This window comes from Mustela lutreola, chromosome 3 (genome assembly GCF_030435805.1).
Source record: "Mustela lutreola isolate mMusLut2 chromosome 3, mMusLut2.pri, whole genome shotgun sequence".
Lineage (NCBI taxonomy): Eukaryota > Metazoa > Chordata > Mammalia > Carnivora > Mustelidae > Mustela > Mustela lutreola.
Window position 1 is genome coordinate 123,040,710 of NC_081292.1, and position 144,179 is coordinate 123,184,888.

The window sequence follows — 144,179 nt, forward strand, 5'->3', positions numbered from 1 at the left end:
AATTTAGGAAGGAGGGTTTCCAGGACCTTGAGGGGCTAGCTATTGTTGGGAAAAGGTTATTCATTACCAGTAATAAAAACTTTGTTGTGAGACCCTTTAAATGTATATCAGTGGGGCATGTGTTTGGGAATGATTGTCAACACTTATCTTGGAGGGTTTAGAGATAGTTTTCGAAGGAATAGTTAAAGTAGACTTCAGAATTCTGGTAGGGGGTAGGTCGGGCAGGCTAGGGTTGCCTTTTGCCCTAAGCAAAGCCTCCAGGTGGAGGAAATTGAGTCCCTAGAGGAATGTCACTCTGCCTTTTACAGGGCTTGTCAGTGGGTACGGATATTTAATAATTTTTCTTCTGCCTCTGTTTCCCACATCAGTTGGGTTGGGAATTCCGTGACCATTCAGATTGTCTGGTTCAAGACACTGTGCCAGCTGCTGTAAGAATGTAGTGTCTTCCTTCAGTCTCTTCCCCAGTGTGCTTACAAGACTGTAGATGGGGCAAACTGCTAAAATGTAAAAGAGAACATGGTAAATGCCGTAGCAAAATTACAATTTATAATGTACTTTAAAAATATGGAAAGGTCTCACTCTGAGAGCAAGGAGGAGAGTTAAGCAAAACTTTCTAGGACAGAATTACCTTTGAGATAGTCTCAACAGCACTGGGTCAGATGTTGGTAGTGATGAATGCGATAAAGACCATGAATCAGGCTTTGGCTAGAACAGGTAGTTCGGTTGATGAGTGTGGAAGTAGTCCTGAGAACTTATTCTGGAGAGTTAAGTTTTGATCTTTGCTCAGCTAACTATCTATTGAATTATGGATGAGTCACTTAGCCCTTTGAGACCCAGTTTTCTCAGCTACACATACAGGGAATTGCACTAGAAATCATTAAGGTCATGCCAGTTCTAAAATGCTCTGATCTAAGAAGAACACATTGGTTCCTGTTTTGAATGGCCTAGAATGCTAAGTTGAGAATTTTATTTTTTTAATTTGTTGACAACTGAAAATTTCTGAAAGTTTTCTTAGCAACATAGTTGTATGGTTAAAGTTATACATTTGGATGATTAACCTAGTGGAGATATATAGGATGAATTTTTGTGAAATTATTATGTAGAGTCTGTAATGTTCCTAGGTAAGAGGTAATGAGGGACTAGGAGAGGGAATATATTATAAAAGCTGAATCTATAAGACCTGTCCTCATTATTAATCAATGATAATGGGAGAGAACAAGGAAACAGAAGAATAAAGTACATAGCTTCTAGCTGCAGTATTTGGGAGGATTTTTACCAGACCAAGTTAGGAAAGTTTTATATTTAAGGATCAATGCAAGCTGTTTGGAATTAAGTTTTGCAGTTGCCAGCTGGAAATGCAGGCTTAAATCTTTTGCTTTTAAGATATGGCTTAGAAGAGGGCTTGCAAACTCAGATGCTTATAAGGACTACTGAAGTGACAGTCTATGTTCAAAACAATAAAGATGTGGGGAATAGAGCACACTGTAAAAATATGCCCTTCCAAAGGGAGTAGCTGCCACTCAATTACAAGAGCTCAGTGCCCTTGCAATTGTAGACTCTGCTCAATATATATAATTTTCCTCTCAAACCTGAAGATGTTTTTTGCAATTCTCATGTTGCTATCCATTACAAGAAGACAACATGGAAACAAAAACTTAGAAGATTTAACTGATTGTTTGTATTTTTAGGTAGACAGGTCTACAATCTACAATCCACATATTAAAAAAAGTAGAAAATGAATTTGATTTAATGTTTCGAAGATGTTTTTAACCATGCTTTATTGATTGACTTGGAGAATGCATTAGAAGAGCAAGTGGTTGTATTTTGCTGGACACTTCTAAGTCTCCCCTGGTAAGAAATCACAAGTCTCAATTGTTAATAAGCTCTATGTTTTCTATGAAAAGAAACAGTTCCCCAAACAGATGGTTGATGGCAAGATTTTGCCACATTTCTCAAATATTCTTTGTAAAGTACCAGCAGCCAGATTTAATTCTGTCTATGAGAAAGGAGCAATGAGTGCATCATGAAATCAGACATCATTAAGTACAATTTTAAAAAAATCAAATGGAACAATGTCTTGAATAATAATTATAAGATATTATAAAAGCTCTCTTTTGAAAAGATTTTTCAAATGTGCAAAGGATTGTCAAGAAAGTGTTAGAACATGACAATAAAGAATATTAAGGTGGGTGACAAAAATTGAAATTGTGAAATTGTGTGTGCATGTGACAGGGAGCGGGGGAGAATTTGTATGTGGAACATACTAGGTATTCAGTAAGTACTTGCTGTGCATGATTTTGCTACTCTTGCTGATCACAGATTTGTCCTGAATTTCTTCTTCTGGCAGCCATCTGTAGAGCCCGAGAGACTTGATTACCAACTTTTTCTCTTCCCATTAATCCCCTCTATTCTGGTAGACCTTAGAGCCTTACTGTTTTCCTTTCCTGGTCTATTATTAATTATTTCCTTATAACTCTTTGTTTGTTTGTTTGTTTGTTTGTTTTTTGTCTCCTTGACTTACAAACAACCTCAAACTTTCTTCATGATTTAATAAACATTTTTTTTCTAGTTATCTGATGCTATTTATTAAACAATACCAGTCCAAAATTAGGGACCTAAACATCAACCATTTTATTCTGCTGTTGGATGTCATGAGTCAGGAATTAGGCAGAGCACAGCAGACATGACTTGCTGCTCAAAGGTGTCAGGGCCTCTGCAAGGAAGTCCTAATATCTGAGGGTAGCTTGAAACTCTAGAGCTAGAATTAATTGGAAGGCTTTTCTTCCCCGCTCCCATGACTGGTGCCATCTTGGCTCAAAGCCTGGGCTTAGCTGAAACTTTCAAATGAAACATGAATACTTGTCATTCTTATGGACTTGCGCTTCTCATAACATAGCAGCTGGGTTCTGAGAATGAGTGTCTAGAAAATGATAGTCCAAGAGACCCAGGCAGAGGCTACATGATTTTTTAAACATATAGAAGTATTTATTTATTTAAGAAATTGTGAGAGAGAAAGAGAAAGCACAGGGAGGGACAGAGGGAGAGAGATAATCCTCAACAGGCTCCCTACTGAGCAGGGAGCCCCACACAGGGCTCAGGCCCAGGACCCTGAGGTCATGAACTGAGCCAAAATCAAGAGTTGGCTGCTTAATCAACTGAGCCACCCAGGTGCTCTGAGGCTGCATGATATTTGACGACCCAACCTTGAGTCACAGGTTGTCATTTTCATCATCTTCTATTGGTTGTAGCAGTCACCACCCAGATTCAAGGCTAGAGACATAGATTACATGTCCTAATGGGAGATGTGTCAAAAATTATAATCATTTTTAACTGATCATTGAAAACATTATAACCATTATAGCCATATTTTAAACCAATTTTTGTCTGTCTGACTTTCCATTAATTCAAACATATATTTCCTTTAAATAACAAATTTCCTGAAAAATCAGCTTAGAGTTGCTATCCACATATTCTCACTACGACTCTTCCATAATCCCTAGGGATTTTCCTCTTGTCAGTATTATCCCACTGAACTCCTTTCTAAAAGTCACAGACCGCTTTCCAAATACCAAATCACCATCTCTTCAGTTTGCTCCTTGATACCCGATCAATCTCAGTAAGGTTTTACTATATGCAATATACTCTTTCTTCAGTTCTTATAATAACATCATGAAGCAGGTAACACTCCCTTTTCCTAGGCCATAAAAATAAGACTTGAGAAGTTCAATAATTTTTTATAAATTTATTCAAATGATAAATATATGAGACAAGCTGGACCACCTTAGGTTATAAATATTTAGCTATCTCAATCTACTGTAACTAAACAAGAGAAAATTTAACACTCACAATATGAATGAGCACTCACAGCATGAGAAGATAATTCAGTTCTGTTTGTTCTATCTACCGACGGCTCTAAATTTATTATGTATGTATGTATGTATGTATGTATGTATGTACGTAAACTATGTGGATTTTGCCTTTCTGGCTTCTTTATTTTTTCTCTTTCATTTCTTCTTTTTATTTGAATATAATTGACACACAATATTTCATTAGTTTCAGGTGTATAACTTAGTGATTTGACAAGTTTGTATATTATGGTATGTTCACAACTGTAGCTACTATCTGGCCTATTATGTGACTATTACAATATCATTGCCTGTATGATCTGCCTTTTATTCACAAAACTTACTCATTCCACAACAGGAGGGTCCCTATCCCCTTCACCCATTTTACCTAATCTCCTACCCACCTCCCCCCGGTAAGCCTCAGTTTGTTATCTGTTATTTATAGATCTGATTCTACTTTTTATTTATTCTTTTTTTTAAGATTCTAATTTATGAGTGGAATCCTATGGTATTTGTCTTTCTCAGTCTGACTTGTTTCACTTAGCATGATACCATCTAGGTCTCTGTTGTCTCAAATGGCACAGTCTCATCCTTTTTATGGCTATGTAATATTCCACATTTTGTTTATTTGTGTGTGTGTGTGTGTGTATTTTTTTCTTTTGTCTTTTCTTCTGTTGATGGACACTTAGATCATGTCCATAATGCTTCCATAATGCTGTAAATATTGTTGAAATAAAAGAAATATATGTATCTTTTTGAGTTAGTGTTTTTGTTTTCTCTGGATAAATACCCAATAGTGGAATTATTGGATCATATGATATTTCTATTTTTAACACTTTTAGAAACCTTCATACTGCTTTCCACATTCCTACCAACAGTGCATGCGGGTTCCTTTTTCTTTACATCGTTGCCAACACTTGACCTTTCTCATATTTTTGATTTTAGCCATTCTAACAGGTGATATCTCATCATGGTTTTGACTTGCGTTTCCCTGATGATTAGTGATGCTGAGCATCTTTCTGTGTGTCTCTTGGCCATCTGTGTGTCTTCTTTGGGAAAAAAAAACAAAAACAAAAAGGTCTATTCAGGTCCTCTGCCCATTTTTTTTAAATATAGAATTTTTTTTTTTTTTTGGTGTTGTGTTGTTTAAGTTCTTTATATATTTTGGATATTAGCCTCTTATCAGATATATCATTTACAAATATCTTCTCCCATTCACTAGGTTGTCTTTTTATTTTGTCAATGGTTTCTTTTGCTATGCAAAAGATTTTTATTTTGATTTAGTCCCAATAGTTTATTTTTGCTGCTATTTCCCTTGCCTTAGGCGACATATCTAAAAAATGTTTTTATGGCTGATATCAGAGAAATTACTCTCTATGTTCTCTTCTAGGATTTTTTTATGGTTTCATGTCTGAATCTTTAATTCATTATGAGTTAATTTTTGTGTATGGTGTTAGAAAGTAATCCAGTTTCATTCTTTTACATGTAGTTGTCTAGTTTTCCCAGTACCATTTATTAAAAAGGATGTCTTTTCCCCCATTATATATTCTCTTTTTATTGATTTTATTTCTGTATACTTACCATACAGTGTTATATTGGTTCCAGGTGTACAATATAGTGATTCAACAATTCTAGGCATTACTCAGTGCTCATCATGGTAAGTATACTCTTCATCCCTCTTTACCTACTTCATTCACGCATCCCCTTACCCACCTCCTGTCTGGTAAACATCAGTTTGTTTTCTACAGTTAAGTGTCTGGTTTTTGTTTATCTTTTTTTTTTCTTTGTTTTGTTTCTTAAGTTCCATATATGACTGAAATCACATGGTATTTGTTTTTCTATGACTGATTTATTTCACTGAGCATTTTACTCTCTGGATCTGTCTATACTGTTGGAAATGGCAAGATTCATCCTTTTTTCCCCCCTAGTATATATTCTTTCCTCCTTTATCATGGGTTCATTGACCATATTGATCATGGTTTATTTCTGGGGTCTCTATGCTGTTCCATTTACCTATATGTCTGTTTTTGTGCCAGTACCATACTGTTTTGATTATTGCAGCTTTATGGTATATCTTCAAATCTGGTATTGTGATACCTCCAGTTTTGTTTTTCATTCTCAGGATTGTTTTGGGTATTTAGGGTCTTCTGTGGTTCTTTACAAAGTTTAGTATTATCTGTTCTAGTTTTGTGAAAAATGCCATTGGTGTTTTGACAGGGATTGCACTGGATCTGTAGATTCTTTTGGGTAATATGGATATTTTAATAACATTACTTCTTCTAATTCATGAACATGAGATATGTTTCCATTTGCTTGTGTCATCTTCATACCATTTTCTTTCATTATTGTTAGGTTTTTGGAACATAGGTCTTTCACCTCTTTGGTTAAGTTTATTCCTAAGTATTTTATTATTTTTGGTGCATTTGTAATTTTTTTTAATTTCTCCCAAAAACAGACATTATTTTTTAAGTTAATGCTATGCACTCATCAGAGTTACTTAATTCTACCTCTGGATACACCTAGGAAAAAAGCAATCAGCATCTTGTGTTCTACTAACTTCAATGCAAAAGGATCTTGCCTGACCCTTTTAACCTGGGAAAGTCATCATTATCTTTAGTGTCATTTTCCAAGTCTTGCAAAACTAAGTGGTTACTATTCAAAATGTGCATAAACTTCAAACTTCTACCCCAACATAAACACAGACTCAGCCCCATTTGCTGCTGGCTATTTGATATATTTGACATACTGTTGCAGTTTCCAGAAAGCATTTGGGGGCACAGGTAATGACTTAGATATTTGGTTGATTTTTATTTAGTGGAAAGAGAGTTTGATTTGGATGCCATGGCAGCAAAAAGGATGACTGGCCAAACTCATTTGGAATGACCAATTACAAGTCCTCACTGGTTAGACTTACCAATCATCAGCTGGCTAAGGAGGGGCCACAAGGAAAAATTACATGCTAGCTTTGGCTAAGAATGACAGTTCTTTGTTTTCTGAGATCAATCCTGCAAGTGTCTTTTAGGACTAAAACTCGGGAACATTTCACTAGTTTTGATCCCCTGTCAAAGGAAAGAGAGAATATAAAAATTTTAAAGTACATTCAGAAAGGAAAAGTTCTTCTGTGCATATGTATATATGCATATCAATTGATAAGAACAAATGAAAAGGTGAAGGAAAGTGAGATTGAAGTTAGGAATGGTGTCCAAAATTATATTCTGAAGTAGACTCCACACAGAAGTACACTTTCCCTCCTTTAAGCTCTTATAACACATACTTGATACAACTCTGTATCTATTTTATTATTTAATTATATAAATAGATGTCTTCTCTGCTAGATGGTAAGGCCCTGCATGTTTTATTAACCTTCGAAAGAAATGATTATTTTATTTATGTTAACTCCCTAGAATATAACAAATTGTCTTTCACATGGATGATGCACAATAATTCTTCTTCAATTTAATTGGATTCTGTTTTCATGTTTGAAAATTCAGTGCACAATATGATGCCTAAGTAATCAAAATGAACATTGCAAAATCTCTTAAGATTTCCTGTGAAAGCTGACATATGGATATTTCAGATAGGTCCAGACATTTCAGATAGGTCAAGGACCTGTTATAGTATTTGCATGAAACAATTTTGTTCTAAGATAGTTTAAGACTCAGTAAAGGTGGTGTTCTCCCTTACTGCATTGAGTATCATAAACATAAGCATAGCTTTCCTGGAACAATTGGTTTGTCTGGTGGTGTTTCACGGGAGTAAACTGTTCACACATTGTTTCTGCCTTTAAGGAACTTAGAAGTTAGTATCTTAACATTTACCTAGATAGCAGTTTATCAGACTTAAAGTGATGGAAAATTATATCCAGTATTATCCTTCTACTATGACTCTCAGGGGCTCCACATCCACTCAGTTATTCAACTACTTGGAATAGATGACTGTGTAAATTAAGGACACATTGTATGTACGGGACTCTATCTGAGTCATATATATGATAATTTATATTTTCTGACCTCAAAGAGATTATAGCCTACTAGAGAGGCTCACATGCACACAATTATAAGAAAAAATGAAACTAATACTTACACTTCAGTATGTTCAGGTAGCAAGGGAAGTATAGAGCATGCCAATGTGTGCATAGACAAATCATGAAAAATGCCATGGAAGGGCTTCTTGAGTCAGGGGTAACTTAGTAAGAAAGCATTTGAAAAGGAAAAAATAAAACAGTTGATCCTTGAATAATGCAGGAATTAGGGCCCTAATGCCCCCAACACAAATGAAAATTCCTGTATAACATCTGACTCCCCCAAAACTTTACTACTAATCACCTCCTGTTGACTGGAAGTCTTACCAATAACATGAAGAATTGATTAAACCATATTTTGTATCTAATATATCTTAAATATTATATTCTTACAATAAAGTAAATTTGAGAAAAGAAAATGTTAAGAAAATCACAAGATAAAATACATTTATAGTACTGTATTTATTTAAAAAAAATCCATGTATAAATGGACCCTTGCAGTTCAAACCCGTGTTGTTCAAGGGTCAACCATATATGCAAGAGATGTAAATGAGCATGCCATGTTTGCAGATTGCAATAGTCTAGATTGTTGGACCATGTTGTATAAAATGTGTGAAAACAGTAGATTCTGGAGGACACTTTATGCCATGTTAGTAAATTACTATGGTACCCATTAGGTAATAGCAATCACCGAAGAGTATTGTGCATGGGACAGACTTGTTCCTCCACGAGCCCTGTTTTTGTGGCAGCACTCTGGAGGATGATTTATTAAGGGATGAAAGTACAGGTAGAGTGACTAGAAAGCTACCGCAGCAATTCAGAGGAGCATGAAGACAGCCTGACCTCCTAATAGAAAGGGAAGGATTAGAAGAAGAGAAATTGAGGAAGTTGAATTAAGACAGTTTAAAAATTGATTAATCCTTAAGATAAAAATGGTAAAAGTGAAGGAGCAATTATCACATCACTATCAATAGGTGGTTGGTTGATGATTATTGTGCTATTTAGCCAAAGTAATGATGATAGGCAATTATTTTCATAATATATTAGTCTTAAAACATTTTTAAACTCATTATGGACATATCAATCTTATTTGATAAGTCAATAATATTGATCTACTCAACCACATGCAGTTTTCTTTATTTAACTGACTATATAGAAATGGATGGTCATGCAGAGAGTGGTTACTGATTAAGAGAAATGGTGGCTATAAAAGTACTTAAAATAATCCATAGGTAGTTTTTGTATCCATCAATGTCAGCCACTGTCCAGTGTCAATCAGGTCTTGAACTTAAACTTATTGAAAAGATAATAAATAAAATAGGCTATTCCATGATGTCTCCTATATTAAGTTTAATGATCTGTTTTATCATGCTAGTGTGTGATGGCATATTGAGAGGTGAGAAAATCATTTTTGCTCATGCATTCTATTAAAATCTGCACCTGAATATTGTTGGACCAGGTAGAGCTTTAAAAAGCAGAAAGGTTGTAAGCTTGGATGGGAGAGAGGTGGAAAGGGGAAGATTTTACAATAATGAAGTGAAAATGAAACATCAGGTTTACTTTCATGTTAAAGAATTTTGACAGATAGGAAGTCTATAAATTGTTATTTTTACAATTTTGAATTAAAGAATCCTTATATATAAACATTTTTACAATGTGAATTAAAAAATCCTTATATATAAACACTGGTCCTGTGTGCCTCAGCCATTTTTCCTTATGGGTAAAAGTGAGGAACCTTTAATTTGTAAGGTAAGAGCCTGAAAAAGATTGGTTACTGGGGGACATGAGAGAGTATTTTCATCAGGCTGCTTCTGGCCAGATGTAACTTGAACTGTTGCTTCATAAACTAACTCTACTGGTAGCAGGCCTTCTAGCCCTTGATGGATTGATGGAAAGCATGACACTTAAAAATATTTACTTAAAGCAACATTATTTTTTTCCTTCACACTTAGGCATGACTAGAAAGTCACACCATGTCTAGAAATGGCAGCATATATATGTTTTCTTAACAGTACAACCATTTTATGCTCACTGTTTTAAAATTTAGACATTATTATTAATCAGATATAGTGAGGCCAACAGATCAGGAGACAAGTGCCACTGAAAGGATAACTTTTTACTCCCAATTTCTAAGGGGACGAGGCATACCACATATGTAGGTGTCACATGGGGAAGTCCCAGGGTCAGTAAGGAGGCAAAGGGAACAGGGGGAAAGCATGGACAAAAACCTCTACTGTGGTTTCTATGTGAAGAAAAGGACAAGGCAGGTAAGCAGGTTTAGAATTGGCAAGTTTGCATAATTCCAGTGGACTCTGGGGTCTAGCAGCTCTTTCTAGATGTCTGGTACCGGGCCCTGAGTGCTTAGGGGCTGGCTAGTAGCCTGGAGCTTAAGAGCCCTGGAGAGTGATAGAAGAGGTATTAGGATGTGGGCTTGGATTGGTGGTTCGCATATGAAAGACACCCTTACCAGTGAATCCTTTACTATCACCTCTAGGAATTGGCCACCCTTGGGAGTAGTCTCTCTAGGGTCAGCAAGGCCCCAGGCTTCAAAGCTTCAGAAATATACAAAAATAAATATATAAATAAAATAAAGAGGCATGATTAATATACTTGTCAATGTCAAAGTCTTGATATTAACTCACCCCAAAATAGAAAACAAACAAAAAGCTAAACAAAATCTGTTCTTACACTCGTTAGTCTCACTAACAACTAGACTTCTTTTTTTTTTTTTTTAAAGATTTTATTTATTTATTTGAGAGAGAGACAGTGAGAGAGAGCATGAGTGAGGAGAAGGTCAGAGAGCGAAGCAGATTCCCCATGGAGCTGGGAGCCTGATGCGGGACTCGATCCCAGGACTCCGGGATCATGACCTGAGCAGAAGGCAGTCGTCCAACCAACTGAGCCACCCAGGCGTCCCACAACTAGACTTCTGAGGTGGTACTACTGTTACTGTTAAAGCTAAAAAAGTGTAGCTACTAGAAAATTCATAACTGCCATTTGCTTTTGTTTTCCAAAGACTTTAAAAACATGTTATAAATTCAAAAAAACTATATTTAAGGTAAAGGAGTATTTCTTTTCTTATTTATTTGGTGAGATAAGAATATAAGCTGGTATAAAAAATCACCTGGGAGAAAAAAAAATATAAGGATATTGTTTGCTACTTTTGCCTTCAAGCAGAATAATACATAACCTATTTACAGAAGGAGGGGATCCATTTTTTTTTTTAAGATTTTATTTATTTCTTTGACAGACAGAGATCACAAGTAGGCAGAGAGGCAGGCAGAGAGAGAGAGAGAGAGATAGAGGAGGAAAGCAGGCTCCCCACTGAGCAGAGAACCCGAAATGGGGCTCGATCCCTGGACCCTGAGATCATGACCTGAGCTGAAGGCAGAGGCTTAACCCACTGAGCCACCCAGGCACCCCTGAGGGGATCCATTTCACTCTGAAGCAGATAACAACTTTATTATAATATACACAGATATAGGGACGCCTGGGTGGCTCAGTTGGTTAAGCAGCTGCCTTCGGCTCAGGTCATGATCCCAGTGTCCTGGGATTGAGTCCCACATCGGGCTCCTTGCTCTGCAGGGAGCCTGCTTCTTCCTCTGACTCTGCCTTCCACTCTGTCTGCCTGTGCTCGATCTCGCTTGCTCTCTCTCTGACAAATAAATAAATAAAATCTTTAATATATATATATATTATATATATATATATATATATATAATATATATATATATATATATAGCAGCAATGTCCACAATAGCCAAACTATGGAAAGAACCTAGATGTCCATCAACAGATGAATGGATCAAGAAGATGTGGTATATATACACAATGGAATACTATGCAGCCATCAAAAGAAATGAAATCTTGCCATTTGCGACAACATGGATGGAACTAGAGCGTATCATGCTTAGTGAAATAAGTCAAGCAGAGAAAGACAACTATCATATGATCTCCCTGATATGAGGAAGTGGTGATGCAACATGGGGGCTTAAGTGGGTATGAGAAGAATCAATGAAACAAGATGGGATTGGGAGGGAGACAAACCATAAGTGACTCTTAATCTCACAAAACAAACTGAGGGTTGCCGGGGGGAGGGGGTTTGGGAGAAGGGGGTGGGATTATGGACATTGGAGAGGGTATGTGTTTGGTGAGTACTGTGAAGTGTGTAAACCTGGTGATTCACAGACCTGTACCCCTGGGGATAAAATATATGTTTATAAAAAATAAAAAATTAAAAATATATATATATATATACACACATATATATGCAGAAGACTATATGAGACAATGTATCTCTATTTTATGACCAAAAATATAGAAGGGCAATCAACTGATTAAAGACTTCAGGATAAGCTAGGCCCAGTATAGATTGGGTATTTGTGTCCTCTCAAAATTTTTATGTTGAGATCTGATCATCAAAGTGATGGTACCCTGAGGTGGCACTTTTGAAAGGTGATTAGATTAGGTCATGAGGGCAGAGTCATCGTGAGGATGAATGGGATTAGTGCCTTATGAATGAAGTCCCAGCAGAATCCTTCATCCTTTCTGCCATGTGAAGTTATCACTAATAGAGGGACAGATAGTAAGGAACCCTCACGAGACTCCGAATCTGCCCATGCCTTGATCTTGGACTTTGCAGGCTACAAAACTGTGAGAAATAAATGTTTACTATTTGTAAACCATTCAATCTATTGTGTTTTGTCATAGTAGCCCAAACAGACTAAGTCAAGGCCATGACACAATATTGAGTTTGAAATTTATAGGAATGCTCTGTATAGTTTGAAAACACCTTTTAGTTTTACTATGATTATCTTTAGGATTTTTAAAAATGAATTTTATTTTAAAGGGGGTGTCTGGATGGCTCAGTTGTTTTAGCCTCTGCCTTCGATTCAGATTGTGATCTCAGAGTCATGGGATTAAGCCCCACGTCTGACTCCCGGTTCAGCGGGGAGTCTGCTTCTCCTTCTCTCCCTCCTCCGCCCTCGACTCTCTCTCTTTCAAATAAATAAAATATCTTTAAAATCATGAATTTTGGCTTTAAGAAAACCACCATCTTGCACCAAAGACATCTCAAGAAAACTTCTTGGTGGTTCCCGATCTCACCCTGCCAAACCTCATTACATCCAAAAACCACATCAGTGTTGATGGCTGAATCAGGACAAAGGCAAAGGAAATGGTCAGAGGAAGACGAACATGCGAGAATTTTATTCCTGGGAGGAGTCAAGATGGCGGAGAAGTAGCAGGCTGAGACTACTTCAGCTAGCCGGAGATCAGCTAGATAGCTTATCTAAAGATTGCAAACACCTGAAAATCCATCGGCAGATCGAAGAGAAGAAGAACAGCAATTCTGGAAACAGAAAAACAACCACTTTCTGAAAGGTAAGACCGGCGGAGAAGTGAATCCAAAGTGACGGGAAGATAGACCCCGGGGGGAGGAGCCGGCTCCCGGTGGAGCAACCACGCACAAAATCAGGACTTTTAAAAGTCTATTCCGCTGAGGGACATCGCTCCAGAGGCTACCCAGGGCAAAGCCCACACGGGGTCAGCGTGGCCTCAGGTCCTGCAGGGTCACAGAAGGATCGGGGGTGTCTGAATGTGGCAGAGCTTGCGGTTATTGGAACAGGGGAAAACCTGCTACAGAGACAGAGCCGACAGTAAGCTCGCAGCTCGGGGTGACCTTGAACTGGTCGCAGGCTCGGTGAGCTCGGAGCGCAGCCGGAGGTCAGGCAGACGGGAGTAACTGGGCGCTGTTCTCTGAGGGCGCACTGAGTAGTGCGGCCCTGGGCTCTCGGCTCCTCAGGACTGGAGACCAGGAGGCCGCCATTTGTATTCCCGCCCTCCTGAACTCTACGGAAAGCGCTCAGGGAACAAAAGCTCCTGAAAGCAAACCCGAGCGGATTACCCACCCCGGGCCCAGGGTAAGGGCGGTGTAATTCCGCCTGGGGCAAAGACACTTGAGAATCACTACAACAGGCCCCTCCCCCAGAAGATCAACAAGAAAACCAGCCGAGACCAAGTTCACCTACCAAGGAGTGCGGTTTCAATACCAAGGAGAGCAGCAGAATTCCAGAGGAGGAGACAGCCAAGCACGGAACTCATGGCTTTTTCCCTGTGATTTTTTTTAGTCTTGCAGGTAATTTAATTTTTTTCTTTTTCATTTTTTTTTTCTCGCCTTCGGGTAAAATTTTTTTGTTTTACCTGTTACCTTTTTCTTTTTTAACAATTTTTTACTAGTTTATCTAATATATATATTTTTTCTTTTTTATATTTTTCTTAGGTGTTTTCTTTTTTTTAAATTCTTTTTTCTTTTTTCTTTTTTCTTTTTTTTTTCTTTTTTTCTTTCTTCCTTTTGAACCTCTTTTATCCCCTTTCTCCCCCCTCACGATTTGGGATCTCTTCTAATTTGGTTAAAGCATATTTTCCTGGGGCTGTTGCAACCCTTTTAGTATTTTATTTGCCCCTTCATATACTCTTATCTGGACAAAATGACAAGACGGAAAAATTCAACACAAAAAAAAGAACAAGAGGCAGTACAGAAGGCTAAGGACCTAATCAATACAGACATTGGTAATATGTCAGATCTAGAGTTCAGAATGACAATTCTCAAGGTTCTAGCCGGGCTCGAAAAAGGCATGGAAGATATTAGAGAAACCCTCTCGAGAGATATAAAAGCCCTTTCTGGAGAAATAAAAGAACTAAAATCTAACCAAGTTGAAATAGAAAAAGCTATTAATGAGGTGCAATCAAAAATGGAGGCTCTCACTGCTAGGATAAATGAGGCAGAAGAAAGAATTAGTGATATAGAAGACCAAATGACAGAGAATAAAGAAGCTGAGCAAAAGAGGGACAAACAGCTACTGGACCACGAGGGGAGAATTCGAGAGATAAGTGACACCATAAGACGAAACAACATTAGAATAATTGGGATTCCAGAAGAAGAAGAAAGAGAGAGGGGAGCAGAAGGTATACTGGAGAGAATTATTGGGGAGAATTTCCCCAATATGGCAAAGGGAACGAGCATCAAAATTGAGGAGGTTCAGAGAACACCCCTCAAAATCAATAAGAATAGGCCCACACCCCGTCACCTAATAGTAAAATTTACAAGTCTCAGTGACAAAGAGAAAATCCTGAAAGCAGCCCGGGAAAAGAAGTCTGTAACATACAATGGTAAAAATATTAGATTGGCAGCTGACTTATCCACAGAGACCTGGCAGGCCAGAAAGAGCTGGCATGATATTTTCAAAGCACTAAATGAGAAAAACATGTAGCCAAGAATACTATATCCAGCTAGGCTATCATTGAAAATAGAAGGAGAGATTAAAAGCTTCCAGGACAAACAAAAACGGAAAGAATTTGCAAACACCAAACCAGCTCTACAGGAAATCTTGAAAGGGGTCCTCTAAGCAAAGAGAGAGCCTACAAGTGGTAGATCAGAAAGGAACAGAGACCATATACAGTAACAGTCACCTTACAGGCAATACAATGGCACTAAATTCATATCTCTCATTCAGTGTAACATTCAGTTACCCTGAATGTTAATGGGCTAAATGCCCCTGTCAAAAGACACAGGGTAACATAATGGATAAAAACACAAAACCCATCTATATGTTGCCTCCAAGAAACTCATTTTAACCCCGAAGACACCTCCAGATTTAAAGTGAGGGAGTGGAAAAGAATTTACCATGCTAATGGACATCAGAAGAAAGCAGGAGTGGCAATCCTTATAACAGATCAATTAGATTTTAAGCCAAAGACTATAATAAGAGATGAGGAAGGACACTATATCATACTCAAAGGGTCTGTCCAACAAGAAGATTTAACAATTTTAAATATCTATGCCCCCAACGTGGGAGCAGCCAACTATATAAACCAATTAATAACAAAATCAAAGAAACACATCAACAATAATACAATAATAGTAGGGGACTTTAACACTGCCCTCACTGAAATGGACAGATCATCCAAGCAAAAGATCAGCAAGGAAATAAAGGCCTTAAATGACACACTGGACCAGATGGACATCACAGATATATTCAGAACATTTCATCCCAAAGCAACAGAATACACATTCTTCTCTAGTGCACATGGAACATTCTCCAGAATAGATCACATCCTCAGTCCTAAATCAGGACTCAACCGGTATCAAAAGATTGGGATCATTCCCTGCATATTTTCAGACCACAATGCTCTAAAGCTAGAACTCAACCACAAAAGGAAGTTTGAAAAGAACCCAAATACATGGAGACTAAACAGCATCCTTCTAAAGAATGAATGAGTCAACCGGGAAATTAAAGAAGAATTGAAAAAAATCATGGAAACAAATGATAATGAAAATACAACGGTTCAAAATCTGTGGGACACAACAAAGGCAGTCCTGAGAGGAAAATATATAGCGGTACAAGCCTTTCTCAAGAAACAAGAAAGGTCTCAGGTACACAACCTAACCCTACACCTAAAGGAGCTGGAGAAAGAACAAGAAAGAAACCCTAAGTCCAGCAGGAGAAGAGAAATCATAAAGATCAGAGCAGAAATCAATGAAATAGAAACCAAAAAAAACAATAGAACAAATCAACAAAACTAGGAGCTGGTTCTTTGAAAGAATTAATAAAATTGATAAACCCCTGGCCCGACTTATCAAAAAGAAAAGAGAAAGGACCCAAATAAATAAAATCATGAATGAAAGAGGAGAGATCACAACTAACACCAAAAAAATACAAACTATTATAAGAACATACTATGAACAACTCTACGGCAATAAATTTGACAATCTGGAAGAAATGGATGCATTCCTAGAAACATATAAACTACCACAACTGAACCAGGAAGAAATAGAAAGCCTGAACAGACCCATAACCAGTAAAGAGATTGAAACAGTCATTAAAAATCTCCAAACAAACAAAAGCCCAGGGCCAGACGGCTTCCCGGGGGAATTCTACCAAACATTTAAAGAAGAACTAATTCCTATTCTCCTGAAACTGTTCCAAAAAATAGAAATGGAAGGAAAACTTCCAAACTCATTTTATTAGGCCAGCATCACCTTGATCCCAAAACCAGACAAGGATCCCACCAAAAAAGAGAGCTATAGACCAATATCCTTGATGAACACAGATGCGAAAATACTCAACAAAATACTAGCCAATAGGATTCAACAGTACATTAAAAAGATTATTCACCACGACCAAGTGGGATTTATTCCAGGGCTGCAAGGTTGGTTCAACATCCACAAATCAGTCAATGTGATACAACACATCAAAAAGAAAGAACAAGAACCATATGATACTCTCAATAGATGCTGAAAAAGCATTTGACAAAGTACAGCATCCCTTCCTGATCAAAACTCTTCAAAGTGTAGGGATAGAGGGCACATACCTCAATATCATCAAAGCCATCTATGAAAAACCCACCGCAAATATCATTCTCAATGGAGAAAAACTGAAAGCTTTTCCGCTAAGGTCAGGAACACGGCAGGGATGTCCATTATCACCACTGCTATTCAACATAGTACTAGAAGTCCTAGCCTCAGCAATCAGACAACAAAAGGAAATTAAAGGCATCCAAATCGGCAAAGAAGAAGTCAAATTATCACTCTTTGCAGATGATATGATACTATATGTGGAAAACCCAAAAGACTCCACTCCAAAACTGCTAGAACTTATACAGGAATTCAGTAAAGTGTCAGGATATAAAATCAATGCACAGAAATCAGTTGCATTTCTCTACACCAACAGCAAGACAGAAGAAAGAGAAATTAAGGAGTCAATCCCATTTACAATTGCACCCAAAACCATAAGATACCTAGGAATAAAACTAACCAAAGAGACACAGAATCTATACTCAGAAAACTATAAAGTACTCATGAAAGAAATTGAGGAAGACACAAAGAAATGGAAAAATGTTCCATGCTCCTGGATTGGAAGAATAAATATTGTGAAAATGTCTATGCTACCTAAAGCAATCTACACATTTAATGCAATTCCTATCAAAGTTCCATCCATCTTTTTCAATGAAATGGAACAAATAATCTAAAATTTATATGGAACCAGAAAAGACCCCGAATAGCCAAAGGGATATTGAAAAAGAAAGCCAACGTTGGTGGCATCACAATTCCGGACTTCAAGCTCTATTACAAATCTGTCATCATCAAGACAGCATGGTACTGGCACAAAAACAGACACATAGATCAATGGAACAGAATAGAGAGCCCAGAAATAGACCCTCAACTCTACGGTCAACTAATCTTCGACAAAGCAGGAAAGAATGTCCAATGGAAAAAAGACAGCCTCTTCAATAAATGGTGCTGGGAAAATTGGACAGCCACATGCAGAAAAATGAAATTGGACCATTTCCTTACACCACACACAAAAATAGACTCAAAATGGATGAAGGATCTCAATGTGCGAAAGGAATCCATCAAAATCCTTGAGGAGAACACAGGCAGCAACCTCTTCGACCTCAGCTGCAGCAACATCTTCCTAGGAACAACACCAAAGGCAAGGGAAGCAAGGGCAAAAATGAACTATTGGGATTTCAGCAAGATCAAAAGCTTTTGCACAGCAAAGGAAACAGTTCACAAAATCAAAAGACAACTGACAGAATGGGAGAAGATATTTGCAAACGGCATATCAGATAAAGGACTAGTGTCCAGAATCTATAAAGAACTTAGCAAACTCAACACCCAAAGAACAAATAATCCAATCAAGAAATGGGCAGAGGACATGAACAGACATTTCTGCACAGAAGACATCCAGATGGCCAACAGACACATGAAAAAGTGCTCCATATCACTCGGCATCAGGGAAATACAAATCAAAACCACAATGAGATATCACCTCACACCAGTCAGAATGGCTAAAATCAACAAGTCAGGAAATGACAGATGCTGGCGAGGATGCGGAGAAAGGGGAACCCTCCTACACCTTTGGTGGGAATGCAATCTGGTGCAGCCACTCTGGAAAACAGCATGGAGGTTCCCCAAAACGTTGAAAATAGAACTGCCCTATGACCCAGCAATTGCACTATTGGGTATTTACCCTAAAGATACAAACATAGTGATCCAAAGGGGCACGTGCACCCGAATGTTTATAGCAGCAATGTCCACAATAGCCAATCTATGGAAAGATGTCCATCAACAGATGAATGGATCAAGAAGATGTGGTATATATACACAATGGAATACTATGCAGCCATCAAAAGAAATGAAATCTTGCCATTTGCGACAACATGGATGGAACTAGAGCGTATCATGCTTAGCGAAATAAGTCAAGCAGAGAAAGACAACTATCATATGATCTCCCTGATATGAGGAAGTGGTGATGCAACATGGGGGATTAAGTGGGTATGAGAAGAATCAATGAAACAAGATGGGATTGGGAGGGAGACAAACCATAAGTGATTCTTAATCTCACAAAACAAACTGAGGGTTGCTGTGGGGAGGGGGTTTGGGAGAAGGGGGTGGGATTATGGACATTGGGGAGGGTATGTGCTTTGGTGAGTGCTGTGAAGTGTGTAAACCTGGTGATTCACAGACCTGTACCCCTGGGGATAAAAATATATGTTTATAAAAAAATAAAATAACAATAAAAAAAATCGTGAATTTTATTTTTATCTATCTAATATTTTTTTTCTATTCCTGCCAAGAACGCAGAAAGACATTCTTCTTTAATTTTTTATAGTGTTGTTGAGGTATGATTAATACATAAAAAAAAAAAGTGCACTTACATAATGTATACAGTTTGATGAGCTTGGACATATGAATATACCCATGCTACCACAACCACAATTAAGGTGATAAATATATCTATCCCTTCCAGAAGTTTCCTTGTGTTACTTAGCTTTTTTTTTTTTTTTTTCTGTTAAGAAAACTTAAGATGAAATCTTTTTCTTAACAAATTTTGAAGTGCACCATACTGTATTGTTAACTATAAGTGCTATGTAATACAATACACCATTTGCTATAACTCTTGTTTGAACTATATTTTAAATCAAGAATTTATTTTCTGTTTAGATGAACCAAAATATCTATAAGCATTTAGCCATACAAAAAATGTCTGCTGAATTCTGCATCATGCTTTTTTTTTTTTTTTAGGTTTAGCTGTTGTAGGCATAGAATGATCAATGTTTATTACAAGATCTACTAGTATCCCTATAAAACAAGGAGATCCCTTCTAAATGCACATTTCAACCTGGTTATTCCTGACATAAGAATAGTGAGATATAATCGTAGGGTTTTCAGATCACGAACATAATCTTAACAGTGCACATTACAGCCTAATCCTGGAGTCAATTAATAAATTGGTTGAAATAGCAGTTTGATGTGCTAATTCGTGTTCCTAGTGCCCTTTAATTAAGGCTTTAATAGAGTCTGCAATTACCTGCAAATTTTTTCTTTGTCTTAAATATTTGTGCTTTATCCTTAACTTTCAAAGCTCCTTCAACTCACCAAAGCACAAGAACAACTACTCTTAGAAATTGAGTTAAAACGTAGAGAAATAACTACCTTTTCCTTCGGTCAGATGAATAGTACTGTATGACTTTAAAACAGTTATTGAAATTTAAGTTGCAAATGCATACTTAACTTATGGTACTGTATGACTTTAAACAGTTATTGAAATTTAAGTTGCAAATGCATACTTAACTTATGGTTGTGTTGGTTTTTGATTTGTCACTGTTTTTGTTGTAAAAAAATTACTTGTGGTGAATTTGATAGCATTTTGTGGACTTTTTAAAAAAAAGATTTTATTTATTTATTTGAGAGAAAGAACACAGAGGGAGAGGAGGAGGGAGAAGCAGACTCCCTGCTGAGCAGAGAGCGGGATAGGATAGGTGGGGGGGGGTCCTGGAGTTCCATTCCAGGACCCTGAGATCATGCTGAGCCAAAGGCAGAAGCTTAATCCACTGAGCCATCCAGGCACCCCTGTGGATATTTCTACTTAAACTGTTTTGGATTTAATATAGAATACTTAACACTCAAATTTATGGTTTTTGTGTTGAAATTTTAACTATGGGAAAATACACGACTTTATCTCATCTTGTTTTTAACTAACATTTGTGAGCTTTTATTCTGCACCAGGCATTGTTCTGCTTCACTTTAACTATTTCATTTATCAGTCCAATAATTGAATTCAGTAAATGCGGTTGTTAACCACATTTTAAAGAGAATAGAATTAAGAATAACAGGTTTGAGGTAAGTGGTTTGCAGTTACAGGCATGTAAATGGCAGGATTATAACTGAAAGGCAGGTCTGTTCGACTCCAAAATTTATAGTCTTACCTATGATAAGCTTATCTTAATTGTTTGAGTTTATTGAATTGCTATTAACTAACTAGCACTTGACGGCTCAGGTTTAAATTTCTGTTGTGTGATATGACAAATGTTTCTATCAAACTTTCAAATACAGAGACTAACTTACTGATTACTTCTTTCAAATGGGAAATACAATGCATTGTTATTGTTTTGTGGTGAATCATGACTTCACAGTGAAGAGGTTATTATCCCCCCAAACTTTTCTCAAAAATAAACAAATGAGCAAGTAAACAGACCTCAGTTCTGGGGCACTTTTTTTAAAAAAAATAATTAAATATTCCCACATGAAAAACATTACATTATAAAGCCCACTTTGGATTTGACGGCCATCCAGAACAACTTCCCTCCCACCCACAAAAATGTTCTTTAAGAGAAGAACCGAGTCTGTTTATAGAAAGCATGTCTAAGACTGATTTGCAAAACAGAAATACTGTAAAAATAGTGGTGCTTGGGTGACTCAGTCACTTAGCCTCCAACTCTTGGTTTTGGCTCAGGTCATGATCTCAGGGTCTTGAGATTGAGCCCTGCCTTGAGCGTTCCATGCTCAGCACAGAGTCTGCTTAGGATTTTTCCCCTCTTCCTCTCCCTCCCTCGCTTCAGTCCTCCTCTCCCTCCTCCCCCTCTCTCAAATAAATGAATATATATTTTTTAAATACTGTTAAAAAATATGCTCTAGGCCACATGTTGCAAAGTACCAAAGCAATGCAAAAAAAAAAAAAGTAGTTCCTAGCTTAGTTTAGAGGTATGCAAATAAAGATACCAAGTTATAAGAAACATTCTAGCATATTCATTGATTTAAAATAAAAAAAGGTTATTTCAAAAAATATATAGACACTGCACTTATAATTGATAATTATAATTATAATAATTGTTTGAAAAATTGAAGAAATATCCTTATATGTTTTGAAATCACTAATGTAATGTAGGAAATTAGGTTTAAGAAAATATACTAATAGTTCCTGTTTCATAAACTCTTGAAGTAAGCTCATTGCAACACTGGTACAATCAGATATTAAAAGGAGTTGAAAAGAAATTATAATCACTTTGTATAGGAAAACATGTTTAAAACTCATGTGTTACCAGCTTTTTCACAGATATTCATACTTTTTAAAATGCAAACCTACATATGAGATATATATATATGTCTCATATATGTATGTCATATAAAAATTGTAGGCCAGCTCAAACCCCAGCAGCATTTCCACAGATGAGGGGTTTGTGGAAGGAATTTTGTTAAACATTGACATGAATATTCAGAAAAGTATTTAAGAAGAAGTTGCTTGTTTTTGTAGGTATTCAGCTCATACAATAATTTAAGCAATATGGAAATGGGGCAAAGACTGAAAAATAATACAGTGGAAGAAAACTATATATTTCAGAAAAGATCTAGTTTATATGAAAATTAACAATTTTAATAAAGGAAACATTTACACAATAAAGAAAAGTGTATGCCTTTTAACTTAAATTACTTAGACTATATTTAAATACTCAGGAAAATAAATAAAATGTTCATTTTTATTTGATCTACTAATATTCAAATAGTAGGTATTTGGGTTACTACATCTATTAGAAACAAAATACAGATGAAGCAATTAAGTTTAAAAATATTTTTTGTATTAAATGGTAATATCTGACATTAACCAATGAAATACCTATTATTTAAATATTTTAAATGCATTTCTAAAAAAGCAGTGAGGTTTTTCAGAAAATCTTTGCTATCATGATAAAACTAGCTTATAAAGCAATAGTAAAATGCTGGTGCCAAAGCCTCAGAAAACACATATTTCCTGATAATTCTCCTAGCCCTATCCTCTCTTCTCCGGTTTCCTTATCTACTATTATTTCCCATTTTGATTATGCAGTTCAGTGTGGCCCGTCATTTTATGTCTTTATTATTTCAGGGTCTTTCAACACAAATAACCTGTTATCTTTTCTTAGAGTACTTTTGATGTAGATAATTTGTCACCATATTTATAGTAAACAATTAGAAAGTAGTGCTCAGTTTGGCAGTACATATTTTAAAATTGGAATGATACAGAGATTAGCACGGCCCCTGCGCAAGGATGACATGCAAATTTGTGAAGCATTTAATGGTTTTTAGACTTGTCACATTTACTGTGTTGTACACCTGAAACTAATGTAACATTATGTCAACTGTCCTTTAACTAAAAAATAATAATAATAAGGGGCGCCTGGGTGGCTTAGTCGTTAAGCATCTGCCTTTGGCTCAGGTCATGATTCCAGGGTCCTGGAATCTAGCCCCACATCAGGCTCCCTGCTCTGTGGGAAGCCTGCTTCTCCCTCTTCCGCTCCCACTGCTTGTTTTCCCTCTCTTACTGTCTCTTCTCTGTCAAATAAATAAAATCTTTAAAAATAATAATAATAATGAGAAAGCAATGAGATGACATATTTAAAACCACATTTCTGTGTTGAGGGGCTATAGACTCTGTGATTATAAAAGTAAATATTGAGCAAAGAATGAATTCTTAGAAAATGTTAACTATGGAGGAATTTGTGGATTATCTCCCTAGTATCTACAAATAAAATCTATAAATGCCCATCATCCACCATGGTATTCATTAGAAGGTATTGTTTCATAATAAGCAGGGTGTTAACTAATATATATTGATATACTTTATAATTCTTAGCCTACTTCATATAAAAATAGACATTTCTACATGTTCTATTATAATTATGACATCTTGAATCCCCATTAGTAAAATTAAGTGTAATAAAGTTATAAAATGAAGAAACGGGTAGGTAATTAGGTAGCACTGAATCTAGTAGTTAAGACTTAATTTCATTGATAGCAATTTTAAAGTAAGAACAGGCAATAAATCCAGACTCTACTCTTCCTGATAAGTTTTATGGGCAGGCTATAAATGCTAAACATCAAAAATGATATTTTACCAGGGATTAGGGGCACCACAAATACTAGTTGACTGAGCCAAGGAAACACATTCTTAGGTAAAGACTCTTTTATACTTTGTAAAATTAGATCTGTGCAAAGGAAGAAATAGGCTGAATTCCTGATAATTATGAAAATTAGAATATTTGGTAGGTGGATAGGGAAGATTAAGAGTTACAAAAACTTTAAAAAAGGATGTTGATGGGCACTTGGAATTGGCAGAAACAAAGGAACTCAATCTGGTGAGGAAAAAGGTCATAGGAACAAAAAGATGTATTGACTGATCTCTGAAAGGAGAAACTGTATCTGTTTTGATTAATGTAATTAGGTGCTCCTCTTCCCTATAATAAGAGCATTGAGCACATCACCTTTAGAATAGTCCAACTGCTGGAAGTTCATTCTTTTGTAAAATAGAGATATATCTGGAACCCAATATCACATGTTTAGCTACGAGATACGGCAGAAGAATCTGGCTTCCACACGGGCATAATTAAAAGACTGTATTTTAATTATTCTTTAGTGTGAATGCCACAGTTTCCCTACTTAGGAGAGACACCTGCAAAAGTTTTCATATCTCCTCTAACTTTACTGTTGAGAACAGAAACAATTGAAATTGACATGTTTACCCAGCTTGACTCAGTCCCGAGCATTCTTCATCTGGACTGTTTTAAGAGCTTTCTAATAAGATTCTTTGCTCATGTGATCTCACCACTACCCTTGCACTGTTTTATCTTTCTGAAACAGAGATCTGACCAGGTTACTCTCATAAATAAAATCATTCATTGCCTTTTTACTAGCATAAATAAAACTCCTGAGCAAAGCCCTCCACAATCTGTTCACTTAGCTCTTTATTGCATTTGTACACTCTTGTTCTCCTCTTTTCCACTTGCCTTGGTTCCCGAAAGCCCAAATTTCTTATCCATTGCCGGGAGTCATGCCATTTCCACCACTGAGAAAGCAATTACTTCTTACCCTCACTCCTATCTCGACTTCTTATTCTCAATTGTCCATCTGGTGAACACCCAACTCCTTGTGGTCAAGGACTTCATTTAAATGTTGTCCCCTCTAGGAAACCTTTGCTGACTTAACCCAGCAAATTTTAATGTATCCTTACTCCAATTTTATTCCATCAAGTTATCAGTTTCCCATAATTATTTAGTTACATAAACACTTTAAAAATGAAATGTACCTGGAAGGAAACAGTTTTTTAACTGTTATATTATTTGAATAGAGCTTAGCATATGCTAAATTCATATAAACTTTTTTGACTGAGTAAATGAATAATACTCAACATTTATGAGACATTTATATTTTTCACATATTATGAAGCTACTTTGGACTTCATAAATTTTCTAACTTTAATCCTTTGAGTAAATTTCAGCAACAGAATTTTTTTTTTGGAAACAAAACTAAACTACTCTGCTACCCTGCAGATTAAATTTAGTTAGTTATGTAATTCTGCCCACAATTAAATGACCACAGTTGTCTACCTATTAAAATATACTTGAGAACCAGCCTTAAAAAACGTTTTTAGCTCCGCTGAAATTTGTTCACAAACTGAAGTTTCTACCTTTAGAAGTATAGAATAGTTCTCATACTTATTTTTTACTTAAAATTAATCTGTTCTAAATGTACACTTCCTGCATCCATCCAGTGGTTATTGAGCTACTAATATTTAAAATTAATTTGGTGAAGGACATCAATGTAAAACTCATAGCATAATTTTTGCAGTAAGGAATCGATAGCTCAAACAAGATCTTTCCCCTTTCATAATCAAAATGAGCAGAAACGGGGCGCCTGGGTGGCTCAGTGGGTTAAGCCTCTGCCTTCAGCTCAGGTCATGATCTCAGGGTTCTGGGATCGAGCCCCACATCGGGCTCTCTGCTCGGCAGGGAGCCTGCTTCCCCCTCTCTCTCTGCTTACTTGTGATTTCTGTCAAATAAATAAATAAAATATTTAAAAAAAAATGAGCAGAAACTCGAGTGGCTCCCCATTTCCTCTCCTCTCCTCACCACAGGGCCTGCAGTCCTTTCAATGTACCCTTGCATGAGTAACTTTTGAAGACCCATATTGTCATGATTGTGTTAACTTTCACATACTACACTTTTTAAAAATCCCTTCTTAAAATGAAGCAGCTATAAAGCAATATGCTCTTCTAAATGCAAAGCATGTATGCATTTCTCCATTTACAAATAGAGTGTTTTTTTTATTTTTTGTAAAATGCATTTTAGATATCCTTGATTTACGTTATTCTTAACCCTTGCCCCTCCCCTAGAGTATAAGGTGGAATAAGTAGATTTTGCATTAAGATATCTGTTGCAGGGCGCCTGGGTGGCTCAGTGGGTTAAGCCGCTGCCTTCGGCTCAGGTCATGATCTCAGGGTCCTGGGATCGAGTCCCGCATCGGGCTCTCTGCTCAGCAGGGAGCCTGCTTCCTCCCCTCTCTCTCTCTCTGCCTGCCTCTCTGCCTACTTGTGATCTCTCTCTGTCAAATAAATAAATAAAATATTAAAAAAAAAAAAAAAAGATATCTGTTGCAAATACCACCTCCTATTTTTTGTAACGTAGTTTCAGTAGGAATTTCCCCCTCTTTTTCCTTTTTCTCTGTGCCTTTTTTACACTAAATAAAAAATTCATATGATAATCAAAATTTAACCCACATCTTATATATCCTTCTATATGTTGTCTGATTAGTGCAGAGAAAAAATAGAATTATCTCCTCCTCTGCTAGATATCTTGATGCTTGTGATAATTCATCCTATGATTGCAATAGCCTTTTTTTTTTTTTAGCAACTATAATTTCTTATTGGTTCATACATGCATATCAGCAGTACAATAAGATACACTTTTTAAATGAGTAATAATTGTTTTGCAATATAAAGACTTTGATTAATCAAGGAAAGCATGCATTATCTTGAGTGTGCTCTGAGAGGTTAACTAAGTGTTTCCTTTTTAAAATACATTTGTTCAGGGGTGCCTGGGTGGCTCAGAGGGTTAAGCCTCTGCATTCAGCTCCAGTTGATCTCAGGGTCCTGGGATCAAACCCCGCATCAAACCCCGCATCAAGCTCCGCATCGGGCTTTCTGCTCAGTGGGAAGTCTCTTCCCCCTCTCTCTCTGATTGCCTCTCTGCCTACTTGTGATCTCTCGCTCTCTGTCAAATAAATAAATAAAATCTTAAAAAAATACATTTGTTCAACTATTGATTTATTCATTAGCCGTTTTTGAGACATCTATTCTGTGTGCATTCCAAAGGACTTTTTTTCCTAAGTGGTTAGACAGCTAAACCAGGTAATTGAATAAAAATATTTCATTATCCAAGGGAAAGCTCTTATTCTGTTGTTGTGATCTACATCACTATAAGCAAAGAGAATTTTTAGAATTCTGAATAGAGTTGCTTGTGTTTAATATGGCATACTTCATGTAAATTATTTTTTATGATCTTTGCATTATAGAGAACACTAATGAAGAACTTGTTGGCAAGATGGGAAGCAAAAGGGCAGTTCAGAGACTGTAGATTATTGGAAAAGAAACCCAGTAGTGTTGCTTACACATTAAAGATAATCTTACCATAAAAGGAAGCAAAAAAAAAATTTTGGAGAAGACATCCAATCTTCTGTTCAACTCCAAAAAATGGACATTCACAAACGACTTCTTGAGTCTAGCTTTCTGGTTTAACTGCCCACCTTCCTCCCATACTGATGTTTATTAATCAGCTCTAGTATCAGTTCCATCTCTATTCATACACTGTACTTAACCTGGTTCTTCAGCAATCTCAAAAGCATATTTATATATTTAAAAATATATAATTAAAAGAACTTGTTCCTTATAAGTCTTAGGATCAGGCAGTTGGCTATACTTTACTACCTTTTCTTCTTTTACATATTATGCAAATTTTTGTAGGCTTTCTTAGGTAAAAAAATTTAATTTTCTCCTTTACCACAGTAATTGTGAATCTTAAATTACACTCAATAACAGTATTTCTCCAAACTATAAATATTTGAATTTTTAATTAGGCAAGAATGATATAAAGTATAAAGACAAGAGATTGAAGACACTGAGAAATATTGAGATAAAAGGAAATTTCTAAATCTTTGACTTATAGTCTGTTCTACTCAAAAATTTTGACTCTTGTGAAGGGTGCCTAGGTGGCTCAGTTGGTTAAGCATCTGCCTTTGGCTCAGGTCATGATCTCAGGGTTTGGGGTTGAACAGGCCCTGTGGTGGCCTCTCTGCTCAGCAGGGAAACTGCCTCTCTCTCTCTGTCCCCCTCCCCCACCACCCCAGCCCATGTTTTCTCTTCCTCTCGTGCACGCAAATAAATAAAATCTTCAAAAAATATTTTGACTTTTGTGTATTTCATTCACAAAAATAAGAAAGGGACTGAAGCCTATGAGAAATCTGAACAAGACTGTGGTTTGACAGCCAATTGATTATGACTGATTGGTGACTTCGTCATTAGCAATTTGATCACTGTTTTCCAGTTCCCACAGTCTGCTCATCCAGCTGTCCAAGGAATGCTGCTGAAGTAGGCTGTCTGCATTCTCTCTCCCATCTGCTGTTTTTATTTTTACACTTTAATTATGAAATTTGGTCCAGAAAAATGGAAAATTTTGCAATATTTTACAACTACAGTAAATTTTTCATAATCTTAAGAAAGAGTGGTCAGTCATGTGTATAAGGACACTGGACAAGATCTCACATGACCAGGGTTCTTACTCCTCTTTTACCACCAACTAGCTGAATAGCACTGGTCAAATATTGGATAACTCTCCTTTTCTGTGATTCCATTACTTGAAAGGACTAGGTTGTTGCAGATTATGGACAGAGCAAAATATTAATATTAAATCTTAAGAAATTACTCCCATATAGATCTATTGCTACAAAAACAGATTTAAAAAATCTGTCGCACGGCACCTGGGTGACTCAGTGGTTTGAGTGGCTGACTCTTGACTTGGCTCAGGTCATGGTCTCAGGGTCGTGGAATCAAGCTCTGCATCAGCTTCCACACTCAGTGGGAGTCTGCTTCAGGATTCCCTCTCTCCCTCTCTCCTCCAACCACCTCAAATAAATAAATAAATAAATAAATAAATAAATCTTAAAATAAAAAATCTGCCTAAGTTCAGATCTGGCATAATGGACCCCTGGGTGGCTCAGTCATTAAGGGTCTGCCTTCAGCTCAGGTCATGGTCCTGGGATCGAACCCTGCATCAGGCTCCTGCTTCTCCCTTTCCCACTCCCCCTGCTTGTAATCCCTCTCTCACTGTCGAAAAAATAAATAAAAATCTTAAAAAAAAAAAAAAAGAACTGGCATGATGTCAGACATATAGACTGGGTCAGAATAAAGAGCCTAGAAATAAACCCACACATATGTATTGTCAGTTGGTTTTGACAAACGATGCAATGGGTTAAAGACTATGTCTTTAACAAGTGGTGTTGGGAACGCTGGGTATCTATATGCAGAAAAATAAAATTGGACCTATATTTTATACCACACAAAAAACTCAACTCAGGGGGCCCCTGGGTAGCTCAGTCAGTTGAGTAGCTGCATTTGGCTTGGGTCATGATCCTGGGGTCCTGGGATCAAGCCCAGTATCAAGTTCCCTGCTCATTGAAGAATCTGCTTCTCCCTCTGCCCTCCTCACCCTGCTTGTGCTCTCTCTCTTTCAAATAAATAAGTAAAAATCTTCAAAAAAAATCCAACTCAAAATAGATTAAAAACTTAAACATAAGAACTGAAATTATAAAACTCCTAGAAGGAAACCCAAGGGGAAAGCTTCATGGCTTGGTTCTTGGTAATGATTTCTTGGATATGACACTAAAGGATTAAAAAAAAAAAAATTAAAAATATAGGTGGATAATAGCAAACTAAAAAAGTTCTGCACAGTAAAAGAAACAATCTTTTGAGTGAAAAAGTGACTCACAAAATGGGAAAAATATTTTCAATCCACATATTAGATAAGGTTTTATTACCCAAAATATATGAGGAACTCCTAAACTTGATAGCAAACAAACCAAGACAACAAATAACTATTAAAAAAATGAGAAAGGGACTTGAACAGACATCTTCCCAAAAAAGACATACAAGTGCCTAACAGAATATGAAAAGATGACCCACATTATTAATCAAAAGGGAAATACAAATGAAAATCACAATGAAATATCACCTCACATCTAGGATAGCTATTATAAAAAAATATTGGTGTTGATGTGTAAAAACTGGAACCTTGTACAGTGTTGGTGGAAATGTAAAATGGTGCAGGAGCTATAGAAAACAATGTGGAATTTTTTCAAAAGATTAGAAACAGAGCTACCATATGATCCAACATTCTCACTTTTAGGTATTTATGCAAAAGGGTTGAAATTAAAATCTCAAAGTATTTCCATCCCCATGTTTGTTACATTATTATTCACAATAGAAAAGGTGTAAAGACAATCTAAATGTCCATCAATGGATGAATAGATAAAGAAGATGTGGTATATACTTATGATTAGATTTTACTGTCTTAAAAAGAAGGAAACCTTGCCATATATGACACCATGGATGAACCTTGAAAACATTATGCTAAGTGAAATAAGCCAGTCACAAAAGAACAAATACTGTATGATTCTACTTTATATGAGGTATTTACAACAGTCAAACTAAAAAAACAAAGAGTAGGGGTGCCTGGGTGGCTCAGTCAGTTAAGCGTCTGTCTCTGAAGGGCTCATGTCATGATCTCAGGGTCCTGGGATCCAGCCGCACATCTCCCTGCTCATCAGGAGGCCTGCTTCTCCCTCTCCTTCTGCCTCTTTGCTTGTGCTCGCTCTGTGTCAAATAAATAAATAAAATGTTAAAAAAAAAAAAAAAAGAGTAAAAAGAATGTTGCCAGGGGCTAGGAGTAGAAAGAAACGGGAAGATGCTATTCAGTGGGTATAAAATTTCAGTTATGCAAGATGAATAAATTTTAGAATCTGCCAAACAATTCTGTGTGTATAGTTAACAACATTGTATACTAGTTAATAATACTATATTATACACTTAAGATTTTGTTAAATAAATAAGTGCTAGGAATATAATGTACAACACAATGACTATAGTTACCACTGCTATACAGAATATAACATGTAGCATATATGATATATATGAAACTTGTTAAGAGAGTAAATCTTATGAGTTCTCATTAAAAGGAGAAATTTTTTCTCTCTTTTTTTTTCCATTTCTTTTTTTTTTTTTTTAAATTTCTACATAAGATTATGTATGTTGACTAAACTTATTGTGGTAATCACTACATAATATATATGAGTCAAACCTTTAAGCTGTGCACATGAAAGTTAAATAGTGATTTATGTCCATCATGTCTCAGTAAAACTGGGGAAAAAAGAAAAAATACCTAAAAATTTGTTAAAAGGGTAAATAAATCTTGCGTTTTCACAATTCAAGAAGGAGTAGTGTGCGGGAGGAGGATAATAAACCTAAGGACACTGGGAATGGTCCATCACTCATATACCTACTGATAGATTCAAGACACTGGGGCTTAACATTTGCAAAAGAACTGAAGCAGTAACTGGGACCAGCTAGGGGTGGAGGACTTTTGGAGAGAAATCGTAATTATCTTGAAGATAATCTAGAGCCATTGAAGAGTTTGTAAAGTAAGGAGATAACGTGATTAGATTATATTTTAGAGCTATTATTTTTCTTGAAAAACATGGAAAATTGGTTGCCGAGAGCCATAAAACTGGAAAATTAGACTAAGAAGTTCCTATTAATTTTTGGTTTATAAATCTTTCCTTCTAAATCCAGGCAGGAGATGATAATGGTGTAAACTGAGACAGTGGGCATGGCTATCTAGACAAATGGGAGAAAAGAGGAATTCTTAGGAAGTTTAATTGCTAAAACTTGGTGATTGGTTTATTATCCTCAGGTTCTATTTCAGAATATTTCCTCTTCTCTCATCCTTCCTTGGAACCTTAGTTCCATGATGAAGATTTAAAATCACCTTGAAATTTATTATTTAAATTCATTTAAAATCACCTTGAAATTTATTATTATTATTACTACTACTACTACTACTACTAAACTTATTCCAAAATATAAATGTAAATGGATACTTAGCCTTTTGAAAATCTGGATTATCACTGACACAGAATTATTGCATTAAGGTGCTGTTCCAGGAAGTGGATTCTGCACAAAGTAAAGACTTGGTATTAAATGTGAGCATGCAAAACTAAGGAAGTACTTCAGACTGCAGAAAATTTGTGATATGTAGTTTTGGCAACATTTAACCAAAGCAGAACCAAAAAAGGAGTTTGATCGTTATACTACGGTGATATTGGGTGGCATTTTTAAAAACTATAAATGCTGGATTCATAGTTACTATGTGACCGGGAACTAAGATTCTCGAAATATGATGAAGGTGACATTTTTGGAAGAACATCCAATATTTGCAAACAAGGTTTGCCTAGTAATTGAAAGTTGGCTATATATTAAAAAGACTTACCGAGTTTCACCATGAATTTTAGTAGAAGATATAAGCTGTATGTCAGAAAGTTAAAATTGAATTTATTTTCCAAAATGAAATTGTTTTAAATATCGCCTAGTGAATTTATCTCTGAAAAGCATTATCATATAATATTTACTCTTTCCGGACCAGATAATGTAAATGGCTGTTTCCTGACTTTGAGAATCTTTGGGCCTAAAATGGATGACAGAAACAATAAACATAGAAAAGCAGACAAATGAATCTCCACCATATAGAAATTCTGAGAGGCAATGCCTTGAAAGAAGATAAGTTGAAAGAAAATAAATTCAATAAGGAAGGGCTTATATTTTGTAAGTGACCCTATGCAGGAAAGTAAATACATATAAGCAGATATGAGACAAGAATTGGAAATGTTCTTTGGGTATTCCTTTCAACATTCCCAGTGTCTGTAATGATATTCATTGTAGAGCACTTTCGTATCTATTATCCCTCTTTTTAAATCCTTCAAGTATATTAAAAGTTATTTACATATTATACATATTTACAATCCAACTCCCACGAGCCAGTCTAACAAAGTTTCTACAGAAATTGAATATCAATTACTTAAACCTGAATAACTGTATGCCCAAAGTTTGTTTCCCTTTACCTTTTTTATTCTCCTGTTCTGTTCTATTAGTTAATTAATTTATTTCTAGGATGTTTGTCTCTAGGCATTTTATTGCATGTATATGCTACTCAGAGTATATATTTTTGAATTATAATTAGCATATTCTTATTTTCTCCTTAAATACTTTTTCTTTGTGAGTGTAGTTTATTTGTTCTTTTCCATTTAAGTTAGTAGGTCTAAAGTCTTCTGTGCTACCACATTCAGAGGCAGAATTGCTTTATCCCCTCTCCCATCTACTCCCTGCAGTCTTAATCTGAAGCTTATACATTCTCTTTAAAATCAGCTTCAGCAAGATTTGAAGAAGCCCGGTTTTAGTTTTGATTTCCTTCTTCCTCTTAGTTTAGTTTTAAAGTTCCACCTCCACACGATTCTTTCCTCATCGCCGCCAATATAGAAATTGTGTCCACTTCTTTCTTCCTTTAACTTTTACTTTCTCATCTTTACAAAAACCGTTTTGAAGATCTGTGCTTCCTTGCATTCTGAACTTTGCCTTCAGCAGAGTGTACTATCATCACCAGAGGCTCAACAGGAACAGCAAGAATGAGATAATTACCCTTTAGCCAATGTTATCTTCCTTTTAAATGTTGAAATAGGAAAGGTAACCAACTGTAACAGAAGTCTATTGATACTGCCTAACCTCATACCTTCCGTGTCAGGCATGCAACCCTGTCCCACCAGTGCCAGCTACACAGACAGAACCTCCGATGTCAGGCACAGAAGCTGCAGCTTGCTTGATTTTCTTCTGATGTTCCAGAAGGGAGACTCTGAAGTACCTTGCATGGGGTTGATACTCATCATCCATAACTAATATTCAAGACAATTAATACTTGTGTGTATGAGCCACAGGTGATAACACCAGTTTTAAAAAGCTCCGCAGATCAGCATGCTTTTCTTTTCCAAATTTATCTGGTAAACCTTTCCTAACATGTATGACAAGTATTTTTACTGCTTTGTCTTCAACTTTAATACATCTGATGACTTCACCGAATTACTGGATCAAATTTCTGACTTTGCATTTTCTTCTGTTGACTCTCATTCAAAATTCTCTGATTTTTTAGATATTTTAAATATTTTCTCCTTTTTTTCTTAATTAGTTAGAGAATTGTCAGCACAAAAGCAGGCCTTTATCATGAACATACCTGGCTTATTACTTTCTCTTTTTCATCTTGCACTATACTGCTTTCCAGTGTGGAATGCATTTCCCCCAGAAGGAGCATTCCATCTCTAGTCACAGGAGAAGTTAAATGGCTGCTTAACTTCACTCCCCTAGTGGCTTTTATCTCTCTCCCGACCCACACATTCAGATGCAGAACACCTTTTACACTGGCAAACAGAGCATTTTTGCACCCAGGACGTCATTCAGCAAAGCTTTGTGTTTTCTTAAGTAGAACATATAGGGTTCAAATATAATAAATAGCCATTCTCTGTTCCCACTTAGAAAAAAACTTAGATTTCCCATCAATCAATTGAACTGCTCTGTTTTTGTCCTTGAAAGTTAACTGCTTCTACTCTAAAAAGTTCTTTAGTGGGACAGACCAACAGTTCTGGGCATAATCAGGATTTAATGATGCTAAATGATGCCTTCTAAGCTCATGTCTTCCCTTTCTGAACCCTTGAATTTTGGCGCTTTTTCAGGTGCATGGCCAATAAGTGTGGGACTATCTTATCAGAGCCTTGGATGCCTACTTGGTGGGCATCTGGAGCTGTAAACCCTGGTAGCAAGTGTCTACACCTGGTGTCTGAAACTATATACCCAGTCAGCCCCAACTCAAGCAAAGTTTTGATATTTTCACACTTGAAAGTACTTTCCTCTTTCCAGTTTTTCTCCTGCTGAATTTCTATACACAAAAATATTGAAGTAATACTTCCTAAAAATAGGCAATGTTCTGAGCACTTTGTATGCTTTAACTCAGGAGATCCTTAGAACATCCTGTTGGGTAGATACTATTATTATTTTCACTTTACAGATAAAGAAACTATAACACAGAAAAGTATTCTAACTTGTTTACTGCAAATAGCTAGCAGGTGACACAAGACGATTGGACACTGTATTGTAGTCTTCTTGTTAAATACTTTATTATGTGTGTAAAAAAAAAAAGTAAATTTTAAATAAATGCAAATAACCCCAAATCTTAGGCAAGTGCATCAGAATGTGTTTGAATTTTGTACACAAATATGAGAATCCTTGTGTATTTTTTTTTGTTTAAGGTAATTTAGCATATTTGCATTGTCAAATTTATATACTTAATCTTATAATATTGTTCCAATATCTTGTTATTATTATTTTTCTTTTTTTTGGATATGTAAGGTATAATTCTATTTTCTTTCTTCACTATTTGATAGCTATTAAAAAAATCTTTGTCCTACTAGAGATTACTTTAACCTTTTTATATAACAAACTTGAACTGTATTTCTCTTACTATCAGTTACATTCATATGTTATATATTGATTCTTCTCAAAGAAGAAAAATTTAGCAAGTTTGTTTTTTTTTTCTAATCATAGTTGTTTTCCAGTTTTAATATAATTTAAAATTTTTCAGTTCAGATTTACTTTATTTTTAAATTATGTGTTTCTTTGTCCAAAAATTAAGATGGCATTTGTATTTAGTTTGTTTTAACCATTCATTATGTTAACTCAGTGTTCACTTGACATCATGCTGACCATGAGATTTTTCTTATAAATGTTCTTAACTTCTTTATTTTGATTCAGCTTTCAAAGCACTGCATATTTCAAACAGGAATATGTCTGTGAAGATTTTTTCCATGTTATAAGTGTGGAAATTACACTGTTAAACCATGTGTGTCTGAGAATTTTCTTCTTTTTCCTTCAAACACTACACAGTTATAGAGTTCTTTTTTGTAATATTTTCCCTCAAAACTCTCTTAATTTCAGTGTCTTCAAGAGGTAGTGATATAGAAAAAGTTTAATGTCAAACTGATATCATTTCTTTGTATGTAAACTTTATTGATTTCTGCCTGAATATCCTTTGGAATTCTCTTAATCCATGCACTTAAAAAAATTCACCAGGCTCTCTAGGTATTGGTATACTTACGTTAATAAACCCAGATTCTAACTCTCCTTCAGCCTAGGTAAGCTATCCTTTCCAGATTCTAATTATTACTTCTATTTGTTTGTCACAAATATCTAATTCTATCCTGTTGTCATATATATATGATATAACTCTTTTTGTTTGTTTGTTTAAATACTCTGCTTGTAAATAAAGTACATGTTTACTTTCCATAATGTTTATCTTTTCTTTGTCCTAATATCTTAGCATCTTTCTTCTAAATGTTTTGCAAACTATTCAGAATTTTCTCCTAGACTTGCTTTTATTTCTTGCAGAGATCTTTGTGGTTTTTTTTTCTAATTTATATATTATTCTATCTCACCCATTTATTAAAAGTCTCTTGAATTGGGGCACCTGGGTGGCTCAGTGGCTTAAAGCCTCTGCTTTTGGTTCAGGTCATGATCCCAGGTTCCCTGAATGGAGCCCCATATTGGGCTCTCTGCTCAGCAGGGAGCCTGCTCCCCCCCCCACCTCTCTCTCTCTGTCTTTCTGCCTACTTATGATCTCTGTCAAATAAATAAATAAAATCTTTTAAAAAATTGCTTGAATTTGTATCCTATCTCACTTTATTTTATAGTCCAAGATTTCTTGAATTTTATTTTAAAAGTTAAAGAAAATTCTGAAGTTATTTTGTGCTTTCTCAAATAAAACTATACTCAACAATATTCTTTTCTCTGTATCCATGATGCAATACTAAGTTTCCCTATATTACAATATTTATTCATGGTTTCCTAAGAAATTTGGTTTTGCTTTTTAATTGTTAAGTACAGAAAATTCTAGCAAAGCCAGCTACTTTGGTATATTTCCTTTCCCCCTTCCCCTCATTTACTCATATCCTTTTAGCTCTTATGCTGACATAGAGGTTGAAGAATAAAACCTTTAGTAAAGTCTCGGGGTTTTATAATTGCTAAAAGATGGAGCTCCTATAGCAGTCCTGTGCTTATCTGACTATGCAGGAGATAATTTATCACTTAATAGTTTGTAGAGTTTCGTAGTTTTTATTTTGTCAGGAAAAATACATGTAAAAGTACATCCCTTTCATACTATACCACTCTTGTGAATCTGCCAATATCTCCTAATTCCTACCATAATCTTCCCATTCGTGAATGCAAAGAGCATGGCTGCCTATTTACTTTTCTGAAAATGCATCCCATTAAGAATAACTAAATTAAAGAACCCCATTCCTGGCTGTGATACAGTAACTGAGGCTAAACTTGCTACCCCACAATGAACAAGTAGAACACTAAAAGAAAAATGATGAAACAAATGTCTTTACATTGGTCAAAAATCAGCCCATTGTTGCTATCCCTGAGAAGAGAAATACAAAATAGATGAGCTCAATGATAACCAGGACTATCTTCCTATAGGCACCTTCCAGATTGCAGGGAAGTTTAGGAAAAAGTATTCAATTTTATTTCTAAATAACAATGAGAAAACACAATTTAAAACATTACTAAATATTAAGGAATGAACTTAACAAAATTTTTGTATAAAGTAAAATGTCGCTTAGGACAATTAAAGACAGCAAAATAAAGGGAGCAATATGTAAGGTTTCTGAATTAAAAACTTGAATTGTTAAGATTATTCCTCCTATTTATGTATAAACTCAGTGAAATCTGATTTAACACCCAACCATCACTCTTTTACCCCCTAGAAATTGACAAGATCCTAAAATTCATAAGAAACATGAAAGATGTGACATAGTTCAACAAATTTAAAATGAAAGAACAAAGTTGAAAGACTTATGCTACCTAAGTTTGTGATCATTATACAACTGTAATAATGAAGACAGCATTGTATTGGCATAAGGGTACATATCAATGAAATAGAATAAAGGTTTCAGAAATAAACTTAACATGTAACTGATCAATTTAATTTTTGAAAAAGGCACCAAGCTATGCAATGGGAATAATGATAGTCTTTTTTAAAAAATTATACTCAAAGCCCTGATATTCTAAATATAAAAATAAAAACAAGTATTGAATTTTAATGCCATATGTTGAAAATAACTCAAAATTGATTATAGATCTACAAGTAAAGATGTAAAACTATCAAACTCCTATATAGCTGAAAGTTTTCTTAGATTAAACACAAAAGTAAAAGGTATGAAAGAGAAGACTGCTAAAAATGAAAACAAAATTTTTCTCTGTGAGAGACACAATTATAAAAAATGAAAAAACAACAACAAATGAAAGTAAGGAACAAACTAAGAGAAAATATTTGCAATATGCATATCTGATGAAAGACTTCTTTCCAGATTTTATACAGAACTCATATCTGAATAATAAAAAACAAAAAAAAAATAAAGAAGTAGGCAAATGGTTTAGAAAATAATACGTAAAGAGATATGGAGATGGCCAATTTATACAACAAAGATTTTCAGCACCACTAATCATCAGGGTAATGTAATTTGAAGCCACAATGATACACTACTATACAGACAACAGAATGGGTATGATTAAAAAGACTATTTGTTGTTGTTAAAGTTAGTGTATCTTTTAAACAGTGAAACCTATACCTAACACAGGACCTAGCTATTACACATCTAGGCAAGTACCTGAGAAAAATAAAAACGTATATCCATACTAAGACTTGTAAATAGGAACTTTTACACGGCAAATTCATTCATAATACCCCCAAGCTGCAAACCACCCATATGCTTATCAACAAATTAATGGATAAATAATTTGTGGTATATCCACATGAAGTAACATTTCCCATGGAATGCCATATGGCAATGAAAAATAATTCTGCTGCATACTACTGATGTATGTGGCAACATGGATGAATCTCCATGTACTCAACACATTGCATTGAATAAAGTAGATATCAGTAGTAATCCTTTGTAATTCCATTTATATGAAATTTTACAAAAATGTATAAGAGAAAACAGAGAAATAGAGAGAGCTTTTGGTGTGATGAAAATATTTTAAATCTTGATAGTAATGGTGGTTACACAAGTGAGTCCATTTTATTATATTGTCCTAGTAATGTCAGGAAAATTGTTCTACAAATTTCAGGACAGACTGTTCACTTTTTGTGGAGCAGGGTGCCTGCATTTAAGGAACTAATATTCAGATAGTGTGAGTTAGTCTTATACAGTTTTCCTTTGACTAGTTTTCCTCTGTCTTCTTTGAAGCTTAATATGTTGCTGATACCTATTACCAGTTTTCAAGGTTATTGAAATTTGGCATTTTTTTTAACTTTCATGCACACTTAAAAAAAAAAAAACCAACTGACATTGCTAACTAGCAGTCATTTATACCTCAGTGTAGCCCTCTTCTCTAAAACCCAAGGGGATTTCTTTGCATTCACGTAGACAAAGACTTAATTCCATTGCTTCATTCTTCCGGGACCTTGAAAATAGCCAGTTCTCCTGTCTTAACTTAATTATGGCATGTAGTTAGTAAGTTTGCATAACTATGACTATTCTGCCAAATATTTACATGCATTTCTGTTTACCTGAAGCCTTGCTGTGTTCTTATTTTTCACACATTTTGAATTTTTGAGATGCTTTTATAGTTTCGCTATGGCTGAATAATGAATTCTAATTGTTATGCTGTGTTTTGCCTGAACAGATAGGTCTTTGAGCCATTTTAAATCAAACACAAAACTACAAACATCTCAATAGAAAAATTGACAGAACAGGCAAGTTACAATAAACATGAAAGGATTTAACTTCATAAGTAATCAAAGGAATGCAAATTAAACAGTGAGATATCACATTTACCTATTGTCAGGAAAAAATAAAAATATTCATTGTTTTAAAAGCTTCAGGGAAAAACGCTGCTGGTAGGAATATCAATTGCTTTCTTAAAGAGAATTTTGAATGGATATTTTTAAGAACCTTTAATTGTATATTCTGTTTTGCCTAGAAATTCTACATCTAATAGCTTTTTCTAAATAATCATACAAGGGCACAAATATGTAGGCACAATCACATTTACAAATGCTTTTTTAAATCTTAAAATCTCTACATTTCTAATAATGGGAGTAACTGATGGTATATTACATAAATCACATCTGCCTATTATTTGATGGCTCAGAAACTGTTCATCTATAAAGTATTTCATATTGATGTCACAAATTTTGTTTAAAATATATACATATGTAGAGAAAACAATCTGGAAATGAATATACTAAAATGTTACCACCAATTTCTTTTTTTTTTAAGATTTTATTTATTTATTTGACAGACAGAGATCACAAGTAGGCAGAGAGGCAGGCAGAGAGAGAGGAGGAAGCAGGCTCCCCACAGAGGAGAAAGCCAGATACGGGGCTCGATCCCAGGACCCTGGAATCATGACCCGAGCTAAAGGCAGAGGCTTAGCCCACTGAGCCACCCAGGTGCCCCTAACTACCAATTTCTATGTTGTAAGATTAAAGATATATTTCTTATTTTTTTCTGTTTTTGTTTTTTTTTTGTTTTTTTTTTTTTTTTTCAAAATGTCTAGGGGTGCCTGTGTGGCTCAGTCATTAGGTGTCTGCCTTCGGCTCAGGTCATGATCCCAGGGTCCTGGGATTGAGATCTGCATTGGGCTCCCTGCTCAGTCGGAAGCTTTCTTCTCCCTCTCCCACTCTCCCTGCTTGTGTTTCCTCTCTCACTGTGTCTCTCTCTGTCAAATAAATAAATAAAATCTTTAAAAAGAAAAAAGTCTAAAGTCCACATATAGTTCTACTTTTATATTCAGAGTTTATATTCAGATTTTAGGCATATGATTAACTCTATATCCCATGGGCCCATTTCATACCTCTCAGTTCCTTTGCAGTCTGTCTGCATTGGTCTCATTTGCATTCATCCATCCTGTTGTCTGGGATATTCCTTAAAAGGGAAAAAAAGAAAAAAACATTTGATTTTTCCATAGGTTTCTGGTGACTTGTTCGTTTCTAAGTTTGTGTAAGTGCATAAGATCCGTAATACTTTAGCTATACTCTGTCTCTTCAGCCTCATCTTCAGTCATTGTCTCAATCCTCATTTAGTCTATATTTTGGTCTCAGAAAATTCCCCAAATCATCTTTCTCAACCTAATGCTGTACTTATATCAGACAAAGTAGATTTAAACCAAAAAGAGTAGTAAGAGACAAGAAGGTTGTTATGTAATTATAAAGGGGTTAATTAAAGAAGAAGATATAACAATGATAAATATTTATTCACCCAATATTTAGGTATTTAGGAATACCTAAATATATAAATATATAAAGCAAATTTTAACAGATCTGAAGATAATTACAGCAATATAACTATAATACAGAACTTCAGTATCCCATTTTCAACAATGTCTAGATTATTCAGATAGAAAATCAATGAAGAAATATTGTACTTAAACTACACATTAGACCAGATGAATTTTACAGACATTTACTGAACATCTCCAATGCTGATAGAACATTCTCCAGGATTGATCACATATTAGGCTACAAAACAAGAGTTAATAAATTTAAAAACATTGAAATCTTATCAAGCACCTTTTCCAACAACAATCTTATGAAACCAGATGTCAATTATAAGAAGAAAATTGGAAGATTTTAAAAAACGTATAGTTTAAACAACATGCTACTAAACAATAAATGACACAAGGAAAAAATCAAAAGAGAAATAAAAAATATCTGCAGAGGGGCACATGGGTGGCTCAGAAAGTTAAGCATCTGCCTTTTGCTCAGGTGGTGCTCTCTAGGTCCTGAGATTGATCCCCTCATCAGGCTCCTCACTCTGCGGGGAGCCTGCTTCTCCCACTTCCTCTGTCTCTTCTCCCTTCTTGTGCTCTCTCTCTCTCTCTCTTTCTTTCAAATAAATAATAAAAAACTAAAAAAAAAGATCTGGAGAAAAATGAAAATGTGAAACAACATACCAAAATTTGTGGGATGCAACAAAAGCAGTTTTAAGAGGGAAGTTTATATCGATCAAGGCCTACATTAAGAAAAAAGAGCACCTGGGTGGCTAAGCTGGTTAAGCAGCCAACTTTTGATTTTGGTTCATGTCATGATCTCAGGGTTGTGAGATGAGCCGTGCATCAGGCTCCATGCAGATGAGGAGCCTGCTTAAGATTCTTTCTCTCCCTCTCCCTCCACCCCATCTCACAGATGTTCTCTCTCTCTCTCTCTCTCTCTCTCTCTGTCTCTTTCTCAAAAAAAAGGAGAAAGAGAAAACTCATATAAACAACATTCAACATTACCCCTCAGGGAAAGAGAAAAGCAAGAACAAAGCCCATAAGTTAGTAGAAGAAAGGAAATAAAGATTAGAGCAGAAATAAATTAGAGACTAAAAAGGACCAATTACCAAAATATAGATCAATGAAACTAATACCTAAAACATAAACAAAATTGACAAACAGATTCACCAAGGGAAAAAAAAATAGAGCTCAAATAAAATTAGAAATGAAGGAGGAAAAACTACAACTGTTAGTGCACAAATACAGTGACCATAAGAGTCTACTATTAACAATTATATGCCAGCAATTGGACAACCAAGAATAGACCCACTGAATCTGGATCATGATGTAGAAAGTTTGAACAGAATAATAACTACTAATAAGATTGATCCCATAATCAAAAATGTCCAACAGAGAAAAGAACAGGAATTGATGGCTTCTCTGCTGAATTCAAACATTTAAAGAAGAATTAATGCCAATTCTTCTCAAACTCTTCCAAGAAATAGAAGATCTTATGATCAGCATCCTCTTATCAAAACCAACAAGGACACTATAAGATAAAAAATACAGGCCAACATCCATGATGAGCATGGATGCAAAAGTCTTAAACCAAGTATTAGCAGACTGAATTCAATAATACATTAAAAAGATCAAGTGGGAAGTGGGAACTATTGTAGGAATACAAACAAGGTTCAAGAAAAACAAATCAATGTGATGTACCTCGTTAACTTAATGAAGGTTGAAAATCACATGATTATATCAAAAGATGCAAAAAATTTTTTGACAAAAATTAAACATCCAGTCATGATATTAACTCTCAGCAAACTGGGTATAGAGGGAACTTATGTTAACACCATAATGACTATACATGACAATTCCACAGCTAATATCATACTCAGTGGTGAAAAGTCGAAAGCTTTTTCTCTAAGAATAAGAACAATACAACAATGTTTCTCTTGCCACTTTATTCAACATACTATTAGGAGTCCTAACCAGGGGTTGCCTGGGTGGCTAAGTTGGTTAAGTGTCCAACTATTGATTTTGGGTCAGGCCATGATCTCAGCATTGTGAGATCAAGACTTGCATCAGGCTCCACACTCAGTAAGGAATTTGCTTGAGATTCTCCCTCTCTCTCTCTCTCTCTTCCTCTCAAATAATAAACAAGTGAATCTTAAAAAAAGAGCTCCTAACCAGAGCAATTAGACAATAAAAAGGAAGAAAAGACCTCCAAATTAGAAAGAAATAAATGTGTCTCTGTCTGAGGAAGGACAATATTATCATATATTAAAAAAACCAAGAACTCCACCAAAAAGTGTAAAAGTAATAAATGAATTCAGTAAAGTTGTAGGATATAAATTCAGGTATAAAAAAATTCTGTTGTGTTTCTAACATTAATGGCAAGCTATCAAAAAAAAAATTAAAGTTAACCCATTTATAATTTCATCAAAAAGAATAAAATACTTAGGAATAAATTTAACCGAGGAGGTGAAAGATCTGTATGCTAAAAGCTCTAAGAGATCAATGACAAAAATTGAAGAAGACACAAATAAATGGAAAGATATTTCATGCTCATGGATTGGAAGAGTTAAAATGTCTATACTAGTCAAGTCAGTCTCTCAAAATTCCAATAGCACTTTTCACAGAAATGGGCAAACAATTCTAAAATTTGTATGGAGCCACAAAAGACCTCAAATAGCCAAAGCAATCTTAAGAAAGAAGAAGAAACCAGAGGTGTTAAACTTTCTGATTTCAAGCTATATTGCAATGATACAGTAATCAAAACAGTATGGTATTAGCTTAAAAGTAGACCATGGATTGGATTAGTACTATAGGATAGAGAACACAGAAGGCATGTAGATCAATGAAACAGAGAGCTCAGAAATATACCCATTAATATATAGCTAATTAATTTATGACAAAGAAACAAGGATATACAATGGAGAAAGGATGGTCTGTTTAATGAGAGTGGGAAAACTGAACAGCCACATGCCAAAGAATGAAATAAGAGCACTATCTTACACCATACACAAAATTAACTCAAAATTGATTAAAGACTTGAACAAAAGGCCTAAGCCATAAAATGCTTAGAAGAAAACATAAGGGTAAGCTCCTTGACCTTGGTTTTGTCAATTTTTTTGGATTTGACACCACAAGCAAAAGCATCAAAAAGAAAAATAAACTAGTGGGACCACATCAAACTTAAACATCAGCAAAGTATTTGTACAACAAAATAAACCATCAACAAAATGAAAAGGCAACCTACAGAATGGGAGAAAATATTTGCAAATCATGTCTGATAAGGAGTTAACCCCCAAAGTATATAAAAAGATCATAAAATTCAATAGCAAAAAACAAAAACAAAAACAAAAAAACCCCAAACAAACCTAATATGATTAGAAAATGAATAGAGGATCTGAATAGCCATTTTCCCAAAGAGGACATACAAATGGGCAATAAGAACATAAAAAGGTGTTCAGCATCACTAGCCATCAAGGAAGAACAAATCAAAACTACTATGAGATACCACTTCATACTTGTTATAAAAAGAAGAGATAGTAATTATTGGCAAAGATGTGGAGGAAAGGAAACCTTTGTGCACTGTTTGTAGGAATCTTAACTGGTGCAGCCATTGTGGAAGACAACATTCAAGCTCCTCAAAATTTTAAATATAGAACTACCTATGATCCAGCAATTCCATTTATGTGCATAACTGAAAGAAACAAAGTCACTATCTTGCAGCGACATCTATACTCCTGTGTTCATCAAAGATTATTTGCAATTGCCAAGACACAGAAACAGTGTAAGTGTTCATCAGTGAATGAATAAAGTTTGGTTACTGTTGTTATTCAGCCATAAAAAGAAGGAAATACTGCTATTTTTGACAACATGGATGCTAAGTGAAATATGTCAGACTGAGAGCATTATGCTAAGTGAAATGTGTTAGAGAAACACCAATTCTGTATGATCACACTAATTTACAGAAACTGAACTCATAAAAACAGAAAACAGAACAACAGTTGTCAGAGCCTGGGAGGGTAGCTTATGGGGGAAATGGATGAAGGTTGTCAAAAGGTACAAACTTCCTGGTAGAAGATAAATAAGTCTTGGAAATAAAATGTACACCATGGTAACTGTAGTTACTGTGTTAACCATTTCACAATATAAACATATAGCAAATCATTATGCTATACTTCGTAAACAATATAAATACCTTATGTGTCAATTATATGTCAATAACACTGAAAAGAGTATTAATCAAATATTAGAGCTAGTAATTAGCAGAATAAAATAAAGTATTTAATGTTCCCTAGTCAGTATTCTTTTTCTTAAACTCATTTATATTTGTAAATGTGTTTTAGTGGCACTACGTATATTTAAAAATAAGACAGATTTTTCTTTACTATTTTTTTTTTTTTTAAGATTTATCCATCTATTTTAGAGAGAGAGCTTGGGAGGGAGGGGCAGAAAGAGAGAAAAAAAATCCCAAGCAGAATCCCTGCTTAACTCAGAGCCCAATGTGGGGCTCAATCCCGCCACCCGAAGATCATGACCTAAGCCGAGTCAAGAGAGGAGTGCTTAACCAATTGAGCCACCTGGGCGCCCCAATCAGACAAATTTCTGAATGAGATCCATACACTTTAAAGCAATAAATTATCACTTTTAAAAACAAAATTGTAAATAAATCTTTTAACTGTCTTCGAGGGTAGCTGTTAGCCACTACATTTGGTTGATACTTACAAAAGTTGTATAGGAGGGAGTTCTGTTTTAGTCCTTAAATCTCAATGATTGAAATTTCTTTCTTTTTGTTCTGAGTAAAAACCAGATAAAATATGCTGCTTGGTTTTATTGAGGAAAATATTTCCTTCTGAGCTAATGTAAAATATCCTATGATTTCCAGAAATGTATTCACTAAAACAAAATGGATCAATTTGCCAAAAATTAAATGAAGCAATATTCAATCTAACCATCTGGCCAGGATGATATTTGCCTACCTAAACTCTTCTTGACGTTTTCATTGGTTAAGGAATTACTTCTTACTTCACGACTCAAAGTTGCTTATGCTTCAGTAAAAACATCTGCTTAGTCTCTTTCCTGAAGTGACTATTCAAAATTGTAAATGGAGCAGTATTTGAAAGTATTTTGTATATTCATTTATACATTATTTAGAAGTTTCATTCCCAAAAGGTAGGCTTTTTATATATACTTTTGCAATTCCATATACTATATATACAATTTCTCATCACCACACTGTTAAAAAAAAAATCATCAATGAAAATATGTCCTTTGCAAGAAAAATCACTAATACATAAATATGTTTTTGGGGGAGGGAAAAGGCAATAATCCCTTTCAATATCTGCAATCCAGTTCTTTTCCCCCAGAAATGAACACAGTTTTGGATTAATGACATCCTTCAAAAATAATTTTGTATACTGATTAAACGTAAAATCTATGCCTATATTATAATTTCCTTAAGTATTCACATGATATGGTTTGTGTCACAATTTGATTTTCTTCAATTAATATTTTTTTAAACTGTAAATAAGAATGTATTGTAGATTTTTTAGTCATTCTTCTGTTGATAGAGATTTAGGTCATTTATTTACTTGTTGTTTCTAATACTTTTTTTTTAATGTCTAACAGTTTTTGAGGCCTTTCTCCGTGCCCTCACCCTATATGGTCTAAGTAAATAATTTATTTTTCACGAAAATTCAGTAAATAATTTGTTATTGTCCCTACTTTCCAGACAAGGACCAGAGAGAGAACATGATCTCCTCCAGGTCACACTGCTGGTAAGATGTGGTTTCAGGGATTCAGCTTCAGGAAATCTTACCCCAGAACTGTGCTCTTTAGTGCTATTTTGTGGATTTTGGTACTGCAGTTTCAAATGTTGGTCTTCAGTTTTCAAAAGATCACCAGGAAAATCTGGCAGGTTGATTAGATTGACTGTAATAAGAGAGAATATCAAGTTGATATGGTTTTAGGGATGAACTTGAAAAGGGAATCAGGATTTTAAGTAAGTTTTTAAGAGGGTAACTTTTTAAGAAAATCTTACATGGTAAAGAACTGAGTGGGATTGAGCAGAATGTGTAACACTTTTGGATTGGTGGGAACAAAAGTGAGGTATTGGAAACAATTTGACACGAAATGTTATTCTTGATGAGTAAGCTTCTATAACTGTTTCTTTGTCTTATCTTCTTGGAACAAGTATCTAAGTTATTTAGCCTATTCTTGATATTGTTTAACAACAGGACAGGATGGTACATTTAACTTCTCACTAATACTGCTGCAATAAATAGAGTTTTGCATGGCTCTCCATTAGGTAGATAATACTTTTCTATGACAGATCTGTAGACGTAGAAATTTTGAGGCTCTATGTTTGTATATTTTTTAAGTTAATAAGTACTGTCAAATTGTGTTCCAAAATGCTATAATAATTAACATTTCCAGCAAAGGTATATGATGCTCAATTCCCCATACCCTCACTAACACTATATATGATCAAGCTAATGATTATACCAGTGTGGTAAGAGAAAAGTGCTGGTTTATTTGACATTTTAATTATAACTTCCTTGATTTTTTCCCATGTATTTTCCTAACAAATTTGAGCATTTCTTTTGGTGTTCATTATATTTTGTCTTCTGTTATGTGTTTGTTTATATCCCATGTTATTTTTTTCTACTGATTTGCAGGACTATTTTATATAATATGGATTTCTTGCTCATGTATCTAAGGGGTGGTTTGGTCAGCTGTAATAAAGGCTGCCATTGAGTTTGGGTCCATTCCACCCATACAGATTTTGGGCTTTCGTTGAGTTGACAGCAGAAATTGGGAACATTTTCTTTTCATGGAGGAAATGGAAGTTCCCAGAAAGGTGATTGGAAATATGGAATTTCTCCTCAGGGTAATATACCTTCACTTCAATCCATATTTTACTGCTAAACAAATCACATGGACAAGCTTCAAATAAATAGGGTGCTGAATTTACTCTTTCATAGATATCAGGGGAAGAAAAGAGTGGAGTATTGATGGGTAACTATGAAATGAAAATTTTTATTTATGATTATGATAGTGTACATAGGGAGATAGTGATATGGGTTTGATTCATCAGGCTGAAGTTTCACAAACCCTATAATAAAGCAAATTCCCTTGTTTTTCTGGAAAAGGCTATATAACACAGGAATTTTCTGTTCCTTCAAAGTTTTGTAAACTCAGCCACATAACGTTTGGGGACTAGTGTATATTTTGCATAAAACATGAACTACATTTTTCCCCCTATGGTTATTATGCTATATGGATTTTTTCCTTGATTCGTGAATAAATTTAGATAATCTGCATTTTAATATATTATTAATTAGATAAGTAATAATCAGATATTATTAATTATATTCAGGTACCCTATTGATATCTATATTTTCTCTGTAGATCTCTCCCTCTTTTCCAGCACTGCTCTGAGGTATTCTACTTTTTAGAGCTATAGTTTCCATGGGTTTGGGGGATGTGAGATAAGCCTGTCTATCTAGGTTATCAATCTGATTTCCTTTGTTCATTCTAGCAGTGAGACTGGATAGACAGCGTGTTAATTGTATTATCTTTGACGTGTCATGTCTTCAAAATTTCACACTAAGTATGCATACGTTTTAGAAATCGAATGTTTACATTTCCAAGAAATTGTAGTAACTTCCAATGAGCCTTGTAATAGTTCTTGACCATGATTATAGCATGGAACGTCTCTTTGATTCCGTATCATTTTCCCTCCTTTCTTTCAGCTAGAACTTAGTAAGAAATCAGAGGTGATGATATCATTTTTTCCTCCGTTTGCTCTGTAGTATACATTCCATGTTTCATTGTTTTAAGATTCATGAAAATTCTTCACGTTCACACAATTTAGGCAATGTGGCCAATTTGCAAATTGAAATGGGGTATGAAACTTAATGTTATCTGGCCAATTCAGAAAATACTCTTCTTAATTTTGAGATTCATATTTGGACAAACTAAAGTTACTTCATTCCATATAACTGAAGTTTATTTGAAAATTTATATATATATATTTTACACAGGTTTTAGTAAATGTTTTTTAGGATTACTCCATGTATTACAGATATTTTATAAATAATCTAGTTTTTCCATGTACACCAAATTATCTGGAGTTTGGAGCCTTACATTTTCTTCTAAGATAATTCCAATTGTATTTTATGACTTAAGTGAAATTGGGAAGATAAAAAAGCTATCATATGAAAAACTTCGAAAATTGAGCTATTCTAAATTAGAAACATCTGACGTGTTTGAGCAATTTGGAGAGTTAGCTTTTCTAGTGAGTTTGCTCTTGACCCAGAACTAATAAAAATTTACCTAATTAAAAAATGTTTATTTTGGCCATTCTGACTGGTGTGAGGTGATATCTCATTGTGGTTTTGATTTGTATTTCCCTGATGCCGAGTGATATGGAGCACTTTTTCATGTGTCTCTTGGCCATCTGGATGTCTTCTTTGCAGAAATGTCTGTTCATGTCCTCTGCCCATTTCTTGATTGGATTATTTGTTCTTTGGGTGTTGAGTTTGCTAAGTTCTTTATAGATTCTGGACACTAGTCCTTTATCTGATATGTCATTTGCAAATATCTTCTCCCATTCTGTCAGTTGTCTTTTGATTTTGTTAACTGTTTCCTTTGCTGTGCAAAAGCTTTTGATCTTGATGAAATCCCAATAGTTCATTTTTGCCCTTGCTTCCCTTGCCTTTGGCATTGTTCCTAGGAAGATGTTGCTGCGGCTGAGGTCGAAGAGGTTGCTGCCTGTGTTCTCCTCAAGGATTTTGATGGATTCCTTTCGCACATTGAGGTCCTTCATCCATTTTGAGTCTATTTTTGTGTGTGGTGTAAGGAAATGGTCCAATTTCATTTTTCTGCATGTGGCTGTCCAATTTTCCCAGCACCATTTATTGAAGAGGCTGTCTTTTTTCCATTGGACATTCTTTCCTGCTTTGTCGAAGATTAGTTGACTGTAGAGTTGAGGGTCTATTTCTGGGCTCTCTATTCTGTTCCGTTGATCTATGTGTCTGTTTTTGTGCCAGTACCATGCTGTCTTGATGATGACAGCTTTGTAATAGAGCTTGAAGTCCGGAATTGTGATGCCACCAACGTTGGCTTTCTTTTTCAATATCCCTTTGGCTATTCGAGGTCTTTTCTGGTTCCATATAAATTTTAGCATTATTTGTTCCATTTCTTTGAAAAAGATGGATGGTACATTGATAGGAATTGCATTAAATGTGTAGATTGCTTTAGGTAGCATAGACATTTTCACAATATTTATTCTTCCAATCCAGGAGCATGGAACATTTTTCCATTTCTTTGTGTCTTCCTCAACAAGGAAGGAAATGACAGATGCTGGCGAGGATGCGGAGAAAGTGGAACCCTCCTACACTGTTGGTGGGAATGCAAGCTGGTGCAGCCACTCTGGAAAACAGCATGGAGGTTCCTCAAAATGTTGAAAATAGAACTGCCCTATGACCCAGCAATTGCACTATTGGGTATTTACCTTAAAGATACAAACATAGTGATCCAAAGGGGCACGTGCACCTGAATGTTTATAGCAGCAATGTCCACAATAGCCAAACTATGGAAAGAACCTAGATGTCCATCAACAGATGAATGGATCAAGAAGATGTGGTATATATACACAATGGAATACTATGCAGCCATCAAAAGAAATGAAATCTTGCCATTTGCGACAACATGGATGGAACTAGAGCGTATCATGCTTAGTGAAATAAGTCAAGCAGAGAAAGACAACTATCATATGATCTCCCTGATATGAGGAAGTGGTGATGCAACATGGGGGATTAAGTGGGTAGGAGAAGAATCAATGAAACAAGATGGGATTGGGAGGGAGACAAACCATAAGTGACTCTTAATCTCACAAAACAAACTGAGGGTTGCTGTGGGGAGGGGGTTTGGGAGAAGGGGGTGGGATTATGGACATTGGAGAGGGTATGTGCTTTGGTGAGTGCTGTGAAGTGTGTAAACCTGGTGATTCACAGACCTGTACCCCTGGGGTTAAAAATATATGTTTATAAAAAATAAAAAATTAAAAAAAAATGTTAAGGGGCGCCTGGGTGGCTCAGTGGGTTAAGCCTCTGCCTCCGGCTCAGGTCATGATCTCAGGGTCCCGGATTAAGCCCCGCATCAGGCTCTCTGCTCGGCGGGGTGCCTGCTTCTCCCTCTCTCTCTGCCTGCCTTTCTGCCTACTCGTGATCTCTCTCTCTTTCAAATAAATAAAATCTTAAAAAAAAAAAGTTAAGATGGAATTAGTGGCAAAATAATCATCACAATCGAACTGTAATACCCAAGCCATCCTTATTAATAACTAATAATTCATCCAAAAATCTTGCCATATTCCTTACTCTTACAGTTTTATCAAAATATCTCTCTACTGGGGAGATTGGGTGGCTCAGTGGGTTAAGCCGCTGCCTTCCGCTCAGGTCATGATCTCAGGGTCCTGGGATTGAGTCCTGCATCTCTGCTCTCTGCTCAGTAGGGTGCCTGCTTCCCTTCCTCTCTCTGTGCCTACCTCTCTGCCTACTTGTGATCTCTTTCTATCAAATGAATAAATAAAATATTTTTTTAAAAAATCTCTCTACATAAGTATGTAATATAGCTGGTATAAATACAACCTCAGCTCAAAGTTATTTGGTGAGAGGTTAACTAAATTAAAGTTCTATTTACTTTCTCACTGAACGACTTTGGGCTGAGGTTGGATTTATTCATTGAGTAGCTGCACCATTGCCAACCAACTGGCCCATAATGAATTAGCCTGCTGTCTAATATATCTCAAAAATGAGATGAGACACATATTTTAATGTAACCCCAAATGTTCTTTTTAAAAATAGAAAATCTCAGCTTCAAATTCACAGTTTATATATATGAAAATTAAAAGGACATAAGTGAGATTTTAACAAATTTGTACAGATTGGGAGGTTTCAAGCTATAATTCTGTTTTAAAACTTCTTTGTATGAACAAAATTGCTATTAAAAATGATAATTGCATGTCTCAAATACCAATATAATTCCAAACATTAAAAAAATACAACGCATTCCCACTCATTATTTGTGCTTCAGGCATAGCGCTCTTCATATTCTAATTAGTCATTATCATGTAATTTCTAATTATCTCAATTTTAAACGTTAAAAATTAGAAGACCAAACTTTTAAATGATAATCGCAATGAATTAGCCACCAAGAGTGTTGAGAGAATTGAATTCAATACAAGAAAAAAAAAAGCCATTATTTTCAAGTGGTATTTTTTTATTAAATGAATTTTACTTTATATTACCTGAAAAACCATAACCAATAATTTTAGAAATATATTGAAAGACCCAATTATTGAGGGGAAAGATCAACTGATTAACAGGATGATATTTCAAAAACTTCTATTTCCTCTAATGATACAAAACTGTAAAATATTAATATATTTTTGCTGCCAACACATCCCAGAATAATTTTCAATTTTCTAAATGACAGAGTAATGATAATCATCTGTGAGATTTTACAGAACAAACCTCACCAAAGTGCATAATCTCTTTCTATGTCACAGGAATGATCATAGGAGATCAAATCAAATTGAAAATTTATAAAAATACTAGTTAAAAGAACTTTAGATCTGACCAAAATGAATCCCATTTCAACAAGTGTATGAGGTCCAGTGATATAGCACTGTTAGGTTGTGGAGGAGAGTAATGTTCAAAATGCTTTAGGTAACATACAGTCTTGGGGGTAAAATAGTTTCTTTTCTTTTTTTGTTTTTTAGATTTTATTTATTTATTTATTTGAGAGAGCCAGAGATAGTGAGAGAGAGGACAAGCAGAGAGGAGAGGGAGAAGCATGCTCCCTGCTGAGCACGGAACCCATGAGGCGCTGGATCCCAGCATGACCTGAGCCGAAGGCAAACCCTTAAGGAACTGAGCCACCCAGGCATCCTGGTAAAATGGTTTCTTTTGGAGTTTCAGTGTTCTAGTACAGAAAGTAAATATGTATCTCAAATTCACCTAAATAAATACTTTTCAAATATTAGCTAAAAGTTAATTTCAAATTCAGAGAATGCAAACTCAGGTTTCATAGTAGAGGAGTGGAAATAAAGAGCTAATTTAACAGATGTACAAAAATGTAAGAGGATGGAAATCTGCACAATTGTAGTATGAGAGGCAGTTGAAAATTGGGACAGACCAAAGGCGTCCATGGTTCAGTGTGAAATTTAAACATGATTAATTGGATGCGATGAGTTTAAACCATGTTTTGCCATCTAAGGCACTGGTGTTAAGTGCAAGGTTAAATGAATGAGACGTTTCCAACAAAAGATAGAGTTTTGCTAAAGATTATTAAGATCGAGTCTTATTTACATGAACAATAGTTTAAATATTAAGGTTATTGGTCTTGTCTTTTTATAGATGGGGTAGAGAGTGTAAAGGATGAGTAGAAGGTCAAAATAATTCTCTAGAAAATTGGAAGAAAGAGAGAAAAAGAAAGAAGAAAAGTGAAGAAAAGAAAGGAAAAGAATTAGATCCCAGAGTAAAATAGGTGTGTCATAGGAACAATATAACATAGCAAAATAATTATACTTTATTTTTCAGGGTACAGGCCCAGGCCAGAAAATTGGGAAACATACCTGGAGTTATAGATTTTCAGGTATACAGGTATTAAATCTATTAATATGTAGGGGATTAGTTCTCAGATCTAGAATAATTTTAAAAAGTTATTTTTAGAAAGCACTATGTTACTCAAGGAAATATAATCAATTGTTAAGTTGCAGAAGGTAAGAAATTTGAGGTTTTATGGAAACACACAAATCTCATTTGGATAAGTCTTGAAGAAGAAAGGAGAGGTAATTATATTATAGTAGTGTACCACTGTCTTCATGGAGAAAGAGGGTACTGGCGTTTTTCTCTAATAATGCTTATAGAACCAGTTCAGTGGGAAAATGTATAGGAGTGATATATAATACAAGGATATAAGAAATGTTTCACTTTTCTAAAATCAAATTTCCATGAGACCTTAATTTGCCTTACTGAGCACCAAAAGGGTAGAAAAACAATGAGGCAGTGCTTTTTGAGGTTTCTTTCATATCAACAAGGAAGAGCTGGTTCATAGACTGAAAATGATAAGAACTGCAGTGGGCATTGACCCCATTATTCCGTATATGTAAAACTGAAGGACATAGTCACATGCAAACTAGAGATCAACTTGTTTTCTCCTTTGTGATTCTCCAATGATAAGAACACAATTACGTTGAACAGGCCTTACCTGTTAATATTCCATCTCCCCAGAGAGACTTTGAACTTTTCAAAATCAGCAATAATATTTTACTCATCTTCCTTAATGTATAGCACGATATTTCTTGTTTGGGAATTTAATATAGTTGATTCTCATTATTAATGGACTCTGTTTACAAATTTGCCTACTGACTAAAATTTATTTGCAATCCCCAAATCAATGCTCATAATACTTTCACAGTAATTTGGAGACATGCATATGTCCAGAGAGGTGAGAAATATGAATCACCCAAAATGTGCTTTCCCAGCTAAGATCAAATCAGGAGATAATTTGCCTTCTTATTTTGGTTATACCGCTATAAACAAGCATACCTTTTATGAGTTATTTATTGACATCTGATTTTTCATCTTTTGATATTTTAGTATTGATGTCATTGCTTAAAATGGCCACCGAGCAGAGTGTTCAGTGCTGTCTACTGTTCCTAATTACAAAAGGTTGTGCTGTGCCTTACTGAGACTGTGTGTGTTGGGCAAGCTTTATTTAGGCATGAGGTATAGTGCTGTTGACTGTGGGTTCAATATTAATGAATCAACAATATGTATTAAATAAGGTATCTAAACAAAAGACATGTAAAACAAGGTTACATGTGGAAAATGTTGTGGATGTCTTATAGGTATCTAGCACTGCTTTTTTTTCAAGGAGCAATGATTCAGGGTTTGCTATCTCACTGTTTACAGCAACTTTACAGAACATAGCTATAATGAATAATAAGAATCAAATGTATATATTTTCTTGAAAAAGTGTTCTTTCAAAGATGTATTTATTATTCACAAAGCTAGTTAGATTTACTTTTTTACATAAATTCTCTTTCATATATTTTAGTTATTATGTAATTAAATAGATTCAGGTTTAGGTATTCACTAGTTGAAGTTCTTGAATTTAATTTATATCTCCACCAGTTGCATTCCAAATGACATGCTATAACTTTACATTGTCTGTAACTTCTTTGAGTTTTTGCCTTCATTTGTATAAATAATTTCCTCATGAGGCAGTTATAAAGACACAAAGGGCTAGTGTAAAACAAAACATTTTTTTGTACTTTAAATATGCTGAACAAATAATTTTTATTCTTTGTATAGATTTGATCTATTGAGACAAATTAAACTTGTTTAAATAATTACTACTAGCATACACATTTTACTCAGCTTTTTTTTTAATTGACTTAGCAGCTACTAGATATTTGGAAGGCATCATCTTTGGGGCTGTGAGCATAAGGAATGTAAAAGTGTTAAGCTCAAAAGAGCTTGTAGTGTAGGTGGGAAAATTTAGCATTCATACATTTTAATAGCTATACAAAGTAGTAAATGATAAACACAAAAAGTCAGTTTCCATTAGGGCACTAAGAAGGGTGAAACCTTAAATAAAACTTCCCACCGAGAGACAGTATAAGTGACAGTTCTTTCACATGGAAGCAGGAAAAAAAGGAAAGAAAAAGTTTATATTTTTGGCATTTTATTTTTCTGATTTTAAAAATTATTTAAAATCTGTGAAGAAAAGTACTCCTAAGAAACATTCCTATACAATAATTTTTACCTAGAGAGAAGTACAGTATGTTTGAAGTCAAGTTTGTTCCAAAAGGTGATTGGGAAAGTCACGTAATGCACTTTTTTTCTTGCAAAAAACTTATAGGCTTGTCTACGCTTGTATGCTTTAATGATGTTTACTAGCAGTGACATGATCTCTACTTAGACTAATTACTAACTGCTGTAATTATACAAATCATGCTTATACACACTAATTTACTTAAGATGGTATTTAAACAAACAAATAAACAAACAAACAAAAAATATTTTTCTTACCTGCAGCGGGGAAGGATGAGGTGCTGAGGTGTATTAAATAAGGATGTCAGGAACCACAGAGGTAGCATGAGTGAGGCAAGCAAGTTGGTGGCACCATGAGGCAGGTGTTCTTTACCTGTGCTAAGAAGCGTTCTCCTTGTTTCTAAAGCACTTTCTCATCCCCTTAATCACAAGTGTGAAACCCACAAACATTGAGGATCAAATAAGAAGGGATTATCTTGCTGGGTGATGTAGCAATCCATCCCAGATGCTATTTCTTTGTAACCAGATTCTGTGGACCTATTGCAGCCTCTACTTCTCTAACACAATATTTTGAATATTGTTAAGCACATCAGTAAATCAGCAGCTAGTAGCTAGAGGAGGCTCCTAAAAGCCCACTCCTTCTTCTATATATTATTTATTAGAAAAGAAGACAAAGAATGTATTAAACCCTGATAACTTATTTTACTTTCAATATTCCTTTTGATTGTCATCACAATCTGATGAGATTTTGCCTATTAAAAAATAAGCTGATTTCAATGAATTGTTTTCTAAATTTATGTGAAGAACCCTGACTCTAATATCTATACCTGTTCTATTTTATATTGTATCAACAGTACTGTAGGACAGTGTTAGAATTATCTTAAGGCACAGGTGTACAGGTCCCGCCCTTCAGACACAGTTTGGCTGTAAAACAAGTCTGAAAGAAAACTTCTTTTCTCTATGATAAAAGCTGATTGATGTTTGTTCCATTATTTTTCTTTTGATTCTGGATCTTGCTTGCCTGTGCCATCGGTTCCCACTAGGATCTGGGTCTCTGGCTCATAGTGCTGTTGTTGTTCCCTTCTCTAATGCTATTGATATTCAGTATGTCCTGCTTATTATAGAACAGAGATCAGGGTATCAGCAGTCATCTTGATAAAATCTTCTCAGCCTTAGTGTTGGAGGCAAAACGTTTGGATTTATATTACTACTCCCAAATAGTAAAGTGTACTGTATCTAGAAGCCATACAGAGCTGAACAGGTTTGGTTTGGTAGTTGATATCAAAAAGGCAGAAGAATTTTTTTTTTAAAGGACTTGAGGTTAGAAACTGAAAAGTGAGCAAGAAGACATGGAGAACTATGGAATATGGATTCAGTTAAAAAAAAGAAAATCAGCTTCTGGGACACCTGGGTGGCTCAGTCAGTTAAGTGTCTGCCTTCAACAAAGGTCATGATCCCAGGGTCCTGGGATTGAGCCCTGCATCAGGCTCTCTCCTCAGCAGGGAGTCTGCTTCTCTCCCTCTCTCTCTGTGCTCTCCGTGTTCTCTTGCTTGCTCACTCTCAAATAAAAATAAATAAAATATTTTAAAAGATCAGCTGTTTATACCATTGCATTTTACATATACTCTGTACTCATTTTTATTTACTTGAGTAGAGTTGACATGTAATGTTACATAGTTTCCAGTATACAACATAATGCTTCACCCCCTCTATACTTTATGCCTTGCTCACCACAAGTGTAGCTACCATCTGTCACCATGTAACTTTATTACAGTGTCCTTGGCTATTTTCCCAATGCTGGGTCTTTTATTCCGTTACTTACTCATTCTGTAACCAGAAGACTGTGTCAACTAACTTACCTGCACACGTTTTGCTCATCACCTGGACCTACCACCCTCTGGCAAACACCAGTTTGTTCTCTATAATTGTAATATAACCCTGCCTTTTGTTTCTTTGTTTATTCACTTGCTTTGTTTGCTTTTTATTTATTTTTGTTTGTTTATTCCTTTGCTTGATTTTAGACTCTACATATGAGTGACATCATGTGGTATTTCTCTTTCTTAGCCTGACTTATTTATTTCACTTAGCATAATACCCTCTAGATCTTCCATGTCAACTCAGATGGCATGATCTCATCCTCTTTTATGGCTGCACAGGATTCCATTGTATATATGGATACCACATCTCCTTTACCCGTGCGTCTATCGGTGGACACTATGTTATCTCCACATCTTGGCTATTGAAAATAATGATGCAATAAACATAGGAGTGCATATGTCTTCTCAAATTAGTGTTTTTGTTTTTTGTATTCTTCGGGTAAATACCTATAAGTGGAATTACTGGACCATATGGTAGTTTTATTTATTTATTTATTTAGACAGTTTTACTTTTAATTTTTGAGTAGCCTCCATATTGTTTTGCACTGTGACTGTAACAATTTATACTCCCACCAATAGTGCACAAGGGTTCTTTTATCTTTATCTTTTTTTTTTTTTTTGATATTTTATTTATTTATTTAAGGGGAGAAGAGAAAGAGAGAGAGCAGGAGTGAGTGGGAGCATAGGAGCAGGAGGAGGGAGAAGCAGATTCTCTGCTGAGCAGAGAGCCCAATGTGGGACTCGATCCTAGGACCCTGAGATCATGACCTGAGCCAAAGGCAGATGCTTTACTTACTGAGCCACGCAGGTTCCCCAAGGCTTCCTTTTTCTCCACAACCTTGCCAACACTTGTTATTTCTTTTTTGTAACAGCCATTCTGACAGGTATAAGGTGATGCGTCCTGGTTTTGATTTGCATTTTCCTGAAAATCAATGATATTGAGCATCTTTTCATGAGATCCTAGGACCCTGAGATCATGACCTGAGCCAAAGGCAGATGCTTTACTTACTGAGCCACGCAGGTTCCCCAAGGCTTCCTTTTTCTCCACAACCTTGCCAACACTTGTTATTTCTTTTTTGTAACAGCCATTCTGACAGGTATAAGGTGATGCGTCCTGGTTTTGATTTGCATTTTCCTGAAAATCAATGATATTGAGCATCTTTTCATGAGATCCTAGGACCCTGAGATCATGACCTGAGCCAAAGGCAGATGCTTTACTTACTGAGCCACGCAGGTTCCCCAAGGCTTCCTTTTAATCCACAACCTTGCCAACACTTGTTATTTCTTTTTTGTAACAGCCATTCTGACAGGTATAAGGTGATACGTCCTGGTTTTGATTTGCATTTTCCTGAAAATTAATGATATTGAGCATCTTTTCATGAGAGGGAGAGTTGGGGGCGGGTGGCAGAGGAATAGGGAGAAGGGAAAGGGAGAAACTGAACAGGGAGCCCAATGCAGGGCTTGATCCCAGGACTCAGATAGTGACCTGAGCCAGACAGACATTTAACCAACTATGCCACCCAGGCTTCCCTCTTTGCTCATTTTTTACTCTTTTTTTTTTTTTTTTTTTTTTTGGTGTGTGTGTGTGTGTTGAGTTGTATGAATTTCTTACATATTTTAGATATTAACCCTTTATTGAATCTATGGCTTGCAAATGTTTTCACCCATTTCGTGGATTACCTTTTTGTTTTGATGAGTATTTCCTTTGCTATATAGAAGCTTTTTAGTTTGATGTAGGCCCATTTGTTGTCTTTTGCCCTTGTTTCCCTAGACTTTGGAGACAGATCCACAAATATGTTGCTAAGACTGATGTCAATGAGTTTACCACCCATGTTTTCTCTAATACTCTTATAGTTTCAGGACTTACATTAAAATCTTTTATCCATTTTGAGTTAATTTTTGTATATAATGTAAAATTGTGGTCAAATTTTATTCTTTTGCATGTGAATGTCCACTTTTCCTTAAATTTATTAAAAAAACCTGCTCTTTCTCCATTGTATGTTCTTGGCTCTCATGTCATAGATTAATTTTTCTCATGTGTTAACTTCTGGGCTCTCAATTCTGGGCTTTTGTCTGTGTGTCTGTTACTGTATTAATACCATCCTGTTTTGATTACTATAGCTTTTATGTATAGTTTGAAATCAGGGAGTATGTTATCTCCTTCTTTGTTCTTCTTTCTCAAGATTACTTCTACTATTCAGGATCTTTTGAGGTTCTCTACAAATTTTAGAATTATTTTTTCTAGCTCTGTGAAGAATAATGCCCCTTGAATTTTGATAGGTATGAGCAATTTCATTAGTTTTCTGAGTCAGCCTTTTATTTCATAAATGTGCCTGTGTATACATGTGTGTATGTTATATGCATTATACATATTTATATATGAATGTACTGTGCATATACTGTACACATAGCTTATATTACATTGTTTCAAAATAGAAAAACTAATATTACATATATTTTTTCTAGTAAGATACTTGTTATTAGGGTCTTAAATATCCATGAAAACACCATAAAAACTATTTACAAAATCCTATTCCATCTAAGTTGCAGCTATAATCAAGTGTTCTATTGTTAGTTAATTTTGCCTTTTTTTTTTTTTAATGAAGCTTGAACAGCATGAAATGAACCTGTTACAGTAGATGAGATTTACTATTCCTAATTAAAATATATATGTATAGTCTTTAGAATAAATAGCTTTGTAAGTTGTCACATTTTTCTCTGAATTTTGCTGGAAATAAAACTAGTCTTTTAGGCTTTGTTTTACATTTGTATTGGCTAGCGCGATGAAATTTTCTAGCATTCTGTTTCTTCAGGCAAGTATTCCAACTCTTGAAGAAGGAAATGAAATGTAATTATCTCATATTTCACCACTATATTGCAGGCATAGAAACCCAAGATATGTAATATACTTATCAAACACAATTCCCACTGTTTATCTGTTTCCTCATTTATGAGCTCTTTGAGGAAAAAGACCAAATTTTTAATAATTTTGTTTTTCCAGTGCCTGGCATAGTACCTGAACATAGTGGATTTTGGAGTAGTTTATTTGTAAAACTTTATATGAGAAGAGGTGGCTAGGCCAAGAACTAGGGACATCAAAAAAATAATAATAATAATGGTGACTTCACTTCATCTGTCCCCCTCACCATGTCTATCCCTACTAGAACACCTAGCCCTTGGTTGTTAAAATACATTGGTTGCATTTCATCTAGCATTAGTTAAGTCTACTTCAGGAAGAGGAAATATCAGTGTCAATATTGACTGTGGGAGTGGGTCAGTTTGTATGTTGGTTTGCTAACACAGAGACCAAGAACTGTGGTCTTTTGTTTTGGGGTTTTTGTTTTGTTTTGTTTTGTTTTGTTTTGTAAGTGTACCTTTGAAAGAATTCTTCCTGTCTTCTTTATTCCAAATCTGTGCGTGGGTATTTCCTAATACGATGTTGACCCCCCTGACAGAGAGATGGTATTTTCTTTCTAGTCAACAACTGGTCTTCTCCCATATCTGGTAAAGTATTAAAGATTTTAAGTATTCACATTGATAATTCATTAAGTTGACCTCTAGCAAAATATGGATTTCTGAAGTTTAGTCTGTTTCTGTGCACAGACTTCCCCATGGTTTATATGTTTTACAATGAATTCTACTTTCCAATCTTCTTGTCACCAATTTTATTCTTTCTGATCAGTCTTTTCTGTTGCTCTCTCTGGAGTCTCATTTCAGTTGGCCTCATAAAAAATATATTAGTTATCATCCTAAAAGACTCCCAGCTTCTGTTTCTGTGCCCGTCTGTCTACATGCAGACTGCTCTAACAGGCATCAACTAGCTCTGCTTGCTCAAGTTTACTGGGGTCCAGGATTATTATTCAAGGTAGCTTCTCCAGGCCCCAATGAACCCCTGGCCTTGTGCTAATGGGTTTTTCTCCTGAAGATGCAAATAATGGCTGCCTAAAGTCCTGTTTTAATTGTCTCAAAATGAGGCAATCTGGCATCCTTGCAGAGTCATCAATAATCCTCTGGAACTACTTACAGAAATACTCTATCAAGATTTTTTTTGAGACTTGTAGTAAAAAATGTGCAATACCAAATAGCCACCATAAACCAGATCACATCTGTAGGAGGACGTTTGCTGAAAGAAGCTTCTGAGTATCCCATTTCACTGTAGATATAATTATAAATCATTAGTATTACTCTAGTGTGAGGTTTAGGACTCAAACATACTATCCAGAAAGCCAATGTAAAGTTAGGACTTTAGGAAATTGAAAAGTGAGGCTTATTTGTGCCACAGTCAGATCAATCATGCTTATTTTTTTTTTTGAAAACTGGACAGCTATATGTAGAAGAATGAAACTCGACCATTCTCTTACATGGTACACAACGATAAATTCGAAATGTATTTTATTTTTTTAAACCATACTGGGTAAACTACATTCTATCACTATTTAAATGTATTATTTCAAAACTACCCAGAACTGCACTCCAAGCACTTTGATAATTTATACCTAGGATTAGAAGAGTAAATACAGTAAATTAGAGTAGTAAAGAGTTCTTGACAAAAAATTCAACTTCACTACTACATATTAAATAGAGTGTAGCTAACCCATTATGGAAAGTTAAATGCAGAGAATAAAGGTGTTAATGTTAATTATTTTTACTTATTTATATTTATATTTGTAATTGGCATTTTGTAATTATATATTGTAAAAAAATTGTAATATTTATATTTATCATTATATACTCAAATGTAGTCTCTGAATCATAATAAGAATGCAATAAATATTTATCAAACACATGAATTAATGAATAAAAATTTTAATATCATCCTTAGTTTCCTTGATAAAAACATTGCATACAGTTTCATAGGCATCCACCTCGGCAGTAATTAGTCATTCATCCAGGAGTCTAATTTCCATAATCTTAACCCTCTGGAAAAGAGTCAAGAGTCACACACACTGTATGTGAGAATATTACACAGCTTTTGGTGTTCACAAATGAGTAATTCTGGTACTACAGATATCAAATAGCATTGTGCTTAAGAATCAAATAGAAAAAAACATGCAAAACACAGCTGCTTAACATTTTAGAGTGTAGATAAACAAAGAGGTAACTTTCAGTCATACAGAATATTCATTTTTACTGAAATCTTATATAATGCCATTCCTTGATAAATAAGTTATTTTTTTCATTAAGAGGATTTTGATGAAAAGGAGATTCTGGAGAAGAAGAAGGGTAGGAAGAATATGTGTCATGATTCATCATTCTCAAAGTGTAGATGGTGACTGGATTATTTAGTGAGCCAGGCACACAGAAGGCTAATCAGTGAAAATAGAAATTAGCTGATTAAGCATTCTTAGATGACTGAGAGAAAGCATGTTATAAAAATAGAGAAATTGGAAAAAAATCATTTATCCTGTTCAGCATTATTCTTCCAGAAAACTTTATTTAAAACATTTGTGGAGGAAAAGTTTCTTCCTTATTTCCAGGGGAAAATAACATTAGAACAACTTCTCTTAGTAACCTATATTATCTCTTAACAATCTCTATTCTCAAGAGGCACTTCCTAATTTTGAATCCAAAATTTTGCTGAGTGACAAGCTGATAAATTATCCATACAAATATTGAAATATTTACCAGCTTATTTTTCAACTTTTTATTTCTTTTCATGGTTCTCTATTTAATATTTACACTTTTGGGGGGCACATTTTTCTGCATTCTTTGAATCAATTAATAAGGGTTTCTGAGCCTCTTAAAGAGTACCTGAATGTATAATCTGCTAAATATGGAAACAAGTCAATTCAAAGATAATTACTGATTTTAATTTTACATCTGTATGAAATAAAAAGTCTTATGTCCCTATCTCAAACCACAGGAGAATAGGATAAAATATTAGAAACCATGTTTTTCAGATATTGGGCAACAGATAGCATAGGATGCTGATCCTAAGTGACAGAAAACAGATGAAGTAAACCCTCTGATCACCTCAGCTTCCTGCCTAGAAAAAGTTTGGGGGTTGTGACGGGAGAAAAAGAAAAAAAGCTTACAAAGAATGTGGTGGTCATTAATATGAGGAGACATAGATCAAAGTTTATGGAAGCTATGGTGCCTATAATTTGTGACTCAATATTGAAGAGAGGTTGTTGCACAGAGGAAGGGTAAAGAGATTTGAAGAAGATCCCTCAACTCTTCAGCTGAGTACAACTCAATGCATGTGATAAAAGGAAGTTACAAATGTTGGGGAAAGAACTTCCAGAAAAGAGAAAACTGAACAATTTCCAAATCTCACACACGGCTAGGAATAGTTCATATTACCACCAGCCAAAAATTGAAAAATCTCAATAAATAAAGCATCAGACAGAATTCTCAGAAAAAATCACCTTAGTAATAAAGCTCAATTAGCCCTGGATTAGACTGCTCTGCAATGACCAGCAAAGCTTAAAAGTAAATGTCAGATGTATTAAACAAATTCCAAGTAACTTAAACTACCTGTAAAAAAAAGTCCAACACTATTTACATGAATGCAAGAACTCAAAAATGTAAAATTCATACCGTTGAACATCCAAATTTCCAAACTTGCTTGGAAGCAGGAAATTTGGTCTCATAAGGAGGATAAAACTCAATCAATGCAAACTAAAAAATTACATAGATGAGGTAATTTTTAAATTGTAAATTCTAATTATAATTTTACGTAAAACAGATCCAGAAAAATAAAATGTGTTCCATATATTCAGAAAATTGAAGGGAAAACACAAACCTGTTAAGAGAGTAAAGTGAATAAAAACCAAACAAAATATACAAATGCAAATTCTAGAGAGATAAAGTTCAATAGTGATAGTGGAAAAAATAATGAAATTAGTGATGATTAGATATTGAAGAAATCAATATACTTAAGGACTTAGAAACTACCAGTATGAAGCACATAGAAAAGAAATATAAACAAAGCAATTAGCAGGTCAGTGACCTGAGGAACATTACTAAATGTACTGTAATATTCATAATTTAATTCTAAGGGGAGGAAAGAAAAGAAAGAGAAGAAAAATCTTGACGAAAAACTAAAAACTAAAAAATAAATGAAAAGAGGGCACCAGGGTAGCTCAGTGGGTTAACCCTTTGCCTTCGAACTCAGGTTATGATCTCAGAATCCTGGTATCCATTCCCACATCTGGTTCTCTGCGAAGCAGAGAGCCTGCTTCCTCCTCTCTCTCTCTCTCTCTGCCTACCTCTCTGCCTACTTGTGATCTTTGTCTGTCAAATAAATAAATAAAATCTTTTGAAAAAATGAAAAGAAACTGATGGAAACTATAAAACCAAATATCCTAGAAACTCCAAGAACCCAAAGCAGAATAAGCATAAAGAAAACCACACCAAGGCACCAGGAAAAGAAACTAGTCAGAGAACAAAAGGTAAGAACAGAGAAGGATTAAACACTTTAACATGTAACCAGTGTAAAAATTAATGAGTATTTTACATTTTTTGTACTAAATCTTTAAAACCCAGAGTGTAGTCTATACTTACAGCATCTCTTAGTATCAAGTGCTCATTAGCACATGTGGCTATTGGCCACCATATAGAACAGAATAGATATAAGTCCTGATTGTGGTGATGATTATATGATCTAGCACATTTGTCAAAACTTACCAAATTATGTGCTTAAATTTGATAATATACTCAGCATAAGACCACCCAAATCACAGTACAATATTTCCATCATACTTGAAAGTTCCCTCATGACCTTTCCAGTCAATCCCAACTGTACCCATAAAAGTTAGCACTATTTTGACTTCTGTCACCATAGCTTAGTTTTGCCTGTTCTTGACCTTTATATATGAAATCATATATCATTTATTCTTTTATAACTGTCTTATGTTATTTGACATGACATATTGAAGACTCATTCATGTTGTGTATACTGTTTATTATTTTTTTACTACTAAGTGGTATTCCACTTTATGAATACAATTTAGATATTCATTTTTCTCTTGGCAGACATTTAGGATGCTTTCAATCTTTAACCATTATGAATAAAGTCACTATGACATTCTTGTACACAGCTTTTTGCGTATGTAAAAGTATTTTTTCATAATACCTAGTAATGGAATTGCTATGTCATAGATATTGCATTCAGCGTATGTGTTGTGTTTACTAGAAAATGTCAAATAGTCTTACAAATTTTATATTCTTACCAGCAATATATAAGAATTACATTTGCTTCACATCAGTGGTGATATTTAGATTGGCCAGTCTTTATAAATTTTAGTCATTTCCAAAGGTATGCTGTAGTATCTCTTTGTAGTTTTAATCTTCATTTCCCTAATGAATGATAATATTGAGCACCTTTTCAAACATGTATTGATCATTTTGGGATGTCTGTATTTTTATTACTAATTTATAGAAGTTCTCCATTCTTTCTCTGATCATTGAAGTATCTCTAGCCTATTACTTATCTTTATGGGAGAGCATGTCAGATTTGTTTTCCATACTACTTGCATGTTTATTTAGTTTAATCTCTACTTTCTTAACTATAATGTGGATATTAATTTATTTTATTTTATTTTCCTTAAATAAGTGTGTTTCATCCATCTCACTCCCTCAGTCACATTTCTTTCTACATTAAGTTATGTCATCTCACCTTCCATCTCTTATTTGATAAGATAATTAATTCAATATATTGAAAAGGGAAAAAAAGTGATTTAAAATATTTACTTCTTTAATAACAAAATACTGTTCCAAATGATGCTTGTCTTTTTTTCCTTGTGCCAAGATTATTTAGCAGAATATTTTTCAATGCCATGTACTTTCCCCCACATTTTAGGCTGATAATGCTTCTTAAAGCCCATATGGCAAATGTTTATTGAATATTTTCAGTCTCCTACATTTCAGACTGTAAGCAAAAGGACACATTGAGAGAAACAACCACAGACCAAATTTTTCTGCTCTAATGATGATTCTGTTAGATCGAGGAAAGGGCTCCTATTTCCAAGGACTGATGACTGAGAATAAGTCTTTCAGGTCTTTCTTCGCTAGGCACTGTGCTTGAAAAGCTGCCACACAGAGAGTACACTACTCCCTTGGCTTTTATCTGTGTTTGCAGTTTTTCTTAATGACTTCCCAACCTATAATTTTCCTCTGTTATTTTGACCCTGATATTTTTTGCATCATTATGATATGTGGGCACCAATTTGATTTTTTAAAAAGCACAAGATGAGAGGTTATTGACTTGGCTGCCTCAGAAAGCAGATCATGGTCAATAGGTAAAGTGGCTTCTGACTGTGTACTACATCAAATGGGTTTTGTAATACTTATCATATCACATTAGAGTTAGCTTGTTATTTTTTTTAAGCGACTGTTGGCTGAACTCAGAGATTGTTCATAGGCTGTGATAATTACCAGAACTCTTTTTGCCAACCCTTGTATTAAGCGTTCACAAGCAGTATTTCTTTTAATTCTCAAGCTAACATTTGAGGTAAGTACTATTATTACCTCTTTTACAGATAAGAAAACGACTGACTAAAGGTCTTAAGTTTATTGGCCAAAGTCACACAGCAAGGTGAAAATAAATGAAAAGCAAAAGTCTCAGTAGGTCTTTTAAGGGTATAAAAAGCATATTGGTAGAGTCTCTCCCCTTTGTCTTCATCATTTTTTTGCAGACTCAACTCAATATTGTTCTAGATGAGTTGCCTGAGTAACACTTTTTATGGTGATTAATTTGTATCCTATGCTTTCCTGAGCACTGACATTCTAATGGTGACAGTAAGTCATCATGGATAAAGAGTACACGGATGGTGACACAGACAGAATCCGAATCTCTCCTGTCCTAATGCTCTGATTTCCATTTTTTTTTTTGATTTGTAAAACTATTTAATAATATCACTTGTGGTGCTCTTCAAAATTCCAAAATAATAATGCAAATTCATATGTAATTAATTATTATTTTTTTTTAATTACTGAAAGGCAAGAGCTAATAAAAAAAAACTGCTCTGTGAAGTGACTCTTTTTCTACTTTTAAAATTACTCACAATATCTTAATATAAGTGAATAAAATGAACTTTTTTGTTAAAGACATTGTATAGGCAAAGTAGGGAAAACATAAACCTTTCAGTCTTAGAACATTTGTACAAGTAAAATATAATCACTTTTATTAAACTAGACAGATCAACAAAGAAGTAAGTTTAAAAGAGCTGTCCTGAAATCTCAGTACCATGCAGTTCTTATCTTAGCATTTTTTTCCCATAAAGACATGACAGGAAGGATAAAAATAAAATAATTCCAGACATATACTGGTGGAGGTATGTGGGGTGGGCGAGATGCAAATCATTCAGCCACTCAATAGAATCCACCCCGTTTTAATGAATGCTATAATGCTCTCTAATGCTAGACATTTTACAGCTTCAAATACCTTAAGTTCTTATTTATATTCTAGATGTGAATTTCTTGACAGTTCCTAATGATTTTTCCAAAAATCATCTGATTCTTTCAGATAACATACCCCGCTAAATGGAAATATTTTAGAGTACATAAAAGGCCTACTAAGAGCATACTTCAAGGTTGACAAACTTTTTCTGTACAAACCCTGGTAGTAAATAGTTTAGGCTCTATGGATCATACAGACTCTGTCAGACCTTCAGAAGTCCTTGCTTTGCAGGGTAAAAGAACTTTAAAAAGTAAAAGGTCCTGAAAACAATAACTATGCAGACTATGAGACTGCAAAGCAATCTCAATAATTAATGGGTAAATTATGATTGCTCCGTAGCCTTTAAAATTTTTGTCAAAACACCAAATAGTCATAACCACTTGTAAATGTACAGGAAATTCTAAAAAATAGTAGAACCAATGTTTATCTAGAATACTGTGACTTCAGACATTGAAAATGTGGACAATTACATTTTTAAAAAAATTATTATTCTGTTTGTGATAGTATATTATAGTTTTGGAAGATGTTTACCATTGGATAAAGGGCACATGGGATCTGTCTGATTATTTTTTAGCACTGCATGTGAATTTACAATTCTCTGAAAAGACTGAATAAAAAAACTTAGAAGTAGTTTGAACAATACTTGCTCTCTTCTTATTGTATAACTAAATATATGGAATGAACATTTTCTCTGTGCCTTGGTAAATTGCCATACTTCTTTCTAAGTTTGCATCAGCTGCCAATATTTTATCTTTTGATCTTTCAATTTCAATAAAATATCTCAAAATTTTCTTTGGTTATGAGTTTTTTGCCAACATCACTTCCTTTGAGACATCTTCATCATTTTCATCACACCCACTTTACTTACTATGTTGATAAATTCTCCTTCATCAAATTCGTCTCTGACTCTATATCTAGAGTATCTCTAATGACAGTAATGTTAACATTCTCATGGTCCTCTATTGCTTCTCTAGTTTTATTTATGTTATACTCAAATTTCACATCAGCATTATTAGTTTCTATTTCTTCAAACACTTTCATCTTTTTTGGCTAAGTCTCTCTCTCTCTCTTGATTATCCATTTAAAAAAAAATCCCACATGAGTTTATCACTAGAAAAGTAGGTAGTAACACAACAATATGCTTTCTATCTATGTATCAACTGAATAGTTGATGCTCAAAGATAATTTGTTGATTGGTCATTGATTATGATATGTATTTGTTATTTATACAGTGATTTGGGGACTGAAGAGCTAGCAGAAAAGTTTGTGCTTGATGGAATTACAGTTACTATAACATGGTAACTGAAACTTGAACCATGTTCTTGGGAGCTTGGTGTTATCTAAATAAACTGTGGTCGCTGAAATTTGTACACATCAGAACCATGCAAAGCAAGGCCTGCCTGTACTTAACCCTGACATTGCAGGGTGAAAGCAGCTGTGCATAATGTGTAATTATATAGGCACCGTTGTGTTCCAACAAAACTTTATCTACAAAAACAGCTGGCAAGATTTGTCTTGAGTGTCATAGTTTGAGTCTGCTGTGTTAAGTGGCCAAACTAGCAAGTCTTCTTGCTTTGCAGTTTTTGCTATCGTTTGACCTTGTTATAAAGTCCTTCTTGCACAGCCCCTCATCCAAAGCTGGCTTCTGCCTCACCAACTAAATGAATAAGAACAATATTCCCAAGTGTGGAATATGCTGTCTCCATAGCCTCAAGAAACCAAATAAAGGCAGTCCTTCTTTCTTGGTAATGGGAGATCTTAGTTGCAATAATTTATTCTTTGTTATGGATGGCATATTTTGGTATATTCCAGTTCACTGGACACATAAACACTTCACTAATATCGGTAATTCCTAAATCTCTCTAGGTTTTAAACTCCTATTTCTTGACCATGTGTTTTTTTTTTTTTTTTCACCGAAGTAGACAGCATGCTACTTCTTACTCATCATGTCCAAGTAACACAATGCCAACCATATTACTACAATTCTACAGAATATCCATTGGATCCTGGTCCTTTTGGACTATCATATTATAGAAAGAAGGAGAGTTAACATACATATCACAATACATACTTTTTTCATTCTATGTGATTGTTAGCGACCTCTGATTCACCTTCCTGATAGAGAGGGAATAAAATATTTTCTTCAAATAATGACTACATCTCATCTACCTAAATTTACACTAATGTGCTTTAACTACTCCTACCAGGAAAACAGCAGTTGGGTTCTATTTCTTAGTTGAATTTTTGATAGTCTGTTATTAAACTTCAGGATCCCTCTGGCTTTTATAGTGACTACCCTACCTAGTAAATTAAATGAGAGCATGATAACGACTACCACTCCCATGTCCTTTAAGACTACAAGGGTGACACTAATCTACCATTCCTTTTAGATTTTAATTTACTGTCTTGGTCAAGTTGTTGAAGGGACAGTTCCAGGAACTTGCTATGGCCTTTCCTATTATAATTTACCTCACAGGATCAATGGGAAGGCATGACAATTCTAATAACATTGCTTCAAAAATCTTTCAGACTCCACCTATTCTGTCTCCTTTAAATCTTGGTAGTCTGATCACTAGATGAAGTGAAAGTAAAGCTATATGCCTTTCAGGGCTATGTCAGAAAAGGCCATGCACTATCCACCTATTTCCCATGAAATGCTTGTTGGGAAAAAACAGCTTTCATGTAAGAACTCCAAATACCCTAGAGACTTAACATATACTATTATAGATAACATCCTCACCTGAGCTCTTAAACAACAGCCTGTATCAGATGGTATCCAAGTGAGTGAGTTATCTTGGATATCTAATCCATTTGAGTCTTCAGATGACTATGGTCTCAGACAACATCTGACCACACCAGCATGAGAAGTCTTGAGTAAGAACTGCCCAACCAAGTTCTTGCTGAATTCCTGATCCTCAAAACATGAGATATACAAAATTTTTATTTTAAGCCACTAAGCTTTGGGATAATTTGTGATATGCAATAGTAACCAGAAGAAAGGATTCTATCAACTAACAAATATGGTGCGCATTTTGATTGTATGTTTGAGGACTTAGAAAATAACTAACTGGAGTGTCTGTGGAACAAGTGAAGCCAGAGTGAAATGAACCTGAGCCAGATTCACTTATTATACATTTATTATTTCTCTGCCATATACTGCCAGGAAATGATTATTGAGTTAATATTCAGAAATTATTTGGGGGAAGAACTAAGACAACCATTGCACATTTCCTATGCTGTTACAGGGTGCTAGAGACCCAGCCTCCCATTCACCCTGTGAGTTTCAAGTCTATAAACTGACTTGAGTGTACAAACTGGGCAAGGCATCATGACTTTCATTAGGGCTGCTTTTCTTGATTTCCTTTTCAACCAGTATGGATAATGCTTGCTTTGCTTTGTTTTATTTTGTAAATCAAGCAATGTCACTGTTGGCTACCATATAGCTTTTTCGCAAAAGCAATGTGTTCTATTAACAGTTACCATAGTGATGGCCAATTCAGTCCCTGGCTTCTACTCTGACTTTGATACATATTTCAATAATTTCACTCATCTTTCTCCTGACAATTAAGTCTTGCCACCTGGCCTCTATTAATGTGGCATTCCATCACCTTTCTTTCAATCAGATAATAACATCTTTTAAAATCATTCCTAATCTACAGGGGATAGCCATCGCAGATATTTACAGTACTGGTGTACCCCTCACTAACACTTTTCTTCCCACTTTGCTAAATGAGTTGCATTCAGGGTTCCCATAAGGTTTCACAGGTTTATGTTTTTAGGTACTCCTATTGCCCATGTTTGTGAACATTATATCTTTTCCCCACTGTTTACCAAGGTATCTCTGCATTTCTCTTTATTTAGTGAAAGGCAAACACTTTTTCCAGCCTTTCACAAGCCACCCAGTAGTAACTAGCATGATCTCCCCCTGTCCTTGTCAAAGGGCTCAATTCTATGTGATAAAAAAGGTTCCTATATGAGGAAACTGTCCCTGATTTAACCATATCGTTTGTTATCCTTGCTCTAGCACCCTCCAATCTAATCCTGTGTGAAATTTCCAGGGTCCTGTCTGTAATCTTGGCTAGGTCCTACAGTTTCTTTGGCACTTAATGATTTTTTTATCCTTAAGCAGACCCAGCACTTCCTCAGCCAACTTAATCTAGCAAGGAGCAGAAGTGGAGGCATAACCTGAGAAGAGAATGCGTTGTCTTGCAAGCAGAGGTGTCTGCATCATCATGAAGTATAGATAAAAAGGTAGTTTTTGAATAGGGGGGAGTGAGACATTTCTGAAAGCTCAGAGAGTTTAAGGTTCTCTGAAGTGTCAAGGTTCTAGGGATCATTGACCATTGATGCAGATATCAACATCCTTAATCTCAGGATTCTACTCTACTCTATCGAAGCCCATGTTCTCTAGCTTCAGAAAATATGAATATTTTGTGCATATTTCTGAAGAGACATTGTAACTTTAACATATTGCTTTACAACAGTGATCAATCAAGAGTCTTTGTTTTTTTCTAGTACATTGATAGTTCCCCATGAGAGACACTGAATTCCTTCATTATAATGACTACTTATTTTTTATTTCTGAAATGTTTGAGATATTGTATTACCTAATGCAGTTATTTTCACTTATTCACTACTGGTGAATTGCATTGCTCTAGCATACCAGGGCTTACCAGTACCCCCTGTACTATCAGTAATAGGATTCACCGTGGTGGCCAGCCAGTCGCCTAGCTCTAATATCCCATTTTATAGTTCACTATTTAGAAGCGCTCTTGACACCAATTGGCTTAGATCACAGTCTTCAAAAACAGTATCTAGGATAGGAATTTGTGTGCAGAAACTGTACTGGGGAAGACATACTGGAACAACAGCTGTAGGAATGTGAAGGGAATAGGACAGGACAGAGGAAGAAGTTGAATTGTAATGTAGATGCAACAGAAGTCAGCCATCCCCGTGGGCATCTATGGAATGAATTGTCCCCTCAAAATTTTCCCAAGTAGTAACAAGGCCGAGACTTCACAGATATGCATGATGGTGATGGTGGCAGAGTGAAAATATGTAGGAAGTAGAGTACAGATAACATGTTTAACTAAACTAGAGTTAGATCACAGTAACTGTGGCCATTCCCATTAATAAGTAAAGAAAAAACAGTAACATTTTAAAGTTTGTTATACAAAGCAAAACTTCTGTACTTAAGGAATGTTATTGTGAACAAATGCAAAATATAACAACCAAAAGTTGTCTTAAGTAGTAATATATCTTGTACATGACAGGATAAAAGAGTACGTATACCAGAGATGAAATAATAGACTTGAGCAATTCAAAGAGAAAAGGTAGCCCAACAAAAACTTTAAAGAAATGCAACCCTTAGAGCTCTCACCATATACTTTGTGAAAGAGAAATCAGAAGAACCTTACTGAAGGATATAACCAAAGAGAAATGATTACAGTCCTCTTCCACCCATACCGTTTGGACAGGTGTAATTATCATCATATATCCATACTGAACAATCCTCAACTTAATGAATGACTATAGAATACCTATATTTAGCAACCCTGCTAAGCCAACTCTGCCTGGTTGTGGCAACCAGTATTTTGTGGTCCAGATAGACAAAATCAGTGGCCTCTATGTACAGTTATAGCTTTCCAAGCGAGTCTTATGCTTAATTCTGTCTAGATTGACTGCCTGCAAAAACCATTGCCCCAGTGACAAGAATTTTGATAGAATTCAGCTGTTAACAGGATTAAAAAGTGAAAATGAAATTTTAAAAAATAATCTACATTGAGAGAATCAAAAATACTTTATTAATATAAAATTTATAAAACATTTTAATTGGCAAGAAATGGGAGAGAGAAAACATTAGGCTCTTTCAGTTTATCTAGATTATAAGCAATTTGGGGACAAGAAATGACTGTATCATGTTCACTCCTAAAGTCCCATTAATTAGCAGGTTTGATACTCATTGATACTTGTTTAGTGAAATGAAAATATGCCTAAAGAGTATTTCAATTTAATTGTCTTTGGGCCTCTCAAGACTTGTGCCTCTGCGTTTTTTAGTTTTATTTTTTTGTTTGCTTTTAATTCTAAAAATTGTCTTGCTTTGACATTTGGCTTTAGGTTTGTCATACCCCTCTTTCCCTTTCTGTGGCTTGTCTTACCCAGCTCTGGACATTTAATGTCATTTCCTACCTCCTAATGCCTGAGATAGGTCTTCCTTCAGTGTTCTCCTTCTGTCCTAAATTCAGTTAAATCTTTTTACCATACAATGTTGACCTTCAAATCCATACGGTAGAGCCCTTTTTCTTCTTACTGACTAAAGGCAGAAGGAAAAGCATTTCCACCCTGTCAGCTCTTTGCTCTCCTTCATGGATTTCCATTGTTTATAACTTTAGCTGTCCAAATTTAAAGTCACACTTTCAACTCCAAAATTCAAAAAGTGTAAATGAATAGTCAGGGTCACTTACCTAGTAAAACAGTTTATTAAGAAATATCAACTTTTGATGATATAAACAAGTAACAGTTTTATGTATCCAAATACTACTATGCAGTGAGTCCATTAATATCTTGGGATTTTCAATAAACTTAGTCATTTCTCAGTAATTAGAAGAGTTTCATTTCAATATTTAGTATGCTGTCCCATTATTTAATAAGCATTCACATTAAATTAGAATCAAACTTTTATTCTTTCTCCCACCATCCCAGGCAAAGTCTCTTATGACTTCAGTGTTTTGAAAGAGGAGCAGGAAGAGGGAAAATCTGACAGGATCACTATTTACACACTTCCCTTTCTAGGGCTAGTTAGAAGGAGGAATAGAGAGAGAGAAACGGGAGTGTTCCTTGTACTTAACCAGGGCTGATGGCAATTTGGCTAGGTTGATTATACTTGTTTCTCTAGAAAACTGAAACTGGTTATTCTTGCTTTTTATATAGCAGTTACTTAAATACTGGCTTTCTTGGAAGGACACCTATTCGATGTTAAGATTCCCTTCCAAAGTGGTGTTAAATAGCAGTTTCTTGATACCAGAAATAAGGCTCTGGCTAGACCTATTCCAATGCCACTCATTTCCCACTAACATCAATCTACCCCAGATCTCTTACTGATGTACTTCTTTCTGTCTGTTTACAACACACATTGACAACTGGTGAAGGATAAGGAGCTCCATTCAGCTCCATCTTTCTTAGCTCTAGTATATATTTCTAATTCTCTCGTTCTGCTTCTATCATACTGTGGCAAGTTAACTGCCTAAGCAGACAGCCATTGGGGAAAAAAACTCTCTCCCTTTATTCTGGGCATCCATTCTTAAGTGGGTGATCCCTTGGCTTTGAAAAGGAGAATAATTTTCTCTAATAATATTCACAGCATTCCCTAAGGATTTGTCTCATTTTAGTTCTTTATTATACAATCTCCTCTGATTGGGTCTCACTTTTGGAAGACAAGGAAAATCCTACTTAGCCTCATTTGACATTAATAAGAAGTACAGCCAGCACTAAAAGTTTCCACTCCTTTGTCCTTCAAGGGAAGCACAGAGGGGAAGTCCCACCAGGCGTAGTTCAGGAGGATTTGAGTGGTGGTGAAGCCGACAGATCTTTTCAAATCAAGCAAGCCAAGAAGATTGGCTGAGGTCTAGAGTCTGGCCAGATAGCAGTCAAAGCAAGAAGAGATAGTGGGAGATAACTGCTGTCAAAGTTTGGATCAGAGTACGGTGATTTAATGTGAGAAATCAAAAGGAAGTTCATTACTTAGGAGAACCATATATAATACATAATATAAAACATATATATGGCAATTTATATAACCATATATGTTACTGGGGAAAACCATATAATATGTATATAATATATATAGCAATTTTATAAACTCATGAATTTATGTTTTGAATAAATCTGGATACTCATATATTAAAAAAAGGATTCCTTGGTCCACAACAAATTAAGTGTGATATAATTAGAGTAAAAGTGACCAGTAAACAATAAACTCAAGAGCATGAATAAAGTTGAAACTTTCTGACATGTCCTACTTGGAATCTTTACATGTAGGTCTTTCTAAGTCTTTCAGAGTTGTATGTAGAAAAAGTGCTGTGAAGATTTTTGTATAAGATCAGAACAGCAGTATTGGGTTTGTACCATTTGCAATTATTTTTAGGTGGCACATTTTTCTACGGCTGCCTCTGCAGCAAACCTCATGTACCATATGCAGTGGCATGAATGCAGCGCTAGTCTGTCCTGGTTTCCAGGCACATTTTCTGCCATTGTATATATAAATATTTTGCATTTCCTTTGTAACCATTGCTACAATGTACTTTTCTATGTTTGATCGTAAAAGCAGCAATGCTTTGTGCCCTTTGTTTTATTCAGAAGACTTAGCTATACAGTACTTTAACTATCTCAGCCTCCTTCATTCCAGATTTCTTTGCCTTGATCTAAAGGTGCTGATGTGGGAGAAAAAAATAGTGTGTATGGATAGGTGATGCTGAGATTGTCTTCATACACATCCCACTTTAGACTTCTTGTCCTTTCTGATATGCTGCTCAGAGTGTGAAGAGTGACCTAATAATGAAGCAGGTTAGCCATCTTAGTCTTGGTGACATTGTAATAGGGATCTACTTAGCTACCATGCATCATCTAAAAATGACCTTAGTTGATCTGACCCTACAAACCATATGAGTTCATCAGACTTTGCAACCCAGAAAGCTTTAAGTCTTCACTCTGAGCTCTGTTTCTCACATATGTCCAGTTTCTTTAAAGTAAGGTACATATAAACACACTTTAAAAAGCAATATAGTATATTTCAAAGGCCAAGAACATACTCAGTAAGGAAAGAGTCTAAAAATAAAAATGAAATAAGGTTCTGAAAAAGAACAACTAGGCCAGCATATTTCAAACATACTTTTCCCTATAAAGTGTGCTGTCAAAATAATTCCCAGCTGATGTTACAGCTTGAAAGCTTTTTTCCTATTATTTTTCATATTTTTTCTAATAAATCAAAAAATCATTTGGTTTTATTCATTTGTAAAGTCAGTCTTGTCCAATTAACAAAACTTTTCCAATTAATTATTGTCAGCTGACAATTATTCTCTCAAAAGAATTAAGATCATGGAAAATGGTTCCTAATCATTTGGTGTCATAAAAAAAGCATTCTTTCCAAGGCATCTTTTAAAATATATTCCTCTAAAAGAATATTTCTCTTCCTACATGTGCTTATTTTGCTGATTTATTAAAGAATGTGGTTCCTACACTTAGTTCATTTACATCATTTCCTGATGTGACTTAGTAAGCAACCTGAGACTATGGCTTCTAATCAGATGAAAGAACTTGGAAATCAGTTTTATGAATAAAATGCCTATTGATAAACAAAGAGGGCAATGGTAAAAGAGAAAGTCATCCTATCTGTGTTTCGACACAAAGCTTTACTCTTCCTCTTCCCATTCCATTTTCTGATTCATCTTGAAAAGTTCAGTCTTCCAACAATAAAAGTCCATGCCAGGGGTGGGGGCACAGTGCTCAGTGTGGGGTGTTATAATCAGTGTGAATAAAGTGAATTTTCCAAGAGGAGATGGTCCAATGGGGAGAATCAAAACCCAAACCTCTTTAGGAATGCCCACTAAGAGGCAGCTTGACCTGGGATGTGAGAGCCAAAACATGGTGAGAAGCATGTCCCCATGAACATATGGCTGATATTTTAGGATTTCTGATATAAGTAGTGTAGAAGGATGTTCATGTGGTGAGTAGAGGCTGGCCCTATGCTAGATGTTGAATCTCAAAAGTAATGAGGTGAATTTCAAGCAGGGCAGAGGGTGGTGGGGAGTCTTCAGGGCTCAAGCAAGGTAAGAAAAGCACATGTAAATGTGGGAGTTACAGCATGGCCTGGCATGGGTGTTGGAGCCTGAGGGGCATGTGAAGAGGTTAATCCAGTGCAGTGTCAATGTTTGAGTGACCTAAGGAGAACATTCCAGCTTGTGTAGGAGGAGAGAATCTTGGCATGAGGGATCAGATTATGAACAATCTGAAGATGTCATCCCCAGGGTTATCTCTTCACTAGGTGTGCAAGTCCAAGTGGGTTGAGAAGGGCATCTGTGTGGAATGACTGTCCAACATAGTTATCATCACTGTAGCCAGGAGAGAGTATTTCTACCTAGAAGACCAAATCATCAGGAGGTATTGGACCCTAAGTGGGGTAAGGAGGATGGAGTGAGAACATTTTCTGTATAATAGGGAAACCCTGTCCAGGAAATGGGAGCAAAGGATGGAGAGAAGGGTATTCATATGTGGTGGGAATAGTGCAGCCTGGTGCAAAGCGTTGGAGCCAAAGTGGGATGAGAGAGGAATCTGTGCATAAAGAAGATGGCAGCAGTATTAGGAGATCAATTGCACAGAGGGCGATTGATCACATAAATAAATATATCAGGTAGGGATAATAAGAACTGGATTTTTCACCATCAGAGATGGAAATTACAAATATGGAAATAGGGAAGCTAACAAGAACTTAGCAGTATTATATTGAAATTAAAGACATTAACGCAAACCTGCAATTTTCAGTATAGAAATAAATATAGGAATAAATAGAGATGTAAATTTGTATGTCTTCATATATGTTCTTTTTAGTTTGTTTTTTTTTTTTTTTTTCATGTGGAAAGTCTGGAAACAAGGGCATCCCAATCTTAATAAGCACATTCTGAGGGCGCCTGGGTGGCTCAGTGGGTTAAGCCGCTGCCTTCGGCTCAGGTCATGATCTCAGAGTCCTGGGATCGAGTCCCGCATCGGGCTCTCTGCTCAGCGGAGAGCCTGCTTCCCTCTCTCTCTCTCTGCCTGCCTCTCTGTCTACTTGTGATTTCTCTCTGTCAAATAAATAAATAAAATCTTTAAAAAAAAATAAATAAGCACATTCTGAGCCCAGATGTTGTTTCTAAATTCTGTTCTTCCCCAAAATAACTAGGAATCCTTGCAGAAAATCTCATCCCAGAGGTAGGCCAGAAAAGGACAACATGAGTCTAGAACACCATGTACTAGGAATAATAAAAGTCTCAAACAATGAAGGGGCATAAACAAAAGAACATAGAAGGCAGCTTGAAGGACTTCCACTGGACAATTGTGGGACAACTGAATATCAAAATAAATAATGATGTTAGTGGATTACAGCCTACTGAATAAAATAGGGAACCATGGCTCATAGTGATACACAAAAATAATGAATAAACTGTAAGTTTGTGTAGTGGAAAAGCACGGTAGATATCACTTTCACCAAGTGATCAAAATTAACATTACCAGTAATAAGGCAAAATGAAACCTTGTTCAATCTAATAAGATGCCATGGGAGCACAATATTACTTCTGTGATATTCCTAAAATGTACAGTCTGAATCTAGTTGTGAGGAAACATCAGAGAAACTCAAATTGAGGTATGGTCTATGAAATTTTGGGCCTGTCTGTGAAGATGCAGTGTGATGAAGGCTAATGAAAGATTGATAAAGAGTTTCATATTGAAGAGGAAGATTAAATACAAACACCATCCCCCTACTCCCCACCCCGCGCAGTTTTCTGAATTGTATTCTTTTGCAGTTAAGAACATTTCTGGAACACTTTGTAAGACTCAGATGGCAGCTTGGATTCAACTTTGTTGAGTAAATGGTAGTGATGTGTTAATGTTAATTTCTCTATTTTGATGATTCTGTTGTGCTCCATAGAAAATATGTTCTTGTTTTATTTATTTATTTTAAAGATTTTACTTATTTATTTGACAGAGAGAGTAAGAGCAAAAGAAGGGGGAGCAGGAGGCAGAGGGAAAAACAGAGCAGGGAGCCTGACATGGGGCTTGATCCAAGAACCCTGGGATCATGACCTGAGCTAAAGGCAGATGCTTAACAGACTGAGCCACCCAGGTGCCCCAGTGTTCTTGTTTTAAAACTACACACGTGGGGGATCATTGTAAATAACTCTTTCAAATGATAAAGGGCAAATTATTTGTTTATTCTCTTGCAATATTTTGTACCTTTGAGTTTGTTTCAAAATTAAAGATTTGAAGTTTACAAAAATAAAGGCAAGGCATTTTCAACATATACTGATATGAGAAAAGGAAAAAGAAATTTGATGTTCTTTCCACTCTGCATATGACAATGTAATGCAGAGAAGGATGTAAAATTTTAAATATCCTGAATTTGGACCAGATAGCTTCAGGAACTACTCCAAATCTTACCATGTTGAAATTGGAACAAATCTACTTCAGGTCTCGTGTTTCTTCATGTAGTATGTGATATCAATGCTTACATTATTTACATCAGTTCTTTTATTTGAGCTAGGAGGCTCAAAGGAGTTGTTGATGAAGACATTTTATAAACAGTAAAGCAGCATGGAAGAGTCAGCTCTTGGTAACTAAGAGCTGTGTGATTGAGCTGTGCTCAGCCTATAGCCTTAGCGTGTATTGCACTCTAAGTCCAAGTTCAAAGTCCATCAACTTAATTCTGATTCCATTGTCCCTTCTGTTGGTCTGACACAGATCACACTCCACAGCTGTGGCATCTGGTCAAGGGGGGCTGTAAGTTTGAGGCTATGGTATTCCTTGCAGTTCTGTTCAGCACAGTGCACTAAAGCTGCCTCACTCTCACTGTCAGATGTTGGTGCACGAACTCAGCCAAGCAAAGCTGTATTTCTGCAAGTATTTGCTTTCAGATCGGTGAGCTAGCTAAGGTCAAAACTTTTTACTGGAAAATTCATCTTAACTTTGAAATTAAGAACACTTATATTTGAAGTCAATAAAGGTCAGGCAATATATATATATATTTTTTTAAATTTCACGGTGTGGTAACCCCCTAAGATTAACACGGGCATTTTTGTTTGTATTTCTTGTTTGTTTGCATGGTACTATTTCTATCCATTTAAAAGATTAAGATCTTGAAGACAACTGGTTTCCCTAAGGAAACTCAGAGTCAGACAAGAGTCTGTATCCTCTCAGGTATTTGTTTGGACTGGCCAACTATAACCTGACCATGAAGGTGGACTTCAGTGTGGCATTTGTTTCCAACTTGTTTTTGCGGGGAGCGGGGGCAGGGGATGAGCTAAAGGAAGTGGCAACTCTCCCAGCTAAGTAACAAGTATACATTTTAAGTGGGTATACAACTAAAGGGTGTGGACATAGTTTTTTGTTTCTGTTTTCTTTTCATTTCTTTTCTTTTCTTTTTTTTTTTTTTTTTGTCAAATCATAACTTTTATCCAGAACCAGTGAATGCATCATTCTGAGACATATTAAGGACTGAGGAAAAAGAAAAAAAAATGAGTATGATTACTGAGATTTTTGGTGCCTCTTTAAATTTTGTGCTGAGACAAGTAACATCATTGTATCACCCAAGTCCCACCCTCGGCCCTTGAAAAAGTTTGGTTACAAAACAAATTGTGTGTGTTACTATTGTTATTCCATGAAATCTAGATTTTCAAAACGGTATCATGAGACCTGACTGCACCCTGACGTCATTATCTCCATGGCTGCTGAAACCTATGCAGGCATCAGCATGCTTTTGTGTGTGGATTCCTCTGCAGAAACTGAAGGAACTGTAAGAAAATGTTTCAATTCTCACCCAATCATAAGAGAGATGAAACTGAATGCAAAGAGCCTGAGAAAGCATTCCCATAAGAATCCATCTTTTCCTGTTAAATTGCAATAATCACCCACTAATCCAGTGGTGCTCATTCCTCAAAGGAATTTCAAGGACATTTGTACCAATGTACTGGCTTAGATTTATGATCTAACTTCCTCTCAATTTCTGTGTCCTTTTTCCTTGCTTTAAGCCTTAGAGAACTCCATTTAGACATCCATCTTCTCATTCATTCAGCAAACGTTCCCAGAGGACCTACAGAGCTCATTGAATAAACTTGGGGAAGACTTTTAAGAAGTGACATTTGAGCAGAATGTTTAGAAAAAAGTATGTGGTCCTGGATTGCATAAGAACAGGAAAATCATTTAATGCATTTAATGCAGAAGTGAACACATGAAACTATAAATTAGTTTTCCTGAATATTCTAGTTGTATAAAAAATCTAGACAATAGTGTATGATAAGACTCTAGAGAGGAAGTCAGAGGTCAATGTATGAATGGATATGCAGAAAATGAAAAGGAATTTACAACATTCTTCTTGTCACATGGATCATGAACAGTTAAAGCAATTGATTATGATGCATCTTGGAATGGTTTCCTTCATGTTTCTTCACCTGGATTTCCGTGAGCTTTTTTAATATGTAGGATGTAGCTTCATCAAATTTAGAAAGGCTTTGACCATTGCTTCTTCAAATATTTTTTTCCTGCCTCTGACAGCTCTTTCTTCTCTGCTGGGACCCTAATTCATAAATATAGGCTGCTTGATTCTCTCCCTCAGCTCACTATTCCCCATTCAATTTTTTTTTAATTTATTTATTTTTTAAAATTTTGTATTGTCATTTTTTTTTTCTTTTTAGATTTTATTTATTTATTTGACAGAGAGAGAGAGATCATAAGTAGGCAGAGAGTCAGGCAGAGAGTGGGGGGAGAAGCAGGCTCCCTGCTGAGCAGAGAATCCGATGCAAGGCTCGATCCCAGGACCCGGAGATCATGACCTGAGCTGAAGGCAGCGGCTTAATCCACTGAGCCACCTAGGTGCCCCCATTCAATTTTTTAAATGCAATATGCAGTTTAGAATAATTCTCAATTTACAGAAAAGTTGAAAAGATAATACAGAGAATTCTTCTATACCCCACAACCAGCTTTCCCTATTATTAACATCTTACATTATTAGTATGGTACATTTGTAAGTTATGTTTTCTGTATGTTTTTCATCTTATATAGTTTATTTTCATGTGTATTTAACTTCCTTTATCTTTTATTTGCAGAATATAATCTACTATAATCCTATCCAATGCATTTTTCATTTCAGATGTAATTTTTTATAACTGGAAATTAATTTTGGCCGTTTTTATATCTTACCTGCCCTTCCTTTTTATATTCATGCTTCCTTCTTTATCTTTCTGCATAAGTGAAGCATATTTATAATAGTAGCTTTATTTTCCTTATCTACTATCTGTGTCTCTCTCCTTCATTTGTTCTGTTTCTGTTGGTTAAATTTTCATCTCGTTATGAGCTATATTTGCTTGACCTCCTCATATGCCTGGTAATTTATTCCTTCCCTCCCTCCCTACCTCCCTTCCTTGCTTCCGTCCTTCTCTTTCTTATGCCAGTTATGGATTTCATGATTGGGGTGCTATAGTTTTTCTGTGCCTTTATGTATCTTAAAATCTTATTCTGTGTGCAGTTAAGCTAGTTGGAAGCAATTTGATTCTTTTGAAGTTCACTATGCTAGGGGGATCTAGAATGATGTTGTTTTAATATGGCCTTATTAATGAAACAACAATTTTCTAAGATTCTACTCAAAGCACATCATTTGAAGATCTTTCTAGTGAGACTAAACTATTTTCTAATTAAAACTAACTGTTTCTGTGTGTAAACTCTGAGAATGTTCTGTTAAGTTCTTTTCCTAGCATGTGTTGATTATACTCAGGTGAAGTCTCAACGGAAAACTGTATTTCTCTAGATCTCTCTCCCTCTCCCTTGCCCTCCATCTTCAGCTCTGTCCTCTATGATATTCCGTCGTGCAGTTCTACTTGCCTTGGCCTTCTTGAAATCCAAACTGTGTCTCTCAACTCACATTTCTAAATATGCTGTCTACATAGTATCCCAGAGCTATCAAAGAGCTCACTTCTTTTTGTTTTCCTTCTCTCCAAGATTATTATCCTGCTATGCCTGTGGTCTAGTGTCCGTCATTTTATAGATTTTTTTTTAATTCTTTAAAGTAGAAAAGTAAATCTTGTTTCTGTTATTCTGCTGTGTCCATAAGAAAATATATATAGAGAGATTTTAGTTCTTCTTTTAGTTCTTTTCATACTAATACAAAGAAAAACTTTAGATGTATTTGACAACTAATCCATTTCTTTCACTTTTCTTTTCAATCAGTTGATGTCCATTCTTTCTTTCAGACACATAAAATAAGAGAGGGACCCAATGTGATTTTTTTCTTAAACTAGAGTCTTAAGAGAAAGCAGTTGATATAGCAGGGTGGCTAGGAATGTGCAGATATTGTCAATGTGGGAGAAGAGTAGAAAGATATGACTCTGGTTTGTTTTGGGTGGTTTTGAATCGGCTTCTTCATGCATCACTATCTCTAACTGTATTACTTAAGAATGTTTGATTGAAAGTGAGTCATTTTATATCTATGAACTCTGGTTCTTGGTGAATTAGAAAACAATCCACATTCTTCTCTGATTTTAATGCTGCACTCTTCTATTTTTAATTTACAATCATGAGTAGGAACTTATGCCACTCAACTACCATAATTATAATAATTCTTTGACATGTGAAACAGTTGACATATTGTTTTTTCTCAAATTAGCTATATATATAATCTGAATATATTTTCTGATGCATTTGAAATACAATCAATAATCAAATTGTTGTGTGATGCTGTGTAATATTAAGGCTGAGACTCTATTTTGATAAATAATAAAGAACTCACATTTAAAGATAAATATGGAATGTAACCTCATATTTATAAAGTGATTCTAGAAATAAAATAATATAATTATTTTGAGAAACTCAACTCTATTTTCTTACCATACAATATTTTCCAATTTGCTTTATGAGTGATTATTAAATGATCAATCTGGTGGGTGGTTATATATATTTTTCCACAGAAGATAAACCTAATTTTGCCTTCTAATTTTATTGACTAACTTCTATAGCAGTTTCAATTGTGTCAGCAATTGAATGCAATTACCTTTGCTCAAAAATGTTTATATCATTCAAAAGGTGAGAAAGGGGTACCAGGTGGTGGGTATTATTGAGGGCATGGATTGCATGGAGCACTGGGTGTGGTGCAAAAATAATGAATACTGTTATGCTGAAAATAAATAAAAAATAAATTTTAAAAAAAGGTGACAAAGGAAGGATATTCCAGGAATCTGACCAAGTTTAATTTTTGATCAAGAAAGAAAGGCAACATATGAGCTCATTTTAATTAGCAATGATTTAAAATTTTTCCATCATTGTCATTGAAGATCTGCAAGTTGAAGAGATTCAAGAAGTGATGGAATTTATTCTCATCTCTGCAGAGACATGGTCATTTAGATGATTGTGGTGGATAGCATAATATATCCAGAAGGCATTTGTAAAGAAAGATTATTTTTTTTACCTCTAATCTTTGATTTGCTGGCGTCCATATTAAGAACTGCAAACTGGATTCCACTTACCCTAAAATCTGTGCTGTCACTTGAAATATTTCAGAAAGTTTTCTTCTTCTGTTATGCGATCCCGCAAAGTTTTACAAAACAGCATGCTTTCATTCACAGTGTTTTCCAAAATATATCTTACAAATGCCAACAACTGAGCACAACCTGAAACATCTGTGGATTTGTCCATTTATGGGACAAAGTAATCACTTTTCATACTCTTTAAAACCAGCTGTTCACAGGCATTAATTGCCATGTCACTTATAGGCTTTAGAACAGCAGCATTTGACAATGGTGCACGTGTTAATTTGTTTACCACATCTGGTTCTTTTTCAGTGAATTCTGTCTTCATGGCAGATGGCAATAGAAGAGTTGTTGCAATTATGTAGTTTAAGAGGGCTCTGAGTTGTGATGGATACAGTATGCATTTAAGTGACTACATTTTTATATTAAAATGCATATGTAAATGCCTTTAAACTTCTGGCTAAGGACTTCCATAACCTAGGTTTTGTCTTATTTTTAGAAATATACATGTTTTCTGTAAAATGACAGAATGCAGAATGGCTTTAAAGACTTACTACTTTTATATATCGGATCTTCAAAATATATACCACTTCTGTCTTAAAAGAGATATACATGTTGGCGTCTTCTTCAGGTGATCGAAGAGCATTAAAGCTCACTTATAGAGAGAAAGATTAAACACGGCCAGTTTCAAGCACTAAGGTTCCTTTTCTCTTTCCTCTTCAGTTTATGTACAGGCACACACACCCTACTCTGAAGATCCAAGTGGCCTGGGAGAAGAGATTGATTTAAGAATTCTACCAAATACTTACTTTCATGAAATCCCCCTGGAATTAATATAAATCTCTTATAGCTTCTATCCCTTGGCCCTGTCTTGGTTTGACTTCCTAAACTATTCTGCATTCTTCTTCCTTTTTAAAAAAAAAAAAAAAAAAACAAAACTATTATATATTCCAGATGCATGATTTTGGCAGTCTTCTGTCTTACTCTGTGTAGTGGCTAATGAATTCTCAGATTTTGTTTAATTCTTCATATTCTTCCCTTTAAATATTAGTGCTTTCAGCAACAATATCAAAAGACAAACACTGACATTAATATTTGCAGAATTGATGACAAATGAGTAAGTCTAAATATATCTTTTCCATCAGCCATGCCGTAACATCTTTCATGTCAAAACAAAACAAAACAAAACAAACAAACAAACAAAACCCTTCTATAACCTCACAGCTCTTGTGCTATTATCAGAACATTTCTCTTCCTGCCATTAGAATAAATGTGTAGTTGCCTATTTTGCAGTCACCAGTTCTTTTCTGTCATTTTTTTGTCCATAGCACTCCACCATTCAGCTCTCACCAAAAGGTGGTCAATGCCTTCTATCTTGCTAAATCTAATGAGATTTTGAAGTCCTTATTATTTGTAACTTATAAGCAGCCTTTGACATAGTTACTCACTCTTCTTTCTTTAAAGACTTTCCTCACTTTGCTCCTAGGATAGCACTTTCTGCAGGTTCTCCTCTTCCCATGTGACCCCCCACCCCACTTCCCTTTTCTGGATTGTCTTCAACTCTAAGATTTCTCATGTTTGGTGTGTCCTAGAGCTCAGTCCTCAGGTGTCTGCTTTCTTGTGGACCTGCACTTCCTCATTCCATCACCACTCAGGTAATAGCATACTGCTTGTATGCTGAAGACATAATGAGTTACATTGGTGGTCAACAGTTCTCAATTTCATATTTGCACATAAAATTGCCTATTTGAAATCTTCACTTGAAGTCTAAGTGACATCTCAAACTTAAATGGATGTTTCAATAAAGAAGTAAATTTAAAAGCTAAAATATGTATTAAATTGAATGTAAAAATCCCACTCTATCCCCAAATTTGCACCTGTAATGTTCCTCATTTCAGTAATTTTAGGAATTTTGTTATCCTATTTGCCTTGATCAAAAGCCTTGCAGATACTATTGTGTCCTCTCTTTATCTGATGTTTCACAGACAACTTAGGAGCAGATTAGGTTAATTCTGCCTTTAAAATACCCTTAGAAGCTCACTACTTCTGTCTCTTTCACTTTTCACTTTCACCATCATCTTGGGCATGTGGGTGGCAATTGTCTCTTAATTGGTTTTCTTGCTTTGCTTTTCCTATCCACCTTCCAGCACAGTCTATCTTAAACACAGGAGACAGAGAGATCCTCTGAAAACAGAAATCAGATCACATCTCTCCCTTTTTCAAAGCCCTTCAGTGACTTCCTGTCTTTCTAAGGGTAAAACCCCAAGTTATCTTTTTTTAAAAATTTATTTATTTACTTGAGAGAGAGAGAGAAAGCAACAGAGAATAGGGGCAGTAGCAAAGGGATGGGAAGAGAGAAAGTCTAAGCAGACTCTGTGTTCAGCATGGAGCCTGACTCAAGGCTCTATCAGGACCCTGATAACCTAAGCTGAAACCAAAAGTCAGACCCCTAAAAGACTGTGCTACTCAGGTGCCCCAAAAGCCAAAGTATTTTGGGGGGGGAGTATACGATATATATTTTTTTTCTTTTTAACTGTGGCTCTCAATTCTGGCTATACACTAAAATTTTTTGGGAAGCCTTCAAAATATATATGAATTTTAGAGCCCTCATCCACAGGTTCTGATTTAATTTGAATGATATGAAGCTTTGATTTTTTTTTTTTTAAGATTATGCACCCTAAGGTGAAAACAACTGTCCCATGGCCCATCCCATAGCCACCACTCTGGCTACCTTTTCAGCCACTCTTCCCCTTGCTTGTTCCACTACAGTATGTTGGCTTCTTGGTTATTCCTCTGACATGCCAAGCACAATTTCCTCCTTAGAGCCATTTTACTTGCTGTGATGCTCTTCCTATAATCTCCCAGTTACCTGCCTGACTCTTACTACCTCATTTTCTTCAAGTCTCTGCTCAAATATGGCAAAATAGATGAAGGCTTATCTCACCACCTTATATAGAACAACAACTCCATCACCATTACTTCTGACCTTCTTTATGTTCTTCTTGCATATAATATGTTTATTTATTTACTGTCTGCCCCCTTTCCTCCCATTAAATGTAAGTTCACGTTTGCTGGATTGTTCATACATAGTCTATAAAGCCCAGAACAAAGCCTGACTAAAGTAAGTGGAGAATAAATATTTCTGTAATAAATCAATGAATACAGAGTTATTTTTTTAAATGAGGGAAAAAAAAGGTGAATTTTTGAAAATTGAAGGAATGTCCGTAAAGCTATCTCAGGCAAGGTAATTAAAACATTCAAGACATTCAAGATGTCACAATAATAAAGAGGGTTTTTTTTTTTTTAAGATTTTATTTATTTATTAGACCGAGAGCACAAGCAGGGGAAGCAGCAGGCAGAGGGAGAGGGAGAAGTAGGCTTCTTGCTGAGTGGGGAGCCCAATGTGGGGCTCGATGTTATGACCCTAGGATCATGACCTGAGCGGAAGGCAGACGATTAACCAAATGAGCCACTCAGGCAACCCACAAAAAGGATTTTGTTATGAGGTATAGGTGTAGGGGAAAAACATGACAAAGGTGCAGACCCCCAGGTTTAATAAAATTTCAGTTAGTCCCTATCCCAGGCTCTAAGGATTGAGACCAGGAATAATAGTTACCAGAACCTGGATGGACAGAGAGTTAGTTGTGAGAGCTCCATTGCCCTCAAAGAAGGGCAACCTTCAGTCCAGGGGCACAGTTGACTTAAGGTGCCTCATGGTAGGGAAAGAGATTACCAGGGAAACAGGGAATACTGGACTTTACCCTCCTTCCTTCCTATTCCTTTGAGGCCCGATTAGCTCAATTCAGTGAGAAGCTAGAGAATATGAGATCTCTGAGGAGTCCAGATGAAAACCAGAATCCATTATATCATCTTTCAGGCCCAACAATGGGCACTTATAAAGTCTTTCCCTGGCTATCATGGGAAGAAGCCATCCACCTCATACCCGAGTTTGTACACAACCGGTTACATTGCAACCTCTGGAGGGAATTACAGTAAAGGACTTGCTCCTCCCTGCCAACTCCCACGGGTCAGCCATCCATGCTCTCATGTATATCTGCATTACTGGCTCAGGTGCCTACATTTGGAGACCTCTAAAGCTGGCAAAGGCCTTAAGACATTTTCATCTGTGCTTACTCAGTGCCCAGTACTTCTCCACTCCTGACATTTTCCCCTTGCTCCAGGTCTGTAGAATGATAGGAGCCTTTTGGGTTGGAGGTTCCCTTGGCAATGAGATGATCCCTCCATCTGCATTGATTCACCTGACTTTCCCCTCAGTGTCATTCTGTGGAGGAGAAATGGAATTCTGGGAAGCCAGCAACTTCTTTATGGTCTCTTATACTATCTCAGTAAATAAAGACTTGGCTGATACTTTCAGTTTGGTTTATTATCCTAAGAGGCCACTTGAAAACCTAGCAGCTCTCTCACTATATCTCTGACCATCCCTTTGATGTAATCCATATTTGTTATCATCTCTGGACAGACAGCAAGGTAGGAAAGATGAACCATGTATTTGGAGAATAAAACAAAAGATCTTCAGTAAATTTCAGTCTTTTGCCTCTCAATTATCACTCCTTTCTTACACTTCATGCTCCATTTTTGTCCTTCATCCCAGTAAACTTTGTGTCCCTAACATGGGGAATGCATGAAGTCCCATTAATTGCAATACTGCAATATCACTTTATTATTTTTTTTGTGATTTTATATTTTTTTTCAGTGTTCCAAGGCTCATTGTTTATGCACCACACCCAGTGCTCCATGCAATGCATGTCCTCCTTAATACACACTACCAGGCTCACCCAACCCCTCACCTCCCTGCCCTCCCTCCCCTCCAAGAAACCCTCAATTTCCTTCCTCAAAGTCCACAGTCTCTCATGGGGGGTCTCCCTCTCCAGTTTTCCCCAACTCACTTCTCTCCATCTCGGTGTCCTCTGTCCTCTGTGTTACTCCTTAGGCTCCACAAGTAAGTGAAACCATATGATAATTGACACTCAATGCTTGACTTATTTCACTCAGCATAATCTCCTCTAGTCCTGTTCATGTTGATACAAAAGTTGGGTATTCATCCTTTCTGATGGAGGCTTAATACGCCATTATATATATATATATATATATATATATATATATATATATATAATATTTTCTCTATCCATTCATCTATTGAAGGGCATCTTGGCTCTTTCTACAGTTTGGTGACTGTGGCCTTGCTGCTATGAACATTGGGGTAAAGATGGCCCTTCTTTTCACTAAATCTGTATCTTTGGGGTAAATTCCCAGTAGTGCAATTGCAGGGTCATAGGGAAGCTCTATTTATAATTTCCTAAGGAATCTCCACACTGCTTTCCAAACTGGCTGCACCAACTTGCATTCCCACCAACAGTGTAAGAGGGTTCCCCTTTAAAGTGTTGCCAGTCTAGTCATATTCTAAAACCTAAATAAAGCAAAGGATTAAAAAAGGGAGAATATAAACAATTTAACCCCATAAAACACAATTTATAGAGAAACTGTTTTTGTAGTTGATCATAAGATTTATGTTAAATAGCATAACTGATTTCTTCAACTCATTCCAAGTCATCTTATCCTCTGTCCCCAGTTTATCTAAATGGGTTCTCTACCTGATTGTGTGACTCAAATATTTACTCTTATAAGATCTGAATCTTTGGGGCCCCTGGGTGGCTCAGAGGGTTAAGCCTCTGCCTTCGGCTCAGGTCATGATCTCAGGGTCCTGGGATCAAGGCCAGGAATGGACTCTCTGCTCAGTAGGGAGCCTGCTACCCCTCTCTCTCTGCCTGCCTCTCTGCCTATTGTGATCTCTCTCTCTGTAAAATAAATAAATAAAATCTTAAAAAAAGAATCTGAATCCTTGATTATTTTATCTCTATTGAATTGCTGCAGATTTCCAGTGATCAGAACTATTTATCAAGGGACTATCAAGATGTACTCCAAATAAATTCCTTGAGTTTCAGACATAGCCCTCTTACAAAAAAGTTTATAGCAGCAACTCATTGACCTTTAATAATTAGGATCAACCCTCTTAGCCAGTAAAATACTTCTCTTCCTAGTGGTTCAGTTTTGTGAAAGGTTATATTATCTGAAGATGGTCTCAAATTCCAATTTATGGAAAATACGGACATGTCCACTCACAGAAACATTACTTCCTTGGGCATAAGAACTGCCAAATTCATTGAATCAAAACTCATGAGGAAAGGGGAACAAATTCTTCTGGTAAGCCAATATTACCTCTACCATTTGCTTCTTTTATCTGGGTTTTAGGGGAAAGGCACAAAATATTGAGTAATAGTTTGAGATATATACTCCAGTCTCTAGGATTTCACCCCAAACTTGCTTAGTTGGGTCATCTAACTAAGCCTTCAGCAGCCCAATGAAACTTTCTACCAGGCCAGTTGCATGTGGATGATGGGACATATCTTAAGGCCCACATATTACATAGGACTGAGTCATTGCCACATGCTCTTCTCTCTCTCTCTCTCTCTCTCTCTTTCTCTCTCTCTCTCTCTCTCACACACACACACACACACACACACACACACATATACACATTCACATGTCTTTTGGTTAGATGTAGTGTTGTATGGAATACTGTGTGAAATCCATAGTTAGCAGAAGTTTTTTTGAGAAATGAGGCCAATCTGTATTGAAAATACCTGATTCAGGTATTTTAAAAAAAGTTAATATCTTGAAAGAAGTTGCTGTGGCTGATATCGATGAGATTACTGCCTATGTTCTCCTCTAGGATTCTGATGGATTCCTGTTTCACATTAAGGTTTTTTTATACATTTTGAATTTATCTTTGTGTACTGTGTAAGAGAATGGTCGAGTTTCATTCTTCTACATATAGCTGCCCAGTTTTCCCAGCACCATTTATTGAAGAGACTGTCTTTTTTCCACTGTATATTTTTTCCCGTTTTGTCGAAGATTAATTGCCCATAGAGTTGAGGGTCCATATCTGGGCTCTCTACTCTGTTCCACTGGTCTATGTGTCTGTTTTTATGCCAGTGCCATGCTGTCTTGGTGATCACAGCTTTGTAGTAAAGCTTGAAATCAGGTAACGTGATGCCCCCTGTTTTATTTTTGTTTTTCAACATTTCCTTAGCAATTCGGGGTCTCTTCTGATTCCATACAAATTTTTGGATTATTTGCTCCAGCTCTTTGAAAAATACCAGTGGAATTTTGATAAGAATGGCATTAAAAGTATACTTCTTTAGGCAGTATAGACATTTTAACAATGTTTATTCTTCTGATCCAAGAGCATGGAATGGTCTTCCATCTTTTTGTGTCTTCTTCAATTCCTTTCATGAGTGTTCTGTAGTTCCTTGAATACAGATCCTTTATCTCTTTGTTTAGGTTTATTCCCAGGTATCTTATGTTTCTTGGTGCTATAGTAAATGGAATCGATTCTCTAATTTCCCTTTCTGCATTTTCATTGTTAGTGTATAAGAAAGCCACTGATTTCTGTACATCAAAATCTTCTGCACAGCAAAGGAAACAGTCAAGAAAACAAAGAGGCAACCCACGGAATGGGAGAAGATATTTGCAAATGACACTACAGACAAAGGGTTGATATCCAGGATCTATAAAGAACTCCTCAAACTCACGCACAAAACAGACAATCATATCAAAAAATGGGCAGAAGATATGAACAGACACTTCTCCAATGAAGACATATAAATGGCTATAAGACACATGAAAAAATGTTCATCATCACTAGACCTCAGGGAGATTCAAATTAAAACCACATTGAGATATCACATTACACCAGTTAGAATGGCCAAAATTAGCAAGACAGTAAACAACATGTGTTGGAGGGGATGTGGAGAAAGGCGAACCCTCTTCCACTGTTGGTGGAAATGCAAGTTGGTGCAGCCTCTTTGGAGAACAGTGTGGATATTCCTCAAGAAATTAAAAATAGAACTTCCTGAAAACAATCTGAGGGTTTTGAAGGGGTGGGGGTGGGAGGTCGGGGTACCAGGTGGTGGGTATTATAGAGGGCACAGATTGCATGGAGCACTGGGTGTGGTGCGAAAATAATGAATACTGTTATGCTGAAAATAAATAAAAAATAAATTTAAAAAATAAATGACAAAAAAAAAGGTTAATAAAATCTGCCTTTACTAACATGGAATGAATTTTGTGACAAAATGATAAAAGGAAGTTGCAGAACAGGTAGTAAAATATGCTCCTATGAAAGTAAACAAAAGTATATGTAAGTTATCCAGTTATTACTAGAAAATTTTATAAAATTCAGCCATGATCTAATTCTGTTATCTGGAACATAAATGTCCTCTCCACTTTATCTAGTTCTCATGTGTTTTTTTTTCCCCCAATCTCTGCCCAAGCATGAAGATAGATTTGAAGTACAAACACACACACACTGTGAAGTTTTTGTTTTGTTTTGTTTTGTTTGTTTTAAACTATGAAAGTTTGAAAGGAGGTAAAAAGAGAAATGTTAAGTCCAGGGTCCCAGAAATTTTAGCCATCATCCTTGTTTCTATCTCAACTTTTTTAACTTCTTATTTCCTCAGAGACACACACAAATTATTCCTCTTCTTCACTGAAACTCCTTCTTCATTTTGCTCAGACTTCAGTTCTTTCAGTCTCTTAGGGGATCTTACCTTCTGTGGTGAGTTGTCAAGTGAAAGATATTTTCCAGACCAAAAATCTTGATCTACCTGAAACTCCGGCAAATGCCATTTTCTCTTTACTTATTGAAACTATGGGTTTGCATATTCTTAAAATACATATTCAGAGATATTTACAGAATAGTTGACAGTAGCTATCTATAAGACTAGTTTGGGTAGTGCACAGTAGAACATTTATTATTTTTCCAACAAATATGTGTCTCTTTTATGAATTAAAAAAAAAAAAGCTTTTATTAAAAGTATTGGAATGCCCCAGAATTAATCCTAGTTCACATCTCCTTCTCTTTGTTTTCCTTTAGTCATCATGTTTTATCCAAGGGTTTTACTTACTTTCTGGCAATGATTATAAATCCATATTTCCATTTAGATATTTTTTTCAAGCCACAAATAACTCTATGGCTTGAAAAAGGAGATTCATCCTTTCATGGAGATTTTTGTATTACATGCCTACTACATGCTGGGTGCCATGATAATGGACAGGCACAGAGTGGCTAACGCGGAGTGACATAGTCCCTGCATTCATGCAGCTGGAAATCTTTGGAAGTGCTAATACAATAAACAATCAAACAAATGAATAAATGTATGTAACATGTTCTAAGCAATGCCTTTCAGAAAGATAAATACAACGCTATAATAACAAAATTAGTTTTCAATTAAAAAGAAAAACAACAACTGGGTAGCCAAGGAGGTTCTTTCTGAGGAGATAATATTTAAGGTGAGGCCAAATGGAGAATTGTGCAGGCTTGCGAAGAGTAGCTTCAAGGCACAAGGACAGCAAGTGGGAAAATCTGAGTTGGGAGAGTGCTTGCTGTGTTCTCCAAATGAGAAAAGAGCAGTGTGATTTAGACATAAGAAATTCAGGAGGGATGAGGCATAAAATAATCCGAGAGATATAAGCACAGGAACTCAGTCATGACAATCCTAGACCATATGGAAATTTTGGACTTTATCTTAAAAGCAATGGGATTCATTGGAGCGATTTAAGTAGATTAGTGATGTGCTTTGGTTTATATTTTTAAAAATTCTCTTTGTTCTATTATTTATGCTGTAAACGGGGGTCAGAGAGGTAGGAAAGAAGCAGATCATTAAGAACCTGTAAGGTATTTAGATTTTCCCTATTAGCATTTTCCATTTTCCATTTCAGAAATCTGGATATGTTTGACTTCTCTATGCCCTTCATTTGTTCTACCATCTCTAATCAAACTTTGGCAATTTTAGATTCTTAACAACTCCCACAGGTATAATTTTTTTTCTTTTTCTCAACCTTTACTTCCTTAAATTGGTGCTTCATAATCTTTTATCTGGACCATTACAAAACTATAGTCTTCTCAACATATTTCTGTGCCTACTATCATGCAAACTGATGCCTTAGTTATCTTAATAAAATAAAAACTTAAGTATGGTATTCTACTACTTATATCATCATTGGATGTTCACAATTAATTGCATGTATTTATTTATATAGGAAATGCCCTTTATTGAACACTTCTGTGGGCAAGGTTAATATATCACATATTTATAACAGCCTCATTTATTGGGTTTTGTTATTGTTCTTGCTTTATATCTGAAGAAACTGAGTGTTGGGGAGAGTAAATGACAGTGAAAGTGAGTTATTTCATCCATTGCAGAGTAATACCACTCTTAGAAACTACTTGATTGGTAGATTCCAAATAACATTGAGTTATTTTGAGGGGAGCTCTGTTGCTCAAATTTATAGATAAAATGCATCCTCTTTAAGACTTTGAACTGTTTTAGATTCTCTGGTGTGGATCATCTTGCCAGGAACTTGGTATGTTGTTATTGGGAATTTAAGACTTTAGAAAATTATAATAGTTCCTGATTAAAATTAGTAAAATATTCTTTGTGGTGTTTGGCACAGTGTCTTATTTGGGTTTTTTATTGACATTAAAGTTTTTGACCTACATACTCATAGGAAATTTCCCAAATCTTGCCTTTTATGATTCATTTACTCAAATAATTCAGCATAAAAATTTCAAATGATTGATTTTTAAGATGAGTAGAAATATATCTCATTTTTTTTACAGGGGGATAATCTCTATCTAATAAGGGGTATAAATTTCTGTCAACTTCTGAATCATTAGAATTGAAGCTCACTTTATCTTCCAGCCAAAGACCCTGAGCCTGGTACACTCAATATCTGTACTTTATTGTTCTCACTTCTCTCTCCACTATACCATCATCCCTCTAGAATCAGATTCATTTCCTGGAGAAGGTTACCACCCAGTCCAACCAATATTGGTCCCAGCAGGCTTTAATAAAGCAAGCTTTAATAAAGAAGATAACATAAAGTGACAACTATAGAATTACACAGAGAGCTAGTCTGTTATCAAAACACACATCAGTCTCTCCCATCCCCCACCCTTTAATGCTTTCCTTTTCCTCTGATAGTTAAGAGAAAAAACTGAAAGTGATCTGTAACTTTCGGTTCAGTGTTTTCTTTCCAATATGAGGATTTTCTTTCCATATGATCATTGAGGCAATAATCTCAAAATCTTTATGAAGATTTTTGGTTATTCTGAGATTCCATCCAAACCTAACCCGTGGGATGAAGAACATTAATATTAACAATAGATCTCTTTTGTCTAATTCTGAGTGTCGGACAATTTTTTATTGACATCCCACAAACTCATACCTTACACATATCTCATACATGTAAACAGTGGTTAATATATCTCATAATATATAAATATACTTTCGCTGTATTCAGAAATACTTGTGGAATTAGTTTGACTAGTAGCTTCCATGTACATGACATTTAGGACAGAACATCCTGGATCCTGGGTGATTCTCCTCTTTCGTTATTCTGGTCAAAGTGTGGGTTTCTGAGGCACCTGGGTGGCTCAGTGGGTTAAGCCTCTGCTTTCGGCTCAGGTCATGATTTCAGGGTCCTGGGATCGAGCCCCGCATCAGGGGCTTCCCCCTCTCTCTCTGACTGCCTCTCTGCCTACTTGTGATCTTTTTCTCTGTCAAATAAATAAATAAAATCTTTGAAAAAAAAAAGTGTGGGTTTCTACCATTGTCTAATCAGCTCATATTCAGAAGTTTTGGTATGCCCAGATGAAGCATAAAATCATCATTCCACATATACGCAACCATAAGATTCTCATAAAAATAATGAGACTGCTTATACACCTCAATAAAATGGATGAGTCTATTTCCACACATACAAATCTGTTTTGAATTGTATTACTTCTTTGAAAGAATTAAATTCAATATTTTGTTGTTGTTGATTATTCTTTCAAGTAAGCATAAGGATCCTGACAGTTGGAGGTGAGGAGGGAGTATTATAGGAGACATATAAACGGGATTTAGAAAAGAGAGGTGTGAGACAATTATGAAGCTTTGCCTATTCTGTGGGATTTATTAGACCACTCCTGCTCTTAAGCCATATACTCCCTGATTTTATTCATTGATAATCTGATTTATTTTTAACATCACATGGCAATACTTTAAATTTTTTCAAGACCCCTCTGATAATCAGCAGAAGTCTGAAATATTATGTAAAAGAACTACTGAAGAGGTAATTTAACCAAGGTAAACTTTAACACATCTTTGTCAGACTTTCTACTTCTTCCTCACAGTCTATTTTTACTATTTTGCAGTGAAGTCCAATGTTAGGGACACACAAGAAATGCCACATCCTCTAATCCCTCTTTCCCAAAGGTTATGCTGTCAACATGGACCTCATTTGCTTTTTCTATTTTAAATCAAATTTTCCCAACAAAATGAAACATTGTTTAAGTTTCTCTAATGCCCAGTTTAAAAATCAAAGGGAGATGAAAATTTGACTTCGCAGTGATTTGTGAATGACAGTAATGAGTGTGGGGGAGATGAAGAACATGAACTTTTCAGAGTGCCTTAAAAATGACATTGTTATTTAATGTGCTGATCACTTTGTGATTTGAAAAAAAAAAATGTGATTTTCTTGCTTCACCAAGAGAAGATTAAGCTGTGCTTTTCATTGCACTTTGCTCCAAAGCACTGGAATTATTCTCTTTGTTCAGTCCTTGCCCAGCTGCTGCCCTAGTAAGCCCCATAAACTTGGCTTCACAGCTGTGCTGGCTGTTCCAGATTTTGGAGTCAGAATTTTCCTCTCAGTAGTCTTGGTGATTTTGTCCCAGATTTCAGGTGAATATTGTGATAATCCACTGAAAAGCAATTTTTGTGAAAATCACAAAGTAATTTTGTTATTTTATTTTATTTTTTGTTTTGTCTGTAGGGTTCTTTTGGCATTTTTATTTGTTTGCTTTGTTTTTTGCTGTGCTTTACTCAGTGTTGTTGGAAATATTTAAATAAATATACCAACTTCTTAAAGAAAGCTCAGTATATGTAAAGGTATTCAACATCACTAATCACCAGGGAAATATGAATCAAACAACAAAGACATATCACCTCACATTTGTTAAGATGACAATTACTTAAAAAAAAAAACAAGTAATAATTGTCAAGGATGTGGAGAAACTGAAACCCTTACATACTGTTGGTGATAATGTAAGATGATATGACTACTATGGAAACAGTATGGAGATAAAAAGTTTAAAATAGAATAATCATATGATCCAGCAATCCCATTTCTAGATATATGCAAAATAATTAAAATCAGGATTTCAAAGAGATATTTGCACTCCCATGTTCATTGCAGCATTATTGACAATAGCCAAGAGGTAGAAACAATCAAACTTCACAAATGAATGGATAAAGAAAATGTGGCATATACAGATAATGTAAACTATCATTGTCTCAAAAAAGGAAATCCTTCCATATGCAACAACATGAATGAACTGGAGGACCTTATGCTAAGAGAAATACACCAGGTCTTAGAAGGACAAATATCACATGATTCCTCAAATATGAGGTATCTAAAATTATCCAACTCCAAGAAGCAGAGAGTATAACGGTGGTTGCCAATAACTGAGGGAAGAGGGAAATGAGTTGTTTTCCAACAAGCATAAAGTTGTAGGGGTCTGCTATATCGCACAGTACCTGTAGTCAACAATACTCTATAGTGCACTTAAAATTTTGTTAAGAGTGTAAATCCCACTTTAAGTGTTCTTAGCACACAAAGATATGCACATACACAATGAGGCATAAGGAAACTTTTGGAGATGATTGATATGTTTATTACCTTAATTAAGGTGATGTTTTCATGAGTATATGTCCAAAATCATTAAATATGAGCAGTTTTCTATGTATCAATTATACTTTGATAAAGCTATTAAAAAAATAAAAAAGCTTGAGACTGTGAAGCTAAATGGTCTGCCATTTCTAGTGACCAAGTGAAGCTGAACACCTGAGTGATTTTAAGAACTCTACTCCAGCTCTCAACTATCTCCAAATGACTTTGACAGTATCCAAGGACACATATGCATCAATCTCTATCTTGGGCATATCATCCTGGATTCCAAGGTTTTATCCAGTCTCACTGACATCTCTTCTTTCACCTCTTTCCTTCATTGAGCTTCCACTCAAGCTAAAGAGTGTATTTTTTGTCTTTCTAATTTCTGTTTTTATCCTCTCAGAAAACACCTTCGGTTTTGAGTCCTTGCCCACCCTCACCTAGAAAACAAAATATAATTATCTTTTTTTTATCCCATAAATAGTCTATTTAGTACAAGGCCAAGTAACCTATAAATATATTTAATATACTATGATATTGATGCATGATAGATTATGACATTTATTCTCTCTGTATTAAAGTTATGTTTGTGCTCTTTTGCCATTTACCAGATTGTGAGTTTCTTGAGGGAAAAATTATGTCTTATTTATTTTTCTGTCACTGAAATTAAGCAATTGGTTTCTTGGTAAATGTTAATTCTAACCTGAATTGAACATCTGAACTTCACTGGGGCTTGTACTATTCCTGAACCAAACTTTAGTATTAAAATAACAATTAAAAGTAAATTTAAAACTAGAATTATGAATAGTAACAACTTTAGCCACTGCTTTGCCTTCTAAGAAGCAAAAATGTTTTGTGGCTTAGGATCCCAAATTTTATTTTATTGTTGAGTTGACCAGGTTGAGTAGAGTCTAACTGAAAAGACCTCAAATGGGCTAGATTGAGTTTTACTGGTAAGATCTGAGAGCTACTAACAGATAAGAGCTAATTATGGGATCTGGAGTATAGGCTTACTATGCTCAGCAAATTCAGACTTTTGAAGAGGTTTTATGTGGAGTTTAAAAGATTAAAAATGATAATAACAGCAATGAAAAACCAGAGTGGAATCTTTCTCAGTATTTGTGAAATTTAAGTCAAGAACTACATTCTCTTCAAGGTTCCGTGTATGTGTGTGAGTGTGTTTCAATAAATTTTATTCATAAAAAACAGAAGGTGGACCAGATTTGGCCCAAGGACAATAGAGTGCCAACTTATGGTCTAGAGGGAATCAAACACTTATTAGAAAGTATACTAGGTAATCTATCAAATTACTTCTAGTTCAAATGTTTTATGAATGTTGTGGTTAAGATGTATTAGGACTACATGGATAGTTCTTAAAGGAATTATGTAAATGAGACAAGTTATATAAAGACAAATACTACATAATATCACTAAAATGTGAAATCTGAAAAGCTGAATTAATAGAACAGAGAAAAGAATGGTGCTTACCAGAGGCTGGGATGAGGGAGGAGGTACTGAGGAGATGTTATTAAAGGGTAGACACTTGTAAGTGAAAGATGAATGAGTTCTTGAGTTTATTTTCACTGTTGGTGTTCCTTTTGTATGCTGTCTCATGCAGGAAACAGACTTAAGGAAAAAACATGTTATGTGGTAACTCAACTTCTGTGGCAAGGCCAATGGCAATGGTGGGAATGAGGAAGTGGTGGTTTTGTGACCCTCAGATCATACCACATAAATGACCATGTAAACCTGGTTTAACTCACCCTAAAATCCTTCTTAGATATTTTAAGCATTTCTTAAGAAATAAATCAGTTCAGAGATATTCATTGCATGAACCAAATATTTATAATTTCTACATTTATTGAACAGATATTTCATCTGAGTACCATATTTTGCTAAATAACAAGTTTTATGTTTTATTATTTTTCTTTTATACAAATGACACACACATATATGTATATACACTATTTTTTTAAATGATACAGGGTGTGGTCTCATAGAAAGGTATTTGGTCTTTGTCTCTGGTTCCTGGCATCTCCTAAAACCTCTGGAGTTTCCTTAGTGATAAGGCCGATAGAATCTGGGGCACATGGGTGGCTCAGTCGGTTAAGCATCTGCCTTCAGAACAGGTGATGATCTGAGAGTCCTGGGATCCAGCCCTGCATGAGGCTCCCTGCTCAGCTGGGAGTCTGCTTCTCCCTCTTCCCCTGCTTCTCCTCTCTCTCTCTCTCTCTCTCTCTCTCACACACACACACACACAAACACACACTCCCTGTAACTTTCTCTCTCAAATAAATAAATAAAATCTTTATTTTAAAAAAGGTAATAAGATCTTGTGTTCTGATGAGGTTCCTTTGATTACTACTATAGCTTGAGGGTGGTAGCTGATCTCCAGAAAGACCAAGTCTTGCTTGATTATAAGTTTGAAACTTTCAGCCTCATTCTTCAATAAAGAGAGAGAAACTGGAGATTGAGTGGTCACCAATTGCTGATAATTTAATTAATCACACTATATAATGAAAACTTTATAAAAACCCCTAAGGCTGGGATTCAGAGAGTTTGTCAAATTCATTCAAATGTCAGGAGCATGGCACACCCCAACTTCAGAGCAATAAAAATTCCTGTGCTTGGGATCCTTTCAGACTTTGGCCTATATACCCCTCCATTTGGCTCTTCAGTTGTATCCTTTACAATAAACCAGTAAATGGGAGTAAAGTACTTTTTGTCATCAAATCCTAGGAGGTAGTTGTGAAAGTCTCCAAATGATAGCCAGTCAGAAGTATCGTGTCTGTACTTCCAGCATCTCAGGCAGGATGCAGTTTTGTGGGATGGAGCCCTTAAACTTAGGAAGTCTGTCTCTAATTCCATGTAGTTAGTGTCAGAATTGAATTGTAGGACATTCAATTGTTATTAGAATCAGTGTTGGTGTCAGGAGGAAAAAGAAACCTCTCAGAGAGTCGAAAAATCAGAAAATGGAAACACAATCCTTCTCACACCCCAGATAGTTAAGATAAGATACATAGATTGGTATATAGATACACTTGTATATTTACTCTTTTTTCAAACACATTTACAAACACAAATACTTTGAGATTATAGCATACAGACATTTTCATTGTCAATACATAGTTTTCTTTAATGGACTAAGATGTCATTTTATTAATACATATAAATTACCTAATGTCAATTATTATATTTCAAGATAGTATGAAGAGTCATTTTGGTGTCTTATAAGTGTAACATCTTGGACAAACTATACTGAGAAAATATCTCACTCAAAGTTGTAGCAAAAAGTAGTAGATTATGACTGCCCATAATACTTTTTATTTTCTTTCCAGCTAAAAAGAGACCTAAGATAATGAAAATTTTTATAAAATACATCTAATAATATGAAAAAGCAGTTATTACCTAAAATATGGAGTTTCTGTGCTCCAAACTAGCTTTTAAAGTTTCTTTTATTTATTAAACCAAGTTTCATTGGAACAAAACTTTCAATTTATTTGAAATGGAATACACAAGAGGAATTTGGATGACTGAATCTTTGGATAAGCTGAGATAGTGTATTAATCAAAAGAGACAAAAGGAACATAAATCAAATTCCTCATATAAACTAAAATCAATAGGATTCTGTCAGGCTGAATTAAGGAATACTGTATTATTAACTTCAAATATTTTCTTGTGTGGTTAAATGATTTTATTTATTTTTATCTGAGTTCATTTTTTCTTGTACATAAGAATCTAAAGTCATATAATTGTTGAGCACAGAGAGACACCCAAACAATACATGGGTTGGAGTGCAAACTCATTTGGAATAAATACTGCATTTTCTTCATCTTCAGTTCAATACAGTACTTGCACAAGTGCACCTAATTTTTAAAATTTAATTGAATTAAAAATAAGGAAACTATGTCCCAACAAGTTAAACAACTTATCCAGTGACTAATAGGGACTTAGGTATAGTTGGGCTTTAGAGTTTATTTTTTAATCCTAAACAATAGTAATAGTAGTATGCCATACTTCCTCTCTCATTATGAATTTCTTTAATTATTGAAATGTATTGGGTATGGCAGTTTTTATCTAGAAAAATTTTATAGTGGTATGGGTTTATTTATATTTGGGTTTCCTTATGAAAATGTCCATGAAGAATAGGACAAATAAAGTAAAGAATATGTCAAGTAGTGGGTGTCTGATATACACTAAGTAAATGGAAGTGGCTATGATAAACTGAACAACTCAAGTCCTCTCTAAATAAGGTTTCTGCCTCTCAATTTGAGGAAATCTTAGATATCTGTTTATCAGTATTGGAGGTGGGTCAAGAAACTATATCTTGCTCAATACTCAAAACAGAACCAAGGCGGAGTTTGGGTGTCATTACAGGAAAGACTCAGGGATACCTAAGACAAAACCCCAACCCCAAGACCCAGGAACACAAAATCTGTCTAAGATGATGGAAGAGCCAAGGGAGTAGAGAAGCCCTCCCTTGAACACAGATGTTTATAGCATTTTTATTCATAATTGCTAAAACTTGGAAGCAACCAAGATGCCCTTTAGTAAATGCATGAATAAACTGTGGTACATCCAGACAATGGAGTGTTATTCAGCACTAAAAAGAAATAAGCAATCAAGTCATGAAAAAAACATGAATAAACCTTAAATGCATATTACAAAATGAAAGGAACCAATATGAAAAGTCAGTATATTATATGATTCTAATATGTGACTTCCTGGAGAAAGCAAAACTATGGGGACAGTAAAATGATCTGTAGTTGCCAGGGAGGAGGTAGAGGAGGGAGGGATGAATAGGCAGAGCAGAGAGGATTTTTAGTGCAGTGACAATACTCTATGATATATAATGATGAATACATGCCTCTAAAAATTTGTCTAAATCCATAATACGGATTCACCAAGAGGGAACAATAACACAGATTATTGACTTTGGGTGACTATGTGTCAAAGTAGGTTCATCAGCTATAATTAATGTAACACTCTAGAAGGGGATGTTGATAATGAGGGAGGCTATGCATGTGTGACGGCAGGTTTATGTGCAGAATCTCTGTACTTTTCCCTCAATTTTGCTGTGGGAATATATGTAGGAAGTAATAAGGATTTTTAAAACTAAAAAAATAAAGAAAGAAAGAAATTAATAAGAGAAGCTCATCGGTCAGAAGTATTATCAAGGAAGCTACATAGATGTATAGAAAGAAATGAGCAGAGCTAGAAAAAGAAAAATACATAAATAATTATAATCGATATATTCTTTAAATATACTATAAATGATAAGCTACACAAATACTATAAATATGTATTATGGGATTTATACACATGTAAAAATAAAAGGTATGCCAACAACAGTACCAGGAATGGATGGCTCTAAAATTCTTATACTGTATGGAAATAATATAGTATTATTCAAAATTGCACTATAATTACCTCAGAACAGTTTTTGTCAGATGAATATGATTACTCCTCCACCTCCTGACACACCCACATACACTACACACTCACACAAACGTACACAGGGTACATTCAGCAATGTCTGAAGACATTTTTGGTCATTGAAATTGAGATGTATTCCTGTGTCTACTGGATATAGTCCAGGGATGTGTTATACATCTTAGAGTACAAAAGATGGACCTTACAACAAAGTGAATTGTCTGACTCAAAAATGTTGTTGGTAATAAGGTGACAAATGCTGTCCAAGAATTATCATCCAAAAAATTTTTTTTCAAGTAACATATATGGAAAACCAATAGTGGTGATAAAATGGAATATGAAAAGTTATGTCCAATAAATCCAGAAAGAAGACAGGAAAAGAGAACAAGAGGAATAAAGAATGGATAGGAAAAACAGAAAACACCTTGTAAAGTGCCAGATTCAAATCCAAATATAATTGCATTATGATGCAATTTAATTGACATTAAATTTGAATGCTTTAAACAACATCTATTTAAATACAGTGATTTTCAGATTGCAAAAGAGAGCAAGACCTAAATCTGTACTATATGAAACTCAATTGAAATGTTAATAGAGATTGGTTAATTTTTTTAAATGTGGAATATGTCCCATGTAAGTATTAATTAAAAACAAAGTGGGCTGGTTATAATAATAACAAGAAAAGTAAAATTACAACAAAAAAATATTATCAGGTATAGAGAGGGGCATTATATGATATAAAATTTAATTAACTTAGTATACCTGGGATCATAAATGTGTATCAGACACAGTTTCAAAATATTGGAACTGAAAATGGTAAAGCAAAATCAGAAATAGGCAAATCTTGGCTAAGTCAGTACCCCACTCATTAACTGATTGCAAAAGCCTATGAAAATTTAGTAAAATATAGATAAAGATAACTTGAACAATACTACAACCAATGTCATCTAACTGGTATTTATACTTCCCACCAAGAACTGGATATGCATTCTTTTTAACTGCACATGGAACATTCACCATGATATGCAGAATTCTAGGACATTAAAAAATCAACAAATTCAAAAAGATATAAATCATACAATCAACTGATGGTATTCAAATAAAAATAAATAAAATCCACTTCTACGTAATGCATGTATCAAATAATATATCACAAGGAAAATTAGAAAATAATGTAAATGAAAATAAAATAAAACTAATATTTGAGGGACTAAGCTAAATTTTGAGAGAAAATTTGTAGCACTAAATGCTTATATTAGAAAACAAAAAGGTCTAAGCTTCTGCATTAGGAAAGTAGAAAAAAAGGAGGGCAAACTAAACCCAAAACAGGCAGAACAAATAAAACAATTAAGATGGGGGGCGCCTGGGTGGCTCAGTGGTTTGGGCTGCTGCCTTCGGCTCGGGTCATGGTCTCAGGGTCCTGGGATCGAGCCCCGCATCGGGCTCTCTGCTCCGCAGGAAGCCTGCTTCCCTCTCTCTCTCTCTCTCTCTCTCTCTGCCTGCCTCTCTGCCTACTTGTGATCTCTGTCTGTCAAATAAATAAATAAAATCTTTAAAAAAAAATTAATATGGGATCAAAAAGCAATGAGATTATCAAGAAACCGGTAAAGAAAGTCAGGAAACAAAACACAGGTTATTTGTAAGACAACAAAATTGATCAGCCTCTAACTAGACTAGGCCAAAAAGGGAAAAAAAAAAGAGAGAGATAGAATACCAATAATATGAAATGTTGGGGGTGGGGAGGAAATGTCACTACAGATTACATAGACATTTACGAATCAAAGTTTTTTATGTTAAAAAATGTGTCAAAAATGTGATGACTTAGATGATAGACATTTTCAGAAAGTCACAAACTACCAAAGATTACACAAGAAGAAATAGATACCCCAAGTTACTTCTGTTTTTAAGTAAATTCCGTTTTTCCTTAAACATTTATGATTTCTGTCCCCCAAAACAATAACAACTCCATGCCAAACGGCTTTACTGATGAATTCAACCAAACATATAAGGAAGAAATCGTATCAATTAAATGGAAGCATCTCTTCATTATATACTTACTTCAAAGGAAAAAAAATCAAAAACTTCACAGCTAAGGAACCCAACTGACATCATTTTAACCAAGGGACTGATTAAAGTTAATATTATCAGTAATAGGACAAATCCACACAAAGCGCATCTTCATGTGATGCACCAAGAAGAAAGTATTACTTCTTTACTATTCCTGAAAAAATGTATGTAACAGAATTAAGTCATATTGTACAAGGTAATTATCGTGTTCTATACAAATTTATCAATGTCATGAAACACAAAGAAAAACTGAAGAAATCAATACCTCAATTCAGCATGCCTGGAATGAAATTGACTATTTCTCCCCAAACATGTTATTACATCTGATTTTTAAAATTATAAATAGTGGCAATGCCGCACACCACAGTTCCATAGAAGATCAATCAGAGGATGACATTTTATTGACCGTCTTATTCATTAACATCTAAGTTTATGAATTACTAAATTCTGCTAATTTTACTTCTGAAATATTATTCAAATCCACTCTTCATATTTTTATTTATTTTTATTTTTTAAATTTAAATTCAATTAATTAACATATAGTGTGTTAATTTCAGAGGTAGAGTTCAGTGATTCATCAGTCTTACATAACACCTAGTGATTGTTATATCACATGCCCTCCTTAATGTCGCTGACCCAGTTACCCCATCCCTAACCCACATGCCTCCAGCAACCCTCAGTTTGTTTCCTATCTTTAAGAGTCTCTTGCAGCTTGTCTCCCTATCTGATTTTGTCTTGTTTTATTTTTCCCTCCCTTCCCCCATGATCCTCTGTTTTGTTTCTTAAATTCCACATGTGAGTGAAATCATATGGCAATTGTCTTTTTCTGACTGACTTATTTCACTTAGCATCTATCTACGTCTAGCTCTATTACGTCATTGCAAATGTCAAGATTTCATTTTTTTAATGGCTGACTATATATATATATATGTATGTATGTATCACATCTTCTGTATCTGTTCATTCATCAGTGGACATCTGGACTCTTTCCATAGTTTAGCTATTGTGGACATTGCTGCTATAAACATTGGGATGCAGATGCCCCTTCGCATCACTATGTTTGTTTGTATCTTTGGGGTAAAAACCTAGTAAAGCAATTGTGGGGTCTTAGGGTAGCTCTATTTTCAACTCTCTGAGGAAACTCTAATAATTTTCCAGAGTGGCTATACCAGCTTGCATTTCCACCAGCAGTTTAGGAAGGTTCTCATTTTCTCAGCATCCAAACCTGTTGTTTCCTGACTGGTTAGTTTTAGCCATTCTGACTTATGTGAGGTGGTAGGTATCTCACTGTGGTTTTGATTTGTATTTCCCTGATGTCAAGTGATGCTGAGCACTTTTTTTCTTTAAGATTATTTTTTTAAATTTATTTATTTGACAGACAGATCACAAGTAGGCAGAGAGTCAGGCAGAAAGAGAGGAGGAAGCAGGCTCCCTGCCGAACAGAGAGCCCAATGCGGGGCTAGATCCCAGGACCCTGGGATCATGACCTGAGCCGAAGACAGAGACTTTAACCCACTGAGCCACCCAGTCACCCCTGTTGAGCACTTTTTGATATGTCTGTTGGCCATTTGGGTGTCTTCTTTGCAGAAATGTCTGTTCATGTCTTCTGCCCATTTCTTTGTTGGATTATTTATTCTTGGGTATTGAGTTCATTAAATTCTTTATTGATTTTGGATACTAGCCCTTTATCCAATATGTCATTTGCAAATATCTTCTCCCATTCTAACAGTTGTCTTTCGGTTTTGTTAACTGTTTCCTTTGCGGTGTCAAAGCTTTTGATCCTGGTGAAGTCCCAATAGTTCATTTTTGCCCTCGTTTCCCTTGCCTTTGGCAGTGTTTCTAGGAAGAAGTTGCTGCAGCTGATGTCAAAGAGGTTGCTACCTGTGTTCTCCTTAAGGATTTTGATGGATTCCTTGATCACATTGACGTCTTTCATCCATTTTGAGTCAATTTTTGTGTGTGGTCTAAGGGAATGTTTGTGGCTGTCCAATTTTCCCAACACCATTAGTTGAAAAGACTGTCTTTTTTCCATAAAATATTCTTTATTGCTTTGTCTAAGATTAGTTGACCATAGAATTGAGGGTCTATTCCTGAGTTCTCTGTTCTGTTCCATTGACCTATGCGTCTACTTTTGTGCGAGTACCATACTGTCTTGATGATTACAGCTTTATAATAGAGCTTGAAGTCAGAATCGTGATGCCATCAGTTTTGGTTTTCTCTTCCAACATTCCTTTGGCTATTAGGTTCTGTTCTGTTTCCTAACAAATTTTAGGATTATTTGTTCCAGCTCTGTGAAAAAAGTTGATAGTATTTTTAAAGGGATTGCATTGAATGTATAGGTTGCTCTAAATATTATAGGCATTTTTACAATATTTGTTCTTCCAGTCCATGAGCATGGAATGTTTTTCCATTTCTTTGTGTATTCCTCAGTTTCTTTCATGAGTGTTCTATAGTGTTCAGAATAAAGATCCTTCACTTCTGGTTAGGTTTATTCCTAGGTATCTTATGGTGTTTGGTGCAGTTGTAAATGGGTTCGACTCCTTAATTTCTCTTTCTTCTATTTCAGTTAGTGTTAGTGTATAGAAATGCAACTGATTTCTGTGCATTGATTTTATATCCTGCCATTTTGCTGAATTCCTGTATGAGTTCTAGCCATTTGGGAGTGGAGTCTTCTGGGTTTTCCACATAGAGTATCATGCCATCTGCAAAGAGTGAGAGTTTGACTTTTTCTTTGCCAATTTGGATGTCTTTTATTTGTTTTTGTGTTTGATTGCTGAGGCTAAGACTTCTTACTACTATGTTGAACAACAGGGGTCATAGTGGACATCCTTGCATTGTTCCTGACCTTAGAGGAAGATCTCTGTTTTTCCCAATGAGAATTATATTCACTGTCGGCTTTATATATATGACTTTTATGATATTGAGGTATGTTCCCTCTATCCCTACACTGTAAGAGTTGTGATCAAGAATGGATGCTGTACTTTGTCAGATGCTTTTTCTACATCTATTGAGAGGACCTTATGGTTCTTGTCCTTTCTTTTATTAATGTAGTGTATCACATTGATTGATTGATATTCAGATGTTGAATAAGCTTGCAGCCCAGGAATAAATCTCACTTGGTTGTGAGGAATATTTCTTTTAATGGACTATTGGGTCCTGTTGGCTAGTATCTTGGTGAGAATTTTGGCATCCATGTTCATCAGGGATATTGGTCTATAATTCTGATTTTTGCTGGGGTCCTTGTCTGGTTTTGGGATCAAAATAATGCTGGCTTCATTAAAAGAATTTGGAAGTTTTCTTTCCATTTCTATTTTTTGAAGCAGCTTTTGAAGAATAGATATTAATTTTTCTTTAAATGTTTGGTAGAATTCCCCTGGGAAGCCATCCAGCCTTGGGCTCTTGTTTAATGGGAGATTTTTAATTACTTCTTCAATTTTTTTGCTAGTTATGGGTCTGTTGAGGTTTTCTATTTTTTTCCTGTTTCAGTTTTGGTAGTTTACATGTTTCCAGGAATGCATCCATTTCCTCCAGATTGCCTAATTTGTGGGCATATAAGTTGCTCATAGCATGTTGTTATATTTGTTTGTATCTTTTCAATGTGGGCTGTGATTTCTCCTCTTTCATTCATGATTTTCTTTATCTGGGTCCTTTCTCTTTTCTTTTTGATAAGTTTGGCCAGGATTTTATTGATCTTATTAATTTTTTTTAAAGAGCCAGTTTCTAGTTTTGTTGATCTGTTCTACTGTTCTTTGGGGTTCTATTTCATTGATTTCTCCTCTAATCTTTATTAATTCTCTTCTTCTGCTGGTTTGGGGTTTATGTGTTGTTTTTTCTACATATCCTTTAGGGGTAAGTTTAGGTTGTGTATTTGAGACCTTTCTTGTTTAGCCAGTGATCTATTCTGAGCCTCTAACTCATTGTTTTTAAGAATTTGTGAATATTTTAAATGTGTTCAAGGCATAATTTTCCTTCCCTTTGAATTCCCAATATGAATTTCCCAATATGCCTTTATCTGGAAAGCAAATGCTGATGAGAAAAATTTGATTTGACTCTATAAAATTATATTTATTTCCTTTATTTGCCTTAGTATTTTTGAAGAACCTTTCTCTTCTTCCTCCTACTCCTCTTCACCATTTTATCAACATATATCAATAGCAATAATAAAATAATAATAATAATATATAATAATAATAATAATATTAAGTACCTTTTATGGGTAAGAACTCATTTTAGGTGTTTTACAATGTTCTTCTGTCACTAAACTATTACTACAATGAATGGCATGATGAAATGAATATTATCAAATTCAATTTATCAATAAGAAATTGAGAACCAGAGATATTAGATAATTTATCCAAGGTTTTATTGTTAATAAATGGAGAAACCTGGATATGTGGAAAGAAAAGTTGGACTTCAAACCACATTTTATAGGTCTGTATTTCCAGAATACATTTCCAGAATAGATTTAATTAAAAACAAACAAACAAATTCATGTATATTGAGGATTTTCAAGTGAACATTTTATTATAAAATGGTATAGAATTTTAGAAGGCTGAGTCCAAAATTACAAAAGCAGAATGTAAGGAAAGAAACAATTTATTAAACTATATAGAATCTAAATTTGAGTCTCTGTCCATGACAACACTATCTAGCCTTACACTTCTCTCATGCAGTGGATCTCTCTGTGGCTCAGATTTTTTCCTCTTTCAAAGAGGAAAACATTGTTTACCTGCATGAGTTTTGTAAAGATGATAGTTGTTGCCGTTATTTCAACACAAAATTTTAAACCAAGAAAGTACCGGAAGATGTTAGTAAACTATGTGAACTTAATATATATATATATATATATATATATATATATATATATATATATATGGTTTAAAACAGGGTCAAAGTTAAAATTTTTTAATTTACTTCCCAAAAAAGTCATTCAACTAGCTTTTCACAAGGTGATTTTTCTGAAGTATTATATATCAATACATACTAAGAAATCAATTAAGAGACTTCTAATCTGGACAAGATCGTTTACAGTTGTTTTTCCCTGCATCTCTCCTCTAAGGACAACTTTATACCCTGGAAATGGTATGAGATGAACTCTGAAGAATGGTAAGAAGGACACTGGGATTGGGGGAAAAACACAGCAGCAGCAAGGCATCTTGGTTCCCCACCCAACAGAAGAAGGCCACCCAGACCCAGCATTTCTCAAATCTAAACTGGCAACAGAAGGCAAGTCATTTCTCCCCAAACAGAATTCCCTCTGACAAAAGCAGGGAAGCATAATACTACTAAAAAAAGATGGCCAATTGGAAACCCTACCCCAAATAAATAGCCAGGAGAGGTTTCTCATTTCCCACTAGGCCTGAAACTCCCCTTATCCACCAAGAGGTAACCAACTGGGCAGGCAGAGTTGGAAGGAGAGCCAATATACTGCAGGTGGTCTGGTTCAGGAAGCCTTATTGTACCTGCTGTACCCACATTCACCCTCTCTGCCCAGCAAAGGGGAATGGGCAACTGGAAATGGGAAAATGGATGTAGCCACAGTAAGTGGCCTTCCTTCAGGAAGTCTTTTTGCTTCAGTGGAACCTAGATTCTTTCTTTCTGCAAGAGTCACTGGGTTGGGCTAGTGGGATAAAGAACCCAGCTACATCAAGGGCTCAGTGTGAGAAGCACCTATATCCCTGCAGGCACAAGACTTTCCTCTTCCATCCAGAAATACCCTGGAATAGAGGAATCCCCATAGGACAGTCCCACAATACCTTCCCGGCTGAGAGATACCTGGCAGCCAGGACTAAGAAAATTTCTTCCCCTGCTGAGGCAGCACAAACAGGAAATAGCTTGGAGACACTGTAGCAACAGCTGAACCAGATTGATCAAAATAATACCACAAAGGCTCTGATAATTAAATTCACATTGGTACCAAAGTCCACAAATATGGACCAAGCCCCATGTGTTAAATCTGTCCCCTAAAATTAAAAAAAAATAAAATGTCAAATAGACCCCAGATTCTCCTAATATAAGAGACAGAAGGTCTAGGATACAATTAAAAAAAAAAATCACCCATCATAGCAAGAACCAAGAAAAAGCAACTTGAGTAAAAAAAGGCAATCAATCGATGCCAACACCAAAATATATCATATGTTGGAATTAGCTGACAAGACTTTTAAGGCAGCTGTCATATAAAAATATTTCAACAGACTATTATAAAAACTTGAAACAAATTAAAAAAAATAGGAAATCTCAACAAAGAAATAGAAGCCATAAAAATAAACCAAATTGAAATTATAAAACTGAAAAATGTAATGAATAAAAAATCTTGGATGGGCTCAATTGTAGAGTGGAGATGATAGACAATAGCATGAGTGAACAATATAATTGATGCAATCTGAAAAATAGAAAATAAATAGAAACAACAGCAACAAAAACATAAGCAGAGACTCAGGGACCCCTGAAACATAATGAAAGGTTCAATATTTGTATCACTGAAATCCTAGAAGAATAGGAGAAAGAAATTTGGACTGAAAGAGCATTTTAAAAAATGATGGCTGAAAACTCCCCAAATTTGGTAAAAGACAAACCTACAGATAAGAAGCTGAACAAATTTTATACAGGCAAACCCAAAGAAATCATGTCAGGACACATCATAACTGAACATTTAAAAACTAAAGAAAAAGAAAAAGAATTGAAAACAGCCAAGATGGATGGCATATTACCCATAGGGAATACCATTTTGGATTAGAGTGGATTTCTCATCTGAACATGTGCAGTCCAGAAGAAAGTGCCACAATATTTTCTAAGTACTGAAAGAAGATGACTGTGGTTACTAATCTTATAATATCTGGTAAAACTATAATTTAGGAATAAAGAGGAAATAAAGACATTCTAAAATGAAGCAAAACTAAATTTGTCACTTGCAGACAGACAGATTGGCCAAATGAAGTTTTTCAAACAGTAAGGAAACCATAAAAGAAGGAGTCATGGAACATCAAGAAGAAGGGACAGTGGGGAGAGAGAAAATAGGGCTACATACAATAAGCCATTCTTTTTTTCCCAAGATTTATAAATCACATATGATGATTGAAACAAAAATTATAATACCATCTCATATTCAAAACAATGATATTTAAAATTGAGACCTAAATGGAAGTGAGATTTCCACACTTCACTTGAACTGGTGTAATGTTGATGCCCGTAGCCTGCTATAAGTCACATATATGTATTTTAATACTCAGAGTAACCACTATGGAAACTATACCAAGGGATACTCTCAAACACATTTTAAATAAATCAAGATGGAATCTTAAAAAATATCTCTACAACCCTACAGTAAAGCAAGAAGAGAATAATGTGGTATAAGAACCAAGAGCAACAATTAGAAAGCAAATAAAGTAGCAGATTGAAACTCTGATATATCAATAATTATCTTAAATGTAAATGCTCTAAATACAACAATCAAAAGACAGATTGGCAGAATGCACATAAAAGGATGACTTGAACTATATGCATGTTTTTTCAGCAAAGGGCTAAGAGCAGGTTTGAAGTGGTTATCCTTTAAAGAACCAGCTTGTAAGACTGGCCCCTACCTGATGTCTGAAAAACTTGGTTTTCTCTAATAAAAATGTCCCTCTGTGCTCAAACTATGTAAACAATATGGTCTGTACCAAACATCTGCTTTTTTGAGGGGTGGGAGGAGACTGGAATTTTGGTACACACCCAGCAAAAGATGCCTGCATGACCAGTTGCCAATAAAAAAACTCTGGGTGCTGAGTTTCTAAGGAGGTTTCCTGCTGGAAAACTTCCCACACTTGTTACCATAACACTTTGAGGAACTAACCAGTGTGTTACTCCACTGGGAGAGGACTTTTCTTCAAGAGCTGCACCTGATTTTTTTCTGGATTTTACTTTGTGACTTTCCCTTTGATGAATAAACGCTTTGCTCTAATATATCATAGCTGTGAATCTGACTATATGCTGAATCTTGTGGATACTGCTAACAAATCATCACATAAAGGTATAGTGTTGAGACACCTGGACACATGCTGCTTATGAGAAATGAGCTCAAATTCAGCAACAGAAGTAATTTGAAAGTACAGATCTCTCTCTCTCTCTCTCTCTACACACACACACACACACACACACACCTCATGCAAACATTAAGCAAGAATAGCAGGAATAGGTATATTAACATATAATAAAGTAGATTTCAGAGCAAAAAAGTATGAGAGACAAAGAGGGTCATTACATATTGATGAAATAATTAAAATACCAGGAAGTCATATGAACCTAAACATAAACACATCAACCATTGTGAGAAACTGGGCAAAATATTCAAGAAATCTCTCTGTATATTTTCTGTAACTGCATGCAGATACACAATTATCTCAATAAAAGTTTTAATTAAAACTAGAATATAAAAGTCAGTCCAGAAGGCATGTCATGAAAAATATTTTGGGTTGGAAATCCTTGCTCAGTTAGTGTTACAAAGAAATAACTTGATTCATTTTCTTTTTTTCATTTTCTTATAAGAATAATGCTGGGTTCACCTGCAGTGAATTTGTCCCCCCACCCCAACTCAAAATTTTAGGATTTCCTGTGTATCTAAGTTTTGATAATTTTTCATTCACTGTGTTTGATTCGGGCCTCCGTAATGTGAAAGTATTTAAGAAATTTTCTTGTATCGATACTATTGTTATTATTAATAATTTTCTCTGACCTTTCTAATAGTTGAAAATTTTTTTAATTTTTTATTTTTTATAAACATATATTTTTATCTCCAGGGGTACAGAGTGACTCTTAATCTCATAGTTGAAATTTTTTTATCTTTTATCTTTTATGTGATATTTTTACTTAAATTTGTTTTTATGTCTTACATTTAGGGAGATTTCTTCAAACATATTTTTTAGTCTTTTTATATTTTGCTTTTAGTTTCCAGGAAACTTATTTTGTAACTATTTCTTTTTCATAGTACCTTTCTTACTGGATGCAATATATACATATATATGTATATGTGTAGACGCAAATATATATTCTCTCACTCTATCTGAAAATTTAAATTAGAATTTTGGTTTGTGTTATTTAGTTTTATTTATTTTTTTCTGTTTCCTAATTTTTATCTGCTTCAGAATTGGTTTTCTTTTGTTTATCTTGGTCTTTGTCTTTCATGTTAGGATCTTATGACAGTTAATTTTTCATATTTAAGTGAGCCAAATAAAGGTTGATTTACAGATATGTATACTTGTGTGAGTTTTGTCATCTGGAGAATCTATCTTCTGGATGAGGATTAGGCACAAGGTCATTTTGCTAGGGAACACTTAAATGCAAGAATAGGAATGGAGGCACTAATGCCCATTAAGTCATCCTAATGCCAAGTAAGTCATCCCCAATTTAGTTTTATTTAAAGCAATGAAACCTAATTTTAGATTGTCCCAGTTGTGTGGTGGAACTGTAGACAGGCAGGGACAACCATTCCTATGAACTTGTAATCGACACTACTTTGCACTCCTGCCTTTGTAGCCTGGCAAGGCAGTTCAGCTAGCTCATCAGTTACAACCCTTTTTGCTTGTCAACTAAACTGTGGCTTTCTCATATCATCAGTCAATACTATGTCTACTGTTTTCTGTCTTCTAGAAATTTACTAGCATTTCTCATTTTTTACGGCCTCCATTTGGTATTTTTATTGTAGTGGTTTATACTAGTTAGTATTTTACCATTATTTTAATGATGTGTCCAGATAAAGAGGAAATATGCATTTGTGTTGTCTGCAATTTTCAAACATTGGTCACCATTAAAGTAGTCTTGACATAAAAAATATAACTGTTGTACATTTTACCAATGGTAATTTAAAAATCAATAAAAATTTCTCTTTACCCACAGAAATATAATCAAAAACTAAAGCCATAATTAGATTTTGCCAAGCTAACAAATAATTAAATCATGGATTTCTTCTGCTTTACAATTCATGTTTCATGTGATTTTTAGCTACTAGCTTTTTGTGATTAAAATAAGTAAATTCATTTTCTTCCAAAGTGTTTTAAAATCCTAACTAGAAAGAGCTTTGTTTATTTATAGAAAAGTGCTTTCCTATATTGTATTTTACTAAGTCAATGCTAGGCATGCAGTATTCAATCAATTAATACTTCTTTGTAGAAAAGCACAACTGTGATTTTTAATGTGCAGTGATGTGCAGTTTTGTGTTCTTTGAATCTCAGTTGGTTTTCCAGCATCATCCCTCCCACCCCAAAATCAATCTCCCTTCCAACCTTGTCATAAGTTTCACTGACAGTAAAGTCACTCATCTCATTGGAGCAGAAAAGTAAAAGCAGAATCATTGTTTGGAACTACTGGCACATTGTACATTTATTTCATTTAGCTCAAGAACCAAAACATCTAAGTCATCTTAACCATGCCCATAATAGCAAAATATCTTCTGAACCCTTCAATCTCTTAACAGCTACAAAATTTCAATTATGTACTTTTTTCCCCCTTCTTCCTGACATCCTATTTCTCACTGAAGCCATTTTGCATAACTGTGTTCCTGATTAGAAGATGGAAACAAAGGCAATGATGAGAATAATAACCGAGGAGTATACTTAAAAATACACTCCTGATTTAACCACTTTTCGTGAAGGCTTATGGTAACATATAAATTTATTTATCATTTGGAGAGCTACTATTAACATTTAATTAACAGTGAAGGAAGGGGAGAACAGAAATTTTGTGTTAAGGCAGCTTGACTTTGAGTAACTAAACACTGACATGGTAGCTTTCTCTTATTTCTCTTCATAGTTACAAAAAAAAAAAAAAAAAGGAGGGGGGGGAAGTGAGGTTTCTCAAAAAAAAAAAGTGTAAGGCAAAACAGTAAGTTAATATAATCTTGTAGTTATAAAATCACTGTGAAGAACTAACTCTCTAAGTAAGCCTTAAACCAGGGAATGGCTTATTTTCCATGGTGTGGATTATAAAAAAATAAAATCCTAATTTAATTTTATCTTGCCAGTAGACCTTATAGTTTGGAGGAATCAGAGTGGGGTAGGAAAAGTGTCTAGGTTATTCTAATATTTCTTAAGATTATTCTTTTTTAAAAACATTTATTTATTTATTTTAGAGAGAGAGAAAGAGTGTGAAGGGGGGGACACGGCAGAGGGAGAGGGAGAGAATCTCAAGCAACACCCATCTGAACACATAGCCCAATGTAGGGCTCAGCCTCACAAACCTAGGATTGTGACCTGAACCAAAACCAAGATTCAGGTGCCTAACTGACAGAGCGGCCTGGTGCCCCAGGGCTTTTATTCTTATTTCTTAACTACAACAACTAATGAATAGTTGTTATTTTTGGCATTATCTCTGTTTTTATATCTAGAAATTTTATTTCTTGCTCAGGTAATAATTACACTAAAGCCTCTTGTTTTCATATAAACTGTGTTTTATTCAGAGGGGCCAGCTACTATTAATAAACAATCCTAAAGTATATTATCCTAAAGTATAATATACAAAGAGAAAAGTATAATATACTTTAGGATAATATAAAGTAGTATCCTAAAGTATAATATAATAAGAATTTATTTCTAACTAATATCACAGTCCTAATCATGGGGCTTTGCTCCACTGTGTTATTCAGGGGATCTTTCTTTCATCTGGTTTTGGTTTTGTTTTGTTTTTTTAAATACATCTTTGAAAGTGGTTGAGGGGAAGAAGGGAAGTAGCTGTTTTGATCATTAACATCGTTCTTAAAATAGTTTATTTCTTATTTCAATCTGATAATCAGGATAGCCAAAAATCTAGCTCTGTAACAAAATGCTAAAATTCTAAATATGCTTTTTTTTTTTTTTTCTCAGCTGTATTTTCAGTGTCAGGCCATGGTCAGCAGGATTATGAACTTTCTCCCTTTATTCATTTAAAAAGGGAAGAAAAGGGATGGGAAGGGATAGGAAGGGATGGGAAGGGAGAAGGAAGGAAGGATGGAAGGGATGAAGGGAGGGAGAGAGGAAACAGAAAAGAAAAGAAAAAGAAGGTAAGAAATAAGAAAAAAGGAAGGGAGGGAGGAAAAGAAGAAAAGAGAAAAAAGAAAAGAAAAGAGAAGAAACCAGTCTAGGCCAGCTTCATGGGCTTACAACCTATGTAGATGGAGAAGTCTCCCCAGTCAAAAAGGCACTGTGCTCAGTTCTGCTTTTGACATCCTGAAATTTTTAAATATTTTGTCTGGTGTCATATAAGGTAAGTCAAAGGGCAGGTGGAGCAAGTGCCCAGAAAGAGCTTTGATGTACCATATGTGTGCCTCTTCCTTTTCCTAGCAGCACCTTTCAATTCACACATTGTTCATAGTGCCCAGGGAACACAGAATCATTCCTGTTAGCCGGGAGAGGAGTCAAGATGGCAGAGAAGTAGCAGGCTGAGACTACTTCAGCTAGCAGGAGATCAGCTAGATAGCTAATCTAAAGATTGCAAACACCTGCAAATCCATCGGCAGATGGAAGAGAAGAACAGCAATTCTGGAAACAGAAAAACAACCACTTTCTGAAAGGTAGGACTGGCGGAGAAGTGAATCCAAAGCAACGGGAAGATAGACCCCAGGGGGAGGGGCCGGCTCCCGGCAAGCGGCGGAGCAATGGAGCACAAAATCCTGACGGAGCATATTTTCCTGGGGTTGTTGCCACCCTTTTAGTATTTTACTTGCTCCTTCATATACTCTTATCTGGACAAAATGACAAGGCAGAAAAATTCACCACAAAAAAAAGAACAAGAGGCAGTACTGAAGGCTAGGGACCTAATCAATGCAGACATTGGTAATATGTCAGATCTAGAGTTCAGAATGTCAATTCTCAAGGTTCTAGCCGGGCTTGAAAACGGCATGGAAGATATTAGAGAAACCCTCTCGGGAGATAGAACAGCCCTTTCTGGAGAAATAAAAGACCTGAAATCTAACCAAGTTGAAATCAAAAAAGCTATTAATGAGGTGCAATCAAAAATGGAAGCTCTCACTGCTAGGATAAATGAGGCAGAAGAAAGAATTAGCAATATAGAAGACCAAATGACAGAGAATAAAGAAGCGGAGCAAAAGAGGGACAAACAGCTACTGGACCACGAGGGGAGAATTTGAGAGATAAGTGACACCATAAGATGAAACAACATTAGAATAATTGGGATTCCAGAAGAAGAAGAAAGAAAGAGGGGAGCAGAAGGTATACTGGAGAAAATTATTCCAATATGGCAAAGGGAACAAGCATCAAAATTCAGGAGTTGCAGAGAACACCCCTCAGAATCAGTAAGAATAGGTCCACACCCCGTCAACTAATAGTAAAATTTACAAGTCTTAGTGACAAAGAGAAAATCCTGAAAGCAACCCAGGAAAAGAAGTCTGTAACATACAATGGTAAAAATATTAGATAGGCAACTGACTTATCCACAGAGACCTGGCAGGCCAGAAAGAGCTGGCATGATATATTCAGAGCACTAAACGAGAAAAACATGCAGCCAAGAATACTATATCCAGCAAGGCTATCATTGAAAATAGAAGGAGAGATTAAAAGCTTCCAGGACAAACAAATCAAAACCACAAGGAGATATCACCTCACACCAGTCAGAATGGCTAAAATTAACAAGTCAGGAAACAACAGATGCTGGCGAGGATACGGAGAAAGGGGAACCCTCCTACACTGTTGGTGGGAATGCAAGCTGGTGCAACCACTCTGGAAAACAGCTTGGAGGTTCCTCAAAATTTTGAAAATAGAACAGCCCTATGACCCAGCAATTGCACTACTGGGTATTTACCCTAAAGATACAAACGTAGTGATCTGAAGAAGCACGTGCACCCAAATGTTTATAGCAGCAATGCCCACAATAGCCAAACTATGGAAAGAACCTAGATGTCCATCAACAGATGAATGGATAAAGAAGATGTGGTATATATACACAATGGAATGCTGTGCAGCCATCAAAAGAAATGAAATCTTGCCATTTGTGACGACGTGGATGGAACTAGATCACATCATGCTTAGTGAAATAAGTCAAGCGGAGAAAGACAACTATCATATGATCTCCCTGATATGAGGAAGTGGTGATGCAACATGGGGGGTTAAGGGGGTAGGAGAAGAATAAATGAAACAAGATGGGATTGGGAGGGAGACTAACCATAAGTGACTCTTAATCTCACAAAACAAACTGAGGGTTGCTGACGGGAGGGGGGTTGAGAGAAGGGGGGTGGGGTTATGGACATTGGGGAGGGTATGTGCTTTGGTGAGTGCTGTGAAGTATGTAAACGTGGCAATTCACAGGCCTGTACCCCAGGGGATAAAAATATATTATATGTTTATAAAAAAATTTAAAATTTAAAATTAAAAAAAAAAAAAGAATTCCTGTTAGCCTTCCCAGCTTAGTGGGCCCAGCATTTCTTGGGACCTCTGCATCCTAACTGGATCCTCTAATTCTTGGTAGCAAATGATAAAAGAGAAACATAAGAATTGGGAAGTTTTTAACTTAACTTAATTATTTTGTTTTAGTGTCCATCCCCCAAAGCAGCATATATCATCTCTTTCAATGTCATTGGGCAGGCCCTGGTCCTATAGTTTCAACAGGAACATCTACATAATTTGGGGGCCCAGTAGAAAATGAAACTGTGGGGCCTCTTGGTCAAACATTATTGAGAATTTCATGAACTGTAACAACAGAGCATTAGGCCAAGCACATGCCCTTCTTAAGTGCAGATCATCCAAGACTGTATAGTCCACATGCTCTTGTAGATGGGAATCTGAGAAATGTGGTTCTCAACTGTTGTAACCTAGTGATGGATTTTGTAAGTATATTACCAAACAAAGGATGCTACAACAAATTGCTACAAACATAGTGGCTTCAATAATACAGATTTATTATTTTATAGTTCTGAAGGACAGACGTATGAAATGAATTCCACTGGGCTAAAATCAAACTGTTGGCAGAACTGTGTTTCTTCCTGGAGTTTCTAGGGAAAATCTATTTGCCTTTTCCAACTTCTAGAGACCAGTGCATTCCTTGGCTCATAGGCTATTCTTCCATCTTCCAAGTTTTCATCTTTCTCGTGATCCTTCTCCAGTCATATCTCTTTCTGACCATAGTTGGGAAAGATTATAAGGACCCATTTGATTCTATTTGCCTACCTGGATAATCCAGAACAATCTCTTCACTTTAAGGCCTTTAATTTGATCACATTTGCATGGCCCTTTTGCCAAGTAAAGTAACATACTTACAGGTCCAGGAGATGAGGGCATGTATCACTTGGAGAGCCAATATTCTGCCACCACAACAAGCTTATGGCATTGTTTCCATTACAGCTTGCTAGCTCATGAGAGTTAGTATAAATTATTTCTTTAATGAATTCTACCCAAAGAAGTTGAGTTTCTGAAAGTGATTAGTTCTGTTTAAGACAGTATTTCATCATGGAAACTATGGCTCCTCTGATGGTTCTGGTACTCTTTCCTTTGTACATTCTCCCTAAAATGTTTTCCTTTTCAAGATCAGATGACTGCTATTTTTTTTTTTTAAGAATGCCTGTGAAATCACTAAGTCCTAGATCTATTTCTCTACCTTTGTTGTGCCTAATCTTATTTCTGAAAAAAAATAAAAATAAAAAATAAAAAAGCAAATAAACAAAACCCCCCACAAAACTCCAGCTATCTGAATTACACAAAGATTGACTTACTGAAGTGGAATCAGGATGGGAGAAAAAGATGGAAAAGTGTGTGTATATATCCTAAGTCCAAGAGTTAAATCTTGTACCCAAAAGTATTTTCTTAAAATAATCTCTTTTCTTTATGTTAAATGCAGTTGTTTTGAATTCTGATAAAAATGTAGCCTGCCAACTTATGCAGAGATTTTTTAAATCAGTTCATTTGGTGCCCCTCAAAAGCAATAAAAATTCCAGTAACTTTCTTCTCATTTTTTAATTAGTAGCAGTAAAATTTGTGAGATGTTTAAGGGCATGTGCAGACAATGTAGTGGGGTTACAGGGAGAGGAATACCTCATTTTTATTCTTCATTGGGCAACTTTGATTTAGTTCAAATACTTCTGAAAGAATGAAAGTCCCACTTGAATGCCTTCTGCTTGATTTCTACTATGCTTCATCTCTTGTTTCTTTATTAATAGGAGAATTTAGAGAAAGGATGAGTATTCACATTTAAAAAGGAAGAGAGAAATTAGAGGAGCAGTTCTAGACATTTTATTCTCCCCTCATTTCACCTCACCTGTGTCAGAAATAACAATGGGCACTCTGTAGGACGAGTTCACCAAATACAATCTCTGGTAATGGCTAAAATGTACCTGTAGGAAAAAGAATAAAGATGACCCTCAGGTGCAAGTGACATTAAAGACCATGTTTGCTTATCAAGAAATTTTCATAGCATCAGATTAAAAAAAGGAAAACTTTAATTTGCATAGATTTGTATTAGGATAAATCATTTATATACTTTAGTATTAGACAACTTTCATGAAATTTTGCAATGATGATAACTAACCCTAACATCTTTTATTTTTTTTTAAGATTTTATTTATTTATTTGACAGACATAGATCACAAGTAGGCAGAAAGGCAGGCAGAGAGAGAGGAGGGAAGCAGTCTCCCTCCTGAACAGAGAGACTGATGCGTGGCTCAATCCCAGGACCCCAAGATCATGACCTGAGCACAAGGCAGGGGCTTTAACCAACTGAGCCACCCGGGCGCCCCTAACCCTAAAACCTTAACAGCATATAATCACATTAGTTCGATTCTTGCTTGATATGTCTATGGCTGTCATCTACTTAACCTCTACTTTATATGCCATCACCTTTCAGAGCAGAGTCTAACTAGAGAGCCCCATCAGAAACATGCTATTTTCATGGCAAAAGGAAAAGAGAAAGATAGATTTTTTTAAAAAAAACGATTTTATTTATTCGTTTTATTTTAAAGAGAGAGAGAGTGTGTGCAAGCAGGGGGAGGGGCAGAAGGAGAGGGAGAGAATCTCAAGTAGACTCCATGCCGAGCATGAAGACCAATTAGGGCCCTGAGATCATGACCTGAGCCAAAACCAAGAGTCAGAGGCTTAACTAATTGGCCACCCCAGAACCCCAAGAACAAGATAGTTTGTGGAAACAGACAATAGCACATGAAGCTTCCTCTAAGAATAGACTTGTGCTATGTCTAGCTCATTTTATTGGCTGAAGTAAGCCATATGGACACACTTAACACTGAAGAAAGAAAATACATTTTACCGGGCACCTGGGTATCTCGGTGGGTTGGGCCTCTGTCTTCGGCTGGGGTCATGATCTCAGGGTCCTGGGATTGAGTCCCACATCAGGCTCTCTGCTTAACTGGGAGTTTTCTTGCCCCCCTCACATGCCTCTCTGCCTACTTGTGATATCTCTCTGCATGTCAAATAAACAAATAAAATCTTAAAAAAAATACATTTTACCTACAGTGAGCTAATGCAAGACATATAACAATGTGCCAAGATATGTAAACCTCTAAGACAAAAGGAGAAAGAGATGCAAATGATTTGGAATCACAATGCAGTCAACCACACAAGTAGTAAAAAGGAAGCTATTTTCTTTTTCTTAAACTACTGAGTTCCTTCAATTACATCCCCTATGTTATAAAAGTTACAGAAATTATTATAGTAATTAGAGTAAAAACATTTGTTAATTTTTTATTAATTATTTTTATTAACATATAATGTATTATTTGCCCCAGGGGTACAGTTCCATGAATCATCAGCCTTACACATTTCACAGCACTCACATCACATACCCTCCCCAATGTAGATAACCCAACCACCCTTTCTATACCCCCCTCCCCCCAACAACCCTCAGTTTGATTTGTAAGATTAAATTCTCTTATGGTTTGTTTCCCTTCCAATCCCATCTTATTTCATTTTTTCCTTCACTAACCCCAGCTCCCCCACCCTGACTCTCAAATTACTCATATCAGGGAGATTATATGATAATTATCTTTCTCTGATTGACCTATTTCACTCAGCATAATACCCCCTAGTTCCATCCATGTCATTGCAAAGTCAAGATTTTCTTTTGATGACTACGTAGTATTCCATTTTGTGTGTGTGTGTGTGTGTGTGTGTATACCACATTTTCTTTATCCATTCATCTGTTGATGGACATCTAGGTATCTAGGTTCTTTCCACAGTTTGGCTATTATGGGCATTGCTACTCTAAACATTCGGGTGCACATGACCCTTCAGATCACTGCATTTCTATCTTCAGGATAAATACCCAGTAGTGTGATTGCTGGCTCATAGAGTAACTCTATTTTCAACTTTTTGAAGAATCTCCATGCTGTTTTCCAGAGTGGTTGCACCAGCTTGCATTCTCACCAACATTGTATGAGGGTTCCCCTTTCTTCGCATCCTTGCCAACATCTGTCCTTTCCTGACTTGTTAAGTTTAGCCATTCTGACTGGTGTGAGGTGGTATCTCATTGTGGTTTTGTTGTATACCCCAGATGCTGAGTGCTTTTTCATGTATCTGTTGGCCATCTGAATGTCTTCTTTGCAGACATGTCTGTTCATATCCTCTGCCCATTTCTTGATTGGATTATTTGTTCTTTGGGTGTTGAGTTTGATAAGATCTTTATAGACTTTGGATACTAGCCCTTTACCTGATATGTCATTTGCAAATATATTCTTCCATTCTGTCAGTTGTCTTTTGGTTTTGTTCACTGTTTGCTTTGCTGTGCAGACACTTTTGATCTTGATGAAGTCCCAAAAGCTCATTTCTGCCCTTGTTTCCCTTTCCTTTGGCGATGTTCCTAGGAAGATGTTGCTATGGCTAAGGTCGAAGAGGTTGCTGCCTGTGTTCTCCTCAAGGATTTTGATGGATTCCTTTCTCTCATTGAGATCCTTCATCCATTTTGAGTCTATTTTTGTGTGTGGTGTAAGGAAATGGTCCAGTTTCATTTTTCTGGATGTGGCTGTCCAAGTTTCCCAACACCATTTGTTGAAGAGACTGTCTTTTTTCCTATTCTTTCCTGCTTTGTCAAAGATTAGTTGACCATAGAGTTGTGGGTCTATTTCTGGGCTCTCTATTCCGTTCCATTGATCTATGTGTCTGTTTTTGCACTGGTACCATACTGTCTTGATGATGGCAGCTTTGTAATAGAGCTTGAAGTCCAGAATTGTTATGCCACCAATTTTGGCTTTCTTTTTCAATATTCCTCTGCTATTTGAGGTCTTTTCTGGTTCCGTATAAATTTTAGGATTATTTGTTCCATTTCTTTGAAAGAAATGGATGGGATTTTGATAAGGATTGCATTAAATGTGTAGATCTCTTTAGGTAGCATAGACATCTTCACAATATTTATTCTTCCCATCCATGAGCATGGAACATTTTTCCATTTCTTTGTATCTTCCTCAGTTTATTTCATGAGTAGTTTATAGTTTTCTGAGTACAGATTCTTTGCCTCTTTGGTTAGGTTTATTCCTAGGTATCTTACAGTTTTGGGTGCAATTGTAAATGGGATTGACTCCTTAGTTACTCTTTCTTCTATATTACTGTTGTGTATAGAAATGCAACTGATCTCTGTGCATCAACTTTATACCCTGACACTTTACTGAATTCCTGCACAAGTTCTAGCAGATTTGGAGTGGAGTCTTTTGAGTTTCCCACATAAAATATCATATCATCTGCAAAGAGTGAGTTTGACTTCTTTGCTAATTCAGATGCCTTTTCTTTCTTTTTGTTGTCTGATTGCTGAGGCTAGGACTTCTAGTACTATGTTGAATAGCAGTGGTGATAGTTGACAGCCCTGCCATGTTCCTGACTTTAGGGGAAAAGCTCTCAGTTTCTCTCCATTGAGAATGATATTCGTGGTGGGTTTTTCATAGATGGCTTTGATGATATTGAAGTATGTACCCTCTATCCCTACACTTTTAAGAGTTTTGATCAGAAAAGGATGCTGTACTTTGTCAGATGCTTTTTCAGCATCTATTGAGAGTATCATATGGTTCTTGTTTTCTTTTATTAATGTCTTGTATCACATTGATTGATTTATGGATGTTGAACCAAACTTGCAGTCATGGAATAAATCTCACTTGGTCATGGTGACTAATCCTTTTAATGTACTGTTGAATCCTATTGGCTAGCATTTTGGTGAAAATTTTTGCATCTGTGTTCATCAAGGATATTGGTGTGTAATTCTCTTTTTGGATGGGATCCTTGTCTGGTTTTTGGATCAAGGTAATGCTGGCCTCATAAAATGAGTTTGGAAGTTTTCCTTCCATTTCTATTTTTTGGAACAGTTTCTGGAGAATAGGTATTAATTCTTCTTTAAACATTTGGTAGAAATCCCCTGGAAAGCCACCTGACCCTGGGCTCTTGTTTGTAGAGAGATTTTTGAGACTGCTTCAATCTCCTTACTGGTGATGGGTCTGCTCACGTTTTCTATTTCTTCCTGTTTTAATTGTGGTAGTTTATATGCCTCTAGGAATGCATCCATTTCTTCCAGATTGTAAAGTTTGCTGTCGCTCATAGTATGTTCTTATAATTGTTTGTATTTCTTTGGTATTGGTTGTGATCTCTCATCTTTCATTCATGATTTTATTTATTTGGGTCCTTTCTCTTTTCTTTTGGATAAGTCTGGGCAGGGGCTTATCAATCTTACTAATTGTTTCAAAGAACCAGCTTCTAGTTTTGTTGATTTGTTCTATGTTCTTTTGGTTTCTATTTCATTGATTTCTGCTCTGATCAATATGATTTCTCTTCTCCTTCTGGGTTTAGGATTTCTTTGTTGTTCTTTCTCCAGATGATTTAGGTGTAGGATCAGGTTGTGACTTGAGACCTTTCTTGTTTCTTGAGAAAGCTTGTATCACTATACACTTTCCTCTCAGGACTGCTGTTGTTGTGTTCCATAGATTTTGAACAGTTGTGTTTTCATTATCATTTGTTTCCATGCATTTTTTCAGTTTCTTTAATTTCCTGGCTGGCCCATTCATTTTTTAGTAGGATGCTCTTTAGCTTCCATGTATTTAAGTTCTTTCCAACTTTCCTCTTGTGATTGAGTTCTAGCTTCAGAACATTGTGGTCTGAAAGAAGAATGATCCCAATCTTTTGGTACTGTTTGAGACTTGATTTGTGACACAGAATGTGATATATTCTGGAGAATGTTCCATGTGCTCTAGAGATGAATGTGTATTCTTTTGTTTTGGGATATATATATATATATATATATATATATATATTCCATCTGGTCCAGATCTCATTTAAGACCTATATTTTCTTGTTGATCTTTTCCTTTGATGATCTGTTCATTTCAGTGACAGGAGTGTTAAAGTCCCCTACTATTATATTACTGTTGATGTGTTTCTTTGATTTTGTTATTAATTGGTTTCTATAATTGGCTGCTTGTGTGTTAGGGGCATAGATATTTAAAATTGTTAGATCTTCTTGTTGGACAGACCCTTTATGTATGATATAGTGTCCTTCCTCATCTCTTATTAGACTCCCTGGCTTAAAATCTAATTGATCTGATATAAGGATTGCCACATCAGCTTTCTTTTGATGTCCTTTAGCATGGTAAATTGTTTTCCACCAACTCACTTTAAATCTGGAGGTGTCTTTGGGTCTAAAATGTGTTTCTTATAGACAGTATATTAATGGATCTTGGTTTTTTATCCATTCTGATACCCTGTGTCTTTTGATTGGGGCATTTAGCCCATTTACATTCACGGTAACTATTGAAATACATGACTTTAGTGCCATCGTCATATTGCTTCTAATTTCACTGTTACAGTATATTGTCTCTGTTCCTTTCTGATCTACTATTTTTAGGCTCTCATAGTTTAGAGGGCCCCTTTCAATATTTCCTGTTTGGTATTTGCAAATTCTTTTACTTTCTGTTTGTCCTGGAAGCTTTTTAATCTCTCCTTCTATTTTCAATAATAGCCTGGAGGGATATAGTATTCTTGGCTTCATATTTTTCTCATTTGGTGCTCTGAATATATAAGGCCAATTCTTTCTGGTCTGCCAGGTCTCCATGGATAAGTCTGCTGCCAATCTAATATTCCTACCATTATATGTTACGGACTTCTTGTCCCAGGCTGCTTTCAGGATTTTCTCTTTGTCACTAAGATTTGTAAATTTTCCTATTAGATGATGGGGTGTGGACCTATTTTTATTGATTTTGGGGAGGGTTCTCTGTGCCTCCTGGATTTTGATGCTTGCTCCCTTAGCCATATTAGGGAAATTCTCTACTATAATTTGCTCCATTATACCTCCTGCCCCTCTCTGTTTTTCTTCTTCTTCTGGAATCCCAGTTGTTCTAATATTGTTTAATCTTATGGTATCACTTGTCTTTTGAATTATCCCTCATGGTCTGTAGTTGTTTGTCTCTCTTTTGCTTAGCTTCTTTATTGTCCCTCATTTGGTCTTCTATATCACTAATTCTCTCTTCTGCCTCATTTATCCTAGCAGTAAGAGCCTTCATTTTTTTATTGAACCTGATTAATTCTTTTTTTTTATTTCATCTTCATTAGATTTTATTTCTTTTATTTCTCAAGAAAGGGATTTTATTTCTCAGAAATGGTTTCTCTAACATCCATGCATTTTTTGAGCTCAGTTAGCGCCTTGATAATCATCATTCTGAACTCTAGTTCTGACATATGATTTTCCATATTGATTAGGTTCTTAGCTGTCGGTACTGCCTCTTATTTTATTATTATTATTATTATTTTTTGTGGTGAGTTTTTCTGTTTTGTCATTTTATCCTTATAAGAATATATGAATGGGAGAACAAAATACTAAAAAGGTGGCAAAGTCTCCAGAAAAATGTACACTACCAAATTAGAAGAGACCCAAATTTGGGGGAGAAGAAAGGGGGAGAAATGAAAAAAATATATATATGCATACACACACACACACACACACACACACACACCCATATGTATTAGACTGGTGAATGGAAAGAGCCATCCACTTGATTTTGGCTGTATTCTGGTCTTTTAGAAGAAACCACCTCCCAAAATTTTAAAGAATGAAAAATTTATATATATACAAAAATAAGGGCAAACATGATGAAGGGATGGAATATGACTGTAAAGCTGAAAATTTTTTAAAAAGTTGAAAAAAAGGGATTGATAAAATTTGTTGGAGAAAAAAAAAAAAGAATGTGCTCAGGCTGGAGACCAGAAAAAAACAATGTGCTAGATTTAGGGTATATTTTGATCTACTAGAAGAAATTGTATCCCAAAATTTTAAAGAAAAAAAAAAAAAAGCCCTATATGTATACAAAAAATAAGGTTTAATACAATGAAGAGATAAAATATGACTATAGCAATGAAAGTTTAAAATTTTGTTAAGATAAACTAGTTAAAAAAATTAAAAGAGGAAAGAGGAAAAGTTATAAAGTAGAATAAGAAAAATACATAACATTTTAAAAAATTTAACTTTGCAAGATTAAAGGATCATGGGGAAAAAGCCATGAATTCTATACATTGCTTTCCCCTAGCTCTGGAGTTCCACTGTTATCCTTGATCAGTGAGCTTGGTCATCATGTTCTTGCTCACCTTCTGCAGGAAGGGCCTGTTGCAGTGAGTATCACATGTCTTTGCCCAAGGTGGAATTGCACTCCCCTTGCCAGGGGCCAGGCTAAGTATCTGCTTGGGTTCACTCTCAGGAGCTTTTGTTCCCTGAATGCTTTCCATAGAGCTCTGGAAGACGGTAATGAGAATGGTGGCCTCCCAATCTGTGGCCCAGAGGAGCCAATAGCTCGGGGCCCCACTCTTCAGTGCACCCTCAGAGAAAAGCTGTCAATCCTTCCCGTCACCCAGGTCTCCAGCCACACACTGTGCTCACCTGGCCTATGAATGAGCATTTCTATCTCTGGCACACAGCCCCATTTGGAGTCTCCAAACCCAGTATGTTCTTGCTGTGCACTCCTGTTCTGCTCCTCCTGGAGGAGGAAGTAAGGAATCTCTCTGGATCTGCCAATTGTGGGGTCCCTGCTCAAAGAGTGGTGGCCCGACTGTGCCTCAGATAATGGTTTATGGTAACCCCTATTTGAAAGCTCACTCCTTGGCTCCATCTCTGTAGCCAGCTTCCCCGCTCTGATACCTGGGAGTTCCACCACACTGAAACACTCCTGATCTTTCTGTGACCCCACAGAACCTGAGACCACACTGTCCCTATAAGGGCTCCACCCCTGCTTAGCCTCTGGAGAGATGTTCCTCAGTGGAGCAGACTTCTAAAAGTTCTGATTTTGTGCTCTGCTGCTCCAATGCTTGCCAGGACCTGCCCCTCCTGCCACGGTCTATCTTCCCCTCCTTTTGGATTTACTTCTCCACACCTCCTACTTTTCAGAAATTGGTTGATTTTCTCTTCCTAGAATTTCTGCTCTTCTTCTTTCCTATCTCCCGTTGAGTTTGTAGGTGTTTGGAATGGTTTGGAAACTATCTAGCTGAACCCCTGGGACCTGATGTCATTTCAGTCTGCTACTTCTCCACCATCTTGCTTCTCCTCCAGAGTAGACACATTTTGATATGTTTAGGGTAATTATAAATTTAAAAAGCTAGTGTAAAATTTAGAGAAAGCTAGAATATTCATTGCAATACTACTGTTTTCCACCCTAGGGAGAAAAATACTTTAATACTTGCTCAAATACTTGCTCTTCTTTAAGAATGAATTACTAATTCATTGCTTGACTGTGAGCCCATGGAAGCAACTACATTTCTCAGACTTAATTGCAATTAAGGTGGCCCATTAGGTGTAAGTGGGTGGTGACAGATGACACTTAAAAATTCCTTGAGGATGGGACAGAGGGCTAATGTGCACCTTTTTGCCACCACTCCCTTGCATTTCCTTCTTCCTATCTAAAACTAAGAGCTGGTGGTGAAAATCTGTAGTTATTTTGGGCTTTGACTTTGAGAATGGAAGCTGAGTGCTAAATTCTTGGGGCTAACTATTAAAGGTGTGTTCACCTTTGCTGGCAATAAATAGCCTTCCTATTAGTCCTGGAGGGCTTACCTTTGTACTTCTTTTATGACAGGGCAATATAAACTTCAATTTTATTTGATTTACTGTGATTTTCCATTTCTCTTACTAGCATCTGGGCACAATTATTATATGTTACAAGACTTAATTAAAGAATATTGATTAAAAATTGAGATGAGCTCACTGCAGCTTTTCTCACAGAGACTTGTACGTATGGCTTAACTGGGAAATAAAATGATGCAGAATAAGAGGCCAAGGAGAACAAAGCAAGAGTATAATGTCCAAGACCAGGAAAAAGATTGAAACAATGCTATTGTGAGTAAAACTAAGGAAATGGTATTGTAGTAAGTAAGATTATGTCTGTGTGAACCTTAAACATTTAGCTGTAATGATAGACATAGATATAGTCTTTTGTTATATATGGATACATATAGATTCAATATATAAATAAATAAAAATCTCTTATTTTTTACAGATAGGGTCAAATCAAAATGACTCCTCAGACACATACAGTGGGACACTGTAGAACTATGGGCCATTAGTTAAGCAGATTGATATAATGTCTTTGGGCCACTTGGCACCACTGTCAGCCATTTGTTTTGCTTCTATAGACTTCTCAACAATAGCTTCTCCCAAGCAATGGGCACTGTTCAAATGGGTCTATTGGTAATGAGATTGGGGTTCACAAACACATGAGTGCCCGTTTTTAAAAAAATCTATTATTCCAGAATTTTTTTCCTCTATTAGTTCCTATTAGATATAAAACAAGAAAAAAAAAAAAAAAAAGAACTTCTCATTCCATTCTGCAGAATCTCTGTTCTAAGTATTCAGGATCCTTTCGAAACAGTGGGCTAAGTGGGCCCATCTCAGTATTTCTTAACTCCTATGATGTGCTGTCTTTGTCTATGCCCTGATTTTGTCCTCTCTCATTTATTCATCATCAGTTAAAGACAGAAAATCTAAGAGGCCTCTTAGTTGCTAAAAATTTTAACTGTTTAAATCTGCCAGAGCATGTATCTGAATTTAATATAGATTGAGAGAAAGAGCAAGGAAAAATATTCTCAAATGTCATGTCAGGAAATATAATACACAAGCATGATTTAATCTAAAGCAGGTGTAATCAGCGCACATAAAGTGATAGGTCCACAGAGGATGTTGACAACAAATTATACAGTTTTTTAAAAGATTTTAATTAATTTTAATTGCAGGCAGAGAGTATTCATGGTAAATCCTTGTTTTAGTTTTTCATAATCAGAGAAATATTTCCATGTGTCCAGGGAGGAATTGGAAATATTTGATTGGTTGAAGTAAAGAAAGTATCATTAGTGTGTGGGGTTGGAACATGAAGAAATGAGAAGAAGCAGGAGCAAAAGGAGGTAGAGGAGGAGGAGAAAGAAGAGTATGTGAAGTTGTGTTTCAAGCAAGTGAGAGGGTGAAATAAACAAGTGTTGGAGGTGAGCAAGTTAAAGTTGGCTGAAGACCATAGGGTAATAAAGGAGCTGGACTTAAGCAGCTGGCTAAGGCCAATAAATCAGTGTGCTTTGGCTACTTGAATATTTGCATTAGTTTCTACTGACTGGAATTAGAAATTCACTTAAATATTTCAAAGAGGATGTGAACTAACACAGGGTTTGGCTAGTGTTAACATCCTGGTTATGTGGAGATGTTTAGGTAACATCTTGGTTTTGTAGTGTGCTTTGGTGTTTTTATCTTAATGACTAAATGTACAATACTTTTGTATAATTGCCAAATAGTGATAGATTAAAAATATTAAATAATTCTTAAAATAAATCTCTTGTCAGTCAATTAAATATTTTAAATCTTTTTAATATAAAGAAGCTAATGTTTTATTTGTACTTACGTTCCTTTTTCTCCTGGGGAAAGAGGAATAATTATATATTTTTCCTACTTCAGAATCTGCCTCTTAGAAGTGTATCAGTTGCATTCAATTTCTTGCAGCTAAATGTGTCCATTTAAAGTTATTTTCTGTATTTACATTGCTGATGCTACTTAGCAGAATAGCCGGGTATCTTGTTGAAATACAAATGTCCACACCAGACTCTTTTTTCCTTTCAGAAGTGATTTCAAGCCTGATAAAGAAAGAAATAGATAAAGGCAGCAAAGCACTTGTCATTTTTTTGTAAGTGCTGCACTTGTTTCTTTCAGGCATTTGGGAAAGGAATGAATATATATTATTTGATTTGTTTTACTATCTCTCGAAGTACATTTGGTTTTGTGTATTTTAAACAGAGAGACAGAAATGACTTGATAAACAATATCCATCAAAACAACTTGGAAACCACTTAAGACGTTGGTCTTTGTAAGAAGTCAAGATAGCTTTTCCATCCAAGTGGCTCTGAGTGCTTCTGTTAAAAGTATCTAGCAGGAAGGAGATGAGGATGGCGGTAAAGCGAAGCAGAAAGATTTAAGTTGGAAGTGGGATTTTAAATACTGTTAGTGCCTTTCAAAAGACACTCCAACCAGTAAGCTCCTTCTTGATAGCAATGGATTGTCAGTGTTTGGTCTGATGTTAAAGCACTGTTGAAAAGCTCATTAGCTAAATAGGAAATTCTGTTTAAAATAACAAACTTTCAGATGTTGTAGTTGATTCAAAGTGTCTTGCTCAAGGAAGATACTCAATTTATGTACATGAGATTGCTTTACTGCTTTTCAGAAGACTAATGAGGACTTTCCATGTTGGAATATATGAATCAGCTTTGAAATATACCATGGCAAATATTTAACAGGAAAACACTGATTAATAAAGGAAAAAAAGAATGGATACTGCTTCAGTAAAATAATGGAGATTCAGGAATTTTGTAAAGAATGATCTAACTTGAAATTTGGCCAGAAAACAGTGCCTGACATACACCCACACCCTTCTTTGGCAATATGTTCTCTGCTATTTTAAATGGCCAGGAACAGCTGTAACATTAGTTTTGTAGCTAAGTGATGAGAAAAGGATTGTAAAATCAGTGCCCTGAATTCTAATCCTAAGCTTCCTATTTATTTTGTTTATGGGGTTATTTAAGTTCTGGACATTAGTCTATTTTGTGGAGGTCTGAGGGGCTTAATTGGTGTAATATAATTATTAAATTTTTCTGCCAAGTCCCAGTAAATTAGGATGACTAATCCATATGTAGTAATGACCATGTCTGATAAGAATAACATGCATGATCAAGAGTAGATGGATAGGGCACCTGGGTGGCTCAGTGGGTTAAGCCTCTGCCTTCGGGTCAGGTGATGATCCCAGGGTCCTGGAATTAAGCCCTGCATCAGGCTCTCTGCTTAGTGGGGAGCCTGCTTCCCTCTCTCTCTCTGTCTGCCTCTCTGCCTACTTGTGATCTCTGTCTGCGAAATAAATAAATAAAATCTTTAAAAAAAAAAAAAAAGAGTAGATGGATAAAGAAGTGAAAGGAAACTCAGTCCTTTATCCTCCAATCGGGGTAGAATTCAAAGGCAAACCCCTCTACTATCTCTGGAACCATCACAAAAAGTAGTACTGTCCCCCATGAAAGTCCTATTTTCAGTTGCTGCAGTTCATCTCAGTGTGTTCTCTTCCCTAAATCAGCTCCCCTCTTGGGCACAGTAATTCTCCAAATTTTCATGCTAAACTTTTGACCATGAGCGGCATGCTAGGCAGCAAAGCAGCATGATGGCCCCTCAACCACCCACCTGATGGACAGCATGATTTTCTTTGCAAGAGTAAGTGTGGCTCATTTTTGCAAACTGAGAAAATCACATTTTAAAAGTCTCATCTATGGGCTGTTTGGAGCTAATTTGAGACAGTGCACTTCTCTAAGGCTTAAGACTTAAGTAAACCTTAAAATTATCCAGCTGACTTAGAGCACTGATAGATTCTGCCTTGTGCAAACCAGTAGTCTACACCCTTGATCATATTCTTTTATTCCACCCATCTCTACTTCATGTCTCTTAATAAACAAAACACTCGATTAAAGAAAAAAAAAGAGAGAGAGAGAGAGAGAGAGAGACAATAAGGAAGGGCAGGAATAACGAAGTTACTCCAGCAGCTTATAAAAAAAAAAAAAAAAAGATTACCTGTTATCTCTAGGTTAATATTTTCAGTGGCTATTTTAAAGTCAATTCCTTAATTTGAATTCACAGTAGCATTAGGTACTATTAATCCTTCTCTCTCTCTCTCTCGAAATTCCCTTGGCTTTCATGAACAATATACTCCCGATCTACTACACCGCCCACCTTTCTCACCCATCCGTGTTAATCTTTACTACTCTCTTCTTTTTTTGTAATTTATGTTTTTAAAGATTTTATTTATTTATTTGAGATAAGGCACACAAGCATGAGCGGTGGGATGTGGCCCAGAGAGGGAGAGGGAGAACCAGATTCCCTGCTGAAGCAAGGAGCCGGATATGGGACTTGATCCCAGCACACTGAGATCATGACCTGAGCCAAAGGCAGATGCTTAACTGACTGAGCCACCCAGGCACCCTTCTTCTTCTTTCTTTTTAGATTTTTAGATATTAGACTAAGATTTGGTCCTCTTTCTCATCTTTTTATTGTATTCTTTCTTCCTTGGCAATCCCATTGACAACCGTGGTTTTGCTTTTTAATTTCTTTATCCCAGAGATCATTTCTGAGTTCTAGACCCATATTACCCTCTTTCTGTAGAGCAACTGAATTTGAATATTTCAAAGGCAACTCCATTTCATTATATCCAAAGTTGAACTCAGTTTTTCTTTAAATATCATGCCCTCCTCTGACATTCTGTATTTTAATAAATGTGGTCATGCTTTATCAAACTAAGAAAATTAGAAATTCAGAGGTTCTAATTCTTCCTCTTTTTTAATTCTCCATACCAGATCTATTTCCCTGTTCTGTGTTTATATTTTCTAAATATGTGCTCCATCGTAACACCACAACTCTGGCTAAAGGCTCTTATTTCACCTGGACTACTAAAATAGATGCCATCTCATCTTCCCCCTTCCCTTCTGGACCACCTTGAATCTGTTCTTACATGGAAGCCACAGTGATATATTTTAAATATAAACTTATTTGTGTTCTTTTCTACTAAAACTCTTCAAAAAATGACCCATTATTCTTGCGACAAATATGCATTCAAAATTCAACTCCTGACTACCTTTTAAGATAATTTTAGACCATTCTTCCTCTCTCTTTCTATATTTCATCTATAAAAAAAATCTTTAAATCTAAAAACTCCACTTTGATCTTTCTGTTCATGCCATTGCACCAGCTCCAACCATCTTCTCAGATCCAACATCTTTCCCAGGTGAACCTAGCCCCTAGCACCTTATATAGCTCCATTCTAGCCTCTCATGACTCACAGTCATTTCTTCTTTGTCACAATTATTATAACTTATAATTATACATGCATCCCAAATTAGAAAATGAGCTCCATAAAGTGATATTTATATCTACCTCTATTCACCTGAATGATAACCCAGTGCCTGAAATACACATATTAGACACTGAAGATTTTTTTTTTTTGAATGTCCAAAGGAACAACCTGGTTTATTTTGTATATCATCAAGATGAATTGCATCAATACATTTGTTCCGTTTGTTCCGTGTTCTCTCTGTTCCCCCACTTTTTCACGTGGTAACTTTACTTTAATAGCATCTTTCTTCCAGTGCTGCCTCAGTGTCTTCAATGATCTATGAGGGAGCATAACACAAGTTTAAGAATATGTTCTCCGAAGAGGGATGTGTGGTTCAAATGACTTGTCTCCTTTCCTAGCTTTGGGAAACTTAGTAAACTACTTAGCTGCTCTGTTTTAAGTTCATCTGTAAAAACAGGGATTAATATTGATTAATATTGATTTATAAGATTATGTGAAAGTTAAATAAAATTGTATTTAAATCCCTTGGAAAACTACATGATATATGTTCAATAAATATTATCAAATGTTTTCAATCATATTTTTCATGTATTGGAAACTCTGAAGGGATATACAGCGCAATACTGGGGGGCAGATACTCTATTTTTGAGAAACTGGTTGGCACAAACAGTTTCATAGTAGAAATTTGGAATCTGTTCAAAACACTAATTTTACAAAATTATTTTTTTCTCAGTAACAATGCAGTTTTCATAAACATTAAGGGGAATACAGGAAAAAGACACTATCCTAGATTTTTAGGCCCTACTAAGGAGAAAAATGACAAAATACTGGTCAGCAATTCATCTTTTGTATAAATGCCTGAAGTTTATGCTTAAGTTGTAGCCTTGACTTGGTTATCAGACTTACAGGAAAAATTACTTAATTGGTTTCTATAAAGAACATGCTTATTCTAGACTTGATTTTTAAATAGAATATTCATTTTGATGAGGATTATTACAGTTGCAGAATTTTCTAGCTTACTTCAGTATGTTTCTGAAAAAAAAATTACAAAGTCTAGAAATAGCCAGAATAAGAGGCAATTTATATAACAGTTGAATTATAATAAAACATGGTAGGTATTTTGCATCTTTTCTCTGATAACACTGAAAATTATTTACTCACAATTATCTTGTGGGTTTTCTGGGGTATATTTTGAATTGGTTATTATAGTTAGTTTGTTCTTGCAAAGAATTTTGCACTGCAGACCAATAATATAGACATACAGGAAAATACTTAATACTTCCCTTGTTCTATATTTAAATAGCACCCGAATCTACTATAGTCATCATTTGGTTGTACTATTTTCCTTTACCTTTTATAGCAATATTATAGCTTGAAGGCAGCTTCAAGTGTCTTTTGCAGAGATAGAGACAATATAAAAAATAAGAGTATATGACAGTCACGGACTCCACTGAGATTTTTGTCTTGTCTCAAATATATACTGCAAGGTACCAAAAAGTTACAGTTTTAAACAAAGCTATAGGCAAGAATAAAAACAATGTCAACTATGGAAATACTATGAATGTTAAAATATTTTGGTTAATTTACATATATCCATATTAATAATTACTAATAAATTTATATGGCCAATTAACATATAAAAAGATAGTCAACTTCATTACTAAAAACATGTTTACAAATTTAAAAAGCAATATAATTTTAACCTAATATGTGAAAAATATGTAACAAGATCATAATATACTGAGTAGAGGTTTATATGTACTTACAAACTCAGTTCATATACATAGTACAACCTGCTAAAGGACAATTTAAAAATACATATTCAAGGAGCACCTGGGTGGCAGCTTAGTTGGTTAATTGTCTGACTTCGGCTCAGGTCATGATCTCAGAGTCCTGGGATCAAGTCTCATACTGGGCTCCCTGCCCAGAGGGGAGTCTGCTTCTCCCTCTGCCTCTGCCTTTCCACCTCCATCCACCTGCTCATGCTCACTGTCTCTCAAATAAATAAAATATTTATATATATATATATATGGTGTTAAAATATATGTGTATATATGTATGTATATGCATTTAAACATATATATATTCACAGACACACATAAAGTATTTCAAATGTGAATGCTCTCACCCTCATTTTTTGTTCTTAGAAAATTTTAATGAGTATTTTTAGTAGTAGGAAATACTTATATAAGAAGTTTTTTTTTTAAAGTTACAAAGATAGAATTCCCATACATCTCACACCCATTTTCCACTATTATTAAGATCTTCCTTGGTGTGGTGCATGTGTTAAAATTAATATTGTATTGTAATTAATATTGTACTTAATATTGGTATTTAATATTGTAATTAATATTGGTGCATTGTGATTAACTAAAGTCCATATTTTATTCAGGTGTCTTTGGTTCTTTTTTTAAGATTTTGTGTATTGATTTATTTGAGAGTGAGAAAGAGAGAGAAGGATTGGTGGGGAAGGGTAGAGGGAGAGAGAGAAGCAAACTCCCTACTGAGCGGGGGGCCCAATGTGGACTAATTCCAGGACCTTAACTAAGATCATGACCTGAGCTGAACGCAGACGCTTAACTGCTTAACCGACTGAGCTATCCAGGCACACCCAGATATCCTTGTTTTTTTATCTAATGTCTCCTTTCTTTTCCAAAATCCCTTCCATGTTATCATATTACACTTGGTCATCATGTCATCATGTCTCTTTAGGCTGAGTCTCTTGGCTGTGAGTTTCTCAGGCTTTTCTTATTTTTCATGACCTTGATAGTTTTGAGGGGTACTGTTAAGGTATTTTGTAGAATGTTCCTCAATTAAGATTTGTCTGATTTTTTTTCCATGATTAGACAGGAGTTATGTTTTCTTTGAGAGGAAAACCACAGAGGGAAAGTCCATTTTCATTACAAATATATGTACTGTCAGCACAACTTATCACTATATGTTAAACTTATAGTGGATGATCACCTAGATGAGGCAGTGTTAGTCAGTTTTCTTTACTATAAAGTGATTCTTTTTCTTCTTCCCATATTGGACTCTTTGGAAGGAAGTCGCTGTGTACAACTCACCTCCTTGATGATAGGCATTTACATAAATTATTTGAAATCTTTCTGCATGGAAGATTTGTCTGTTCTCTCCCATTTATTTATTTTTTCAATAATTTATTTACATTAGTACAGAGTCATGAAAATTTCATTCTAATATCATTATAATAACACAATTTTGAAAATACTTTAAATGTCCATCATTAGGGATTGGTTAAATAAAGTATGAAATTTTAGGCAATGGAGTATATCAACATATATATTGACATGGAAAGATATTATAATAAGATACTTATTCTTAGGAAAGTACATTTTTACCAAAAGACAAATAAAATAATATATATGAATGAGTATATTTATATGCGAGTATATTTTTAAAGATCTGAGATGAAAGAAAAATGTTGCAAGTGATTATATCTAGATGTTGGGATTATGGAAATACTTTTAACTTTCTGTATTATATAATTTTAAATATTTTTGTTTGGATAATTTTCACAGTGAATACATCATTTTTGTCTTTAATTTTTTTTCCACACTGAATTCTATTTTAAATGCCCATTACTATTCACCTTTGCACAGTTTTACTTTCTTTTTGCATTCTATATAGTGACAAATTATTGCCTTAGTCCTGTTTTATTTAAATAAATCTATCCACCCATGGAATGGAAAGATCTGCTATTTGCTGCGTGTACTAAGTGACATGTCCTTTGCATGCATCCTCGGACTTCATGATGCAAATAGCCGTGTGTCATTAACATCATCATCATCATCACAGGAATGAAATTCCTAAGACTAAAACTTGTGATGAGTCCCACAGTTAGTAAAAGGAAGAGTAGTCAAGTTTTGAACAAATACATGTTTAAATCCAAAGTTCATGTTCTTAGTCATTACATGCAGGAACACTTGCTCCTATAGAAGACTGCCCCCACTCACTTATTTAATGCCACCTGCTCTTTCTACCTTGTCTTTACACTTTATGTCAAAATGCTCTCCTTGAATCAACACTCATTTAGTAACTCATCCAAAGGAGTCATCGTTGTGTTTTCCATTAAATTTCAAATGTATTCATGAAGAAGTACTGCCCTCTGATTCCACACACCTATAGTTATGAGTTGGATGATGTTGCTACAAATTGGGGCAGTATCAGACCATGTTATTACAAGTCACATTCATAAAAGCACAGTCTGTTGTACTGGTATGCTATATTTGTGATGCACCTAGAGTTTTTCATTAGCTATTAATATTAATTCCAAAGAAAGAGAAAATATAACCCTTACCCCTTTAAAAAGGAAAACATAATTTTTAAAAATGAGTTACCCCTTCAAGAAAGAATTCTGTTTTAATTAAAGGCTAAGTATGAAGTAGTCACTCATTCTTTTTGTTTGGCCAGGTTTAATAAATTGTCTGTGCACCTGAATATTTTAAATACATTATGATCACAGACCTTGACATCTGGTGCAGTTGGGTCATGAGCGAAAGTCTTAACTGAGGTTGCATTATATAATACTCTACCATACTTCAGCGAGTTTTGCGTGTAGTTTTTTCCTGACACCTGAGGCCCTAGGAGACATGTCTCTCACTCATATTTAAGGACTCTGTATTCCTCTTACCCCTTTGTAAATATAAGTTTTAAATTTAAGTTTTAATGTTCTTCAGTTGTTGTTAACATGTTTTAGGTTAATTGCATGAAGTCATAAAACATGGCCAGTGTAGGAGATAGTTAAATTTCAAAAAATGAAAACTGCTGTTAATTACTCAAAATGTAAGTTCATAGGGAAATAGCTAGCTAGCTTTCTTTTTTTTTAAAGTTTTCTTCCCCTGTTAGCTCCCCCTCCAACACAATATCTTGACGTTACATAATTCACAAGTCACATAACACAAAACTCAATGTTATATCTAATTTTGAGATATTTATTCATTTTCCTAGCAGTGGAGGTGATAAGAATCTTGTATTATTGAAAATGCTACTGATCACAATGGGTTTGCTCTCATTTTATGGGAGAGTGGGAGTGTTATTGGGTAATATTTTATATTGTCAGTTTACCATTGATAATAAATACGGTTGTTCCTCTCAACCAGTCACACACCTTAGATCATGTTTTACATTAGACATATGATGTTCATCAATACTTTGTGGAGATGGTCTTTGAAAAGTGCTTAATTGTTGTGAACAATAAAAGAATAATAATTAGACAAGGTTCAGCCCTTGTCCACTTGAGTCCACTTAAAGTTTCTGTCAGTTGAGGAAATCTAAATGTGTATTAAATTTGTTATTGGAATATTTATGAATTTGCTCAACTTAGTAAAGAAGTTTAACAACACAAAACCAAAACAGAAACCCCAACAAGCTATGAAGTTCTGTAGGACTAAAGCATGATAACACTGAAATTATAGCAATTATCCCTTCAAATTGTGCCCCCAAAATGGCAGAATACAATCTTCCACGTGGAGGCAAGAAACAGGAGAGTTGCATATTTAACATTATGCAGAAAACATGTTAATAAGTAAGTTGCAAAATGGCATGAGAAGGCATTTAATCAACCAGTGTCAAACAATATGCTGTTGTGGTTCAGAGCCAAGAATTTTGAAGTTCATCTCATTTAATACTCATGACAATTAAGGGAAGTAACTGCTATTACCTTTATTTTACAAATGAGAAAGCTGAAGCCAAAGGTCATTCTATGTAAAAAAAAAAAAAAAAATGGGTTAAACTGTTAAGGAGGAAACAGATCTAGGCAGAGGACGTCAAGAAAAAGGAAAAGGACCTCTTAGAGATTTCTAAACTTCTAGAGAAAAAAGTGTCTTTTTACTTTTATTTTTTTGTTAAACTGAGAGACTTGATCCTCAGAAATTTACATATGTAGAAATCAGCAATTACTAAATAAAAACAATTCTTCCAAGAGCTAAAAATCACAAGCCTCTATGAAGTTTCCTTAAAAGTTGCTTAAGTGATTCTGCCTCCCGTCTTAAGACCATGTGGCCACAAGACGTTTAAAAACAAATGAATCACATCATTGAGTAAGAAGTCTCATTGATTACAATATTTTTAATGCTCCAAAGCATGTCACTTTGGGCCCCTTCCTCTATACCCACTGTCACATAATTACTCTACTGAAGTTTTTCTACTTGTGCTGTTACTTCAGGGAATGAAAATAAATGAAGTGGAAATGCATTGATGGCTCTGGTTAGTGAAGAGGTCAAATGAACTCCTGGCTCTGCACTTTGCAGCCACAGAAGGCAGTGGCTTTCACAGCAAATAGTCCTATTAAAAAGATCTGTGACACAGGAAGTGGATAGTTGGTTCCTTGGGGGTTCCAGGAGCAAAAAGAAATGTTAATATCGTTTTCATCATTTCTGTATAAATGATCTTCTTACTGTTAATTAAGCAGGAGTGCTATAGAGGCAATGATAGGTTTGGCAAAGATAAACATTTCCTTTAAAAATATATGTAGTTTTAAAAGAATTACCATGTTTAGGACTGCCAGATTTAGCAAATAAATCTATAAGATACCCGCTAAACTAGAATTTCATATAAACAATGAATAATTTTTTTAAGTATAAGTATGCCAAAAAATATTTAATAGTACATACTTATATTTTTGAAAATTATTTATTGTTTATCTGAAATTCAGATCATCTAAGGATTCTATATTTTATTTGTCAATGCTACTAGAAAATGTATCGACTAGAAGACATTTGGAAAATATGGAAAATAAGATGATAGCTCAATAACACTTCAGAAACAAGAAAGGATAT

The 144,179-nt window shown here is 35.4% G+C and overlaps 1 long non-coding RNA gene and 1 other non-coding gene across 5 annotated transcripts; one reads left to right on the plus strand and one right to left on the minus strand.

Moving 5' to 3' along the window:
- Positions 1 to 23,165: 23,165 nt before the first annotated feature.
- LOC131828317 (U6 spliceosomal RNA) lies at positions 23,166 to 23,269 on the plus strand. The gene has a single exon (XR_009352342.1). It is a non-coding gene; the product is annotated as a U6 spliceosomal RNA (small nuclear RNA).
- Positions 23,270 to 30,674: 7,405 nt separating this feature from the next.
- On the minus strand, positions 30,675 to 101,171 carry LOC131826973 (uncharacterized). Of its 4 annotated transcripts, none has more exons than XR_009351817.1 (4): positions 101,104 to 101,171; positions 47,254 to 47,366; positions 41,025 to 41,095; positions 30,675 to 30,884 (listed from the first exon to the last, which is right to left on the minus strand). It is a non-coding gene; the product is annotated as an uncharacterized LOC131826973 (long non-coding RNA). The 4 variants fall into 4 exon arrangements; XR_009351815.1 differs by lacking the exon at positions 101,104 to 101,171 and adding an exon at positions 58,955 to 59,078; XR_009351814.1 differs by lacking the exon at positions 47,254 to 47,366.
- Positions 101,172 to 144,179: the final 43,008 nt, after the last annotated feature.